General features: G+C 40.0%; 3 protein-coding genes across 9 annotated transcripts; 2 read left to right on the top strand and 1 right to left on the bottom strand.

The window, feature by feature from the left end:
* Positions 1-27307: 27307 nt before the first annotated feature.
* On the top strand, positions 27308-50568 carry LOC117399665 (polypeptide N-acetylgalactosaminyltransferase 15-like). 4 transcript variants are annotated; one of them, XR_004544130.3, is made up of 10 exons: positions 27308-28249; positions 30071-30237; positions 35455-35659; positions 43674-43841; positions 44192-44309; positions 45295-45489; positions 46533-46664; positions 47063-47133; positions 47812-47955; positions 49349-49486. XR_004544130.3 is itself a non-coding variant. In XM_033998982.3 (10 exons), exons 1-10 carry the CDS (start codon positions 27741-27743, stop codon positions 49493-49495), a joined length of 1887 nt encoding a protein of 628 aa, XP_033854873.1. In that variant the 5' UTR covers positions 27309-27740; the 3' UTR covers positions 49496-50568. The 4 variants fall into 4 exon arrangements, 2 of the variants coding, with proteins under 2 accessions (XP_033854873.1, XP_033854872.1); XR_004544129.3 differs by having other exon boundaries at positions 49346-49484; XM_033998982.3 differs by having other exon boundaries at positions 27309-28249; positions 47032-47133; positions 49349-50568.
* A 10234-nt stretch (positions 50569-60802) lies between these two features.
* Positions 60803-77965, top strand: oxnad1 (oxidoreductase NAD-binding domain containing 1). Of its 2 annotated transcripts, none has more exons than XM_033998808.3 (8): positions 60803-60952; positions 62540-62689; positions 63457-63520; positions 64376-64482; positions 69799-69940; positions 75302-75544; positions 76123-76231; positions 76979-77965. In XM_033998808.3, exons 2-8 carry the CDS (start codon positions 62571-62573, stop codon positions 77131-77133), a joined length of 939 nt encoding a protein of 312 aa, XP_033854699.3. In that variant the 5' UTR covers positions 60803-60952; positions 62540-62570; the 3' UTR covers positions 77134-77965. The 2 variants fall into 2 exon arrangements, with proteins under 2 accessions (XP_033854699.3, XP_033854698.3); XM_033998807.3 differs by having other exon boundaries at positions 63454-63520.
* Positions 77966-81164: 3199 nt separating this feature from the next.
* Positions 81165-142342, bottom strand: LOC117400522 (raftlin-like). 3 transcript variants are annotated; one of them, XM_059021587.1, is made up of 10 exons: positions 141754-142342; positions 138071-138226; positions 121928-122114; positions 101647-101755; positions 100283-100829; positions 96812-97015; positions 94895-95010; positions 86993-87096; positions 84913-84988; positions 81165-84357 (listed from the first exon to the last, which is right to left on the bottom strand). In XM_059021587.1, exons 2-10 carry the CDS (start codon positions 138213-138215, stop codon positions 83926-83928), a joined length of 1920 nt encoding a protein of 639 aa, XP_058877570.1. In that variant the 5' UTR covers positions 138216-138226; positions 141754-142342; the 3' UTR covers positions 81165-83925. The 3 variants fall into 3 exon arrangements, with proteins under 3 accessions (XP_058877570.1, XP_058877572.1, XP_058877571.1); XM_059021589.1 differs by having other exon boundaries at positions 121928-122111; XM_059021588.1 differs by having other exon boundaries at positions 138071-138223.
* Between the last annotated feature and the right edge of the window lie 1837 nt (positions 142343-144179).

Below are 144179 nucleotides of genomic sequence, written 5' to 3'. Positions count from 1 at the left end.
ATTCATAGTTATTACCATGGTACTACCTGGTTATGTATGGCTGATAATCTTAATGCAGCTGGTATTTGTACTGTATTTTAACAGTTCTACCTTCACAAATGTGATCTATGATAATGGTAAAAACTGTTAAAGAGAGAGGCAATAAATCACAAGTAATAATAAGTGACTTTTTTATTTCCCACAATAAATAAGTTGTTACTCCCATAATGGCTTTTTACAACTTTAATGATGTGTGTTTAAGGCATTGCATTTGGAAAAAGTTACGTCATTTTATTTGTAACCTGAGACTGAAACAACTCCAGACCTCAACAGCTAACTCAAATTAGATTAGATTCACATATGAGTAAACAAAACAAAAAACAAAAAAAAACACTTGATCAACAATTACATTCTAAATGATTACAATTCTTAGAATCAGTATCTGTATTTTTTACCCAATTTTTTTTTACTCCAAAGTTGCAATTAGGTTTCACAGTTTGGTAACATGAGTTTTACAAAGTATGTTTTTAGATTAACAATCTGTGATTAATTTATTTTTTTATACGTTGTTAAGATCATGTGTCTTCCATTAATTTTGTAAAGACATATGACCAACTTTAACACCAAATGTATTAAAAGGCATCAAATTTTAAATAATAATAGAAAATCCCTTTGACTAACCAGGGAAGCTCTAGAGGAAATATGTCATCTCATTCACTGACCAGTATCCCTGGAGCTTACTGGGAGGAGTTTCTGATCCTAGAGGTTTAAACTTATGCTCTTTCCAATTCATGTTTCCAGTTCTGACTCGTAAATTAAAGAGGTCTTTTCATAATAAGTTATCAGGATGAATGCATTCAACTTTTCATGGGGAGAGGAGCTGTGCTCAGTACAAACACTGCCATGCTACCAGCTCTTGTGTATGTCATTCCAGTGACTTGGATATCAACTCTGTCAGCTTAGCAACCTTTTTGCTTTTCATAATGCCTCCGTGGTGTGGTAGCGTCGTGATCTAGGCTGGACAGTGGCAGAAATAGCAAACCCAGGGGTGGAAGACTGCAATACGGTGCTTTTTTAAACAAACAAAAGATTTACACAAACAAACAAATCCAAAACACATAAAAACAGCACCCAAGCTATGGATATCTTGGTGCATACACAGGGAGCACAACTTCCCCCCCCAAACAAACAAACATTTCTTTGTCCTTTTTAAATTGTGTGGTGTCTCCTGGTGGACAATTGATTGATTGATCAGCCAACCAGGAACTGCCTGACAATCACCCCAGAAAGACACCACACCAAAGCAATTACCTTAATTGCCATGTGACTGTGCAAAGGGTGGCCATCTTGGCTCCAGGCTGTTCCCCTACTCTTGGGACAATATGGCTGCCAGCTACAGATACACATATTTCACTGTGCATGGCCTCTGTCCTGTCACAGCTTCCTTTTGAAAATGTGTGTTGTGAACAGGAACCATGTTCTATACTTTGCACAAGCCCATAGTTTTCTTTATAATACCTATACAATATGAATAAAACTGGATTGCATGACAATTGTTAACAAATTCAAATATATTTAGCTACACTTTGCTTTGTCCATAACATAAAGACAATTATTTAATTTCCAGACTTCCCCTCACAGCAATATGCTACTTTTCGACGGTCTTGAACAGACAGCGAGCATAGCATGAGTTCTGTATTTGTTGCCGACAGCCAAATGTTAAAATATTTAGAGTTACACACAGTACATATCTGCCCAGCATGTTTGCTGGGAGGCAGCTATTAAATATGTCAGTTTCCATTTGCTCTGACACTTTATAACAGTCTGTTGTGTGAGAATTCAACTCTTTCCAGTTTCCAAGGTAACCCAATGCTGTATTTATCATCCATTATGTGGACAACTCTCAAACTTAGATCATTATCCCAGTAGGCATCCTGTAGTTTCCATTTAGTTTGCCAAAATTGCAATGCCCAGTTGACTATATTTATATTTCATGAAATGTATTATATTTGGTGGTTCACTGTTATACACAAAGTTTTTTCACAAAAAAAAAATTCTGTTATAGTTATGGAAAAAATGTAAAAGGGTTGAGCATTGTAACAGACGGTTTAAGATCTTTTGTGCTGTTAAGCTCTGTTATGGTGAGTCTGTATGAAGTTTTAAAGGCAGTGCTATAAGCTACTAAGTTAGTAAGTGGATTTTATGTAAAGTTTACATTATACTTGCTTTTACATTTCAACAGTAATTGCATGTTCTGGTTGAGAGCTTAATAAATGGAGATTTACTCATCGTAAACAACCAAGCTTTATAGGATTCAAAGGAAGTGGCCAAGCTTGTCTGAAACAACAACTAGGAAACTTGGTGGCTAGGAATAATTCCAAGTTATGGTTATTGTAATTATATTGTTTCAACATATACTTGATCATGCATTATTTAAGAGAAGTGAATAGGGTGAAAGAGATACAAATGAGTACCACTTAACTAATTAGAGATAACATTTTATATTAAAATTACCAGTAATTTGATCAAGCAGTTTTTAATTTATTAACCTAACCCTAGCCTCACCAAAACCCAGTTAATTTAAAAAGTCATCTAATTAATTTAAAAAGTCACATCATTCATTTAAAAAGTCATAATTGGTAACAGAGAGTTGTAAACGTTTTTATTTAATAAAAAGACCTTCATCTTTTTGTGACTGATTTCCCTATCTTTGTTAACAGCAGATTTCACTGGATGCTTCAGTGGCATAGCTGTCCTGGAAATACATGTAGAGGGGAAAAGGCACTTTGTAGAATACAAAACGCAGCATAGATCTTTACTGTGTGTGTATTACAGCTGGGAGTTCTTGCTCCAAGAATAACAAGGATCTGGAGAGCATACATCCGTATGTTGTAGATCAAGGGTGAAGCTTGCATGGTAGCCAATGCTAGTAATTACAGTGAATATCTTCCAGATCCTTTTGTAATCACACAAGGCAGTGCACATAGAAAGGGGGGAATATTGTCTTTCTCTTTTGGTTTTGCAGAGCTGCATAATAGCTAATGATTGACTAAACAGTATTGGCATACATTTCACAGACCACAGACCTAGTGGTGTCCACTGCCAACCCAGCATGGTCTCATTTAACTCTATATAGATGCTTCATGATTTTTGTATGATCAAGTTGTAAACTTTAGTTACAACATTTACTAATCCTTTATAAATACAGTTCAGTCTTTGTTATTTGTTACAGCAATCTACAAACTACAAAAAGCATAACAAGCATAGAGCCCCTCTGGAGAGGGTGTATATAAAGTGTGTGGTTCAAATAGGACAGCTACATCATTTCATTCATGTTAGGGCTGACACGTACGCTTATTTTTGAAGTGCGCTGAGTATCTTTTATTTTTCAAGAAGGCTGGCCATCTCAGCGATGCAAATTTCAACATTCAATTCTGGTGCCAGAAGACAAGAATGTATTTTTATTTATTTTTGTATTCCTTAGCAACGATAGATAATGATAGTTTCTCATTGGGTTTGGACTACTCACATGATCCTCATACACAGCAGATAAGGTTTGTGTCGTGTGGGAAGTTGTGAGGGTGGGGGTGCTTGATTAGGGTGGGGTTTGATAATTCAGCACCAGTAGGCTCTCTGGTGCTAAACTTTCAAAACAGTTTAGCACCAATTTTCAAAAGGATTTGCACCCCTGCATCTAATAATCCTTAACTTTTTATGACCCTGTGTAATGTGATTCTGTGAGCATAGACGCTTACATTTTTTAAGTTACACTTGTTTAATTTCTACTGTAGCACCACTGTCAGTTTATATACCAATAATTCTTGTACACAAAGGGTCCTGGAAATAAATAGTATTGTGTAAGTCATGCAGAGTGTAAACTGGTTTGGTGGCATGTGGCTTTTTTTGATAAATCCCCTTGGCAATTGTGCATTCTATGATGGAGTTTCCACACCAATTAATTAAAATCTTTTTTTTTTTTTTTACAGAAAACTCACAAAAACAGCAATGGCTTTATTCTCACATACAGTATGAAGTGGAAAGAATGCCATTTTGTTGTTCCTTGTGTTATTACTATTAAGTGTTCATAAAAGTAATATCACAAGGAATGACAGAAAGCACAAACATAATAAAATACAGTTTTTTTTTCTTTTTTCCAGATGGCCATAATGATCCTTCAGGGAATATTTGTCTTTCTTTTTTCCAACTCCAGTAAAATAATGAATAACGTTATACCAGTAAATGTTGCTGTTATTCACATTTAAATAAAGCACACCATAATAATTCAACTACAACTTGCACATTTTTGTATTTGGAATTTGCCCTTTAGATAATGTGTGTGTAATAAGCATATAATGAATAAAAGAAAGTCTTAGATCTTCTGCTACTTGGAATATGCTAATGTGTTACTTGGTTTCAAAAGCTGCAAATGATACACATACACATGTATGTATTATTTATGTGGTAAATTATGGTAGCATGTCAAGTAGCAGTAAGGTGCACCTGCTTAACAAATTCCATGTATTCCTTTTTTTCCCTTGTGCGGCGGTTGCATTGCGCCTGATTTCCTCTGCAGCAGAGAGCAGAACGTCCTGCTCCACTACACCGATTGCTGCTGTGTGTGCTGTCACACATGTAAACCTCAATGCATTTGTGTGGCAAAGTGGTTAATAGTATGCAGGTGCAGGTGATCAAAAAACAGACAGACAATTGTAATCCAGGTGCAAAGGTTTGTTTTATTTGTTTTTGTCCAGTGCCTGATGGCGAAACAAACAGTAAATAATAATGCTGGTAAGTAATACAGCGGTGGGTATTACTTACGTTTATGATCCCCAAGCTGGTCCCGAAATAATAGTCCTGTTATTATATCCCCACATTAAACACAAAACACATACACAAGTCTGGTTAGTGCGTGAATTAGTGATTGTGGTACAGGTACAATTTATAGTGATACGAGTGCAGTGCTGTTCCGGGTTTGTGCTGGCCTCTGGCGACAGCTCTGGAACATGTTACCTGTCTAATGAATACAAACAAACAAATAGACAGAACAAAACAAACACAAACATTAATCACAACAATACAGCTCCTTCCAGGTCACTTATTAATAACCAAAACGAAGGAACAGATAACATTGCTTCGACCCCTATTTATACCGTCACTCATGACCCCTTGGTAAACGATTGCAGCTGCTTTTTATGATCTGCAGTTGCCACATCATTCCCCCTCCGGGTCAATGAGTTAGTGTACCGAAGCTCCGTCTCTGTTCTATGTGACCGACTTCCTTTAACCCTCGGAACGAAGTGTCAGGCCAAGTAGTCCAGAGTACTCTGTTCCTGTTACTTAGCGCCCTCACAGGTCGGGAGGGAGATTTACCACCAAGAATCATTGTCTTTCTGTCACAATTTGCAATCACAGACACTCATATTTGATTATATGTATTTTAGTAGAAAACTGTTAAAACATACAGTACTTATTTAGACTGACATGTTTAATGCTGATACATTAATTAAAATAACTTATTAGGTTTAATATCTACAACAAATAGTTTTCTTTTACAAACTGATGAATTATTATTATTGTCATTCTCCTAGGTGGCAGCATTTGAATACTTTTATGAAGGTAAAAGTGGTGGTAGTGGCAGTGGTGGTAGTGACAGCTCTTCTCCCCCTGGTGGCGGAGGCGGGAGCAGCAGGTTGTCTCCCCCTGACGACGAAGGTGTAGTCCCTCTATCACTGGGGACTGGTGTGGCTCTCCCTCAGCCGCTGGGGACTGGTGCGGCTCTCTTTAGGGCTCTGGGGACTGTGGCGGCTCTCCTTCGGTTGCTGGGGAACGGTGCAGCTCTCCTCTGGGCCCTGGCGTGGACGTGCCTACTCCCTGTGGAGGTAGGAGCAGCTCTTCTCCCTTTGGCGGTGGAGGTGGGAGCAACGAGTAGTCTCATCCATGGCTTTGGATGCAGCGGCAATACTGACCTCAGTGCGGGGCACACCGGCCGCTGTTCCTCCTCCCCCTCCTCCTGGGGGGGCAGTTGACTCCCCGCAGGCAGGACACCAACTCCAGACCTTGAGAAGGCGAAGGTGGGTGTCCCAATTACCCGTCGGCAGTGGTTCATCCTCCATTCCTAGGAGGGGGCAGGTCGGAAATTGCTCACACTCCCCACAGGTAGGGCACCAACTCGAGACCTTGAGAAGGCAGAGGTAGGCTTCCCAGCGACTCTCCTGCTGGCTAGGTGGCAGGGGTGCAGGGTATTCTGGCCATATCAATGGTGGCAGCGGAAACAGCAGGACGCATTTTCTTTTTGGCGCTGGACGCTTGGGCTCGCCCCTTCTGGGCATTGGACGCTCAGGCTTGCCCCTTCTGGGCACTGGATGCTGGGCGCTCGGGCTCCCCCCTTTTGGGCGCTGGACACAGTGGGACTTCGGGCTCTTCTCCCTCCTTGTCTGTGTCCGAGTCGACCTCCGGGCAGCTTTCCTCCTCATGCCCATAGCGACAGCAGTAGGCGCACCACTCCTCATCCTCCCACTCCGCAGTGGTGTATTCCCCTTGTACCAACCAAATGAGATCCCACGGCCGGGTCCGAGGGTTCACCTCCCAGCTTCCCCCGTCCCTCTTTTGGGAGGTGCCTGAAGAGGCGCATGGATGGGGCAGCGCATGGTGGTGTGCCCGGGTTTGTTACAGGTGAGCACGAAAACCATGCTTCCTCCTTCAGGCTTTGGGACTGGCTGTTCCTCTGCTTTCTTCTTTGGCTCCTTCTCCCTATTTTCGCCATTCTTCCTCCTAAAAACACACACGCAAAAAGGTTTTTTTTTTTTGTTTTTTTTTAAAAATCACCCGCAGTACTGTTCCTGGCCTGGGGAAGCGCTGTTTCCCACTTTCTGACACCACATGTGACCTGGATGGCTTAAGGGTGATGTCAGACCAGGAAATGAATGGACTGTACGTTTAAATAATAATACGACAAATACAAAATAACACAAAACATAAAGTATGCAGAGGGGTGGGGAGTACCCCGTCACATCTCTCAACACTTCTTGTATGATTATACAGTATATATCACACATGAGTAAGGCCCTGTGAAAATCCTAGACATTTTCTTTAAAATTCACGGCATGTCACAGGTTAAATATCGTATTTCGCGGAATGTGCATGGAACTATTTTATAAATTATGTGTACAATTATTATTTTTTTAAACATCAAATATAGAAATAAATGCACTGACATAATCAAAATCAACGTCAGAGTTATACAGCTTGTGAAACAGTGTTGTAATTAACAGCCTGTAGGTAAAAATATGCAAGGACAGTTTTCAGTTCATGCTCAGATGCATGCTCACCATTTAGGTCTTGCAAAACAAATACAATTTGTAACCCATACTGATCTTGTGCATCACTCGACTCGTCAGTGACCACTGACAAGCAACCAGACTGTTTTACCAATTTCATAATCTCCTGCTTGTGATACTCGGCAACTTTAGGTAAGGTGATCTGCTACAGACACATTTTTAGCCTTTTTAGAGACATCCATTTTCCTGTTCATAGTGTGTAGCATTTTAATTTCCCACCTAGATTGCATATAGTCACATGACATAATCACTGCACAGCACTAAACATGGTGAACAGTACAAGCAGGCACAGAGCAGAGCTGTACAGTTTAGTTAATGTGAGTTGTTTTTTTTTTGTATGAAATACAAATAATAATTATGAAATAATGTATTTTTATTTCTTAAAAATATTGTAAAAATCACCGTACTGGACTAATTTCATGATTTCCGCCCAGCCCGTGAAATCGCGATTTACACAGGGCCTTACTCATGAGGTCTGTAAAATCAAATAAGGGGGAGTGAGATCCCATTCAGTAAGACTCATTTGAATGATTCTTTCTTGTGTCAGGAGATGGTCAGGATAATGATTGTTAACAAAAATTCAAAATTCAAACACAAACTAGATGGTAACTTTACTAGTAAAGTTGTGGGGCTTGCTTTAGCTCTTTAAAAGTATTTCTGAGGTAGTGGAAGAAGTTTAAAACGTTTTACTTTTTAAAGCAAAGCAGTAACATACAGTCAAAGTTAAATTTAGTAAAATAATTGGTCTGATTACTTTGATAGACTACTATATCAACCTTATTACTTTGGACTGTGGGGCAGTTAGATCACACATTTCATCAGGCATGTACCGTTTGATTGGTAGAAGATATTTTTGAACTGATTCCAGATTTGAATAGCAGAGAGAAGAGGAAGATTTCATACACTCTTTTTGTCAAACTTGTTGGGAAAGTGGTCAAAGTAGCTGATTTGTGTCAAAAGTCACATTGTTTACTAATTGTCTCATGCTTAGAATGTGCTATAATTTGAAATTTCTCAAAGTTTTATGACAGTTAATTCAACAGTGGGAAGTAGCCTACTGAAAGAAGTTGGTGAGGTTACTAAAACAGCTGTACCTCTTGATTGGTAGACGCCATTCCTGTTTTGATTTCACATTTGAATAGCTGAGAAGTAGAGGAAGATTTAATTTACTCTAAGTATTTGTCTAACTTGTTGGGAAAGTGGTCAAAACGGTAGTTATTTCTAAAAGTTCACAGAAAACGTAGTTGGTGCGGTTACTAAAACAGGTGTACCTCTTGATTGGTAAAAGTTATTTCTGTTTTGATTTCATATTTGAATAGCAGAGAAGTAGAGGAAGATTCCATGTTCTCTAACTTTTTGCCTTACTTGTTGGGAAAGTGGTCAAAGTAGCTGATTTGTGTCAAAAGTTACATCGTTTACAGTAAATAGAATGTTGGAAGTCTGGGAGTTTTTAAACAATGGGGAGCTTTGTTGAAAAAAGTCCCATTAAAGTGAATGAAGATGGACTAAAAAAGGACAAAAAGCTTAATAGTCTAAAAAGTATAAAATATATCAAAGTTATATACAAGCACACTATTCCAGACCGGTCTACACGTTTTAAAGTTTGAACGGCATTTCTAGCTTAAACGGTGTAAGAGGAGTAGCGTGACAAAGAATAAGAAGAAGAAGAAGAAGAAGAAGAAGAAGAAGAAGAAGAAGTATGTTGAAGATTTAAAGTGGGGACTCTTGCTTCGCAAGCCCCACTAATAAGTATTTTTCAGCAGTCCTGTGCACTTTTATTTGTTTTATAGACAAAATAAATAAATAAATCAATAAATAAATAAATAAATAAAACAAACAATTCTTAATTCAAAACAAAAAGCTGTATCTTCAAATACCTTTCCTTCACACTTAAGAGAGCAGTTTGATTTTCCTTTTGGGACAGACATGTGTAGACTGCAGCAACAACTTTTTTTTTCTTTTAGTCCAGTTGAATAAAGCAGACCCAGGTATGACCACCCCACTCTTTCATACCTGTAGCAGGTCTAATGAGCCCCAGTTTGCAGGTACTGTCATTGAATAACTATTGCTGATTGACATCACACACGGCCTGGCACAGGCTCCATTCAAAACCATAACAAGCAGAAAGAAAATACAGCTTGCAATCAAACATACAGGGAAATATACATTGTACTGTACAATATTTACAGTGTCCGGTATATTTACTTACTGCAAAGCTGGAAGATGTGCGGGAAAACATCCACCCTGTCACGGTGTCAATATAAATTACAGAGTCGTAAGTTATCAAAACTGGTCTACTAGACTTCTTTCTTTATTGAGTTAGCAGTTAGAAAATGTGCACATTTTCCCCAAGGTTTCACAGCTTTCTCATTGGAAACAGATTATCTGGGAATATACCTAAATTGCATTAAAGGCTCCTTTTTTTCTCTCTGGAAATGTGTGTCTATATTGGCTCTGAATGTTTCCATGTCTGCTTCTTGAAGCCTGGTCTCTGATGAGCTGAACACAGCTTACTCCCATATTCCATACTGTTACACAAGACTAAGTAAACATTGTTTTATGTTACTATTACTCATATTCTACTGAGGCCAAATGAATGCCTTCATGTTTAATCCCATTTCGCTGTGATAATATCAATAATTTATAATTAATTTCATTAAAGCTTACCAGTCACTTGCCTTTGGTTCTACATCAAAAAAGAAATGAATGATTCCATGAATTATAAATTACTCTTCCATTAGGCCTTGAAGTTTTTGGGGTTTTATTTTTGATCGCATGACGTCCCTTTAAACTTATTTTGAGCTGATTCTGTTTCCTAATTAAACTCAGAAAAAGCTGTTAATTACAAAACAATGTCACTTGTTATTGCCTTCATATCTTGACTGAGCCTGATTCTGTTTCGCTTACTTTTTTTATTTCAAACAGATGTGACAAATTATGTTAATTGCTCATCGCTGATCCTGATTTCATTTCATCCTTGCAGTCGCCTAGTTTATCATTGTGCTTTTGTTATTTTCACTCATTTAACAGAGTTGTCCTGACAGATTTTCTTTTCAGCATAAAATACCCAGTACGGAGTGTACACTGATAGCAAGTCCATCATTTAAAATCTCTTTGATTTGTAGCAAAGAAAAAAATGATCTTAACCCCAGTCTTTAATCAGTTGTTTTCTCATTATTAGGATGCAGAGGCACCTTAACAACTACTAATTAACATTTAAAGAGAGAATAAAAACTGAAAAGTTCAAGCCCTAATTATATTTTTGATGGGCACGGATGGGCAGGATAGCATTATAACTTATTACACATATAAAAAAATATTGTTGAAAATACCTGTTTATAATGTCAACTGAGCACAAAAGCTGTCTATTTGTGACAGAAAATTAAGCACATTTTGATTTGCAGGGCTGGCATAAAGTTGCTGGGGGTACATCCACACATGCTGTGCGAACACCAGTATTAAAAAAAAAACTGGTAGACAGCAAATAGAGTGGTTTTATATTGTTCACTTTTTCAGTGTTTTTCAAACTAAGAATAGATTTCAAACTAAGAATTTCATTCTGTATTCCTCTAAAAAAAACTTGTCAGAATATTCAATGGACAAAAACTTGCAACGTTTCCTCTGTGTTTTTGACAACTAGAAAATCATGAATTGTTATGTTTTTGTTCTACTGTCCCTTTACATCTTCTTGGCTAATAGGAGCACAGCCAAGATCTGGCCAATGAGGATGATGGAATTCTTGAACCCAGTTCTAAATGAATCCAAACCCATCCTGGGAGCTGTGAGGGAAACCAGCACAGTCCACACTGTTGCTTTTGGCTTAGAAAGTAGAAAGATAAAACCCAAATTCGCCCAAAGGCCCCAGTTTTCATCTACTTCTTCACAGCCCTGATTTAAGATTTCAGAGCTTAAAACACAGCCTAGATTAAAGATTTCAGAGCTTGTGATGGTGGTCCACTATGAAAGGTGCTATATAAAATAAAGATTGATTGATTGATTGAAAACATATCGGGGAGGATAAAACAAACATACACTTGAGTGGCTGATTGGAAGTATTTTAAAATAAGCTCAAGATAACTTTTCATCTTGCTGGGTTACTCAGTCACAAGGTAAGAAGCCTTTTAGACTTAACATGGTTTTACTTTCTTTATTTTCAAGGATTTAAACTTTTGGGCATTCTGTTTTGCTCTGAAGTGTGCGAACATTGCATGTCATGAAAATAATGCCTCTGCCTAGCTTTAACCATTACAAATTGATACAATATATTGAAAGCAATGCCCACAATAGTATTTTCCATGAACGAGCCCTCAGTCTGTTAGATATTAATCTCCAGTTACCTTCTTTTCACTCTTCTTGGTGGTGTTCCTTGCAGGGGAAATACCTTAGATCTTACACACTGATAACTGCCATACCTATAATCATACACAGGTGGTTCACGTGACTGCAAGGGGATTCAATTATTCTGCAGGGACTCGTGAAAATAACTCTTCAAACTGCCATTTGCGCAGTAACACCTGTATATCAACTGTAACTTTTCGCTTTTTTCTCTCTTTAATTCCCTGTTGAAATAAAAATGTTCAATTTACAACCTTCTTTTCACTCTGCAGGCCTGCCATGCAGCTACCTTCAGAGCTACAGCATTGGAGGACCATGCAACTCTGGGCCACTTCCAAGCAGGCCTGCAGGCGCCTCCCCACCCCGGGCCATATGTGCGCTGCCCCCTGGAAACTCTCGTCCACGGCCGGCAGTGGAACAGCCTGGACCCGAACCGGTGATCTCCAGGCTATAGGGTGCATCCTGCACTCCACACAGAGTGCCTTTACTGGATGCGCCACTTGGGAGCCCCCAATTTACAACTCTCTTAATGAGTGATAAAACATTAAAAGTGGTTGGGAATCCTCTGTGAGAGATCGAGAATCACAGAGGTCGATGATGACACACAGGATTTATATATAAACAAAACAATTGTGTGACTATACCAGCAAAGGCAGAGCACGGGCAGACACGCAGCAAGTTTAACAATAAATACAAAAAATATAACTCAGTGGGTAAAAACAGAGCTAACAAAACAAAAGCTGGCAATAGCAGCATCCGCGCGCTGCTGCCAATGTAAGGGAGGTCCCGCTGCAGGAACCTTCCCTCTGACACACAAAATGAATCCCTGTTCTTGAAGGTTGTACTTACAACCGCGGTTCCACACACGGTTCACTCACCCTGGTTAAGACACACAGCCATGAGCCTTCAGCTGATCCATCTCAGGCTTGAAAAAGAACAAAGGATTGTGCTTTCCTGCTCCTTTTTAAAGCATGTAGCCATGGTTAATTGATAATCAATAAACCAGCCACATTCAACACACATTTATATTTTCAAATTAAACAAACTTTATATACAAAGCTAAAAAGAAACACAAATACAAAAATACACTATTTACATGTGCAGAGCCCTGCCACAACATGTAATCAATTTCTTTACCTCTTTATCAGTGTTTCTGTCTATGGTCACCATTTCTTTGTGCTGAATTTTTCTTTTTTTTTTTTTTACTTTACTAAAGGATATGCTGATTTTACAAATTACAAATGCAACATTATGTATTTAGAAAACTCTCTTATAAGTTCCTGTGCAGTACTGTAGTTTAGACTCCCTTCCATGACTGGGCCCAACTCCTTCACTTTCATACTCCCAGCCTCACTAGGTTTATGATATATATATATATAAATAATGAAAAAGCTAGAAATAACATCTCTTTGAAGTTTGCTTGGCAGATTTATATCATATAATCATTTATCCTAGTATTTTTAATATATGTAGGAGAATCGTAACAAACAATGTTTTGGCTGGTAGCCATATACATCTCTGAAAGAGCATACACATCAGTTACTCAACACGCAACACTTTTACCTTTGTCCACATATATCTTTACATTGTAATTCACTGGCAGTAAATGTATATTATAAACAAACAAACAAACAAACAAAAGAATGGATATCAGACTGGTACCCTGATGTTAGTATTGTTTTTAACCCAAAGGGGTTATGTTGAGACAATTATTGTACCTTGCGAAACATAAAGCATTTTCAGAGCCCTATGATTTTAAGTTGTTGTGTTATCACAAACACTACACAAATCTGCATGTGCTATGCCTGTGGTTTTATGTACAAGATGCAGTGTTGCTCAGTTTGTAGGGCTGAGAACTGGGAATGTAGTTCCATTTACTCAGTGTAAAAAGAGGACACACAACACTAGACACCAAATGGGGTACATCTCATAAGATACTTTGTGCAGAAAACAAGGATGCAATGGAATTGGAACTACTTCTAGAAAACAGAATAATGCATGTAATCCAACCATATGTGTAATCCTTCCAAACAAACAGATTTGAACTTTTTGTTTTATGAAGCTATGCCATCTTGTCAAGGACAGCATACTCTGACCTATACATTTATCTATTTAATTTGAACCACCTCCCTCCATTGAAGTACACATATTAGGTTAAGCATGTCCATATGCATGCATGCCAGCTGCAGAAGCGGCCAGGGTATGGCTGCCATGTATCTTGCTGAACAATAGTACCATCAATCATCTGTACCCTTATAATGTTCTTGGATAAGCATGTCCATCCACATAGCTAACCGCTTTGAACTAAGATAAGTCCTATAATGTTACAGCACTAATCTCAACAGACATTTAACATGTGTTCTGATCCGCCTTTATTAAAAGATATTTTGTTTAAAGAAATAATAATAAAAAAATACATTTGCCATGTCTATTATTTAAATAATTATTTGAATAGACAAGTACAGCTCTGGCCAAAAGTTTTGCATCCCCCTATAGGATTAACAAATTTTGCTTCATAAAGTCGAATGAAACCTGCTGAATAATATTACATTAACATATTGAATTATACACCGCTTTGTAAAAAGAGAAACAGTGAAATACCTAATCAAAATCATGTGTAAAAAACAAATCACCTTGTTGTACTGTAATACTGCCTGACCCACAACCTGTTTTGTTCAGTAAAGTGAGTGGTAATGTACCAGTACCGGTATGTCCTTTCAACCAGATACGCGTCTAAGGTTTTAATTTTGATCTATAGATTAATAGATAATGCAGGTTGTTGTTCACAGGAGTCATCGTTACCCTCAAGAGAATGATGCTGACAATGCTTCTGCTTCGGGTCTCCCTCATATTGAACCAGACATTGCTCTTATCAGGTACAGTAACACTGCTAAACGGTCTTCACAGGAACCTGGCAGGCCTATTGACGTCACTTCTGGAAGCCCACCCATTGTTCTCATAAGAAACAGACAGCTTCACTCATTCACACCAAGAATCCAAATACATGATGGGAGGAGAGAGAAGCTGCATTATTATCTCATGTAATGCTTCTAGACACATCTCCTTGTTTATTTGGAGCTTCTAGAATGTAAATACAGCCTATGAGATCAGTACAAAGCTGTTTTTCTCTGTACCAGAGTGAAAACCCTCCCTGTCCTGCTGCACAGTGTGATCAATGCATCACAGATGCTTTAAATGCCAGCATGAAGTCAAGTGTGAGAGTTTTACTGCTTGCACCTGCATGACATCACAATAAATTGAACTGGCATTTGGGTCAACTTGGTAACATAAAAATAAAACATGTTTTTGTACATCATGCACCCTGTTTACATTAGACTGTAGAAGTAATAATAGGAAAGAAGTACATTTTTATCTAAACTAAGCAATTTATAAAAGCAGATTTGCAAGCCAGTTCAATGCGCATTTGTGTCACCCCAAAACAGTCTGGCTAAAACTGTTGCACTAGTGTATGTTTTGACAGCTGATTCTTTCTAAGACGTTGCAAAGTAAACACTGAACTTGCTTCTTTAGCACATGGTGTGTCATTAAAACAAACAGCAACCTCAGCAACCTCAGAAACCCTGGTGCTGGCTGGTTTTGCTTCACTGAGGAGATTTGATCCTTGTTAGGGTCATTCAAAAATAATATTTGAAAATCTATTCTACTCAGCATGAATTCCAAAATATGAATGTCTGTTTGCAAACTTTAATTTATTTAATTTGCATTTCATTCATGACTGATCAATGAGGCGGTGCTGTGTTGTGGTGCTGCTAATGTTACCAAATCCAATCCAATCCACACACCTGCACTTTTCAGCAGATCACTCGACACAATAAGTCACTGTACTGTAGGTGTACAGTTTCTCTGAGATAACCCACATCTCAGCTAGTCGCATTGCTTATTTGTGTCGTATGGGGCAGTGAAGTGCCCCATACTATCCTTCTCCCTATAGTCTATTGTTACCTGCCAAGTTTCATTATTGTACAGTGCATACTTCTTTCCTTGGCATATCAATGAACTGGGCAAGCCAAGTGTCTATTGCATCTCACATAGCTGAGGATTGGCTGATGGAAAGCACTAGCAAAGTCTGTGCCAGGTTACAGTAGATGAAAACGAGGCATAAGAGGAAGGTACTGGTTGTGAATGTGGCCAATTTCATGCAAGATCACCTTAGACTTCATTTTACCAGGTACTCACTTTTAGCAAAAATGCACTGAATGCAGGCTAGCTGCCATGCAATTCTCTCATCCTTGAGCAACCTCTCCCAGACCCAATGGTTCATATTGTATCTGTGGAGTGAACCTTCTCCAACTCCAGTACATGTATTTCAAACTCCATTCCACATTCAGAATGTATATGCTTACCATGTGCACATCATTCTTCTCAAGTCTCTAACCAATCAAACTCTCAGCAGTCTCAGTCTAGATTTATTGGCCATAAAAGCAAATGCATTTCAAAGCTCTCACATTGATTTGTGTTTTATCAAAAAATCACTTTGTACTACTGTACTTATTTTGTGTTTGGTGCAATTAACTGTGTATTATTGTCGTCATAGAGGTAGCAAGCACGGTGTTTCACAGCTGTGACGTGACTGGAGCAGTTCAAGCACTGCGTTTCACGGCTGCGCTGTGACGTGACTGGAGCAGTTCAAGCACTGTGTTTCACCGCTGAGGTGTGACGTGACTGGAGCAGTTCAAGCACGGTGTTTCACAGCTGCTCTGTGACGTGACTGGAGCAGTTTGAGCACTGTGTTTCACCGCTGAGGTGTGACGTGACTGGAGCAGTTCAAGCACTGTGTTTCACGGCTGCGCTTTGACGTGACTGGAGCAGTTTAAGCACTGTGTTTCACAGCTGCACTGTAACGTAACTGGAGCAGTGCAAGCACTGTGTTTCACAGCTGCACTGTGACATGGCTAGAGCAGTTCTAAGGGTGCCTCAAAACATACAAACTCTAGACGAATACTTAAGGCAATAAAATAAACACTAATTTCACTTTTTGGATAGTATAAAAGTCCAGATAAACACAGATTTTTGCCATCTACAAAAAAACCTGAACATTTCTAAAAAGCTTATTATACAGTATTTATTTCCAAGAGTATATCACTGCAGAACGAAGGCTCCCACAACATCGCTCACACAGCGTAGCTCACACAGGGTAGCTCACACAGCGTAGCTCACACAGTGTAGCTTACACAGTGTAGCTCACATAGGGTAGCTCACACAGTGTAGCTCACACAGGGTAGATCACACAGCGTAGCTCACACAGGGTAGCTCACACAGGGAGCTCACACAGGGTAGCTCACACAGGGTAGCTCACACAGGGTAGCTTACACAGGGTAGCTCACACAGGGTAGATCACACAGCGTAGCTCCCACAGGGTAGCTCACACAGGGTAGCTCACACAGTGTAGCTCACACAGGGTAGCTCACACAGGGTAGCTCACACAGCGTAGCTCACACAGGGTAGCTCATATTTCAAAATGGTGTGTTCAACTTAAAAGTTTGATATGGACATTAGTGACAATTGTTGTTTTAAGTGCACTTTACTTTTTCATGTTATTATGAACTTCAGACATTTTACCTCTAATATGGACTGTCATGTTAACTGTGCTAAACAAGGTTTCTAGAACCAGCAATGCTTATTAGCACTGGCAAAGATACAGAGAAAAAGCTGCTTCCTGGTACCTAACCATCTCACAGCTCACATGTTGTTGTTCAAACTGTTGTTGTTCAAACTCTTTCCATTTTTTTTCCATTTGTGAAAACATGCTGAAAGCTGTGGGTTCCTGCCTCTGCGTGATAGTGCTGGTCACCATAGCAACCCGATAAGCCTTTCTGGGTAACTTGACACTAACGTTTCTCCTCAGGTTCCCTCAGCCAGTCCTCAGCAATTACAGGTGCAGACAGCCACCAACTTGTAATCAGCCTCTGCTGAATGCCATCATTAAAAGTTTTCCAGGAATGCTGTTTAAAAAATATTCTCTTTTATTCCCCTCTGAAATTTGTGTTTCCAACCCCTCAGGCTTCAACCTTAGAGGGGCCAAAAAATATGAAAAACTGCAAAGTGTAGTGTGACTGCTGCTTAAATATATGGTATAGTTTGTGTAAGTGTGTGGTACATCTGCAGTTTGCTTTGTTTCTCAATGACACTCTGCTTTCAGTTCTACTGGAATCCTGCACTGAATGTGAAACAAATTGGGTACATAATTAACCATATAGGTGCAAAAGTATATTTTTCCATTCCTTGATTGTATTATGTACTATACCTAGCTTACTAAACCAGACGAAGATGCTATACAGCATCCAGTGTTCCACCAGCACTGTTAGTTTCATTTGGATCCTTTTTTTTAAAATTGATTTTTTTAATTTAGTAGTCGCCAATTGTTTTTATCATTTTTTCTCCCAATTTGGAATAGCCAATTATTATTATTATTATTATTATTATTATTATTATTATTTTTTAGGCTCACCCCGCGCTGACTCCGTAGCGGCGAAGACATGGGAAAAACGAGGAAGGAGATGAGCAGTGGAGTTTTAGGTGAGCAGCGGAGTTTTAGATGAGCTGGAGTGGACGGATAGCAGAGGCAGGGAGGCCAGCCAGGAGGTTTGCAGTGGGACAGTACCAGAAGCGTGCCAAAGTATTATTATTATTATAATTATTATTTTGTTTATTTAGCAGACGCCTTTATCCAAGGCAACTTACAGAGACTAGGGTGTGTGAACTATGCATCAGCTTCAGAGTCACTTACAACTACGTCTCACCTGACAGACGGAGAACAAGGAGGTTAAGTGACTTGCTCAGGGTCACGCAATGAGTCAGTGGCTGAGGTTGGATTTGAACTGGGGACCTCCTGGTTACAAGCCCTTTTCTTTAACCACTGGACCACACAGCCTCCTATGCCTCCAGAGTAAAGATATGCTGAAAGTAGGAGAGGGAGGGGTTGAGGGTGTGTCACAAAGACGGCCGGAGTGGGTGGCGTCAGACCAGAAGCAGGAAATAAACAGACAGAGAGGTGTGGTTTGGTGAAGCTGAGCGAATGCTTTCGCTCAGCATTTAATAAACAGAAGAGAAAATAAAAAGGTTGTAAACATACAAAAACACAGGACACGGCACTTGCGGCCAAAATAAACAGGTAAACAAAAACGAACAGACACTTAACAAACGGTGCACGGAGACAAACAAACACGGTGAGTGAAAACACTTATTTACGTTCTTACTTTCTTTTACTATTTAGTTTCTCCTTCTCCACACTCGTTCTCCACTCACCGAACACCCAACCACGAGTGAAAGAAAATGTGTCTATATATATACTGTTGTGCTGGGATTCAATTACTAATTAATTATTCACTTGAATCCCAGCACGTGAATTAATTCTGTGCAACCCTGTGCTCACATATTACATTTAACCAGCACGTGAAGTGATTTGTGCCCTCCTGGTGCCTAAATACAAATCTACATTTTTTAAAATCACACGTGAAACACAGACCCGTTTATATCCCGTGTACCAATCTATACACCAACATTAACACACGCACGCAACATACAACACATAATATGCACACAGGGGCGGGGCACATTGCCACATATACCCCCCCCTGTGCAAAGCACACATGGCCTCAACGGCCACCTTCCCCCTTAAAAATCCAGCAGTCCAGAACAAAGTCTCGGGCTGGGAAGGGAGGCTTCAGTGGTCCAATGGCTGGCCATGCTGTCAGCACCCCTGCCGGTAGTGGCACGGCTGACAGCCTGCTAGTCCACGCTTGCAGCGAAATTGCTGCAGGGGATGCTGGTCTCCTGACCTCTCCCCCTTCCTTCGTAGCCGGTAGCTCCCCTTGGTGGGGCTCCGACCACAGTACTGCCGGCAGCGAAGAAGCTGCAGTGGGAGCAGGTCTCCGGACCTCCCCCACGATCTCCGGCAGCGAAACTGCTGCTGGGGTTGGTGGTCTCCAGACCTCCTCCCCCTTCTTCGTGGCCGACAGCTCCCCTTTCTGGGGCTCCGGCCACCGTACTCCCTGTGGTGGAGGTACGGGAAGCAGAGACAGCTCCTGCTGTTCTTCTTCTGGCAGTGGCAGAGGCAGCTCCTGCTCCTCTGCTCCTGGCGGTGGTGGTGGCGGAGGCAGAGGCAGCCCCTGCTCCTCTGCTCCTAGTGGAGGAAGCGGAGGGGGTGGCGGAGGCAGAGGCAGCTCCTGCTGCTCTGCTCCTTGCGGTGGTGGTGGCGGAGGCAGAGGCAGCTCCTGCTCCTCTGCTCCTGGCGGTGGTGGAGGCAGAGGCAGCTCCTGCTCCTCTGCTCCTAGTGGAGGAAGCGGTGGAGGTGGCGGAGGCAGAGGCAGCTCCTGCTGCTCTGCTCCTTGCGGTGGAGGCAGAGGCCATGGGGCTGATGCTGGCCACTTAGAGGGAGGCTGTGGCGGTGCTGGCTCCCTCTGCTGTGGCGGCTGGGCTGGTGTGCGCCGTGCTCCCTTCAGCAGCATAAATAGAGGCTGCTGGGGGACACCAGCATCCTGCCCTTCTCCCCCCCAGAAAAATTCATGGGGTTGAGCCTGTAACTCCTCCCCTTCTGGCTCTTGGGACGGCAGCGATGGCTCCTCCCCCTTTAGCTCTCGGGGTGGCAGCAGCAGGTGAACCAACAGGTATTCTCCCTCTGCTGGCAGCTTGGGTCCTAGGGCTGTGGAAGCCCCGACTTCCCTCTCTTCGGGCTGTGGACGCACGACTCCTCCCTTTTGGGCTGTGGACGCACCGACTCCTCCCTTTTGGGCTGTGGACGTTCGGGCTCCCCCCACTCAGGCGTAGGACGTTCGGGCTCCTCCCACTCAGGCGTAGGATGTTCGGGCTCCTCCCACTCAGGCGTAGGACGTTCGGGCTCCTCCCACTCAGGCGTAGGACGCTCGGGCTCCTCCCGCTTGGGCTGTGGACGCTCAGGCTCCTCCCGCTCGGGCTGTGGACGCTCAGGCTCCTCCTGCTCGGGCTGTGGACGCTCAGGCTCCTCCCGCTCGGGCTGTGGACGCTCAGGCTCCTCCCGCTTGGGCTGTGGAGGCAAAACCAGCAGGCATTCTTCCTCTGCTGGTGGAGACGGGGACAGCAGGCATTCTTCCTCTGCTGGTGGACCTGCTACCTGGGCTGCTGTAGTTATGACCGCCTCCAGGTAGCTGAGGACCAACTCCACACCTTCCTCCCAGGTGCTTACGGTCTGTTCCCTCTCGTAAGCCTCCCATCGTTCTCTGTCCATAAACCGCAGGAACCGGACGGCTACTGGTATAGACTGGGCCTCCAGCCCAGCATTCTCCAGGATCCAGTCCCGCACTTTGATGGCGTCTTCTGCCATTTTTTTTTTTTCCTCTTTTTTTTTTTTTTTAATCCAAAAATGCGGTTCCTGCTCTGGCCTGAGTCCTGGCGGCGCTGTAAATCCCACGCAGGACACCACGTGTCACAAAGACGGCCAGAGTGGGTGGCGTCAGACCAGAAGCAGGAAATAAACAGACAGAGAGGTGTGGTTTGGTGAAGCTGAGTGAATGCTTTCGCTCAGCATTTAATAAACAGAACAGAAAATAAAAAGGTTGTAAACATACAAAAACACAGGACACGGCACTTGCGGCCAAAATAAACAGGTAAACAAAAACGAACAGACACTTAACAAACGGTGCACGGAGACAAACAAACACGGTGAGTGAAAACACTTATTTACGTTCTTACTTTCTTTTACTATTTAGTTTCTCCTTCTCCACACTCGTTCTCCACTCACCGAACACCCAACCACGAGTGAAAGAAAATGTTTCTATATATATACTGTTGTGCTGGGATTCAATTACTAATTAATTATTCACTTGAATCCCAGCACGTGAATTAATTCTGTGCAACCCCGTGCTTACATATTACATTTAACCAGCACGTGAAGTGATTTGTGCCCTCCTCGTGCCTAAATACAAATCTACATTTTTTAAATCACACGTGAAACACAGACCCGTTTATATCCCGTGTACCAATCTATACACCAACATTAACACACGCACGCAACATACAACACATAATATGCACACAGGGGTGGGGCACATTGCCACAGGGTGACACCAAGGTTCTTGGTGGATGAGGAGGGAGAGAAGGTGGAGGATTCAAGAGGAATAGAGATAGGGAGATCATGGGTTAGGGAAGAAGGGGGGGAGAAAAGGAGGTCTGATTTGGAGTTGAGTTTGAGATGATGCAAGTTCATCCAGGAGGAGACGGCCAAGAGACAGGTAGAGTTACGTGAGGAGATGTCGGAGTCTGAGGGGGAAAGATCTTGGCATCATCAACGTAGAAATGAGACGAGAAGCCAAGGGAAGAGATGAGGGGACCCAGGGAGCGGGAAGGGGTCCCAGGACTGAGCCTTGGGGGACACGTGTCAAAACAGAGCAAGAGGCAGAAGCAATACAGCACTTACATATATTTATTAAACGATAAAATATTCATTAAAACATTCTGATGTTACTTAATACACATACTAATTTTCGAACAAAAATACACAGAGAGACAAACTCTAGGGCTATCATTTTCTTAAAGGAGGTGTCAGTTGCTCCTGATTTTCTAGCAGCTTCTGACTACCACTCTTTCTTCATTGGTCAGCACTAACAGAATTCTGGCACACACAGCTCAAACTCCCTTCAAAATCACAACATGAAGGGGAATGCGCAATCCAACGCAAATGTACAGTGAAACACTTTGCCCTTGAGTTTTTCTTGGGTTCTTCAAAACCGGGCATGGAATGTGCACAATTTAACACCAGAATACAGAAAGTAAGAAATGAGTCTGCTCTGTACACACTTAAATGTGTAGCATCTCTTTACTTTTGCTCTGTAGATGACAGCAGTTGCTCAGCTAGGTAAAACAGCAGACCAGTCAGTTAGAACTCACACATTGAAACCCATAAACTTGAAACCTTTCTGGATCTTAACTAAGCCGTGATTCTTCATTTCCTAATTTGTTTAAGTGGAATACCTCAGAGATGGTCACCTGCCAAACTCTTCTGAGCACATTCATTTGGAGCAGCTTTCAGCTAAGCCTCATATCGGTTTCCCATTACTGTGTTCAGCACCAAAAAATAAAGAAAAGCTTTACCATATTTCACTGGTCTAAACAAAAACAAATCTGGTTAAAACTGATAGTTCTTCAAAAGAAACATCAGAGAAATGTATTAAGAGGGACTTGACGCTCCCTTATGAGACTAGTACAGGGAGAAAGAATAAGGAAAAACACAAAAAACTGACACACACAAAAAGAAAAAAGATTGAACAGCTAGTTATCTTGGTTCAAGAACAAACTGTCCCACTTTGTTTAATCGGATGGGTAAACAGAAACAGTATATCAGTTGAATTGCTGGCCACAAGAAACCACTGGTACCTGAAGATTTGCAATCTAACTTTTATCATTTGCTGGTAAATGTGTTTGAGGAAATCTTGCCATTCATGTTTACAGTAACTGCAATGTAAGCTGCAGACATCCTCCAGTATAAAACAATGGGTAAATACATTCACTCTGGATTCAGTCAGTTTCTTTTTGCACAAAAAAATAGCTAGAATATGAATATTTGTATATGTAAAAATCAGATAAAGCTAACATAGCATTAACAGGTCACATCTGACCTATTTCTGATTCTGAATTTAGGAAATTAATAGATATTGTCTCACATCATCTTCTCAATAAGGAAGGATCCAGTGGAGATTAGCCTCATTAACTGTAAGAAAGTCCCCTTTAATAAAGTGAGTGCTGAGAAGCAGACAATGGACAAGAAGTACATGGAGAATAAAGGGCCTTCATGTCGTTTTTGAATGTTTTGTAGCCAAGAAAAAAAAAGTTTGCCAGGAAACAATTTAAACCACGGAAAGTCTGGTGTTGCTACAAAAAAAAAAAAAAAAAAAACAGTAAATCATAAGACATCTTTGCATTCCAGTTCATCAGTGGGCCGGCTTTGTTCTTGTGCACCTATAAAAGATAATCCTGTGTTTTCTGGCACTGGGTCCCTGAGAACAGAATGTTAGAATGTGTAGTGCCACCTTTGTTCTTAACCTTCTAAACCCATAAGGATGAAAATTGAACTAACTTGGAAAGGAAACATTCAGAAGTAACAAATTCATCTTTGAAAACTAAAATGCCGTTTGGAACTTCTTAAAACCTTTCTAGACAAAATGATGAACTGCAAATGAAGACTCTGGAAGGGCATACTTTACCAAGAGTGAAGTCCTTTCAGTTCCTTGGCTTATGGCTTGAGCCTAAATCTTACTTTCAACAAACATATTAGCAAATAATGTACGTATGAGACTGGGTTTGCAGTACAGAAATCATTATTTCTTTGGAGCACAAATTAATAACTCATTCAGCTAGTACTGCTGCTTATTATTGATTACAGAGGTGTTATTTACATGTCTCTAAATCACTGGAACACTGTGTTGAATAGACTTTGCAGGATTGCTTTGGGCTGTGCTGGTTTAACTCATGTATACTGAAATGGATTTGTTACCATTGCAGTTTAGAGGACTGTCACAAAGACGGCCAGAGTGGGTGGCGTCAGACCTGAAAGGAATTCAAACAGACAGACGGTGGTGATGATGAGCTGAGTGCAATGGCTGCACTCAGCGTTTATTAACAAATAAAAGGCACTATACGCCAAAATAAAGAGACAAACAAAAACGGACTATACAGTAAACAGACGGACAGACACACAAACAAACACGGTGAGTTTTAAATAAACAAGTATCGTGCTGGTAGGACCATATGGTAGTAATAGCAATTGCTATTTAAACTTTTATTTCTCCTTCTCTCTCACCCGTTCTCCACTCTCGAACACCCAACCCCGAGTGACAGAAACGTGCATCTATATATACTGTTGTGCTGGGATTCAATTACTAATTAATTACTCACTTGAATCCCAGCACGTGAATTCATTACGTGAAACCCCGTGTTCACATATTACATTTAACCAGCACGTGAAGTGATTTGTGCCCTCCTCGTGCCTAAATATAATTATACACTTTTTAAATACACGTGAAACACAGACCCGTTTATATCCCGTGTACCAATCTATACACCAACATTAACACACGCACGCAACATACAACACAGAACACACAAATGCACACAGGGGCGGGGCACTTTGCCACAAGGACATACTGCTTTATCAATGTAGACATGGTGAGAGTCCAAGATACTTACATGTTAGCAAGTGAAGGTAATGAGTGTTAAATTTTAAGGAAAACTGAATGTAAATGGAATATTCCTTTTATGAGAACACAGACAGGTCAGACTAATGTTCAGAACTCCTGAATTCTGGAATCAGCTTTGAAATGCAGCTTCACCGGGTCAATTCAAACATTTGATTCACAATTACTTTCTTGCTCAAAGTATATTCAATCACTGATTATTACAGGAAAATGTGTGTAAGAATCGATCATGTTAAATGTATATCTGTCTACTTTGTTTCCTCGGTCCCTCTTGTAAAACAAGCTGGCTGTGCCAACTTAATGAGGTTTTCCTGGTGCGTATGTGTATATTTTTTGATAAATAAATACAGTATATTCTGCCTGGATTGAAAGAGGTTGTGGCCTCAGTATTAAGCATTGAGTCCCTAATAAAGTACCTGCATTCAGTAATGAGGTCACTGTGTGTGCGTCTTCTCAATCAGTCACCAATTGATGCAGTGGAGTAAAATGCATGGAATACTGTTGCAGCTCTGACCTTAACTGCTGGGATAGCAATGTCAGTCACAAGATGGCTGATGGGTGAAAGGCTGTTCTTCTCACAGAAGCCAATATTCGAATGAGAAAACATTGCACCCAGTTTTTAATGACGTGCCAGTCTTGGCATAGCAAAAGTTAATTTAAAAACAATAAAGAACAAATGTCCCAGGCAGTCATTCTGCATTGGTAGCAAATGGATACTATTTGGGGTAGTACTGCACTTGAGAGTATGATTGGTCATGACTCCTACTTCGAAGCAGTTACAGAACTGAAAGCATCTGTGTGTGCAGGAATATCGCATGATGGAACACTTCACCTGTTGCTGTGGTAAAACCCATACACAGATCCTCATAAGCCTATAACTCTATTGTAAAAAAGATGTACTGTTAATTTAGGCAACATAGTAGAATTTGTGGATTTTTTTAATACATTTAGAATACCTATTTTACCCCAGCTTTCTGAAACCCACTTATCGATATCGAATAATAGTGACGCAAACAGCTTCTTTTCACATGCTGAAGCTAAGCAATGGATCGTATCAAGCTACTGAACCCTGGTGTGGCCAATTCTGGATATTCTCACTGGTCTGCCCTGGTGAGGCAAACTATCCCCAGACAATTTCCGATCCTAACACAAAGGAGCACAAATACCAACGTTGTGCTCTCTGTGGGCCCCCGCTATGATGATTAGCTGAAAACCCCTCAGCACTTTATAATAGCGATTTAAAAAGAAGGCGGCTGAAGAAGAGTAGGGGTTACCCCGAATCACAGTCGATATGCTACTAATTCAATGTCGGGATCATGACTGCTTGTATGGGTATGGTGAGAGTGGTGATTATAGACAATCTGGCCGCTGGTCCCGCCTGTTAAGGGTAGAAGAAGAAGACACCGCCCTCTGAGAGGAACTGATCTGGCGATGCCAGGGGTGGACCATGACGAGGCCACGTCCTTCCTCCCAACAAGGGGACTGCCTGCATTAAGGTGGATGTTGGGGAGATGGAGGGTAGGATTGCAGTTGGATTGTGACAGCAATGCCCAGGTGAGTTTAGCTGTGATTTCTATATCATACGAGGAAGTGATTTCATAATCCTAAATGGGAGAAGAATCATTCAATAATCCCTCAACCGAATTTCAGCCTAAGCTTCTAATATGTTGCAGCTGCAAAGAAGGAGTCGAAGGCAAAGGCTGTGTTTTCATCTAGAGTAAAGTGTCATTGGTCACCATGGGGACGGCAGTCCACGTTCCTGTGCACACATGCAGCAACACAATCTGCTGTCAGGGTCACAAAACAGAATCCACAAATCCTCTGACAGCAAAAAGGACATGAATTATATGATGAATTAAGACACTACATGTTTTTTATATACATATAAATATGCAGACATTTCAGATTTTTTTTTTTACATAATTTAATTCCCTGGAAAAAAAAAAAACTTAAAAAAAAAAAAAAAACTTTTCCCATGGTGTAGCCTTCAATTGATAAGCTGTTTAGGTGTGAGTACAAAAAAAAAAAAAAAAGAGGTTACCATAAACTAAACCAACAACATAAAGAATGGCATCTCCTAATAAATGCTTTGCAAAATGTCGCAATCTGCATATTAAGTTAGTTATTAATGGTGTATCATGTTAAGTTTGTTATTAATGGTGTATCATATTAAGTTATGGTGTATCATATTAAGTTATGGTGTATCATTTGAAGTTAGTTATTAATGGTGTAGCATTTTAAGTTAGTTATTAATGGCGTATCATATTAAGTTAGTTATTAATGGTTTGTCATTTTATGATTAATATCATGATAACGAGTGTTAGCTAAATTTCACCCATTGTTTTTGCAATCATTGTGTTATTACTGTAGATCCTAGGAATGTCTGCGGATGAAGGTTTAAATTGGCAAGCACTAGGACCATGAAGAAGACCCAAGGCTGTATATTTTGTCTGGCAAAGTACATACAGCCTGCCTGAGCTGAGAAAGCACTCAGAGAATGAGTTTACATCTGTTCATCAGATTAAATTTAAGTGTCAACACCGAACAGGATTAGCTGTATGTGATAGCATGCAAGAATATGTTTTATAATGTATTGACTTATTTTTTATTTGGAAAATGCACTAAGGGAAAATAAAAACAAATAGTTGTTAAATGATAAAACGAAATTATTAGCTACAAATTCAAGGCAAAATATATACAAATTGTATGTTCTGGATAAAATGAACTTACCTTTTACAGCGTGGTGACTTGTATTGCTCATAACTGCTAATTTTGGATGTTAAAATGCAGTACCTTATTATACCTTATTGCAAAATACATGCAACTAGGCTATTGAAGTAAAGCAGGACGACTCTAGCAATGGGCTGTTTAAAATGATCTCTATCTACCCTGCTGTCTTTACAATATGACATTTAGGAAAAGGTGTAGGTTTAAATTATGCAGGCTACCGTTTCTTTTTTTCTGGTTACTGTTAGGATTTTTTCTCATGATAGTGACACACCTGGACCCTCTTTTTGGGGAGTTTAAGGAACCAGCCGCTGCCTGGCATGAGCGCGTGGTGGGTCAGCCAGACTTCGAGGAAATTCTGGAGGCGCGAGACCAGCTTGAAATGGACGGACTCTCCCCTTTAAAGAAGTCTTTCAAAGAGGACCAGCTGATAATCGTCCCTTCGAAATTTAAAAGGAAAGCAAATGATGTTAAGAAGGGGAATTACAAATTTGTGAAACCTGGCAGTGGTAAGAAAGGTGAAAAGAGTACTGCTGTACTCGGCGACCTGGGAAAACCAGTTCATCTTAAACTGGACGGGTTTGAAAAGGATACAGAAGAGTCTGGACTGGCAAAGCACGGGTTTAATGAAGCTGTCAGTGAGCGAATCTCTCTGCATAGGAGGCTCCCAGAGGTACGCCATCCTTTGTAAGTAAATTATCAGCAATGGTATTTGTATAGACTGGTAGTAGAGAGCACTACTTTTTAAAATTTAATTTAAGAACACTTTGTTCAATAGCAATGGGGATTGAATCATTAGCAACAATTTGGCCATATATTAATTTATTTTTATTCTTCTTTTGCTGCTTTTGAAATTCCTGTTTGTTTAAGCAGCTGCGTCGCGTGTATTTGCAAAAACATGATACTTGATGACTCATGGCATTTCCACCCAGACACATTCGTGTGTGTACTATTTACACTATTTACTCTGTCAACATCAAAGTGTAAGGTTTTTATGATGCAGCTGCATGTATCCTTGGTTGCGCCTTTTGTTTTTAGATGAAAACAGTTGTAACATTTCCGTCTCGATTTTAAAATGTAGTCGTGTTGGATTTTGTTTTCAGTATTTCTAATATCGTAGTAGCCTACTATTGTATAATATGTAAAATTTCGGAGAACGGAATTACGTCCACGCAACAAACACAACGAAGTACACCATTTAGGAGACATACATGTAAATCTAAATATAGATAATGAATAGATAGTTTCATAGCATTTCTGTGTGATCCGTGTCACTGATATTAATGGACTCACAGAACACACACACACAGCATTTTTCATGAAAAGGTCAGCCATCTTCATCATATTCTTCCATACATTAGGCAGTCAATGAAACATTATGTATTTTTTTTAAAGAATCCTCTTTAGTTGTACAAAATATGAACTTTTGTTAGCAGTTCACTTTCATGAAGCACCCTCTGTAGGCAAGTTATAGAATCTGGAGTGAACTAAAATAATACCAGCATTACAGTATCCCAGCTGGAGGACAGGTTATTTATTATTATTATTATTTGTTTATTTAGCAGACGCCTTTATCCAAGGCGACTTACAGAGACTAGGGTGTGTGAACCATGCATCAACTGCATAGTCACTTACAATTACGTCTCACCCGAAAGACGGAGCACAAGGAGGTTAAGTGACTTACTCAGGGTCACATAATGAGTCAGTGGCTGAGGTGGGATTTGAACCGGGGACCTCCAGGTTACAAGCCCTTTTCTTTAACCACTGGACCACACAGCCTCCTCCACACAGCCTCCTCCACACAGCCTTCAATATGCAGTAACAGTTTACATTTAAACTGTTACTGCATATTGAAGTGCTGAGTCACATGCTGCAGACAGTATGGGTTATTATAGTAACAAAGAGCATGTTATGAGCAACTATATATGGCATAAATTAACCACAAAATTAAATGAAGGTATTTGAGCTAGTTGTAGTCTTTAAAACTCCCACTCAGGCATATACAGTATATATTTGTTATTATTATTTTATTGTATTTGTTTTATGTTTTGGTGAATTTAGTTCGCACAAAAGGTGGTGGACACTGGCACTGGCTACCTCACACAACTCAGAGACCACACCAAAACTCCTGATCAAAGTCCCCTTGCCACTGACTTCCGGACTCCACTGGACTAATGCCCACTGGTTGAGACATCCAAACCTAGCCTATGAGAAGTGGATCCCCCCCATATTAAATATTTTGGTTAATCACTTAATTGGCTGCCACTGGTTGGTTCAGCTTTGGAAAACTTAGTGTGGTAATTAGTTGTTACCATGAGAAAAAACTGTTTCTATACAAGCTACTGGGGTTGAGTGCAGTGGTAAACAAAAAAGACCATTCAGATTAATGCACTGCATTAGAATTCAGGTCAGGTGTTTCAAGAATCTCAACAATTGTTGTATTTTTGTAGTCGAAACTAACAAGCGTGAATGCAAATAGAGTTGTTTTGAATGCTCTTTTGTACACAGATGTCTGCATCAGCAGTACAACAGAAAGTTGCCCACTGCCAGTGTCATCATCTGCTTTCATAATGAGGCCTGGTCCACCCTCCTGAGAACCATACACAGTGTTCTGGACACAGCACCCAAAAATCTTCTGAAGGAAGTCATCCTTGTGGACGACCTCAGCCAACAAGGTAAACACCATTTAAAAACTGACGACATATTGCACTGGGTTCCATGTGTAGTTGAATATGGGAGAACTGTTTGAAAACTCTTTGAATGCAGTAGGTACTGTGGTGCTTGTTCCCTGCAGTGTAATGGGTTGACCACTAGATGTCACAAGGAAAATCCACAGCTGCTTTTCCTTAACGAATTAAGGATAATGGTCAATTGGTTAACTGTCTGCTTGTTAAAGTTAATGGCACCTCGATAAAAAGGGCTTAGCCGAGAGCTTTGTGATGGGGGTATAGAGGAATAAGGAAGCAAAAGAGAAAGAAAGAAAGAAAGAAAGAAAGAAAGAAAGAAAGCAAGAAAGCAAGCAAGCAAGCAAGCAAGCAAGCAAAATGTGAGTAAGAGATGTAGTGTTTGTTCCACACAAAGTATTGTTTACTTAGTGCTCCAACTGAGAGCTAGGTTTATTTTGTTTGTTTTATTAGCGGTTGTTTCCCCACCGCAGTGTGAGAAAAATAAAACCAACACCGGTTTTAATCTGTAAATCAAGACTCCAGCCTGATCATTTACACTGCCCTCGGCCACGTCACATTACAATTAGCAAAAGTGTGCCATCAGCAGTTTAAATACAGTATACAGATGTCAATGGTGCTCAATCATGGAGGACAATACATCAAAACAAATCCTCGTGTGTAAGCAACTTGTTATATGATCACGATTATATTTACTAAAGGCTGCAAAATCTTTTTACTAATCGTCTCGTGAGGGTGCCTAGTGTAACTGCCGTGCGGTGTTACGTGCTGTGGCTTTTGAATTAAAATGACATTACAGTACAGTATTTTACTGTCAGGACCACCACTGCATTTAAGCATCTGTGACTTGCTTTTTTTTCAGTTGCGATGCAAATCTCACAGTTTTTCACTAAGCGGAGCTGGAAAGCTCTGCAGTCCCCCCCTCCTTCTCCTCCTCACTTTGCTGCAGCGCACCGCAATCCCACTCCCTCTACATGCATATCACACAATAACACTGCTGTACTCCATATGTATTCAGTGAATGTGTATTCACTTTATTGAAACAAATTTTCACTAACAGAGAACACAAAAAACATACCTGCACAATGCAGTGATGCAGTCACGTTTGATTACAAACAATGCAGTGTTTCCACAATCCACACTGTGTATGTGCCTAATCATGCGAGATGTGATCAAATTCAAATTCAAAAACAGCTTTATTGGCTGTACACGTCATTGCACTAGATCAAGTACTATATTACATGCAGTCAGTTTGCCCCGAAATTATTCTTATAAGCAGATTGCTTGATTCTTACAAGCAGATTATTTTAGCATGGTTAGCATAGGAATGATTTGGTCCCAGTGGTTTTGATCACTATATGTGGTTGATTCTTATATCAGTGATTCTTATAAACAGAGTGCACTGTACTGTTTAATCACTTAAATGTTTATTTTTTTTGTTTTGTTAATGTATTTATGTTTTTATTTTTTGTCTGTACAGGGTTCCTATGAAGTCACGTGGACCCTTTACACGGCTCTCATTCCCAATTCACAGAATAGATTCACAGAATAAGATTTGCAATGTAGCTGGTGCTATTAGCCAACATTTTTAAGCATTCCACTGCTCGACAATATTCAGGTCAAGGTCTTTGGGCTAAAATGTAAGAGAAAAAAAGGATCTACACACCGAAGTAGATGAAGTGCAAGTTCACGAGGCTGAAGCCATAAATCAGTATAGAAAAAGAGAGAACCGCACACTCAATTGCACTCCGAAATATCTTTAATTCATAGAAACATGTCATCAATGTTTCAACACAGAAGGTGCCTTCGTCACTGTGCAAAATGCAAGTGTAGGATTACAGAGTTATATACAATTGCGGTTATAAAGAGCAGGTGAATACAATTACACATTAGTAAAGTACATTCATGTGCCAATTAATCAGCAGTTTGCTACAATGTCGCCAGAATATAATTCTACAACACTAGAACATCTACAAAAATTAAAGAAAATGATAAATGACAATCAATCAGAAAGGCTTGATAAAGTTTATAAGTACTGGATACAATATAACTCAGAGTAGAAAAGAGAAATAACAAGTTAATTAAAACATTGTATAATGAATACAGCAATGCACAAAAAGGACAATGTGAAACCACATAATCAGATATATTAATTCACATGTCTTAAGTTGACATAGATAATAACAAGGACTTAAGGTGGAATTCAACATTCATTCCATTAGGAACCATAGTTTTTAAATCAGAAATTCAAAAAAACATCTATTTGTAAAAGTAAAGTCTACTATCCCATAGTATTTTCACAAGTATACTGAAACGTGTCTTTAGTGAATGTTTTTTCGACACAGATTGACCAGAATTTAACATATCATGCAATGGTATTCGTTAACACCATTTAAGCAATACTCTCCTTCACCTTATTCCTTATTCAACTCCAGTACTTCAGCATCCCCTTATACACATACAACAATATACCAAAAGATATTCCTCATTCTTTAAATGACCGCAGACTTAAATACACGACCTCTGGTGAACTGTTGTGTCAACACTGACTTCTTTCTCAGTTGGTGTCCACTTTGTTGCAATTTATTTCCCTCTTTAAGTGACAACACTCTGCACATTGACATGAAAGAGATGAGTAAACAGGCTGGAGATGGATCTTCAAGGATTGCAGTTGTTAGCTGTTGTCAGTGTCAGTGTATGTATCTTCATGGATTGCAGTTGATAGCTCATGCTGCTGTTCTGGTGTCAGTGTATGGATCTTCATGGATTGCAGTTGTTAGCTCTTGCTGCTGTTCTGATGTCAGTGTATGTATCTTCATGGATTGCAGTTGATAGCTCATGCTGCTGTCCTGATGTCAGTGTATGGATCTTCATGGATTGCAGTTGATAGCTCGTGCTGCTGTCCTGATGTCAGTGTATGTATCTTCATGGATTGCAGTTGATAGCTCATGCTGCTGTTCTGGTGTCAGTGTATGGATCTTCATGGATTGCTGTTGATAGCTCGTGCTGCTGTCCTGATGTCAGTGTATGGATCTTCATGGATTGCAGTTGTTAGCTCTTGCTGCTGTCCTGATGTCAGTGTATGGATCTTCATGGATTGCAGTTGATAGCTCTTGCTTCTGTCCTGATGTCAGTGTATGGATCTTCATGGATTGCAGTTGATAGCTCGTGCTTCTGTCCTGATGTCAGTGTATGGATCTTCATGGATTGCAGTTGTTAGCTCATGCTTCTGTCCTGATGTCAGTGTATGGATCTTCATGGATTGCAGTTGATAGCTCTTGCTGCTGTCCTGATGTCAGTGTATGGATCTTCATGGATTGCAGTTGATAGCTCATGCTGCTGTTCTGGTGTCAGTGTATGGATCTTCATGGATTGCAGTTGTTAGCTCTTGCTGCTGTCCTGATGTCAGTGTATGGATCTTCATGGATTGCTGTTGATAGCTCATGCTGCTGTTCTGGTGTCAGTGTATGGATCTTCATGGATTGCAGTTGTTAGCTCTTGCTGCTGTCCTGATGTCAGTGTATGGATCTTCATGGATTGCAGTTGATAGCTCTTGCTTCTGTCCTGATGTCAGTGTATGGATCTTCATGGATTGCTGTTGATAGCTCATGCTTCTGTCCTGATGTCAGTGTATGGATCTTCATGGATGGCAGTTGTTAGCTCATGCTTCTGTCCTGATGTCAGTGTATGGATCTTCATGGATTGCAGTTGATAGCTCGTGCTTCTGTCCTGATGTCAGTGTATGGATCTTCATGGATTGCTGTTGATAGCTCGTGCTTCTGTCCTGATGTCAGTGTATGGATCTTCATGGATTGCTGTTGATAGCTCATGCTTCTGTCCTGATGTCAGTGTATGGATCTTCATGGATTGCAGTTGTTAGCTCTTGCTGCTGTTCTGGTGTCAGTGTATGGATCTTCATGGATTGCAGTTCATAGCTCATGCTGCTGTCCTGATGTCAGTGTATGGATCTTCATGGATTGCAGTTCATAGCTCATGCTGCTGTCCTGATGTCAGTGTATGGATCTTCATGGATTGCAGTTGATAGCTCGTGCTGCTGTCCTGATGTCAGTGTATGGATCTTCATGGATGGCAGTTGATAGCTCTTGCTTCTGTCCTGATGTCAGTGTATGGATCTTCATGGATTGCAGTTGATAGCTCTTGCTGCTGTCCTGATGTCAGTGTATGGATCTTCATGGATTGCAGTTGATAGCTCGTGCTGCTGTCCTGATGTCAGTGTATGGATCTTCATGGATTGCAGTTGATAGCTCTTGCTTCTGTCCTGATGTCAGTGTATGGATCTTCATGGATTGCAGTTGATAGCTCGTGCTGCTGTTCTGGTGTCAGTGTATGGATCTTCATGGATGGCAGTTGATAGCTCATGCTGCTGTTCCGGTGTCAGTGTATGGATCTTCATGGATTGCATTTGTTTGCTGTTTTGCTGTCCTGATGTCAGTGTATGGATCTTCATGGATTGCAGTTGTTAGCTCATGCTGCTGTTCTGGTGTCAGTGTATGGATCTTCATGGATTGCAGTTGTTAGCTCTTGCTGCTGTTCTGGTGTCAGTGTATGGATCTTCATGGATGGCAGTTGTTAGCTCATGCTTCTGTCCTGATGTCAGTGTATGGATCTTCATGGATTGCAGTTGTTAGCTCTTGCTGCTGTTCTGGTGTCAGTGTATGGATCTTCATGGATTGCAGTTGATAGCTCATGCTTCTGTCCTGATGTCAGTGTATGGATCTTCATGGATTGCAGTTGATAGCTCTTGCTTCTGTCCTGATGTCAGTGTATGGATCTTCATGGATTGCAGTTGATAGCTCGTGCTGCTGTCCTGATGTCAGTGTATGGATCTTCATGGATTGCTGTTGTTAGCTCGTGCTGCTGTCCTGATGTCAGTGTATGGATCTTCATGGATTGCAGTTGATAGCTCTTGCTGCTGTTCTGGTGTCAGTATGTATCTTCATGGATTGCTGTTGTTAGCTCATGCTGCTGTTCTGGTGTCAGTGTATGGATCTTCATGGATTGCAGTTGTTAGCTCTTGCTGCTGTTCTGGTGTCAGTGTATGGATCTTCATGGATTGCTGTTGTTAGCTCATGCTGCTGTTCTGGTGTCAGTGTATGGATCTTCATGGATTGCAGTTGTTAGCTCTTGCTGCTGTTCTGGTGTCAGTGTGATGTCTTACCCTCTCTCAATGATTCATCTTTCTTCCAGGACATCTGAAGACCGCTCTCAGTGAGTACATTTCCAGACTGGATGGTGTGAAATTGATCCGGAGCAATAAGCGCTTGGGGGTTATTGGTGGACGCTTGCTTGGAGCTGCACGAGCGTCTGGGGACGTGCTTGTCTTCATGGACTCGCACTGTGAGTGTCACAAGGGTTGGCTGGAGCCGCTGCTGGACAGAATTGCGGGGGACAGGTAAGAGTGAGCTGTTGAGCTTTTGTCCCACCTGTTTTCCAGCCTGTCATGCTTACAGGTTACTTGACAGCACCTTTAACAAAGACATGCAGTCCTAATCATATTGGTATCCAGAATGCTTTATTACCACACACACATGCTAGTAAGTGTATATGATTTAGTGTTTCTACTTAAAGGGAGCCTACTGAAGACCCAAAGAAATAACCTCCAAAATTGTACCTAGTATCTTGTTATCAGTGGTCCAACTTAATGGTGTTAAGTTTGTACCAAAACTGTATGCATAAAATAGTTTGTTAGAAAGCATAGACTAATATTCTCCAGGCACTTATAAAGCTGATTGTGGGAATATGGTTCAACCCAAGTACAAGGCTTACTGAAACACTACTGTGTGTTCAACATATCTACTCACACTTACTCAAATGTATCTTGGCTTACTCAAATTGTTTACCTTAATATCTCAGCTAGCCAGTCTTTCCTCTGGGATATTTGAAGTTTATGTTTCCTTTCCTTTTAGTCTCAGATTAGCTGTTAAGTTCCCACCGGTCTTGGTTGTTGCTTGTTGTTTTGTTTTGTTTTCTGCTTTTTACAAAATCGATTTTTAAATGAAAAAAATGAAATACTATTTTAAATTAAACAGTATTTTAATTAGATTATTGACAATTTACACATGGAAACACACTACTGTATGTGTATTTAGAAGTGATCAAACAGTTTACTATTGAATTTTAACAACACAAAACAGTTAAATTAGGGAAATTAGCCAAATCTATTATACATTTGGCAAATCAGAGGCTCCAGTGCCGCTTGTGAAGAGAGAGGGGCATTTAAATAGATTTTAGACATCATGTACAGTACAATATCCAAAACTTCTAACATTACACCTGGCACACACTAATCAGAGCAAATAAATATGGAGCAAATAAATACTTTTAAAACGGAGAATGCAGTACCTGTAGGTCTGATGCTTTTAAAACGGAGCATGCAGTACCTGTAGGTCTGATGCTTTTAAAACGGAGCATGCAGTACCTGTAGGTCTGATGCTTTTAAAACGGAGCATGCAGTACTTGTAGGTCTGATGCTTTTAAAACGGAGCATGCAGTACCTGTAGGTCTGATGCTTTTAAAACGGAGCATGCAGTACCTGTAGGTCATTGCAGAAAACTGCTTTGCTTTTAACAGCAGTTTTCTGCAAATATCTGCCAGTCTCTGATGGTATGTACATTAATGACCACCTTTAGATGTTTGAAGACAATGCAGACTCTTTATTTATGCATATTAAGCCTAAAAAAGGCTTGATATGTAGTAGGACTGTCCCTTGATTCCAGAGTGACTGTCACATGACCACGGCATACTGTTGATTATATGTTTATAGGCCAGTCTTCACCAGTTCCTTCTAGATGCACGTCCAGCAGATGCTTTATATACTAGATAAATTAGTCGAAAATTTGGCATTCACTTTGCTTTCAGGCAAGCAAGATTGATTGACTTATGTAGTATGCACCAAAAAATGGTTATGATGTAACTGGGAAATCACCACTAAAAAAGAAAGAAAGAAAGAAAGAAAGAAAGAACACAATCCCTTTCTCCCTCAGTTTTATGTTGTTCGACCCACTGCAGGTGCCTCGTTTTCAGGAGTGTAGTGTGGGTTAGACCACGTAGTCCCCTGGATGGCAACTTGGGTGGTCTTCCTGACTTTGGTTTTGATTTTTCAATGCTCTCTTCCTTGTATAGTTTTACTACCTAGTGCACAGTAGTTAATAGGAGGCCAGTTGTGCAAGAAACCTCTCTTAAGGATTTGCCTGCCAAGCAGAATCCTACTGTGGCCCCCAATATGATGCTAAAATGTAGACTACTTGTGTGGCCCCCAGGATGTTGCCTATATTTTATGCTGTAGCTTTGACCATCAGGAACCCAATGATCAGTTCATGGAGTGTATGAAAAACAATGCTGACAGAAAAAGCTTTACATTTAAGAGTTCCAAATACACCAATCTCACTGATTTCTTTTAAAAACCCAAACCCAACTATTTTGATGTTTCAACAGTAATGTTATTCACCCTTATTATGCCTTATATATATTTGTGTGTTATGGACTGTTGCCGAAATCGGGCAGTTGCCGTAATGACCGGGCAGTTAGCGAAGTGCCCAGCTGCAGCGGGCAGATGTCGAATTAGATTTGATGTTATTATTATTATTATTATTATTATTATTATTATTATTATTATTATTATTATTAATTGTTATGTTGTCATTTTTACTTATTCTTTTAGTTTTAACCGACATGTAAACCGCTTTGAGATACTGTGGTATGCAAGGCGCTATATAAATCAAATAAATCAATCAATCATTTCCCCTGGGGCACCCATTACCTTTACCCTACCACTGTAATGGAAGTGACATTCCAGTGTGGAATCTTTAATTGAGAGAGTGGCACTTGCTTTTGTTCTGTGTTTGCGCTTGGATTGCTTTTTTTGGCTGCATCCCTCTGGGTGAAATTAGCAACTCTTTGCCAGAATAAGTGTTTTATTTCTTCACATGTTAAATAACAAGCGCAATTACAAAGCATAAGTTCCAACTCAAAATTACCCTCTCTTGAGAATGACATTTGCACGTTGCGCCTCAAAAACATGCATTTTGTAGCTGTATATGTAGAAAACAGATGTTTTGAGCTGATGGGCTGGTCGCATTGATTTAGATCCAGGCCATCAAAACCTTTTATTGTACCTTAACAAAAGGAATATGACAGAACAGGTCATTTTCACAGGCAAGTTATATTAATTCTTCTTTGCATTTCATAGAGATTCATAAATAATTACCTATGATAAACCCCAAAAACTCACTTTTTTTCTGTACAGTATTGTGGCAAAGTGGTTAACAGTGTGCAGGTGCAGGAGTGCAGCAGTGATCAATAATCAGACAGTCAACGATAATCCAGGTGCAATGGTGTTTTATTCTTATAATCCAAAGTCTGATGACAAAAACAGTAAACAATAATAACAGGCAATACAGCATTGTGTATTCCTCCGTTTAATCCATGGGTTGGTCCGAAATAATAGTCCCGATATATAAACACCTACACGTAACACAAACACAATCACAAGTCCACAGTGAGTGCTATAGTGCTCGTGGTGCAAATACAGTTAATCATTAACAAAGGTACAGTGTTGTCCGGGTAAGTGCTGGCCTTTGGCGACAGCTCCGGATCGTGTTAGCCGTCTAATAACAACAAACAAGTAATTCTTTAGACATGACAAAACAAACAAAACACTCACGATAACAATACAGGTTTTCCTTCTGGTTCAGCATTAACCATACAAAGGAGCAGATCACTTCGCTACATCCCCTTTTGTACCGCCAATCATGACCCCTTGGTTAACGAGTGCAGCCGCTCCTCCAATCCGGTGCTGCCACATCATATCCCTTCCGCCTCAATGATTTAGTGTACCGTAGCCCCGCCCCCTTTCTAGATGTCTGACTTCTGCCTAACCCTGGGAATGAATTGTCTGGCCATCCAGTCCAGGGCACTCTGTTCCCTTTACACAATATAGATTATTAGGGGTTCAAAAAAAACCTCTCAATGTTTGTTTGAGTCCCAGGTTTAAAGGCTTCAAAATAGGTATTATTATTATTATTATTATTATTATTATTATTATTATTATTATTATTATTATTTATTTCTTAGCAGACGCCATATCCAGGGCGACTTACAATCGTAAGCAAATACATTTCAAGTATCACAGTACAAGTAATAATACAATTAAGAGCAAGATAAATACAATGACTTTGGTTCAAGCAAGTACAAGTGTGACAAAATACAATTCAATGATACAGCAGATAAGTGTCAGTGATAGTTACATCAGGATATGATTAAATACAAAATACTACAGATTAAACACTTGGCAGATTACAGTACTCTAACGTACAGGATTAAATGCAGTAAAATAGGGGGCAGATAAGAGCAAGTAAAGCGCATTTAAGGAAGGATGATAAGTGTCCCAGGCGAAGAACAGAGGAGTTCTACAGGTGCTTTCTGAAAAGGTGAGTCTTGAGGAGGCGCTGGAATGTGGTCAGGGACTGGGCAGTCCTGACATCTGTAGGAAGGTCATTCCACCACTGCGGAGCAAGGGTGGAAAAGGAGCGGGCTCTGGAGGCAGGGGAGCGTAGAGGTGGTAGAGCCAGTCTTCTAGTGCAGGCGGAGCGGAGAGGTCGAGTGGGAGTGTAGGGAGAGAAGGGTCTGGAGGTAGCTGGGTGCAGTCTGGTCAAGGCATCTGTAGGCTAGTACAAGAGTCTTGAACTGGATGCGAGCGGTGATCGGGAGCCAGTGGAGTGAGCGGAGCAGTGGAGTTGCGTGGGAGAAGCGAGGCAGAGAGAACACCAGGTGGGCAGCGGAGTTCTGGATGAGCTGGAGCGGACTGGTGGCGGACGCAGGGAGGCCAGCCAGGAGGGAGTTGCAGTAGTCTAGGCGGGAGAGTACCAAGGCCTGGACCAGGAGCTGGGTGGCGTAGTTGGTGAGGAAGGGTCGGATTCTTCAGATGTTGCTCAGGAAGAATCGGCAAGTGCGTGCCTGAGTAGAGATGTGCTGGGAATAAGAGAGGCAGGGGTCCAGGGTGACTCCGAGGTTCTTAATAATTTCTTTCTTAGCAGACGCCCTTATCCAGGGCGACTTACAAGATATCACATTATTTTTACATACAATTACCCATTTATACAGTTGGGTTTTTACTGGAGCAATCTAGGTAAAGTACCTTGCTCAAGGGTACAGCAGCAGTGTCCCCACCGGGGATTGAACCCATGACCCTCCGGTCAAGAGTCCAGAGCCCTGACCACTACTCCACACTGCTGCCCTGTCTTAGCGGAGGAAGAGGGAGAGAGTGTGGTAGATTCCAGAGGAACAGAGATAGAGAGATCAGAGGAGGGGGAGGAGGAGGAGGGAAAGAAAAGGAGGTCAGATTTAGAGAGGTTGAGTTTGAGATGATGCGAGTGCATCCAGGAGGAGATAGCAGACAGACAGGTAGAGATACGGGAGGGGATGGTGGAGTCAGAGGTGGGGAAGGATAGGAAAATCTGAGCATCATCAACATAGAAATGGTATGAGAAACCATAGGATGCAATGAGGGGGCCCAGTGAGCGTGTGTAGAGAGAGAACATGAGAGGACCCAAGACTGACCCTTGGGGGACTCCTGTTGAGAGAGGGCGAGGTGTGGAGGTTGCGCCACGCCAGGTTACCTGGTAAGTGCAGTTGGAGAGGAAGGAGGAGAACCAGGCCAGAGCAGTTCCAGAGATTCCCAGGTCAGCAAGAGGATAGTAGGATAGAGTGATCGACAGTGTCAAAGGCAGCAGAGAGGTCGAGGAGAATTAGGACAGAGGAGAGAGAGGCAGCTCGGGCAGACTTTAGTGAGTTGGTGACAGACAGGAGGGCGGTTTCAGTGGAGTGAGCAGAGCGGAAGCCAGATTGGAGAGGGTCGAGGTATAGGCAAATGTGGTCGAGGTATAGGCAAATGTGGTTCTGCTGATTAAACTGTGGCACATCTGCCCATACCCCCCCACCCCTCCCCCATCTTTGAAAACATTGCTGTTCAGTTTACTTTATAGGGTTTGCAGGTTTAACTGTGGCAGCCTTAATTCTTTATTCAGTCATAGGAGTTTTCAAATGATTTACATTCATATGCTTAACATACATTCATGTTTAGTTAATAATGCGTATTTAATTAACATGCTGCTTTGATTCTGTCAAAACAATAGAATTGTAGAAGAAAAATATCACATTTGTGTGCACGACACTGAGTACAGTAATTTGTATTTTGTCAAGCTTTTAAAGAACACCATGTGCTCAAAATCCTCTATAAACATCTCAAACTAATTTATCTAACAGGCATAGCTAAGAGGATTGGCAATGGAGAAAAACAAAGAACATATGTATATTTGCAAGAATATTTTGTTCCTTAGCTGGTGTCTTTAGTACCGGTTGTCATGGTAATAACAATAAATAGAAAATCCATTTGTGTATTTATTTATAACTTCCGTTGATATGAGCGGAGTTCCCCAAGGTTCCTAACATCTGTGCCACAGAGTTATGTAAAAAAAGTGGGGTAACTATGACAACTAATTTTGCTGCGAGGACCATGATTTTAAACAATCCAATGTTTATCTTCTGAAAGCATTCTCTTTCATCTGTCCCTCATTTGTGTGTTGTGGAACAAACTTGATAGCCCATAGTTTAATTTGATATCCTTGCTTATAATAATAATAATAATAATAATAATAATAATAATAATAATAATAATAATAATAATAATAGTAATTATTATTATTATTATTATTATTATTATTATTAGCAGACACCCTTATCCAGGGCGACTTACAGTTGTTACAAAATATCACAATACAAAGTATCACATTACAAAATATCACATTACAGAATATCACATTACAGATAAGAGCAGTTATAAAGTATAGTAAAATCAGTAGAAAATGAGATCAAATTCAAATAAGAGCAAAATAAAGAATACAGTAAATAATTACATTTAAGAGCGAATTCGACAAAGAGCAGTTAAACTTATTGTAAAGATATTTGCTTATAAGAGTAAATTCCATTAAGAGCACATAGTAAGTACGATAAATGGTTAAGAACGATTTCAAATAAGAGCAATTACAAAAAACGTGAATACGGATACCTTTAAGAGTAAAATCAAGTACTACCCAAACACAATATCTTTTGGGTTGAGTGATTCCAGAAATGTTTGTGAGTTATCAGGTTATTTTCCCAGAAAACAGTTCTTGATGGTAATATAAGCCAAAATTACGTTAATCTAAAAATGTCTTCTTGAGTGAGCTGGGCTTGTGGTTGAAAAAAGATGCTGAAGCTAACTTTCTTTGTAGATAGTACCGTGAACAGTCATTTTTTCCCAAACTTTGGACTATGAGTAGGTTATTTTATCTACTAAAACGGTGCTGTTTCCAACTCAGAAATCGTCTACTGAACAGTATAGTTTACAAAATATTAAACAAAAAAAGATGAATAAAGAAAGGTAGGTATCATATCTTATGAGCCAAGCACATTTGCACACAACCTGAAATATATATATATATATATATATATATATATATATATATATATATATATATATATATATATATATATATATATATATAGTGGCAAAACATTTGTTGGTGGTTGGCAGGGATAGGGTTAATTTTTGTCCCTGCCAGATAAATGTGGGTGTGGCTGTGTTTGCACAGCCACAGGTGTACTTGTTTAATTTAATTATATTTAATTGGTGGGCAGTCTGTGTGAAGGCAAGAGGCTGTCAGTTGGTGTAAGGGACTTTGTAAACCTTTGTGTGATAAGTGTTTTGTGACTGGTAAATGGCTTAGCTGTCCAGTGGAATAATTTAAGGAAAAACAAAGTTTAGTTTCGCACCTCATGTGAGAGTTAGGTTTTGTTTTGTTTATTTATTTTTGTTTTGTAGTAACATGCGGGTCAGCTACGTGATTTCACACTGCTTTTGAAGAAGCAGGGTCGACCTGGCTGACAGAAGCAAATACACAACGCGCGTATCAATGCCCCAGAAACAGCTTGTTATGGACGCTTCCATCCAAGCTTCTCTGCATTGAACAGTCGGCCCAAATGTTGATTAGAGCACATGTTTCTTCATCCCCGTTGCAATCTAGCTCATGGTGTGTCTCAGTGAACAAAAATATGAATTAACAGAAATGTTCCTTGCGGAAGTGAAATCTGCATGCAGGCGTGGCTGTTATTTTGTCGGCTTACGAACGGCTGTCGTGTATTGTCTCACTCGACCTGGGTCAAAACGTATTGATCCACATCCTGAGGTGGATTGCTGCGACCCGGGTCAACCCGGGTACGACCCAGGTACTACGCATGATTGTGGCCGGGGTAGCCAGAATCCGGGTCGGGACCCAGGTAGGAGTGCCAGTTTGAAAGGGGCTTTAGACTGAAATTTAACTCAGGACACCATAGCAAATGTTGTTTAATTCCCTCCTTTTCTCCAACAGAAGCCGGGTTGTGTCTCCAGTTTTAGATGTCATTGACTGGAAGACGTTTCAGTATTACCACTCGGTTGACCCACAGAGAGGAGTCTTTGACTGGAAGCTGGATTTCCACTGGGAGCCGGTCCCCAAGTATGAGAAGAAGCAGCACGGCTCCCTGGTCAGCCCAGTCAGGTAACTGGTTTTACCTTTTTTTCTGGTTTAGTTTGCATGTATTTTAGAAAAGTTAATAATGAGGAAGAGATGTGAAGAGAACTAAGCTTGTAATGTGTAGTTAAAACACACAGTACACAGACAGAACCCACGTCCCTCAAAAAACCAAGGGGGTTTGTATACAGTGTACACATTTTAAAAAGCAAATCTTAAAGAACTGCTTGGTACGGGTCTGCTGTTTTCTAGTCTAGAAGCACTGCACAGGTCTTTGTTTCTGTTTCAGTCAGCGGTCCAGATAACACAGCTGAATCTCAATCATAGTTTTATACTTATATTCTTTTCATGAGTTATTTCCCTACACTGTGATCCAGGAGCCCCGCTTTGCCAGGGGGAGTGCTGGCTGTGGAGAGACATTACTTCCAGAACATTGGTGCCTATGATCCTGGCATGTCTATATGGGGGGTGGAGAATATGGAGCTGTCAATCAGGGTAAATACTTTTTAAGATGTATTTATCTTTTACTTAATGATAAGGTTTGTGTCTGTCACATCACTGTATATCACTGTTCTTTCTGTCCACACAGAAGGATAATATCAAATATTCCCCACAAAGCTGTGTCAAAGTACCTCAGTCTTGACATGAATCACCACCTTTGCTTTAAAGCCCTTAGCAGTTCAGAATGGCAATTTCTATATTGTGACAAATTATGTGGGGATTTTGTAACACCAGACTAATTTACCTACTACTAATGTCTTAACAGTACCCACTGCACTCTGTTATAATATACTTCTTGATATAGTGACATCCAAAAAGAGCGGGTGCTTAACTTTCTCATTAACTTTGCCCATTATGTAACAAATGTTTTGAAAGGAAACATCTACCAGCATGTAAGTCTCTGTTGTTTTCTAACTTATAAACATCGAAAGACTAGAGTTATTTTTGTCTTAGCACTCTGTCTCCTCATTAATGGATACATCTTTCAAGGCCCACTGTGGAAGATTTCGACCACGAACAGTTCCTATTTCACACCAATATCTGTAAAACATATGTATACTGCTGTCAGAGACGGCTCTAAGTAAAATGTTTGTATCTTTCAGTGTAAATAACAATAACATGGCTCTGACATTATATACTGAAAACAAATGGTGGTAAATTCCATTGTGCAAACAAGCCACAGTTCTAGCCTCCATTTCAGGTGTGGTTGTGTGGCGGGTCCCTGATTTCAGGTGTGGTTGTGTGGCGGGTCCCTGATTTCAGGTGTGGTTGTGTGGCGGGTCCCTGATTTCAGGTGTGGTTGTGTGGCGGGTCCCTGATTTCAGGTGTGGTTGTGTGGCGGGTCCCTGATTTCAGGTGTGGTTGTGTGGCGGGTCCCTGATTTCAGATGTGGTTGTGTGGCGGGTCCCTGATTTCAGGTGTGGTTGTGTGGCGGGTCCCTGATTTCAGGTGTGGTTGTGTGGCGGGTCCCTGATTTCAGGTGTGGTTGTGTGGCGGGTCCCTGGAGATCCTGCCCTGTTCCCGGGTTGGGCACCTGTACCACCATCGTGTTCCGTACTCTCTACCCGATGAGGAGACTGTCGTGAAGAACAAGATCAGAGTGGCCGAGACTTGGCTTGACTCCTTTAAGAACATCTTCTACAAGCGGGACATGGCTGCATACCTAATAGGCAAGGTACACATTAAAAAAGTGCAGAATACACTTCAATCAATCAATCTTTATTTTATATAGTGCCTTTCATAGTGGACCACCATCACAAAGCGCTTTACAGTAAAAAAAAAAAAAAAGCATAATACATTAAATACAGTGGAAAGTGCATAATACATGAGATAGTAGCATAATACTCTTGCTCTTATTGTATTACTTGTATTGTAACACTTGAAATGTATTTGCTTACGATTGTAAGTCGCCCTGGATAAGGGCGTCTGCTAAGAAATAAATAATAATAAAAATAATAATAATACATGAAATAGTACACTAAATACAGTGGAAAGTGCATAATACATGATAGTAGCAGCAACACAGCAGCTAATCGCAGATATCAGGCTTAAAGAGCATGGAAAGCAAGAGAGAACAGGTGGGTCTTGAGGGTTGATTTAAATTAGGAGGGATTAGGAGGGATTGTATTGTAGTTGATATCTTATCCATGTTATAAAAAGCATAGTCTAATTATAATCCTGTGCAAGTTTACATAATTCACATCTAATTTTCAGACTGCCAATAAGTGTACAGAGATAGCATGTAGTGACTTGGGGTATACACACATGCTGTTGCTTATCTGGCTAATGTCGAGTACTAATTTGAATACTGGTACAGAACAAGCCATGGGGAACACAACAACTAAATAAAATGCCCATTGGGGTGCAGTGTTGAAGCCCATATGACATGGTTAATTGCTGAATAAATGACTTGGTGCTTCAAACACTGAGCATTATAGCTGCTCAGTTAATAAACCATGTGATATGCATATATGGGCGTCCTATGGGTAATTTATTATGCATCATTGTGTTCCCTATGTCTTGATCTGTGACATTAACTTAGTACCTACATCAGCTAGACAAGCCACGTCATGTGTGGATATACCCAAAGCCATGCAAGTACATAGACACCAATGAAATGCTCCAAAGTTGTGACTGTTAATGTGTGTTTTCATATCAGTGTTGGTAGGGATCTGTTCTAAATGCTTGTCATTGAAAATCTTACTGTTCCTTCAATAGGCTGAGGCACCCAACTGTACAGAAAGGGTACAACTGAGCAGAAGACTCGGGTGCAAAAACTTTCACTGGTTCCTGTCAAACATCCACCCAGAACTCTACATACCAGAGGACAGACGAGGATTCTCTGGGGAGGCAAGAAATATATATATATATATATATATATATATATATATATATATATATATATATATATATATATATATATATATATACACGTTGGATACATTAATGATGCTGTTATCTGAAAACATTTCCATTATTCAGTTTGGTTTTCAATGAATATACTGTAAGTGTTAACATGCAGATGTGTGTTTTTATGAAATGTTTTATGCACAAAACACTGCCTTAAAGGGATTAGGATTCCTCTTTTGCTTGATTTAGTTTAAAAAATAATGATCTGATCTAAATACGTTTTTGTTAGTTTATACAATATTAATAGTTAATACAACTTGTGCATTCAGTGCAATATTAATATATTTCTAAAAACCTGTATTTAAAGCTGTACAATGTTGGCACTGGCTATTGTGCAGATTACAAGACCAGGTGGGGTGCTGCTGGAGATCCTGTCCAGCTTTCTCCTTGCAGTGGTAACGGCAATCAGGTACAGTAGAGAATGCTCACTTAGACACATTCTCATCTTAACTATTAGTTCACTTCAATTTCCAGATATCTATACATGATCTTAGTCTTTTATTTTCTAAATCAGGGGATTTGGGTGTTTTTATGTTTTTCAGGACTGAAGCAACTGGAATTTTAAGATTGAGACATCATTTTAAAGAAAAAACGATATAAACATAATTTAGATCTTTTATTTAACATCATGTAATCAAAGAAACTACAAAATGATATTGCAAAAGTCTACCAGAAGCCGTAATAATTCACGTTAGCTTTCGAAATGTCACATTTTTAATTTTTGAGTTTGCCAGTTTTGTTAACGTAACATTATTCAGCAGGTCTAATTCGACTTTATGAAGCAAAATTAAATTCTATAGGGTGATGCAAAACCTTTGGCCATAGTTGTATAAACATCTTAATAATTTCTCAGCTTTCTAATGTTAAAAACTTATGTTGAAATAAACTGTTGTCTGGTAAACAATACACCTTTTACTTCCGCACTATTGTCTATATCAGTGATACAGACCATATGCTTTGAAACAGTAGGGCTACATTTTCAAAGCCCTGTATTAAAATTGGCAGAAATGCAGTTTTTTAGAATGGAAAAACAAACCGGATTACCAGAAATAAATCCTTTTTTTTATGTCACTCCGGTTTGGAACAGCACTCCGAATACAACAGTATGAAGGAAATCCGGTTTGGCTCCGGAGGGCAGTTCTGTTTTGATGTCAGACAGGAGCAGGTGATTGTGTCTGAATGCACCTTACAAGAACAACCCCACTTCAGACAGCAATGGGAAGTACGACAGGTACGTGTAAAAACAAAACAGAAAAAAAACAGATACATTGTTTAAATTGCATTCGGGCAACTAACCTTTATACAGAAAGGCAGTCTGTAAAATAACATGCTTTTAAAAGGTCAACCCTCAAAGAGATGCACCGTTTTGTATCATCTCTGTAAATTCCAGGACTGAAAGGCTATTTCGTACTGGCATTTAAAATCTGAAATGCACAAGATCCTCTCTTTTGGAATTATTTTTATCTGGGTGATTATACTGCCACCAACTGGTCATAAGCCTGTACTACATAGAACTAAATTATTCCTGGAACATATTTATCAGAAACCAATGAGAACCAGAGTTGCAGTATTTATTACTTAAACTTCTTAATTATTATTCAGAAACTGCATTAGCTTATTTTAAGGGAAGATGTACTGTATGTAATTACAATTCCCTTCGACTGTGTGTTAATCTGTAGTTTTGTACACGCTGTACTCTGCAAACGATGGGTCCACATTTGTTTTATTATTAACGCTGTAAAGATTTGAATGTTTAAATGGTAAAGAAAAAGAAAAATGGTATTTTACTAAATGTTTAATTGTTAAACATTTTATGAGAATCTTGTATTGATTTTTACAATTTTTCAGAAAGTTTATAATTTATCATTTATAATATAATAATTGATACATTGTAAACCACTGTAATTAAATAATATATGTGAAAATTGATGAAAAACTTTAAATGAATAGAAATTAATTGAAAAACGTTACTAGTACATGATAACACACGTCAAAGTCTATTTTTTTATTGAAAATGTAATAGTTTAAATTATACACAATGGGCCCTATTTAGCAATTATTTATTTATTTATTTATGTATTTATTTATTAGCAGACGCCCTTATCCAGGACGACTTACAATTGTTACAAAATCACAGTACAAAGTATCACATTATAAAAAATCACATTAATCCAGTGCGCACTCCATATTTCTTTTATTTTTATTTTTTTCTCTTTCCCTGGTAGATTCACTGGTATTTATAGTCAACCATGTCATTTGCACACAATTTAGACCTAGTTTTCATACGTCTAGTGAAACGCAAACACTAATTTGTATTTGTATTTAAATGAGGACACTCCCCAAGTTCAGCCCATGTCAAACGCTGACGCTAACTTCCCGAGTGGACACAAAAACACGTGCTGCTAAATCACATAGGTGAACAAAGTCTGCTTGCCCACACGTGAGCCTGATTCTGGTGCGCTAAGTGTCCGCAAAAGTGTTTTGCGATTGGCTTGGGGGTTTGCGAACATTACTAAATAGGGTCCAAAGGGTTTAAATATTTAAAATATATTACACATAAACTTTTCAACCTTATAATTAACATTAAATTCCTTACATGTATGTTTTTGTTTGTTTTAAAGCAGAGTGGTGGAATTGCCCATATCCTAACTGCAAAATGCATAGAAGCTGTGAAAAGTGGAGCAAGTTTGGGCCTGTTTCTGCGACCATGCAGTCCAGTTGCAAGGCAACAGTGGCATTTTGAGCAGCTGATAGTCATGAACGAGGGGTGATACTCTGCCCTACTAGCAGTGTGATGCATGAAGCGTTTTGAGCTGTGGAGTGGGATATGCAGACAAACGTTGCAGAAAGGATGATTAACTGTGGGTAAAATGCAATCCTACTCAAAAGCGAAACCAATGATTTATGCATGTCCAAGATGCCTTAGCCTACATTTTGTATTAAAATGCTGGTTATTGAATATTTATGTAAAAAAAAAAAAAAAGTAATGCGTTACAGTTTTACATTTCTTTCTGTAATGGTTCTGATTTAGAGGTTTTATCCTCTACTGTAGTCATTAAACAATAAGCACTTGTAACAGGAGGTTCTGTAGGTTTCTGGAGGGAATTACTTATTGGTGGCACCCTTTATGTGATAGAAACTGTGGTTGCAAGTGTCTTGGCTTCCTGACCCTGAATTAGCTGCAGTAGTAATCTAGCAGTTCTGGGAGTTTAGAGTATGTTGGAATACAACTTGCTTACCAGAAGGACATACATGGCAACAGTGTGACCTACAAACAGGAAAGAGACGTAGAAAAAGTCTGTCCAAAAATAAAGGCTTCTGTGTGAATGAGATCACAGGCACGCCAAGTGCATTGAAAGATAGGGATTATGATCTTGAAAAGATGCCCTTTTTCTGGGAACTTTTTGAAGTTGTAATATTAGTCGTTGTATTGCTTTACTTGGGCAAGACCAAAGAGGATAGAGACAGTAAAATAAAAAATATATAAAAAGATACACTGCTGAGTCTGAAGCATCAGTAAAGACTTTAGAGTCTAACTATTAATGACAAAAAAAACATGTTTAGTGGTTTATAGAGACACGCTATTAAAAATAAGGGATATTTAGGGATTGTGACATCGATTGTATTTAAATGATTCTATTCTATCATTCTGACTTTGACAGTCCTAACTGTCAATGCAAAAGATTTTGTCAGGTGATTGTAACCACTATGTTTTTTGTTTTAAGGCATGCATAGTAATCTAGTGCCAGTATACACTGTGTTATGTACAGTAGATGTACAGTATTTAATTCAATTGATTGTTTTTATTTTTAATCAAATAATAAAACAAATTATGAAATGTTAAGTTTGGCATTGGCTGATATATGATAAACTATTTGTTGTCTGTTGGCAATGTATACCACTTTCATCTCCAATTTGTGAATATGACTGGCATATTTAAAAAACAAGTATCTAATAATGTAACATACAATGATGGCCAATGAAACATGCATATTGCAGCTTCATTTAAAATGCTATCCTGTGTAAGGTCATCTTGCTTTATTTAGTTCAAGTTGAAAAAAAAATACACATAATTAAATAAGCAATTCAGAAGGTGAAGTTGTACATAAACATAGTTTTTATTAGTGGCAGCTGGTCATTAAGGGCTGAAAGGGCTAAGCCCCTCCAGGGACATATTACTCCAACGCGTTAACCTACAGCACTAATATTCATGGTTAGTTTCTCTTATCATCAATTCATTTAATGCAGTCCCTTGTTTACATTTACAGCTAAGGTGTGCCCTCTTGTGTCAGGACGTTGTTGACATTCCTTGTCTTCCATTGTTATCAGTCCGGAGAGGGCTAGTAACCTAGTCAATTAACACAAAATAGGTCATTTTGCCGCATTGACACTATGATACTTACAGAGGACAGTCAATTCTCGGTAATACGAATTTCAAGGGACCAGTAACAAATTTTGCATTATACTACTAATTCGTATTATCATGAGTAGCCTGTAAGCCAAATGTATACTGTCTGTTTCTGTTTAAGTTAGTCAGTGGTGCAGTGCTAAATTGTGCACAATTATAAACCACCTGCACATTAATAGGTGTGTTTCCTATTCCTATACAGATGTTCAGCTGGAGTGGTTAGCGGCACATGTGTGCAGTCTACTGCTCCCAACACTTTGGGGAAACCAGAAATAGAAATATGTTTTCAAGCCTTGTAAGTACACCCTGCTTTTAGGGAAAAATAGGTATTTGGATGTTCGCCTCAAAAATGCATTGAGCACTGCACATGCATGCACTGACAACGCATGAGAAAAAGCGGACTGGGAAATGCCAGCAACAATTGCGACTGTTTAAAACATGCTCTTAAAAAATTGATGCAATTGTAAGTGTTGCAAGATACTGAAATTGAAGAAGGAATCTATGAAAAAGACCTAGGAGTTTATGTTGACTCAGAAATGTCTTCATCTAGACAATGTGGGGAAGCTATAAAAAAAGGTAAACAAGATGCTCGGATATATAAGTGTTGAATTTAAATCAAGGGAAGTAATGTTAAAACTTTACAATGCATTAGTAAGACTTCATCTAGAATATTGTGTTCAGTTCTGGTCACCTCGTTACAAAAAGGATATTGCTGCTGTAGAAAGAGTGCAAAGAAGAGCGACCAGAATTATCCAGGGTTTAAAAGGCATGTCGTATGCAGACAGGGTAAAAGAATTGAATCTATTCAGTCTTGAACAAAGAAGACTACGCTGTGATCTGATTCAAGCATTCAAAATTCTAAAAGGTATTGACAATGTCGACCAAGGGGACTTTTTCGATCTGAAAAAAGAAACAAGGACCAGGGGTCACAAATGGAGATTAGATAAAGGGGCATTCAGAACAGAAAATAGGAGGCACTTTTTTACACAGAGAATTGTGAGGGTCTGGAACCAACTCCCCAGTAATGTTGTTGAAGCTGACACCCTGGGATCCTTCAAGAAGCTGCTTGAAGAAGTTTCTGGGATCAATAAGCTACTAACAACCAAACGAGCAAGATGGGCCGAATGGCCTCCTCCTCGTTTGTAAACTTTCTTATGTTCTTAACATTAACAAAACATAAACAACCAATCACAAAGCACACACAAACACACACACACACACACACACACACACACACACAAACACAAACAGAGCAGGCAGTCCAGTGGCCACGCCCCCCTGTTCAAGCCACAGTTCTGACTGAGAGCTCTCAGCTTTCAATTTCGCACACAGCAACACGACACAGACCCTCACCATTAAAATAGCTTGTCTTTAACCCAGGATTTGCATATCACAGGAGAGTAGAAGTGAGTAAACTGTGTATCATTTATATGAGGTGGGTAAACAATATAGTGCCCAAATTAAAAGTGGGTAAACGCCATTTACCTGTGTATATACCCTCGACTAAACCACTGCCAGCAGCTTTAGTACATCTCATTATAATATTTAAGAACCCTTATTTGCACTATCCCCACCCCTTTTTGCGAATTTATGCAGGAATGCCCATAATTACATATTCATCTAAGATTGAGCCACAAAGAAAAACTTCCGCAAAGCATTCCCTAAAAAATGTCGCTAACAGTATTGCACGTGTTTTGTACATTTCACCCTAGACTTCCTACTTGTTTCCTTAATAGACAACTGTGTCGTCAAATATGTGAGAAATATGACGTTTTTCCTAGCAGTTTCTTTAGCTCAAAGCTCTTTTGTGTTGGTTAAAAAAAAAAAAAAAAAAAAAAAAAAAACAGTCCATCCTGAACAGAGCTTTTCCATTTGTTTTTCTAGCTGACAGACAACACAACCTATTCATACCTGCTAAAACGAGGGTTGGTCTTTGCCATAAAATACTATAGAATGGTCAGTTGTCCTCAGTGAACTAGTATATACAAATGGAAAATAAAGGTTGAAAACACACAGGTCATATGTACATTACACCCAGCCCAAACGATGACTTGGAAGAGTTCTCAAATACCCAATTACAGTAAGTACAGCTGCCATAGATAATTAAAAATAATGCAGACAGATATGTTCTTAAGACTTCTAAACAACAAATAAAGATAACACACAGACAAACCGTAGCTTTGTTTTTCTTTATTTCTCTATTATAAATTCAACAACAAACTAGAATATTGAAAAGTTAGTTACTGCAACAATGACAGCAGAAATTACTAAGTTTCTGGGAAACATCCCAATCTGTAAGCAGTTATTTCAAACAGAAGAAACTCCTCCTCATCAAGCTTACAAAGATCAGATCACATTTGAACAGATTTATTAGCAGCAGAGTTGTATCATCCAAGCCTACTTGGTAGGGCTCCTCCTGCTTGGTTTTGATACCACAGATCCCGCCTTGTTTGCATTCATCTCTCCAGTTCCTGTATTCACCCCAAGTTTCACTAAGCCCTTCTAAGACAGGTGAGATGCTGCAGCGGAATTTGATGATGTTGGCTGATGTGTCGTCCCCAAAAAACCCTCCGTGTGGCTCTACTCTCAGCTGGAATGACTTCAGTGCTCCACAGGGGCACCAGAGTGTCATCACCTCCTATTTGAGGCTCTTCCACCCAAGAGAAAAACAAAAGAATAACATACTGTATACTGTCAGCATGCATAGATCTATAATGTCTACAGTGATTAAACAGAACGTAGAAGTTACCCTTAGACTGCGTAGAAGCATAGAAGCCTTCAGGACACATTTCAGACCAGGTCCAGTCTCCAAACTGCCCCCAATTGGTGACTTCAAATGTGGAATAGACGGCTCTCTCTGCAAACTCAGTGCCAGCTCTTTGCACTGTACTATTCACATTTTGTTCACAAGATACTGTGGAGAGTAATAGGACAGAAAGAGATGCAAACGTGTACATATTCCATCGTTGCTAGGCTAGTACCACAAAACAAACCGAGTCTGATATATATATATATATACATATATATATATATATATATATATATATATATATATATATATATATATATATATACTTCTACCAGTGCACCCCTTTCCGCTAGACTGAATACAATTAATAAATATGCTGAATAAACACGCATAGGTGTTTTGAATGTACTTTTTATAGCATTAGCATGGTAAAATAGACAGTTCCAAAGAAGCTTAATCTGTACAGAAATCATTAAGACATTCAATAAAGTCACTTTCAAAGGTCAAACAAAGTTCAAGGTCAACAGAAATCAGTAACGGGTATGTCCACCATTGGCATCGATGACAGCCTGACTTCTCCTGCCTATGGATTGAATCAGAGCCTGGATAACATGCCGGGGAATGGCAACCCACTCTTGCTCAAGTGCCTGGAAAAGTCCTTGTTACATCTGTGGCTCGGGGTGACGTTGTTGCACACGTTGATCAAGCTCGTCCCACAAATGTTCAATGGGGTTCAGATCTGGTGATCGAGACGGCCAGGGAAGCACTTGAACATTGTTCTGAGTGAGGAAAGCTGTGGTGGCCCGGGCTGTGTGCGGTGGTGCATTGTCATGCTGGAAAATTACATTACGATGGTTCATGAATGGGATCACATGAGGCCGTATGAACTCATGACAATAGCGCTGAGCTGTCAGGTTGCCTTGAACATGAACAAGGTTGGTTTTGCCACTGTCTGAGATTGCCGCCCACACCATGACACTCCCACGACCAAATCCGTCAACCTGTTTGCAACGCAAAACGTTCATGTCGCCTGTATACCAAGGCTCTTCCATCTGCACGTCGAAGCAGAAATCTGGATTCATCACTGAACACCACGTTTCTCCATCTTTGTATGGACCATACTCTGTGATTATGACACCACTGAAGTCGTAGTCGACGATGTTACAGCGTAAGAATCACTCCTCTAACTGGCCTTCTTGCTCAGATACCTGCCTCCCGTAGGCGGTTTCTGACAGTCTGGTCGGAAATTCTACGCATCTCTGGTACTGCAGATGTTGTAGAGGTTGCAGTGCTGAGCCATGTAAATGACATAGGCATATAAATCTGTCCTGGGCTGCCGTTGTCTACCGGATCTTGGGCAGTCAAGTGTTGTTCCCCGTTGCCGGTATCAGTGCCAAAGTCGTCCTATAGTGCTCTGGGAAACATCCATCGTGCCCCCGCAGACTGAGATTAGCCGGCTTCCAAATGTCCAATAGCATTATTCCGTTGAGCATCGGTAAGTCTAGGCATAACTTCAAATGTGCCTACATCAAATAAGACATGCAAGCTGAGAACCGTCCACTTTCACAGCCACATCTCGGCATGTTGCACGTGCAGTGAATGCATGTGAATATTGTATGTCTGAAGCAAATGGTGTTCATTTGGGGAATATTCACGTGTTTTGGCATACGTCATGTGTTTTCGATCCTGACAAAGTGACACAAAACGTGTTTAAATAAAATACAATTCTTTTCATCAAGTTTTTTTGAAGGGTATATGTTGTCATTATTAACCCTATAATCCCCAGGCAGAAAATATTTTGCCAAAATGCTTTATTTTGAACCTCATTAGCAAAACAAAACTTTTGATTCCCAATTTTTTTTTACAAATTGTATCATATATGATACATTGGGAAAAAATTGTAATAGTTGTTTTTAGGAAAACGCAGAACATTTGCCTTTCAACCAGGTCCAATTCTGACCTTGAAATTGAGTAGATGTACATCCACTACATTTACTTTCCACAAAAAAAACTTAGAAAAAGGTCACAGTGGTAACAGCAGGAATAATAATAACACTGGGCTATTATGCACTGTATGTTATGCGTATGATTCTTATATAAAATCAAGGTCCATTGAGGAGCAAATCAGGGTCTTACTTTCCATGGTACTGTATTTATCTTGCTCTTAATTGTATTATTACTTGTACTGTGATACTTGAAATGTATTTGCTTTCGATTGTAAGTCGCCCTGGATAAGGGCGTCTGCTAAGAAATAAATAATAATAATAATAATACTGAAAGTATTTTTATTGAGGCAAAGATGGACTTTGCATGAGAGAATCCCTCTGGGCAAAGCTTACAACACTGTTGAACTCCTTGCCATGTTGGGAAGTGGTTAAACTCATCCTTGCGCTGTTTCTTCCTTTTTGGAGGTGGACCTGGAGAATGAGATTGACGTCCCTTTTTTGGCTTTCCTTGTCCAGCACTTGTCAGACTTGCATCTGCTTGTGCTTGGAAGCGTTTGAGGAGCATACCTTTCCCATGGCCCAGCTGCTGCATATGCCTCTGATACAGAAGCCAAGCGTTAACCACTGCCATGGTAGAGCATATCCAGCAGGTCAATACCTCCCACTAATCTGTTGTATTCACCCACTAGTGCTGGCCTTAAAACATCAACATAGGTCTTCTTCTTTTGGTCCCAGCATCGAATTTTGCTTTGGGGCTCAACACCAACAAATGAGGATACAAGATTAACTGGTTTGTTGTCGTACTATCTAACAGCAATTATGTCTATCTAACAGCAATTATGCTTTGTTTCAATCTTGTAGTCACATGAGCCTCATCCCAGTTGTTGGAGTTCCTTTTCAGATTTCAAGTCACAGTTCTTCAACCTATTCGTGCGAACAGTACCAACATAATATAAGCTACTCTCCTTCAGCGTCTGAATCAAAGGTATTGATGTGAAGTAGTTGTCAGCAAATACCTTGTGTTTTTTTCCTGATGTCAAAGTAGATGTTAGCTGCAACACAACATCATCAAATGCACCAACCTTAGACTTGCCTTTTTTGCTGCAGAACTTTCAATGGCACCATGATTTCATCCACTGAATTACATTCTTCAGGTGTAACATGTAGAAAATTGTGTCTAAAGCCCCTTTCACACTGGCACCTTTACCCGGGTCTGGACCCGGGTTCTGGCTGCCTGGGTCATACCTGGGTTAACCAGGGTCCCAGCGACCCACCTCAGGATGTGGGTTGACACGCTTTGATCCGGGTTGAGCGAGACAAAATGCATGACTGCCGACAAAATAACAAACAGCCATGTCTGCGTGAAGGATTCACTTCCGCAAGGAACATTTTTGTTTATTCTGTTTAGCCATATTTTTGTTGCTTGTGACACACCATGAGCCAGATTGCAGCAGGGATGAAGAAACATTTGCTCTCAAGCTATGCCACTGCCGACCATGGACGGGAGTTCCCAGGTGGCGGCGCACAATTGGCCAAGCGCTGCCTGGGCAGGGTAGGTGGTTGGTCGGTTGGGGAGTCCTTGGCTCACCGCACACCAGCGACCCCTGTGGCTGGCCACACACCTGCAAGCCGGCCTGTACGCAATTGAGAACTGCATGGTCCTCCGACATGTTAATTTCTGATATACTCTGCACGGCAGGCTTGCAGAGTGTAAAAAAGCGGACGGCTGACGGCACTCATTTCGAAGGACGCAAATGCTCGTACTCGTCTCTCCCGAGTTAGTTCAGGGGTTGCAATGGTGAGCCAGGTTGAATAATAATTGGACATTCCAAAATTGGGAGAAAATTGGAAAAATGAATAAAAAAGAATTGTTAAAAAAAAAGAAACATTTGCTCTAATCAACATTTGGGCCGATGGTTCAATCTAGAGAAGCTTGGTTGAAAGCATCAGTAACAAGCTGCTTTCGGGGCAAATACTTCATTGTTAGCAGTGAAGTGTAACATGGTCACCATTTTCTCAAAATGATTCTTGGACATTGCATCAGCTACAGGGCTATAGCGTGTTTCATTCTCCCAGTAGGCCCTCACATTTGACATTTGCACAATCCCCATGTAGAGGTATAGCAATCAATGGATCTGGTCTGAACACTATAAAGATGAGTTTGATTAATTTCAGAAAGCATGTCATCAATGACAAATTACTTAAAGTAGGGATATGGTGTGAAGGTATCAGCATCTTCTGGTGGTGCATCAAATGAACCAGAAAATAGTGTTTCTGGTGGACCACATTTTTTCCTTCTCTAACAATACTCAGTTCCCTGGGGTGTTAGACCTGTCTGGACCTCATCATCACTCGGGTCTTCAGCAGTTCAAGACCTGTCTGGACATCATCATCACTCGGGTCTTCAGCAATTCAAGACCTGTCTGGACCTCATCATCACTCGGGTCTTCAGCAGTTCAAGACCTGTCTGGACCTCATCATCACTCTGGTCTTCAGCAGTTCAAGACCTGTCTGGACCTCATCATCACTCGGGTCTTCAGCAGTTCAAGACCTGTCTGGACCTCATCATCACTCTGGTCTTCAGCAGTTCAAGACCTGTCTGGACCTCATCATCACTCGGGTCTTCAGCAGTTCAAGACCTGTCTGGACCTCATCATCACTCTGGTCTTCAGCAGTTCAAGACCTGTCTGGACCTCATCATCACTCGGGTCTTCAGCAGTTCAAGACCTGTCTGGACCTTATCATCACTCGGGTCTTCAGCAGTTCAAGACCTGTCTGGACCTCAAGAAAACTCGGGTCTTCAGCAGTTCAAGACCTGTCTGGACCTCATCATCACTCTGGTCTTCAGCAGTTCAAGACCTGTCTGGACCTCATCATCACTCGGGTCTTCAGCAGTTCAAGACCTGTCTGGACCTCATCATCACTCGGGTCTTCAGCAGTTCAAGACCTGTCTGGACCTCATCATAACTCGGGTCTTCAGCAGTTCAAGACCTGTCTGGACCTCATTATCACTCGGGTCTTCAGCAGTTCAAGACCTGTCTGGACCTCATCATCACTCGGGTCTTCAGCAGTTCAAGACCTGTCTGGACCTCATTATCACTCGGGTCTTCAGCAGTTCAAGACCTGTCTGGACCTCATCATCACTCGGGTCTTCAGCAGTTCAAGACCTGTCTGGACCTCATCATCATCAGTTTCAGAGGGTGGATCATCATGATCAATGTCTTGATCTTGAAGTAACTATTTCATCCACATCATCATCTGAAGAGTCTTCAAAGACACTTGTTACCATCTGCTATTTGGTTCAAAACATCTTCAACTGTGATTTTTTTTTTTTTTTCATCTGAAATAAATACACATCACAAACAATGGACAACTAGCCCAAACCATTGCATTTGCTAATTACATATGCACATGTATAATAACGACTTAATTCTCACTGTATCATATTTGCTACACGTATATAAAGGTAACAGTAATTTTCAAAAAAATACTTTCTAATTTATTTATGTCAAATACATTCTTTAACTCTTCAGTTAAATAATTCAGTTTTAAAAATGCATCTGTACTCACCACAATTTTGTACAAAGATGATTTTGAATGAGGTTTTTTTTTTTTTTTTTTTTTTTTTTTTTTTTTTTTTTTTTTTCTCAACGTGGAAACTTCCTTTGCACTTCCTTACCATTCTGACGATTGCATACGCACACATTCACATTCCTTCTGAGAAGGGTTGCCAGATTTCTGACAGAAAAAAAGCGACCTCATTCTTTAAGCTGAAACCCTAGCCACGGCCCATTTATGGTCACACATGACAATCTTTCAGTGGTGGTGTGACTTCTTTCCGTTTTTGAGCGTGCAGAAGAAACAAGATTGTAGTCTTGTGCTGCGCACTGAGACCGGGAACCTACAGTTTTATGCATGTATTGACCACAATCATTTGTTATGTTGTTTTTTACTTTTGACATAAGCTACCATGAACAAGAAAAACCTAAAATACATGTCAACCCCTAAGTGTTCACATCAGTGAGACCCCTGCTGAAAAACCTTGGGATTGCTAAAAAACCATAGACCACTAGACCACTAGATTTTCTTTTGGGGGGGGGGGGTGGGGGTGTTGCTGGTGACAGATCAACACCGGGAGCAACGCAAACGATACTAATACAGCACGAGTACATTTAAAAATAAAAAAAATCAAGAAAAAACTGTCGCTAGTCATGAAAAGAAAATACTGTCTGCTTTTTCTCCTTTTGTGGAGACGAAATAAAATTAATAAAACAAAGAAATAGTCTGGGTACGCCACACTAAAAAATGACATTTAACAGTGAATGTTTATATTTGATCTGGTTTACCATACATTAAAAAAGAATCCAGCTACACATATTGCTTTGTAAATACTGAGAAAATTAGTTTAATGTACTTTTTTTTAATTGAATTTCAGTTTTAATAAAATCTTCAGTTAGTGTGTGAATGTGATTATTGTTATTATTGGTCAACATTATTAAAACAAAGAAGCATAATTTTACAGAAACCCGTCACTTTGACCAAAATTAAGGTGAAATAAAGAGATCGACATACTATCAATTTCCAATTGTTCTGCTATTTCATACATATGGCGTCTTTCTTTGTATTGTCTTTATAACCACTGACACTGGTATCACAAAGAACATTATATATTTTTGAATTTAATAATTACATTCCCATTGATGTCCATTTCTCTTTTATTTCTGTGGTAATTTCTGCGTGAACGAAAAAAAATAAGCCTCGCAAATTGTCAAAAAACCGTGAGTTTCACGGGTATACCTTGAGACTTGACAAACATGAAAATATGTGCTGTAAGCGACGAAGGAAAATTGTAAGCGACTGCCTGCACAGGCAAGCCCAATTCCGCTTGTTTTAAGCGTAACTGTCAACCCTGCTTCTGAGCGGGAGTCGTCGCTTAACACGTGACAAGGGCGCTATCAGTTTTAGCTTCAAGGAAACCTCAGAAGCCGGTAACTATTTCCGGTGTCAGTGGAGTTTGACAGGGTCACGCGTAAAGAAGGTTAATTCTGTACCTAGCCACAAATATATACAAAATCTATGAAGATTTAAATATAATCATTTGAAGTTACGAGATCTGTAGAAGCAGGTACGTCACACTTCCTTTCTATGGTTAAATGGTATATTTGTGCTGGTCATAAAACACGTTTTAGTTGGAATTACGGTATGCTACAGCAGTAAACTGCTTGCCTGTTTGGTGGCTTGCTTGTCTCTCTGAAATCTAAATGAAGTAGGTACATACTGGTGTCATTTACATCATTTAAATAATACACCGACACACACGAACTGTTAGATACTTTTTTTATTAACCTTGCTAAACAAAAGCCTTACGTGAATCCAGTACAGTGTCCATATTTACAGTGTTTAAATCCGTTGAAATGACCATTTGTCTTCAGAGCACCTTGGTTCAAAATCAGATTGTTACATCCAGACACCGAAGGTAAATAAATAAATAAATAAATAAATAATAATTAGCACCTGGCCCTTGGGTTTTACAACTAGTCTTAGGACATGTGTACACGTTTTAAATGATTCCCTCTACAACCACTAGGGGAGTCATTACTGCGTTGTTACATTGGGAGAGGGCGCTGTTCTAAAGTAAATGCAGGTGATTTTGTTGAGAGGAATGTGAACTGATTGTAACAGTAAAAAAATAGCAAGTATCTACTTAGTTCTTGTTAGTGAGTGCATTTTAATTATTAGAAGTGGCATGTTTTATTACCTTGTGCTTTTCTCTTTATATTATATGTGCTCTTGCTTCACAAACTCAGTAAAAGAGGTATGCTATACAGTAGTCTTTTGTGTCTTGTATATGACATTTTATTTTTATGGGCATTTTTCATTGAATTTATATTTTTCCTTTCTGAGTGAGTAAAATGTCCAGAGAAGCAGACAAACTCTCTTATGACACACATACAGTGCACTCCAGATGACACTGTCTAAAGAGTGACATTATTTAATGTTGTACTATCATGTGAACAGGCCTCTTAATTGCTTTGTTTCAGCCATTCAAAAAAACAAAACATTAAACTATAAAACTGTTTGTGTATCCGTGCTTGTGTTACACAGTCATAGCAGGGATAAACAATTGAATAAATTGGATTACTTGTGAATAACTTGTTTAGACAGGAGCATCCAGTAGGTTTGGAGAATGAAGGGATCTGGGTAACACTTTAGTTAGGTATCCATTAACAATCTATAACCGTGTTATTAATTATGATGTTAACAATTACAGAATATGATTAGAAATAATAAGACTTGTACACTTTTGCCACAGTTTTTTTTTTAATCAACATACATGTTACCAGGAGTGTAGTGCTGCGGGTCGTCACCAAACCCTCACTTCCTGGACAGGGAGATCACTGCTTCCATACTTCACGTGTAGAATATTGAACTGTTCTGCTCCTATTTAATATATTGAGATAGATATACATGTGTATATAACCCATACAAATAAGCAAAGAATACAATAACTGTAAGAAACCCTTGAGAGAGATATAATGTTCCGAACCTTCGAAGGTCAAAATGTACCCTTCGTTCCAGCCCTATATTTGGTCAGAAGATTGTATTCAGTAGCTAGCCCAGGACTGGTAGTTATTTTTTGTAAATTGACAAATACTGTCTTCTGTTAGGTCATTTTGTTCTTTCCCTTTTTTCTTTACTAATTCACTTGCAGGCAGTGATTGTAACCAATTAACCTGCTCACCATGGCCAGTGCTGCAGCAGCGGTTAACCATTTATTGAGCAGGACTGCTGGAACCTTCCCTGGGCAGCGTGCGTCAGTGCTGTTGATGACCAGGGCTTTGTGTGGCTGCACACTCAATAGGTGAGTGCACAATCTGGAAAAGGGTGCCCATTGTTGGAGTCATACTTATTGTTTAACAAAATGTCCTGATTGGTGGCTTGTAAGCACAATACATGTATCACCTGATCTGAATTTGTGTTGCAATGCCTAAGTCTTTGCAGCTGCTTTCCTGGTCTAGGTGACAACAAGGTAATGGATAACATGGGAAAAAACAGACAAGTTAGAAATGTGCTTTTGGTAGAGTGTGTTTTGAACAGTTCTGTTTTGTAATTTAAATCAGCTGTAAATAATACTACTGTGCAGAACAAGACCAAACGCCTGGTACTCCATTTTATTATATATATTTTTTTTTGTTAAAGGATTTTGCTACACCAATGCTAGGGACTTGAATGAAAAGTACATTTTGATTTGTCATATGCTTGTATATAATACAGGATAGGATTAAGCAGTGGTAAATATATATATTGTAGCGTGCACGGGGGAAGGCAGCAGCAGGGCTGATAGGTGACGTAATAGGTGCAAAGGAGCCAGCTCTTTTGTACAGCGGTATCGGCGCTATGCTTCAGTGCGAGAGGTCCCGGGTTTGCGCCCGCCCTCTGCCTGTGTGTGGATTTCCTCGCACTGTGTGATGCGCCTGCCTGCGGGGACCACAATTCGCTACAATATATATATATATATATATATATATATATATTAGTTCACAATTTAGTTCAACTGCTTCTTAATGATAGTTTATGCTAATTGATTTAGTAGGTAGCCTTTAATGTTTTATATTATCCTTTTAGCAGAAAAATGACATCACACAGAAAAACAGACCACTTGGAGAGAACTGCTAATAACTTCAGACAGGAGGTCAGTGTCATTTAAATGCTAAAAACAAGATGTGGCAATATGGTGTGTTCTGCATTGCTGTCAAAAGGACTTGGCCAATTGTGTAACAATGCAAGTGCTCTATCATTCCTAGGGTGAACTTTGCACCAGAGAGTGAAAGGCATGTGTCTGTCGCATGATTTTCAGCCGGCCAGAGTCTCTGTAAATTCTTCATCTAAAATGAGCCAATGGTAACATAGTTTAGCATTTTTAATATGTTTTGTTTTTTTAGTTTCTCACTGTTATGATCTTGACCTGGAATGTGATGCCAGATTCAATAGCTCATACTGCCTGGAGTCCTTCCTTTAAACCTCAAAAAATGACAAAGGGTACAAGGGTTTTAGTCAGGAAAGCTTATGCTGTAGTTTCTGCCTTGAAGTAAAACTTCACATAGTTTTAACAGTTTTAAAATTGGACGTTCTGTCTAGTATTGGTTGAAAAACAGGATAATGATCATCTATACAGCGCTTGTTTCAGAAATCACAGTACAATATTAGTCAGGAATTTGTAGTTAATCTGTTATTTTTGGAGCTAAATTCGAAAAACAATGTAAGATTTTTCTTTATTGGTCTTTAAAACTGATGAATAATAATAATGGCTGTCAAAAACATTTAAGTCAGCAGTACTAAAAAGGAAACTGGTTATAATTAGACAAATGTTTCAAATGCTAGCATGCAAGTGAAAGGTCACTTATGAAAGGTTTGTCTGATTTGTAATACCAAGTATCTTTTTTGCAGTAGTGTGCATTTTATGAAAGGCGAACAGTGCCTCAAACCTGAATTGGTATAGGGCATTTTAACAAGACCAATGATCTAAAGCTTGTTTTACACATTCCAGGTTCTCTCTCAGGCAACAGTATGTGGGATTGTAGTCGAGTCTGATACAGTCAAAAGACTTCGGCTGGCAGTAAGAAACAAAGACTTCAATTTCAAAGCCGGACAATGGTGAGTTCTCTGTTTAGAATACAGACATTAAAAGAATAGAAAAGGTCATTTCAGACAAAACTTGTGCTAAATGGTGATTTGGAGTAATAGGCTTTAAGAATTTAGCGCTTGGAATTGTATCTAGTGCTTCTAGAACAGGACTTCCCAAACTTTTGCTGCGGCCCCCTTCAGAGATTTTTTTTTTTTGCTGCCCCCCCCCCTTCTAGTAAACCAGTACAATATTTACAAAAATATGATTTTGCTAAAATAACATTGTGGAAGGGTGGTGGGTAATTCACTGACACAGGACACAGAGAGATGAGTCTGAAAACACCGCACAGGTGTCCAGTTTTATTAGAAGCTGATTCTGGGTTCAGCCCGCAGAGGGCGCTGTTGTCTGTGGCTTGCCGTACCAGCTATGGTAGCGACAGAGCCACAACTATACCAGAGCGGTACAGGGTACAGAGGTTAAAACAAAACAAAACACTAATCAAAAGGCGAAAGGAACAGGGAAAACAAAACACAGTAAACAAAACTACAAAATAAAGAGTGCTGCGCTCGGCAGCTTCACCCCGACCGTCGCTACCCGCACGGTCCGGGTCTCCGTCCTACTCTAGCAGCTCCCTCAGCCTGCTATACACTTTATCGGGGTCTGCCCAAGAGTTCTCCCCGCTACCGCTAGTTCTTTGGTTTCTGTCTTTTAGTATTTCTTTATCTTGCTGGGATTTTTCCTCCCGGCTAATTGTCCTCCAGCGCTTCCGCACGCCGGTTACATCTCCGTGGGCAGACCTGAGGGAACAGCAGAATAAAACTTATAGGGTCAGCAATTCTCCCAAGACCCGCCTCCCAGCCACTCGGAGAGAAGGAAAGTTCGCACACCCACTCTCCCCCCTCTCCGTGTCACCGCCATGCCTGACAGGCGGATATTGACGAGCTGCTGCCCTCTCCCTGCAGCACTATGAACACGCCAGACGAGTCAGCACAGATCTCCCCTGTTACAAACATATTGTAACGTCGCGTGTAAAATGAAAGCAGGCTTCAGGTTTGGTGAACCCGGACAGACTGGCAACCAACGATCATTGAAATTTAAATTTGTTTATGTTTGTGAAATAAATTTAATTTACTGTGTTTTGCTGTGAAACAACTAAATGGGCTTTTAAATCCCCCAAGTCCTTACTTTCGCATTTAAAAGCAGAGTAAAGGCCGTGAAAATGAGGGTGCAACATTTTAATAAGTGACTCGTCTTTATTAATGTTAATGCAATTACGAATAGTAATTGTAAGATTTATTTACTAAAATGTTGCACCCGTAAATTAAACTAAAAGCTAAGACAGCCCCCATCCCGTATAAACTGCAGGTCTACGAAATAGTTTTTTTTAATTTCATTTTATTTATGAACAAAATTTATCTGATATTAAAACCTGCCGCTGCTGCACTTTCAAATGAAGGCAGGCTGGGCAATATAGTCCTTGAGCTGCGATAGGTCTGAAACAACACAAGCTCTGTGGACGGGGGTTGGTCAGATTAAACGTGATCCTTGCCTGGGTAGTTGATTGAGTCACTGGAGGCCCTCGAGTCTGCTATTTACCGTAGAGCTTTTACAATCGCCAGGAAGTCTGAAAAAATTATTTTCCAGTCAGGTATTGGCGCCCCCTAATAACCTCTTTGTGCCCCCCCCCCCCAGGAAGATGCGCCCCAAGTTTAAAAAAACGATGTGCTTTAGAGCCTTGCAATAAGACTATAAGTGTCAGGTTCAGGTTGGGTCAGTGTAGTTTTAATACAATCAGGTTTGGGTCGGTTATGTAGTGTTATATTAAAGATTGCAAATAAGCTTTTATTTTAGATTTTTTTTTTTTTTTTTTTTTAATCATACGCATGTGACTGTGAACCCACTTCAGACTTCCCGTTTGCGAGTTTGTGTCATACAAGCATTCCACGAGGTGGCAAGTCATTAGCTAAATCAGTAGGCCCTATTGTACATTTTTTGGTGGATTATTATATAGAAATCGACTTACAAGGATTTTGAAAGATTTTCTACGTAGCCTATTCAAGTATGGATGCAGAGACTATTAAAAAAATAAACATTGACAGGAGAATGTGCAGCCGTAGAAAGCTCCGTGACAGAAACTCTAAATCTAATGTAAGAATTTCAACATTGCTGTATTCAGTGCTAACAAAAATCTGAGTGGCTATGTACAATGTAAGTCTTGCAAATTGTTGTTTAAATACGACAGCAAAAAAAAAACCCAGGGAATTCATCTCTGCAGCGGCACACTGACTGGAGCTAGTCACTCGTACATCGCATCATTTGTACAGTCTGAAAAAGCTGTGCCAGTACATAAAAAAATTAGAAACTACAGAGAAATGCGTCAGTTTTTGTTGCAAGGATATTCGTCCTTTCGAAGCTGTGTCTGGAAAGGGGTTCATCGATCGAGCACAAGAACTGATTCATGTTGGCGCTACTTATGGCCCAGTATCCTCAAGTAATGTGTTAGCGCATCAGAGTCCAGCCTTAAGGAGATGCCTTGATGTAGCTGAACAGAAAAGAAAAGAACGAATTCCTCAGATTAATGCGATACTGAAAGAGTCGAGTGTCGGAATGACAGCCGACATGTGGACATGTGACTACCATAAAACACACTATATAGCAGTGACTTGCCATTACGTCACACCAGGCTTCAAGCTCAAAGCCAGAGTATTAACTACCGCTATGTTTCCTTTGGAAGAAGCAATAACCGGTGAAAACATTAGACGCCAAATTTTAAGGCACATGTGAACAGACTCGGTTTTGACCCGCCTGCTTTGAATAAAGTAGTGTGGGTGACAGATCAGGGCACTAACATAGTGTTTGCTCCAAGACCATACCGACGCCTAAATTGTCAAGACCATGTGTACAACTCTGTTCTTCAACATGCTCTTGATTCATGAGTTAGCTTCAGAAGCTCCAGAAAACAATCAATAATGCCAAATTCCTTCAGATACTCTCCAATGCAAACAGTTGTCAGGCAACGACACAGTGAATGGCTTCTAATGCTGCCTAGCCATGAATGTAAAGAAGTTTACACTGAAGTACGCAGACTATTCAAAAACTTCAACGGAAATCAAAGCCAAGTGGATGAGGATGAACCAGCTGCCAAAAAAACACTGACTGAGTTTGATGAATGGGAGAATATACACGCAGAGCCTAGCCCCTCCGATGATGAAGTACAGCACTATACAATACAACGCAGAAGCTGGTGATGGAAAATGAACGTGATTTGCTTAACTACTGGAAGGAACACAACATCGTGTACCCTGTATTGGCAATGTTGGCGAGATGTGTGCTGTGTATTCCCACAAGCAGCAGCAGCAGCAAGCGGAACTTCAGTGTTGCTGGAAGGACCACAGATCAACAGACGACAGCCTTCAAGCCATCTGCTGGTGCGCTATCCTTTTCTTAAATGACACTTTCTTAATGTTTTTTTTTAATTTAATTTAATTTATTTATTTTTTAATTGGCAGCCTTTCTAGCCTGGAAAAGAAACAGGCATCTTTGTCAAATGATTACTTTTTAAAGACTTAAACACTCCATGCCAAAAGTTTAAATTTTGCTTATGAATACTTATTGGATGACAAAGGTGGATCACAGTGCATAATTCCCACAACCAGTTTATGTTCTTTTTAAAAAAAAAAAAATATTACTATTTTTAACACTGTAAAGCTGTAGTGCAGTGATTTTATGTTTGTTGGAAATTAACTTTGCCTGGGGCTGTAAATGCAAGATAATCCTTTTTTGAATGAATGTTTAGCCTATTTCATTGTAGTCCATAATGGTAAGAGGTTTGGCTGTACAGTACATATATTGTTTGCAGATGGACTTCCACAACATGTTTGTTTCTTTTCAACGGAAAATTTAGAGCTTGTGATCATAACAGCAAATTAAAAAAAAAAAAAAAAAAAAAAAAAACAACTTTCCATTTTGTGAATAGGCCGTAATGTTCATCTGTAGTTTTCAAACCTTGTTTTCTTTATCTGGACAGCGGGTAAATTATGAAGTAAATTAGATATGATTCATTATTATTACTATGAATTAATTTACCAGTATGTTTACATTGCAAATTGTCATCAGATTTTACACAAGAGCGTGCGCTTAATTGTGTTGGGTCGGGTCGGGTCCAAAAAAGATGTGCTTGCACAGGCTCGGTCGGTTTCGGATTGAGTGTAATCGGGTCGGGCTTAAAATTCAGGCCCGAGCAGACCTCTGTGTGCTAGAACCTGGCATTTTAGGGCAGTGTGGAGTAGTGGTTAGGGCTCTGGACTCTTGAGCGGAGGGTCGTGGGTTCAATCCCAGGTGGGGGACACTGCTGCTGTACCCTTGAGCAAGGTATTTTACTGAGATTGCTCCAGTAAAAAAACAACTGTGTAAATGGGTAATTTTATGTAAAAATAATGTGATATATTGTAACAATTGTAAGTCGCCCTGGATAAGGGCGTCTGCTAAGAAATAAATAATAATAATAATTTTAGCCTTATTTTCTTAGCATGTATTACCTTAAATACCCACAAGAAGGTGCTGCAGATAATGTTAAAGTTGACAACCTTGTGTTGTAGAAAATCCTGCAACACTGGGGCATGTCTATTCTCTACAAATGATCAAATATTTGTAACTGCCATCGAACTGCACAGAGATTCCATAGACAATATATGATAGATTTAAACTGTTTTCACTTGTTATATTTGAGTTACATTACATGTTTTTTACATTTATTTATTTATTTATTTATTTATTTATTTATTTTTTTTATTCAGGAATTTGTAGACAATTATTTTGTGCTACAATAAGGAAAATAAGGCTTAATTGAAACTGAAATGTAACTGTCTTCCTTCTGCCAACAATAAAATCTAAAAAGAAAGCAACAGGAAAGCAAGTTCCATGGGAAAGGTGTTAGTATATTAATTGAATACATATCTGATTTTAATTTGGAAAGCCACATATGTAAGAGACACACAGCAATACAATTGTTCTTTGATGGAAACTGAAGTTCATTGTTCTTCATTAGGTAATCACTTTTGTCCAGTCAGATTTAATCCAGAGCTGAAGTGGTTTCCAGCCACTGAAACATTCAGCTCAAATGTAGTGTGGAGACAGTATTATATTTTCTGCAAGCTGCCACATCTTGTCAAGTCCTTAATGCTAAACAGATTTTAATTTTGCAAGGTCATAAACTGAATGTCTTGATGATTTTTCATTGCATTACCAGAAAAATATACATTATGCATTACACAAGAAAACTGAACGCACATGTAAACCACGCTTATTATTTTCCCTGATACAATAATATTGTTTCATGTTTTTAGGGTGGATTTCTTTGTCCCTGGAGTTCCAAAGGTTGGTGGTTTTTCAATCTGCTCAACCCCTGGGTTGTTGAAAAGAGAGGGAGTCTTGGAGCTAGCTGTCAAGTACAGCAAACATCCCCCTGCCCACTGGGTGCATACTGAGGTAACCATCTAGCTGAGAAAGAAGGCCATACGTCCTGCTTATTTCATCTTTAAACATTGTCCCCTGAGACTGAGGTCTTGAACTAGGGTTCAGGGCCAAGAGGAAGCAGGAGCCAGGCAACCCTAAATGTAAGAACTACACAATATACAAACTGTATACTACTGTACTGTAACTGGGATTTGAAACACAGCAATCATGGAAACATGAAAGCAATTCCCATTGGAAAACTTTGGAAGAAGTTCTCTAATCACAGCTGGCATTTAGTTCTGGCATTAAATTGAACAAAAATATGAAGAAAGAAAAATCTGTTTATTTTCTTAATTAGAATTGCTCATTGTTGTGGGTGTGCTTTGGTAAAACTACACAGGGGTAGGTTATATTATTGCTGACCAGTGGCTCAACCAGGATTGTTCCTGGGGGGGGAGGGGGGAGAGTAGCAGAGGTCCAGAAAATGTACAAAATCAAGACATCGTCAAGAATGTCAGTCACATTCACACAGAAATGCACCCACTGCAATGCACTCCCATAGTTGGGCATGTATAGCTCTTTATTCACCAGAGAGTGCTGAGGGATCTCTCTGATGTAGCAGTTGATACGCAGCGTAGCCATAATTCTCAGTAGCAGGGAGATACTCGGATAGATATTGGTGTTGCACTGCACCAATGTTTCAATTGCATTTCTTCTGCTGGAACATTTGCCCATTTGAAGCGCCATCTGTCTACTTCAGCAGCAACCACAGTGGGCTGTGCAACACCTGACTGATACACCTACAATGAAATAAAATGATTGTCTCAGGAGAAATGCAAAAAATACTGCGCCTTGTTTAACAAATGTGTAGTACAGGAATGCAAGTCACAATTTGAGGTGGACTCATTCAAAAGCCAAAGATACAAAAATATATATTTTTAATCAACAAATGTTCAGGTTTTAGAGCAAGTGCAGATACACAAAGAATGCAAGCTCAACAAATTCCACTGTTACAAAGAGCAGTTACCCTGGACTTCTTCATCACTGAAGTAAAATTAGGTATAACGCTCATGGCGCTGGCTCCATCATAGCCTTGTCCACTGAGCAATTCCAAATTGAGGCCAAGTTTTGCAGCTCCTGAAGAATTACAAAAGATAAGCTGGAGCCGGTTGTACCCTCCACGTCGATGTATGTTAAAAAATCCTCTATGGTATCCTTGTGAACATAGCGTACAGAGATACTTAGCTGCTCCTTTTGGGATATGTGCAACGCAAAGAACTCGGCTCTCAAAACATCGGCAACAATTTGTTGTTGATTTTGATGGCAATTAACAGCTACTATTTTGTTTTTTTTGTTACTATTTTGTTCGGCTGTTCCACTTGAAATTATCTGTAATCACGATGCCCTCTGAGAGGCAGCTCTTCTCGTCCGCAAAACTCAACCAACTGCCTCTGCCTCCCGCCGAGTGTACCCCAAGTTGTGCATCTCTTTTCCTGCGCCCGGGGGGAAGGTCACTGCAGGTGCAAGTGGGCAGCAGTCCTGGAGTTGTACGCTCAGCTTAGCTGCAAACAGGGTCTCGCATACAAACAGTCCCAGGGGAAACAAGCACAGGTCCTGGCGTCCCGCACAGTTCTGAAGCGGTCAGAGCTACAGTATGCAAATATTCCTTCCAGAAACGACACGTGTAGCCATAGGCAAGCAGGCAAGCACCTTTCCGCATTTTGTAAGCTGCGTACATTCATGTTTTTCATTCTTTGTTGGAAGCAATGGTTGCCACACTGCTTCCATAGAATATGTTTGCGTAAATGCGACTGTACAATCATGAATTTGTAGTAGCGTCTATGGCCAAGGGAGGGGGCTCCAGTCTTCTGAGCCCCCCCCCCCTCTCCGTTGTGCCACTGTTGCTGACCTTTTCTATAGTTTATTACATTATCTATGCTCTGTCCAAATCACGCAAGAAAATTAGTATTATCCAGCTGTGCATTCTGGCACAGTGTTACCTTTGTACCCCAAACAAATTAATTCTGATTTCTAAATATGCCTTTTAAAAAAAATCATTTCACCCATGCCACATTTTACAGTAGGTCTCAGAGCTTCAATAATAAAGATGAGGGTTCTGGACCAACAAACCACTTCATTCCTTTCAAGTGCATTATACAAAATAAAACATTTGGGCTATTTCATTATTTCTGTAGGATAATACAGATACCCCAGTCCTATTACAAAGGGGGCAGTAAGGTACAGTGGAACAATTCTCTGAAAATGACCAGACGCTTGATTCTGTTGGACGGAGTAGATTGGGTTTTTAGATGCAGTCTAAAATGTATAAGGACTTTTAGATACCCCGTGCAAAAGCTAGTGTTTTCTTTTAGTAATATTCCATTATAAAAGGTGAATCATTAAATATGACAAATTAAGCTGTATCTCAACATACATTTTAGCATTCAGAAAGTACCCCAAAGTACAAGTTTGCCCAACCAAGTGAAAAAGGCTCATCTAAATCTCCTATAAGTAGCCCTGATGAAATAGTGCAATCAATATTTCATTAGATGCATTTCCTGGTAGCTTGCTTTTAACCAACATGACAGTTATTTTTTACGAAAGAGCTAGCAGTACGTTTGGAAAACATCAGCAATAACTGCATATGCAGTGTTTCTTTGAACAGGCACCTCTATTCTTTAATAGACTGTCTGTATGTGACATCAAATTTCATTTTATACAAGGCTATGGCAAGTGTCTTGAACATTACACACAAGGGCTGCAGTCCAGCAGGACTTCAGCTGAACTGTAAAACAGCAAACAAATACGAATTTGGTTAAATAAAATAATCATTTTAAAATAATCTACCTCTGCAGAACAAAAGCCAACAATTAATCTTTTTCTGAGAACGCAGAATGAAGAATTGTGTTATGAATAATTAAAATGTTCATTACTTGTCATGGCACACAAGACTTTTGGGGGTTTTGTTTTCACATTTTGAATGTCTTCTGGCAAAACAATGGAAGTCATGATGGATTGTATCTGTGGCACATGATTTTTTTTCCTTCAAATAAAGCAAATGAAACCAGGATGCCACAAAACGCTGTATCGTGTGTTTTATTTTTTCCTCAATCAAAATAAAAATAAACAAAACAAAAACCTAACCCGTTCTCGGGCCCTAACTAAACAGTTGTTGTTACTACCTAAATACGAGGCAGACTCCCTCATCAGCAAAACCAAATCAAAATCCAGAATCGTAATCCAAGTTCCTGTTCCAGTGTGTTCATTTACGAGCAATTCAAGAACAAATCATTTTCTCTGCTTGCTCTCCGACTCGCCAACCAAACTCCTTATGTTCCCCTCGTCCAAACACTCACAAACGCAGAGCTTTTAAATGATAATCAATTACATCGTTAAACAATTGACAAAGCATTAAAGTGAACAATTAATTCAAACTGGAGCAAAGCCTGACTCCAGTAGCTTCCACATGGTCTTAGTGCCTTCGTGTATCATCTTCACATAAATACATTTATTATTTGTAGTACTTTTAGACCAAATGTATTTGTTTTCAAGCTTCATTCATTAACACAAGTTTATCATTTACATGTTAATACCCTTAACTCCCGTTAGTTTTAATCCCAAACACTACGTTATTTAACACTTTGTTTACCAGCCAGTTTGTTTTCATTGTCTTTCCCACATTTTTTTTCCCCTTACACAGTATATTACAAAAGGCACAGTCTAAGTACTGAAAGTAAGATTGAAATCACCTGTATATCAAATTGATGAAAAGTAATTGGTTGCGTGAGCAGATGTCTTGTTTTAGATGTTTAGTGTTTTGTTTTAGATATGTTATTGTAACTTGTGTTTACAACGATAATGGTCTTATAGCGCAATTTGTAACGTAGCAAAGCAGAGAGAGACGCTTCTACTTACTGTGGAATTGCATAGCTTGAGTTAAGGCCAGAATTAATAAATAATAGGTTTGAGGTAAAGTGCACAGTCGGTTTATCCTATCACTGTTTCACACATGTACTGTAAACTCCAGACATTTAGTATGTTAAGATAGCTTCACACTGAAGTTGTATTCTAAGCAGCAGTCACTGGATTTAAAACCCATTCAAATGAATTTGGAACACAATACATCATTCATGCATCCTCAGAACACCATATGTATTCAAAGGGAAAACCCTGCAGCTATTGGGAATAATTGTCAATCTCCTTTGGAAACTCTCAAGCCAACTGTTCCCCTCAGTTTCAGCAAAAAATGGATTATTGTGTACTGCAGACTGTCATACAGCAAAACCAAAAAAGCAAATAAACTACAAATGAAAAAAAAAAAAAAAAAGATGCGTGACATTTGAAGGATTTACCTTTTTTATACTCCTAATTTATTCTTATTTATTTATTTATTTATTTATTTCAATTTCATTATTTTGTGAAGAAAGTTGGCAGGAGGCCAAATTAGTTTGGTCCACCCCCCCCCCCCCCCCCCAGTGTTAAGATGCAACACTTAAGTAGTCTGATAATTTCAATTTTGCACTGGAAAGGACTTTTTTTTTCTGCTTGGGTCCTTGGCTTTACCTGGAAGAAGGAACTTCCATCCTTTAATGTGTGAAATTAAATGTTTAATTTTTTTGTTAATAAGATGTGGGCTTGATTTTTATATTGACATTGCTGAGCATGTCGGGCAAGCCCAGGAATTTGAAAAGGCATATTCCTCTTCAGTAGATGAAGGAGAGGACGCAAGAAAGAGAGTCAATGACAGCAAGATCTGGACTGTACGTGTTAACGTTTACAGATCTCTCACTGTTTCCTGCAAAAACTAGAACATGCTTCATCATAATACAAATTCAAAAATATAAAACAAAATGCTGGAATAAAAATAGACTTTTAATCATTTTAGGAAAAACTTTTAGTTATTCATATTGCTTGAGGATACCTGTATAGGCAAAATATTTTCAGGTTACCTATTTAAGAGCCATCGTATATCATAGAAGACCATTTCATATTTGATCCTTATAATTAAGCATTGACACCCGCATTAACTTCTAAAGACCTGCCAAAAAACTGATTTGTAGATGTGAGAATCCATCAGCCTGTTTTTGACTAAGAGTGTAGATATTAGACAAACGCCCTGCATCATTTCACCAGTTTGTTTTTTTTAAATATACTTTCAAATGGCATAATTTGTTTCCAACATCTAATCTATTTCCCATTGTATCGGCACAAGATGCCTGCCAACTGTGGTTTTACTCAGCATACAGTATACAGTGCACGCTGATGAAAATAAAGGTGGTTTGGGACCTTTCAAATTCCACATTGAGCTGCTAGTTACTGTTCCTCCTTTTAGAGGCCTGCATTAAATGGTTTCCTTCTGCTCTTTGTTTCTAATAATATCCTGTGTTTTCCCAGTGCACCCTGGACGCTGAAGTAGCTTTGCGCGTGGGAGGGGATTTCTATTTTGACCCTGTACCTTCTGAGCCGGAGGTGGAGCTGCTGCTGGTGGCTGGTGGAGTCGGGATTAACCCCTTGTACGCCATTCTGCTGCATGTGGCTGACCTCCACCGGCTGAGGGCCAGCCAGGGCTGGGGGTATAAGCCAGGAGCAGTGCAGCTATGCTACTGTGCAAAAAATACACAGGAACTGCTTTTTAAGGTTCGTAATGGAAGGATTTTTTATTTGTATCGTATGTCTCCAGGGTAGTTATGCTAACCTTCCTGTGGTACCTCTTGCATAACATAGCCAATTTTGATATTGGTGATGTTATGTGGAGACTAAAGGTAAATCATAGAACCTAGAATTGCACCTATTCAGAAACACAACTCTGTGCCAGGAGTCACAGGACACTTGCAGTGCAGCATCAAAGCACGCTTTTGGAACTGTCCTGTGTGCTCAACCCATTGTAAACTTTGCACACTCTTCTCATTCTGCAAGTGGTCACACAGTTGCTGTAGTGTTTAGATTGTTTTGAAGAGCACATGTGATGAACTGGCAAAGCAAAATGTGCACCATGCTGTTCTGCACCACGTTTCAGTTAAATTAATACATTTACAGATTCCTCCTACTCTGGAAATTGCTAGAAAGCTTCTGGATACATATTTTAGATGGAATATAAATAAAGTGCATGCATTTTTAAAGTGTAATTACTGTTACTTTTGGTTGAAAGTACTAATCCTTGCATCATGTGGCTGTCATATAAAAAGCTGCTAACGCTGCTGTTGCTCACTTTTCAGAATACCATAATCAGGGTTGCGCAAGAGTTTCCAGGCAAGATTGCATGTGACTTGTATGTTACACAGCAGGACACAGAAATTGGGGAAGAACTTGGACCATACATAACGGGTAAGTTATACTGAAGATACAGATAGGAATCTGGATAAGTACCAGGCTACTAGCTCTAAAACCATGCTGAGTAAAGCCATAGTCTGCCAGATTAATAATAATAACGCCTGCCCCTCTTGGTTAGAGTATGTCGCTGCATTGTTTAAAAATAAATTAGTTGGTGTTAACCAGGCAAGCAAGAAAATCAATTTGTCTTTGTTATTACAGAAAGGAGTGCCAGGGCTTTAAAATCCCAAACTCACCACTTAGTCGCTTTAATAACACTGTTACAAGTTTCCTTTTTAATGTACTGAGAATCCGCCTTTTTTTTTTTTTCTTAACTTGTTTTTTCTATGTTAATTGGATATGCAAATATTTCAAATATAATGCTGTAGTGTAGATTGCAGGATACTGGTATCGTTGCTGTAGGCCACTCAACATGTTTTCACTTATAAAGAAATTGGATATAAATGTATATCAGCCTTTTAGAATATTACTGCTGAATGGTAACTTGCTTCAAAAAGCATGCATGCCTCTGTGTACATTCAAATGACAGGCCCTGAATCTGGGGGGGCAATATGTATTATATTTCTAGGAAGACATTCCAAGCTCCTTTGTGATTTTGTTTCACAACCAAACCCTTTCCTGGAACACATTTTAAACTACCTTTTTAAATACAAAAACAAGAACATCAACATATTGTGTAGATGTTTCTGCTGTTGAACGTACTTCATTTACAGATTTTTTATTTATTTATTTTTTTTGCAGAGGGAAGAATTTCTGAAGAGGTCTTGGAGAAACACATATCACGTAACAGCCTGTGTTACATCTGCGGCCCTCCTCCTATGATAGAGTCAATCTCTGGCCAGTTAGAACACTTGGGGGTTTCGAAAGAGAGAATTCTCTTTGAGAAGTGGTGGTAGTCAACAGCAGACTTTGTGAGGACAATGCATTGAGGCAACAATGGGAATGTTCACAACCAGTAGTCCCGCAGTACAAGCTATGCCAGATTAGCATCCATTCATTTTATTAACAGAGTGGAATAGCCCGAGTGAAAGCACTGTCAGCAGCCCTGGCTACTTTGTGACCGTGAGGCATGAAGGTTGTTACTTTTTAGTGTTCATTATATTTGTGGGCTAAAAAAAAAAAAAAAAAAAAAAAAAGAAATATACCTCTTGGAAATAATATTTTGGAAATGCAGAAATTCTTGTTTTAGCAAAAATATTATTTGTATAACTTTTTTTATTATTTTAACTGTTTTATTGATTTTCTATTAATATTATTGTTGTTTTTTTTATTTATTTTGAAATTAGTGACATGTATTCTAAAATATGTATTCTATTCTTTCTGTTAATATAAAGACTTTTTAGCCTTACTTGTAATTCCTTATTGAAAGTACAGTGCCATTATGGGTAAAGTAGTTTCATTTGAGGTTTTGAACTATTTAAAGTTTGCATTGGAGAAAAAGCTGAGTAAGCCTGCCCCCGTTGTCTTAAAATGTGAGGTAAAGCCGAGTTTTGTAGGATTGCTTTTAAGTTTTGTTCAGTTTTTATCTGCTGGTGACTGTGTACATTCTTCTTCCCCTCAAAAGTTTCCCTTACTTTTCTAACAAGCGTTCTCGTTAACAGCCCTTCAAACAAAACAGATTTATTAAAAAGGTATTGCAGTTTTAAGGAAGTATGGCTTACCACTTAGTAACAACTTGTGTTAGTTTGGTATTTGTAATTACAGAAAATAAAAACATTGAAAACATGAGGCCAGTTTTTAAACTTTCTGGTGGGAGGGGGTATTTTCCGAAGTTGCTGAAGTACATCATACGAGTGCCGTTATGTTATGTGATTGTGTAAATGATTACTTTCCACATCAGTCTCAGTTGCTTGTACGTAGCATACATTTACGCTCATGTACCTTACGTTAACAATGCATGCTTCAGTATAAATATTCCTTTTGTGTGGGGAAGAGTCAAAATGGAATCTACTAACAAAATGTACATACATTTACAATGTCTGATACATCTATTTATTTTTTTATTCATTCATTCATTCATTCTGCTTTCTTTGGATATTTTACTACTTAATTGCTATATTTATAAAAGTCTAAAATGAGCTTGTCCATATAATTAAGTGTTTGGTTCTTACATATTTACTGAAATCCATCTCAGTATTTCTGACTGAATGATAATTTGTGCTTTTCTAAAGGTGTTTGTAGTTGTAAAAGTTTTATGTACAAATTAGGAAACATAAAAACCCTAAACTTAATAAAGGGCTGGTCAAAATGTGTTTCTTTTGGTTACATTTGGAAATGATCACATCACATTGAAACCAATCCTCATAAAATGTCAGTAATTTGAGTTGTCTTGGAAATAGAAGCACCTGCCAACCAAACACCTATTCAGCCAGTCAGATCTGCTGAAACGTTATTGCAACACATAACATAATGCATAGTTAGAATGTAAATCTGTGTAACAAATGCAATATATATATATATATATATATATATATATATATATAGATATATATATAGATATATATATATATAGATATATTAGATGGGCTTCAGTGAGTTACAGGGAAATAATATCATCTCGGGTTTCTGTGACATGATAAATTACGAGACTGAAGGTCTCGAGTCATTTATAAATTGTCACAGAAATCCGAGATGGAATTGTTTTCCTGTAACTCACTGAAGAGGCCCATCTATTGTTTTTTATAATACATGGATACCCTTGTGATGCTAATATTAAAGAAGACGAGGTTCAGCAGTACAGTTTGGTTTTTTTAAACGTAGTGTTTCAGTGCTGTACAGACATTCTATGTCGTTATCCGTTTCTCCATTTTCTCTGAGATACAAATGTACCAGCTTTACATCTTTTTTTAAGGCATTCTCAGACTTGAAGATTGCAGTCCATCAACGATCCCCAACAAACTTATCAGAACTGGAGCAATTTTCCCGTGAATAATGGGCAAAAATGTCACCATCCTACTGTGCAAAGCTAGTAGAGACCTATCCAAAAAGACTCATAGCAGTAATTGCTGCAAAAGGTGCGTCTACCAAGTACTGATTTAAGGGGCTGAATACTTATGCAACCAGTACATTTCATTTTGTACATTTTTTTTGCAAGTTTTGCTGACATTCAACCTCCTCTACATATAACAGTGTTCAGTTTAACCACTACAGCTTTGAATAAAAAAGTTTGTTTGAGAAACTGTGCATAAATTATTTGTAATTCAACAAAATGTGACATTATTGGTAGGGGGTGAATACTTCTGCAAACCACTGTGTGTGTGTGTGTGAGGCAGCTCACAGCGAGACCAGCAGGGGGTGCTCTTGGCAGGCTAGGATATAGCCTGCAGTGACCCTGAAAGTCCAATGATGTGGAGCCAGCTTGCCATGACCTCACGGAACTAGGGGGTGGAAGGCCTGTGGGGTGGATAGTAAAGGGTTAAGCTTGAGATCAATTAGACCAGTTGATGCCTAATTAGGCCTGCATCTGTAGCTCATTCCCAACCACTTAGTCCACCACAGCTGTCCTATATAAGGGCAGCAGCTGTTTGTTTTCAGGTGTTTTTGTTTCTTTTGACCTGAAGAGCACTCTGGAACCGTCTTGACCTTTGCTGCTGCCGTCACTGACCAGGGCTATGGAGGGTCGTCTTTACTGTTTGCCCACTGATTTAGATTTGGTAGTTGGCCTCTGACCTTTGGCTAAACAACTTGGAACCTGAATGCCAACGAGCTTCCCTGGCCCTGTTGAACTGTCTGTATGGAGCTTTGTTTGTTTGTATCCTGCCTTGTTTATCCCTTACCAATGTTGGACTATCTATTATATCTAGTTTCTTTTTACCTTAACAAATGCATTCCTAAATGATAACCATATTGAAATTTTTACCTGTTTGGTGGCATTGTTTGCTTTTTTTAAACATTTCTTCTGATGCTAACGGATTGTTTATGTGAACATGGTTCCTATCAATAAATAAGTGCTGTAAATCAGTAACAATCAATATTTCACTTCACTTTGACAGCAATAGAGCTCCAATATAGCATATACATTGTCTTCAGTGAAATGAAAACCATATGGTGGGTATCTGAGGAGAAGCTCTATCAGTTAAAGAGGGCGATTATATCTCTGTGGGAGAGGTATTGTTTGAAGCTCAGCTCTTTTTGCATTTTGATTCTTATGTTAAATAATTAAAAATGTAATGCTTTGAGGAATTTGAGTTTTCTGAAGACATGAAAGCTACAATATTTCTTCCAGACAGTCCATATGGAAACATCCAACTCTGTGTGAGTGAAAGCCTTTACTGTAGGCTAAGCTTTTGAAAGCAGCTTTATACCCTGAACCTATTAGACATTCTCAAGTGATAATACCAGCATGAGCAAGGGAACCAGGGAGAAGGAAACAGTATAAATAGGCTGATTTTATCTGAAGATCTTTCTATGCTTTGTCATTAAATATACTTATCATGTACATATAATTTCACTCAGAGATCCCAGAATGAACAAATGTGTTATTAATATAAATACCCCACCTCTGCAGTGAATACCACTACAAATGAAGTCACCATGGCGATGCATCCTAGCATGGAACAATAACCCACACTTCTCCAGTTCCTGGTACCTAAACATAATAATCTGAGGAGAAATCTTGCAGGTCTCAAGTGCTCATAACACTGCATTGCCTGTATTTGTTGTTAATGCAAATGCTGTTTTCTTTCATTTCCTGATCAGAACTATGCAATTATATTTGCTCCACATCCAAAGATTGCAAATTGAGGAAACTGTATTTGTTGCAGGTTTTAGGAAAACGTCTTTTTTTGGTAACAGTGAAGGAATCTGTCAACATCTTTTTTTTTTTCTGCCTAATACGATACAGTATATGTGAAATATATTTGTAATACTATCCTAATAAGCTGTATAATGTAAGCAACTGTATTTAAAAAAAAACAGGATACAAACATGAATTTTCATACACATTTTACACAATGGATTGTAAATGTGTGTTATGTTTAAATGTACCAGAACAAAACATGGCAATGTCTTAAAAACATCAGTATACAGTGTAGTCCCACACGCAGTAATGAAACATCTTGTAACACGTATTATATAGTGTACATCCGGTATAACTGACCACTGCTTGTATGACTGTAGAACAATATACAATAGTACTTGATTCAAATACCCTTTACTTGACATTAAATGTTTGTTTTGATTTTTTTCAAAGCCAAGGAAAAAGCACATATAAAAACAAATATCAAGCATTCGGACAAACCTGGAAAAAACAAAAATGCTATAAAAGCCTGTTTCAAATAAATGTGTATAAGAGGAAATGTCTTTGAAGGCTACAAAGCAGTTTCTCAGTAAAGAATTTCTAAAAAAAGGACAACAGTTTAAAATTAGAACTACCTGAATATGAGTAGTGATGATATTAAACTGTCTGTAACTGTTAACATGAGATTCTAGAATTCGATTCTGCTTTAATTGTGGTCTCCACATCAGTTAATGATGCTTTGGGTGTAGGCAGATCACGTGCAGGTGCGGTTATTTCTTCTTGGTAAGTTGATATCTTGTACAGCCTGTATTAAAAATATTCATGATTTCTCAATTGAAACCTGTCCAGTCAGGTCTCCTAACATAATGCCTGCCATCAATGTCATTATATACATACAAGGTACAGTGATGTAATCAAAGGGTAATATAGACTGCTTGAAATGCAAGCAGCATATTTAAAGTATGTGTTTAAACTATATATATATGGTTTGCTAGTATCATAGTCATCGTCCCCAAGTATCCAGGACTAGATTGTGAAGCATAAATAAACCGTGTACTGTTCCACTAAACCTATAAGATCACCCAACCAATAAGAATCCAGGGAACATCAGTCCGAAAACGTGGCAGTTTAGATAGGTTGGTATCTTAGCGACAGGTCACTCAAATCGTGACAAAAAGATAATCTTCATCCCCATTCTCACATAATTGTTCTCTAATTATGTTGTAGTATTTGCCGAGCTGTTCCTTATCAAATGCTGGACCCCTCTAGGTCAAGTAGGTCAACAGAGACTTTATTTAAAATCAAGAGAATGGAAAGACAGCACGCTGTTCTTATCCACAGTAATATTGTTTCTACTGTTTCTCACCAATTTTAAACAGACTTCTTTAGTTTGCATTTAGGATCCCATACTAGATTAGTTAGATTTTTCTTTTTCTTTTTTAATGTACATTACTGATAATTTATGATAAATTTAATTTATGCAGATTATACATTCTCTTTCGTAGCTTCAATTAACTTGTTTTTCAAAAATGGTGTATTTCTCACTTAAAAAGGAAATGTGCCTAGTGACAATACATCCCGACAGGCTAATTAAAATATTTAAATATGGCATAGAGTACTGCTCGCATAAAATAATTTCCATCTGTTTATATAAATTAAACATGATCATTCACACACTGCGTTAGTAGTGTAGAAATAATCATAACACGTGGGGTTCCAAACATGTTAAATAAAATGCTTTTTACAAGCAGATAAACTCATTATTTTGTATTACAGCTGTAAGTTTACCATAGTAAAAGCATAGCAAAGTGTAATTGGAAACCATTGGTAAGCATGGTAAAGAATATTTTAAAATACGGAAAACCCTGGTAAACTATGGGAAAATTGCAAAATTACCACGGTAAACCTTTATAAGGGCGTTTCAACAACAAGAATCTAAGGGTCCAATTTACTTTTCCAATGTTCGTTTACATTATTTTCTGCTTTTTTTTCTTATTAAATGAGTTTAATTAGAAAGTGTTTAAGGTATGTGCTTATTGACGCTTAAGATGAGAAAATGTTCTCACTGTAGAGTGTTTGAATTCTGTATTATCCAGAACCTTATGTACTGTTGTGTATTGCTGTACCTATTGCATACAGTGTTAAAACATTTCAGCACAATACAAAACAACACTGCTTACCATTAAGACACATACCTAACATTAAGAGGCCAAAAACATTCCAATCTTCACAAATGTTTAATTAACTGAAAGTACTACAGTTCAGCTAGACTGTAGAAACTGCAGTGGCAGTGTGCTTGCATTTGCAAACAGTAGTTTATGCCCTGATGCACATCATAGGAAACAACCACAACATTATACGATTACCTTAGACTTTGAAAATAAGCTATATTTTAAAGAAAGCAAACTTACTGTGCAACTTACGGTTGCTTGTGTTTAATTAAGGGTATGACTGAACAATTTTTGTCGTACTGGTATACTAAAAGTCATTTGGTTCCCCTTCCATATTAGAAAGAGTTTACTGATCTCGGTTTAAATGGTTTAAATAAAGCCTGAATATTGTGTATGTATTGTAGGTTATTGGTGAAATGTACAGTTTGCAATAGAGCATGTTCCCCTTTAACAACCATCTTTGGTTTCGTATCCTTTGTGCTTCATTTCATTAACTGCTCTAGGCTGCTTGAGTTAAAAAAAGCAACCAAAAGTATCTGTGCCAAGGCTTCGATAATGTCTCATTGTTTCTGGCTGAACATTTCTAATATCCTCAAAAGGTCTGCAGTTCACAACAAGACCGTCCTGCTGAGTGTGTTTATCTGGAGAGTCAAGAGAACGGGTTCCTGTGAGCGCTGATTGAACCCTTCCCCCTTACAGGTGATTACTGGTTGTCATTTTCTCTGTTTTCTAAGGGTGGGGGGCTGCAGTTCTGGTATTGCTTTCGTTGCTAATCACAATCACATCTGAGGGTCACAGCTGGTCTCGTGTGAAATGTCAGTTCCACATGTCTCCTGGACAGCTTCTTCAGAGGCATCACAGCCGTCACTGCTGCCCCCCTCATTTCCACCGCTGGACTCAGTGTATTGCGATTCTGTGTTCTGTTCCAGTGCAGTTGTCTCATTGTCTCTCTCTTTCTCTGTTGCGCTCTCCTTGTCTTTTTCATTTCCTGTAGCTTGTGTCTCCGTTTCATTTGGACTGGTTTTCTCCACGCTGTTTTTTCTGTCTTCCTGTTCTGGCTCTTTCTCATTCTCTTTCTGCATATCTTCTAGAATGTTCTGGTCCTCCTGCTCTTTCTCTTTCAGGTTTGATGTGTTTGTTTTTTGGTTCCGGTTTGTTACATCTTTGATTGCGTTTTTATTTAGCTTGCTTCGTGTCTTGAAGCTTAATTTCTGAAAAAACAAAAAGAAAAGAAATGAGGAAATAAATATCTGAGGTTGAGCACCTGGGAAGGCAAGCTATTTTTGATTACAGACAAATGTGCTCAATTTATATCTGCTTTGTAACAATGTGAAAAGAAACTTCTCCTTTGCAGGGTTAAAACAATGGCTTTATTCAGAACTGACTAATGTTTACCCTAAAATGATGTGGTTTAGGTGCAAGCTGTTAGAATATAGAGAGTAGTTTCAACACAGCCAGCCTACACTCAGTGAAGTTTTATCAACAGCCCTCTCATACGTTATGAGAATATTTTCTGGATTTCAATTTAAAGTGCCAGTAGGGAGCTCTTTGTGGGTGAAATGTTCATGTGTCTCTGAGTGGTGAGTGCACCAGTATTACGGAACATGTATTAACAGCAATTTAAATGTTTACGCTTCTGCAAACAAAACATGTCCATTTGGGCCGTATCAAATTAGACACACTGCATCACATGTTTCTGTGGAAAACCTATTATAATATCACATTACTGCCAAGAGAAACAAGCTGAGGAATGCAAGGTCAGTTACCTTCAATTCCTTTTTCTTTCGGGGTAGGAAAGGTCTCTGGAGAAATACAATCTGCTTTGTCGCCAAATTCCCTTCACTGGAAAAATAGAACATTCATTAAATCCATTGAAAGAAACGTCTGAAGAACTGGGAAACTATATTATACCAGTTTATTATACCAGATTCTGACGCGTCAACGCCCCAGTTTGAACGATCGCCCGCCCTCTCCCAAATTTTAGCTGAAAGTAAAATGTTATACCGTTGTTTTCCATTTTTTAATAACCATGCGCAAATAATGCTGATGGGAAATATCGCAGCTCACATGAATAGAAAAAACTTCCTAGAAGTAGTTGCTCTGTGCATTAATGATTGTAATGATTGAGAAAATTGCTTGCATCATCAATGATGATGGCTCAGATGACGATGACGTGGAGTTTGGTGGTTTCGGATCAGATGATACAGACTCTGCAGTCTGATTGATTAGCGTTCCAGTTGTTACTCCACAATCCATATTTTGGGACGGCAAGAGCTTCTAACTCAGGCGTTTTTTGGTATTGAACATTTTAACCCTATAGTGCTATATTACTCTATTATTTTGTATTGTGTTTTCACATTGGACACTCCATTTAAGCAATTTATTTTAGTAGACAAAAAATGTCATGTGTTTATATATTTTCAAATGTAGCAACTTTTATTCTAGCATTTTTCACACTGTGCTTTTGCATGATAAAACAGTGGACATACTGCAGCAACTTTGAATTGTATTTCATCAGTAAATAAAGTGATCTGCTCTCCTCCAGGTCTCAGAGTGAGTCAGTAAGCCAGGGGTTAAATCTCCTGCCTATTCTGCTCGGGTCTTTTGACATCCACAATAACCCTCTCATGGACTCACAGTCACTATTTGGAGGCTCTGTCTGTATTATATTTCGCGTCCATTTCCACTTAGCTGTAAAGGAAAATGAATCTTCCACAGCACAGGAGAATGTCTGCAGCTCTTCTTTAACGTGCCTGGTGCATGGCTTCACTTACTGTAGAGCACGCACATACCACACATTTATCCTTCTTATTACACCCTATTGTATGCCAATCCCAAACCGGAGCAATCAGTTTTCACTTAAACCAGCTAAAAATAAATAAGACTGCACTCTTCTTCAATCATTTAGTACTGGTTCCTATAAACAGCATTTTGTAGTTTTGTGCCTCAAATGTCAGTTAGGAAAGAAGGCACTTTTGTAACGAAGCAAGTATTTCCTGGCAGAATTTCAATTAAATCAGTCACATGTATGTTTCTATGTTTTAAACAGCCTATAGAAAATAAACATTGAGAGTTATAACTGGGACAGTATCTTTGATTAATTAGATGAATTCCCAAAACAGACATAACCTATTTTTATAGTGGTAAATTCAGTTCAGTCATGCAATTAATCACTGCTGTCCTGTACTGCCTATGAACATTTTATTAGACATTGCTCCGTGAAGAGAAGGTCGATCATTTCCAGAACAGCATGGCAAATCCCACCTGAAGCTGCATTCCTAAGCTATAATTTCTTAAGCAAACCTGGATGTACCTGTCTAAGTTAAACCTGCTGAATAATGTTACATTAACATATTGAATTACATATGGCTTTGTAGTTTTCCATATACTTAACGAAAAACTGACAAAAAATGTAAAATGTGACATTTCAAAATCTAACATGAAATACTGTACTACTATGAAGTCTTCTGGTATATCACTTAATAGTTTATTTGATTACATGATGTTAAATAAAATACCTAAATTATAATTTGCGTTAATATTGTTTTTATGTATTCGTTTTTTTTTTAAATTATGTCTCAATCCTACAATTCTAGGTGATGCAAAATGTTTGGCCATAGCCAAACAAGCTTCAAGCAGCTGAGATTGGTTCAGGTGCTTCATTATGAGCTGTCTGCAGTAGCATGTGTGCTTGTGTGAAACGTTCACACAGAGAGGTATCAGCCTTAACTTGTCTGGACCTTGTAGTTCATTTGATAAAGGGAACCGCTCACAATGCGTTTGTCGCTTTTGTCTGCTTTGCTATTAGTAACACAAACTAGTTTGTAGATTCCTTTATTTGAATACCTGTTTGTCTTCACAATTGGAGTAGGAAGCACACAGGTCAGCCTCCACCCAAAGACAGCCAGAGATTTCAACAGGGGTATATAATCTGTCTTAACCTCAGCACCCTGGAAAAGAGATAATTTATAACATAAATGCAGCATTGTTGTAAGTTCTGTAAATTACACACTTGCTATTTCAACATGTCCACAACAAAGCCGCATTATACATTTTACAATCTTGCTTGCTGAGAGACCATGCTAACATGCTGTTCTTCAGTGAAACATTGCAGTGCTCTGTGGTTCCGTGCGAGTGAAGGTTGAACATGTGCAGACAGCATGGCTCACCACAGCTCAAAACAGGAACTTGTGTTTTGCACAGCTGCCACATTAACACATCATACCATCACCACACTGAAAGACAGATTGGGCCAGCACCATTGCAACTGTTTACATTGAGGCTACAAAGTGTTAATAATTACAGTATTACCAGTGTGGCCATTGTGTCTGTTTAACCATAACATCCACTACCACCTACAAAATGAGAGAAGATCAGTCCTTTTAAAATCATTATTAATATTTCTGTATAATTAACTAAAACAATCAAACAAACATATACAAGATATTATGAAATAGACGTTAACACACGAGTCACAGGCGCAATGCAATAACAAATAAAAGCTAGATCAGAATGGCGCTGGATCGGAAACACCAGCTCGCTGTTATTATTAATTATCGTTATCCATGATTAACAGCATTGTATTTGCTGGATAATGATTGCCGTATTAGTTAACACAGCAGTTTGTTATTAAATATACATATCCATATCTTTCTTTTTTTGCTTGAGCTGTATGTGCAGTATTCGAAATGTGGTTTTGCTTTACACTCAAAGTATTTTGACTATGGAATCCATAGTGAGACAGGAGGGAGACTCCTCAAGAGCAGAAGTGTTTGGGTGTAGTAGGGAAGCGAAGCAAGAGCTTTGACGGGTTCTCCTGCCCATAGACTCAACTTCCAAAGAAGTCCTGTCAAGGTCCAAAAAACTGAGTGTTTCATTTCAAATTGTTTACTGCTTTTCTCAGCTCACATGCAATTCAAATTAGCCTTGTGCTTGTTGCAGAAACTATACGTCAACACGCTGAAATGTATTAAGCATAACTTTTAAAACTGGAAAATGTGGAAACTGTTACTTTTAGTTGATTGCTAAATCTGGGGAGTTTGGCACATATACATATTTGTAATTTAAAATATCTAAGGCTAGAAACATTTAAAAAGTATGTCTATGACACTCTAGCCTCAACATCACCATGGATGGATGCAGAAACTCTCCCTGCAAGCCAAGCCCACCACAAATCTTTATACTGTGCATTGAGTCAACTTGGCAGACCTATACACCCTGACTGTGCTTTCTTGGTGTAATCAGAGTTTAAGGGTAAACAAAGCCCAGTCTCTTAACTGCAGTAAGTCTCTTCAAAACCGTTTCACTATATAATATTTATTACATTTTTTACTATATATGTTCTGTTGAATTGGTCTCCTGGTGTTTTCTTATGTGTTTGCCTTCCGGTGACTTGTTTATTACTGTTTTTTATTTAGATCCTTCCTCCACCTTGGCCTGCTCTTTAATTTCGAGTACCTGGCCTGCAGCTCAGATGAATTTCTCTCAGTATTATTTTGTTTTCCTTATTTACTTTTCACATTTATCCTCTCGCTCTGCCCATGTATATATATTGGTGTTTGGTGGTGGTTGGCAGGGATGGGGTTAATTCCTCCCTACCAAAAACACGTGAGAATGTGGCTGGAGCCTTGATTAGATAAATCGCTAATTATTGATTAATTAGGCTCCAGCCACATCCCATAAAAGCCCAGGGCTCCATTTGGAGAGAAGAGTTTGGTGAGTGAACCTGTGTTGTTGTATCTCTGTATTGTCTTTAAAAGTTCAGTGAAGGCTCTGCCCAGCCTGAACAGTATGTATTTGTTTTTAAACCTTTATTTTGCCCTTCTGGCTTTTTGTTTGTATTCTTGTGTTGGTTTTTTTTGGTTTATTAAAGTGCGCTTTAGCGTTTGTACTACAGTTTCCTGGCTTCTGAGTCTCTGTCTCGCCACTACCCTGTCACATGCGGTGTCAAATTTGCCTCGCGGAGGAGTGGTGCCCCGGCTGTGGCAATATTGGGCACACAGTGGCCATCTGCCCCTCCCAATACCAGGAGGAGAGGTGGTCTGATGTGCCTGAAGAGAGGGAGGAAGAGCCCCGTTGGAGGTGCTTGGCCAGTGGGGAGGGTGAACACCCAAAGCCTCGCTGCTCGGGCCAAGCCTGGAGGGAACAGTCTGCCCAAAAGAGGGTGAAAGGGAGGAGCGGCTGTGTCCGGAGAAGGCCCAGAAGGAGGGAGCCAGAGCGTCCAGCACCCAGAAGGAAGGAGCCTGAGCATCCACAGCCCAAGAGGGGTAAGCAAGCGTCTCCAGAGCCGCACCAGTCTCCAGTGACAAAGGGAGAGCAGCACCAGTCTCCAGTGGCCGAGGGAGAGCCGCACCAGTCTCCAGAGATAGAGGGAGACTACCTGCCGCTACGGCCTCCACCACCAGAGGGAGACTGCCTGCCGCTCCCGCTGTCTCCACCGCCAGAGGGAGACTGCCTGCCGCTCCCGCTGTCTCCACCACCAGAGGGAGACTGCCTGCCGCTCCCGCTGTCTCCACCACCAGAGGGAGACTGCCTGCCGCTCCCGCTGTCTCCACCGTCAGAGGGAGACTGCCTGCCGCTCCCGCTGTCTCCACCACCAGAGGGAGACTGCCTGCCGCTCCCGCTGTCTCCACCGCCAGAGGGAGACTGCCTGCCGCTCCCGCTGTCTCCACCATCAGAGGGAGACTGCCTGCCGCTCCCGCTGTCTCCACCACCAGAGGGAGACTGCCTGCCGCTCCCGCTGTCTCCACCACCAGAGGGAGACTGCCTGCCGCTCCCGCTGTCTCCACCGCCAGAGGGAGACTGCCTGCCGCTCCCGCTGTCTCCACCGCCAGAGGGAGACTGCCTGCCGCTCCCGCTGTCTCCACCGCCAGAGGGAGACTGCCTGCCGCTCCCGCTGTCTCCACCGCCAGAGGGAGACTGCCTGCCGCTCCCGCTGTCTCCACCGCCAGAGGGAGACTGCCTGCCGCTCCCGCTGTCTCCACCACCAGAGGGAGACTGCCTGCCGCTCCCGCTGTCTCCACCGCCAGAGGGAGACTGCCTGCCGCTCGCGCCTCCAGTGCCAGAGGGAAAAGCGCCGCCGTCTTCTGCACTACATTTGTTATTGAGGGGAGCATAGCGAAGGCCAGGAGAACGTCCACATCAGGAGTGCTAGGCCTAGCCGTCGCCTCCCGAGGGTCCCCTGCTGCCATCTCCTCCCGAGGGCCCGCACCTTCCCTGTTCTGCACCGCCTGGGGCTGCTGAGCCTGCACCGCCTGGGGCTGCTGAGCCTGCACCGTCTGGGGTTGCTGCCCGCCCTGCGCCGCCTGGGGTTGCTGCCCGCCCTGCGCCGCCTGGGGTTGCTGCCCGCCCTGCTTTGGCTGGGGTTGCTGCCCGCCCTGCTTTGGCTGGGGTTGCTGCCCGCCCTGCTTTGGCTGGGGTTGCTGCCTGTTGCTGCCATCTGGGGCTCCTTTGCGGCTGGGCCCCGGGGAGTTGTTGCGGCTGCCTGTAGCCCCATGGTTGCTTCTGTTCCGGTGGCAGGACTCTATCCGGGACTTTTGGGCCCTTTAAGGGGGGAGGTGGCCGTGGAATGGCCTTGTGGGCATTGCACAAGGGGAGGGATATGTGGTGTTTAGTGGTGGTTGGCAGGGATGGGGTTAATTCCTCCCTGCCAAAAACATGCAAGTGTGGCTGGAGCCTTAATTAGATAATTGCCAATTATTTATTAATTAGGCTCCAGCAACATCCCATAAAAGGAGAGCCCAGGGCTCCATTTGGAGAGAGGACTTTGGTGAGTGAAGCTGTGTTGTTTTTGTGGCTCTGTATTGTCTTTAAAAGTTCAGTGAAAGCAGTGCCCAGCCTGAACAGTTTTTGTATTTTTGTTTAAACCTTTTGCCCTTGTGCCTTTTTGTTTATACTCTTGTGTTATTGTTTTGTTTATTAAAGTGCTCTTTAGCGCTTGTACTGCAGTTTCCTGGCCTCAGAGTCTGTGTCTCGCCGCTACCCTGCCACAATCCTGTAGTAAAAGCATAAAACTTGATGTTCCCATAAGGGAAAAATGCTCTGCTGGAAAGGCTCAATATGTTATCTGCAAACATAATAGCGGTGCCGAAAACAAACCATTTCTGGACACTGACAGGATGTGTTCATTCCATCAGGGCTCTGGCAGGAAAGAAGTACAATAAATAATGTGCAGATACAAGCTTTCAAAACAAACAGGCGCCTACAATGGGTAAAGTGGATTTTATTTTATTTATATATATATATACACACACACACACACACACACACATAGCGCTCCCTCGCTATAAGGCTCTCAGTTATAACGTGCCTCAAATATAATGCTCCTACAGCATGTCCCCCAATTCCCTGTACTAGTGATTCATGCAATATTTCTACAGTAAATACAGTACCAGTGTTCAAACTGTCTGCCTTTGACACTGTTGATCACTCTATTCTACTATCATCTCTCGCTGACCTGGGGATCTCTGGCACTGCTCTGGCCTGGTTCTCCTCCTACCTCTCCAACCGCACTTACCAGGTAACCTGGCGTGGAGCAACCTCCACACCTCACCCTCTCTTGACTGGAGTCCCCCAAGGGTCAGTCTTGGGTCCTCTCCTGTTCTCTCTCTACACCCGCTCCCTGGGCCCCCTCATCGCATCCTATGGTTTCTCATACCATTTCTATGCTGATGATGCTCAGATTTTCCTCTCCTTCCCCACCTCTGACTCCACCATCTCCTCCCGTATCTCTACCTGTCTGTCTGCTATTTCCTCCTGGATGCACTCGCATCACCTCAAACTCAACCTCTCTAAATCTGACCTCCTTTTCTTTCCCTCCTCCTCCCCCTCCTCTGATCTCTCTATCTCTGTTCCTCTGGAATCTACCACACTCTCTCCCTCTTCCTCAGCTAAAAACCTTGGAGTCACCCTGGACCCCTGCCTCTCTTATTCCCAGCACATCTCCACTCTGGCACGCACTTGCAGATTCTTCCTGAGCAACATCCGAAGAATCCGACCCTTCCTCACCAACTATGCTACCCAGCTCCTGGTCCAGGCCCTGGTACTCTCCCGCCTAGACTACTGCAACTCCCTCCTGGCTGGCCTCCCTGCGTCCGCCACCCGTCCGCTCCAGCTCATCCAGAACTCTGCTGCTCGCCTGGTGTTCTCTCTACCTCGCTTCGCCCACGCTACTCCACTACTCCGCTCGCTCCACTGGCTCCCGATCACCGCTCGCATCCAGTTCAAGACTCTTGTACTAGCCTACAGATGCCTTGATCAGACTGCACCCAGCTACCTCCAGACCCTCATCTCTCCCTACACCCCCACTCGACCTCTCCGCTCCGCCTGCACTAGAAGACTGGCTCTACCTCCGCTACGCTCCCCTGCCTCCCGAGCCCGCTCCTTCTCCACCCTTGCTCCGCAGTGGTGGAACGACCTTCCTACAGATGTCAGGACTGCCCAGTCCCTGACCACATTCCGGCGCCTCCTTAAGACTCACCTCTTCAAACAGCACCTGTAGAACTCCTCTGTTGTATCCTGGGACACTATCACCCTTCATTTAAATATGCTTTATTTTGCTCTTATCTGCCCCCTATTTTACTGCATTTAATCCTGTACCTCAGAATATTGTAATCTCCCAAGTGTTTAATCTGTAGTATTTTGTACTTAATCATATCCTGATGTAACTATCACTACTTAATCATATCCTGATGTAACTTTCACTATTATCTGCTGTATTATTGAATTGTGGTTTGTCACACTTGAGAATTATTGTATTTCTTGTTCTTATTGTATGACTTATATTGTAACACTTGAATGTATTTGTATTTGCTTGCGATTGTAAGTCGCCCTGGATAAGGGCGTCTGCTAAGAAATAAATAATAATAATAATAATAATAATAATAATAATAAACAACTTCTCAGTCTAACTTCCGTTTCTGTCTCTCCCTTTTGATACAGTATTGAACTGAAGAAAAGCTGCGCTGGCACTTTATAACACAGACATCTTATTCAGCATTTGTTTTCTAACTAAATAAATATTAGGCCTATTATGTGATTATCTTTCCTAATGTATTTACTTTTTTGCTGCGAGAGGAGCTGCGGCTTTCTCCGGGAGATGAGACACTTCAGCTTCACTTCAGCCCCGCTCCGGCAGACGAACCTGGGGTGAGCCCATTCCCTCTTCACCTCTCCCGACCCGCTCTCCTTCTCGCACTTGGTTTGCTTGGCTGTCGCTTTGAACTGAACTCATGACCGGTGTTTAGCCAGGCTATTTATAGTTTAAAAACTGCTAATTAAAGTGATCCATGAGTAGGAATGTTACCTTTTTTTTTTTTTTTTGGTAAAAAATATAGCATTGATTACATGGTGCTTTATGCATGGTTAATTTATGGAAAGTTACATTTTTGCTTCACTATATGTGTGTTATACAGAGGTAGTTATTTTATTTTGTATTTCAGTCAGGTGTGTGTTGTTATGTGTAACGCGGTGCCTCCCACTCCCTGCCCCGTTTATAACACTCTTCATTTATAAAGCTCATATTGTGTGTCCCCCGAGACCCACGTTATAGCGAGGGAGCACTATATATATATATATATATATATATATATATATATAAAATCCAGGGCTCATAATGGAACGTGAAGCAAGCAATGTGATTGGTCGAGCAAGGTTCCAGGTGTCCGTATATTAGATGGATACGGACAGTTGGAGCCTTGTCACATATGTTAAGTCACTGAGTTGAGAATTTAAACTAAGTATCGGTAGCCATCTTGCTTACACTCACAGATGTACAGCTGTAACAATGAAACTGAGTGACCAATTACCTGCGGAAAATCCCAAAGCAGTAAGTAGATACCAAAAATAAATAAATCAATAAAATAAATCGCTGTCTTTATGCTCACTCACCTGACTTTGTCACTTCAAATAATGTATTTTTAGCGTTTTGTAAACGCTAAAGAAAAAAACAAAAAGTCACTTGTGCACATTATCCACCCCTCTCTGACACAGATCTTGAACAAATTACTGAAATCCGAGACGTCGTTGAATTTATTTTTATTACTCACGTCTGTCACGTCTTGCTCAGTGCGTCTGCACTGACTGGAAGAAAAAAAAGAACCCTGTCTCAACTCAGCCCCCTGGTGTATTTTCAATGGCAATGTGCACACTAGCAAAAAAATGGTTTACTTTCTTTTACATGTTTGAATTAAATTAATTTACTCATCTTAACTTAGTGTGTAGTTCAAAGTTATACATGGGACTACTTTATTTAGCATAAGGATATTTAATTAAAAACACTACATTTTTGCCTTACACATGATTTATGCTTTTTTTTTTCTTCAAATCCACTGTTTTACCTGGATTATAAATGCAATAAGGCCCTTAGGGCGTCTGTATACACTTAATATATGGACTTCTCGGGGGTTGAAGACATATACGGACGCCCAGCTGGGCCTTATTGCATACATATATATTCCCATTAATTTGAACAGAGGGGGCAGTGGTGACTGAGGACAATATTGGTACAACTCCATCGCTATTCCTATTGCTATTGAGCAATGCCTTTCAATCCCACAGCATTTACTTCACTGTATGTTAACGAGGATAAAAAAAACATAATAAGACACGGAACAGATCCTGCTTCCAATTGTGTGAACTGTACAAGACTGTTTCCCTTAATATTCTGTAAAAACACATACAGTACAGTACAAAGTGTCGTATTACCAGTCATTTCTGGTAATGACTAAAATAAATAAAAACCCAGCTTACTTGGAAAGTTGTCCATTGTTCCACGACAATGGCATCGTAGGCCTGTGCAGCTGTCGAGTCCATCTCAGAAGCCTCCTCAAAGATGAACGTGCCTTCCACTGACCGGGGTGTCAACTCTGCACAGCACAGAAACAGAAACCATGTACTTTACTGGTAAAATGTCATAATGGGTGGCTGGCTGTTGTCCATGTTGAAACCACGTAGAGTAAGAGGCTAACTTTACATAACTTTCGCTTCAGCAACAGGTAGTTTGTAAATAACCTAATTTTCCTAGTTCAGTTCCTCAGATCAACATGCTGTATATAGATAATAAGTTCATGTAGTGCAGAATTATTCATAGACTATCAGAATTCCTGGAAGCTATATCCCTGAAAACTATTTCTGGAATCGTTGCGTGAATCCGCCAAATCCCTGAAATGAGGTTTGATCTGCAATGTAATGCTGGCCTTGTCTTCCACTTCAGACATCAGTCTCTCTCACTGAGCCTGTGAATTGCAGTCCAGACAGCTCATTTAGAGATCTCAAATACTAATGAAAGGATCTTCAATAGCAGGCTTTTTATATGCGTTTCCACTCAAGCAGCAAAACGCTGATCTATTAGGCAGCAGCATCTCAGCAGGTATAAGATGAGATAAACTACTGCTGACTGTAAGAGTGATGAATAAATGGAATATGAATCAACATTCACTGCATACTAAAAGAAAGCATTTCCATCTGCATGTTTGTTTTTGAGAAAATCTGAGACCAGTGCTGAACTCTTCTTCTGAGTAGTATCGTAGCACGTCAACAGTGTTAGTCGTGTACAAAACTCAACTTGCCACAAATTACAGTGAAAGTGCAGGATAGCACAAAACGAGCAGAGCTCAGATATGCTGCCCTGTAACTGCTGTGAAAATACGATTTTGCTGTGTGAAATGTTCTTGCAGTGAACTCAATGTTATTATTATCACAAGGCTAAACTGTACTTTGCGTCCGGGCAGTTGGATCGCGCATGCCTCATTAATTCAATTCACTACCGTTTATTAGCTTCAGAATGATTTGTACTGCTTCTTTTACAGTAAATATGCCAGAGAACTGAAAAATGCCACCTGCCCTTACTTAGTATAATAGTAGTGTTTGTAAAATAGGAGTACAGTATGTGCTACCCTCACTTGTGTCTAACAAAGACTGGGTGAGATCAAATCTGTTGTCCCCATCCTCCCTTTTATAGAACTACACAGTCAATACCCTCAGTCTCACTTCTCCAATACACATTCTATTACTGAGTCACACCACATGTACAACGGAAAGATCCCTGCTGGGTAATGCTCTCAGTCCCACTGTGTATACATCTTTAACACATCTTTCTTAGACTCAGGAATGCTTTAACAGCATTGTTATATGCATGAGGGTATCACAAGGATTAAAAGCTAAAAATGGTAAACCAGCGGCCCGCCCCTACCCTTGTTTTCATTTCAAAACAAACGGATACACTTCACAGGTGTTTGGTGGAGCCAGCAAAACCATTTGTTTTCAAACACAAGTCTCACGCAGAGCCTTGTAGGGATGTAAAACTGAGAAGTACCCACTGAACTCTTGTTACATTCCTCCTCATTCCCTCCACCTCTCTTTCAGGGGTCACTGGGTCCTGTTGCCTGGCCTTTTTTAACTGCTGCCAGCTGACTACATTTTCTTGTTGTTGTTTTAAATGAACAGAAATTTGACTAAAATTAAATGTTTCTGTATACCATCTTTCATTTGACTATATATATATATATATATATATATATATATATATATATATATATATATATATATATATACACATACATATATATATATATATATATATATACACACACACACACACACACACACACACATATATATATATATATATATATATATATATATATATATAATTTACAGATACTGTACCATTTTCTGCTTCAAGGTGGAAGTACCCGTCAACCAGTAGCGCCCCATTGGTGAAGTGCTGGGTCATGTGATCCAGCCAGTCTGCTTCCACACTGCTGACCCCCTGGCCTTTCCTGTGGACTTTCAGAGGAACCTTCACTGTGTAATACCTGCACGAGCTCTGCTGGCTGCTGGGGGTGTTGAACAGTGCAAATGTCTGGACTTCTGTTGTTAGAAATGGGAACAACCAACAAAATTGTTTTATACAATTTACAACACTGTGAAAAAGACTTCTAAATCTGGACCTCAATTCAGGAATTTAATTTAAGCTGTGAGAATGCCTCTTGGGGCAGTATTTCATACCCCTTCTTAATTACACAGAAGATGAATGGCATGCAGTGAAAACTAAAGGGTAAACACTAGGGTAGGCAGTAATATGTAGAGTAGAACTGTAACAATTGATTGTGCATCACTGAATTGTGATATTTCCTTTATTATTTATTTCTTAGCAGACGCCCTTATCCAGGGCGACTTACATTTGTTACAAGATCACATTATTTTTACATGCAATTACCCATTTATACAGTTGAGTTTTGACTGGAGCAATCTAGGTAAAGTACCTTGCTCAAGGGTACAGCAGCAGTGTCCCCCCACCTGGGATTGAACCCACGACCCTCCGGTCAACAGTCCAGAACCCTAACCACTACTCCACCCTGCTGCCCTTTACATGATACATTGTATTGTCATGTGTATTGAGTGTACTGTGATATGATTAAATAGTCAATGCTACATTGTATTGTGTGTACTGTGATATAATCAATGAGAACAATAGCATCTGATGCTGATAAATATTGTATTGCGACCTGCATATCAGGATAGGGTACACATCCAATTGTGTTCACTGTCTATCGTTCCACCCCTAGCCTAGTAAAATGTGGACATTCAGCTTCTACGCTTCACCCAAAAGTGTTCTACAATTTCACACTTTCATGTTAGACAGCCATAAAAAATTGCTAGCCACAGCATACAATGTAATGGAACCATCTGTCTGGGTGAGTTAGCGAATTCGAAATTGCTAGCATATGGTTCTCTCAGTTATTTGGGGAAAGTAAAACAAACCAATGCAGTTGTTTATTCCTAATTCAGCTAGAAACACTTCTTAATATCCTGGAGATGCAAACAAAGTAAAAGGTTTAGCATGTGTGTGAGGTCTGCAGCATATATCAATATCAATTGCAATGAATAAATGACAGGCCTCTGCTATTGCTTGGCTCACATTGTGTTCTTTTTAATGTAACAAAATATCACATCTGGGTTGTGTAGATATTGGATGGTCCATACAATAGATCTAAAAAGCAGCAAATTAAAATACCTTTGTGTATGTTATAGACATTGGTAACATGAATCGATATTTATTTGGATCCACTTTATTTGGAACTTATTTTACTAATCAATTCTACAATCTAATAGCTTGTTCCGAACCAAGCAAACTAACTTGAAATAACCAAATGTCAGTCTAAACTAACCCTTCGGCTATTGAACAGTGTATCTTAAATAATATTGAACATCAAATAAAATCCATTCCAATATTGCAACGCCTAAATAAAACCCCTCAAGATTCTTTGTTTTTTCATTATTATTATTATTATTTGTTTATTTAGCAGACGCCTTTATCCAAGGCGACTTACAGAGACTAGGGTGTGTGAACTATGCATCAGCTGCAGAGTCACTTACAACTACGTCTCACCCGAAAGACGGAGCACAAGGAGGTTAAGTGACTTGCTCAGGGTCACACAATGAGGCAGTGGCTGAGGTGGGATTTGAACCGGGGACCTTCTGGTTACAAGCCCTTTTCTTTAACCACTGGACCACACAGCCTCCTCCTTTTCATCTACAGGAGGGACTGGTTTTCATTTTTCCAAACAATATATGACGGTGATCTGTTTTTCTGTATTAACTCCTGCTTCACCAATTCTTTCCAGTCTATTCGCCAGTTCAAAAATAGTTATCTATTGATGCATTTATAACAATGATCTGGTATCTTGTGCCCTTGAGCCTTCATGTTGCATTGGAAAACAGGATAACTGCATAGAAAAGCCAGCACAGAGATTTCCTATGGTTCATAAAACCTGTGTGTGTGTGTGTGTGTGTGTGTGTGTGTGTGGATGCTTTAACTATGAAGAAGCAACTTGTTTTTATCTAATTTATTTCCCTTCTCATGAATTCAGTTGGTGCAAAACCCTCATTAAAATGTTTGCTGCGACTATGTGGAGATCCTATGCTTGACATTACACATGTGGGGCAAGCTGCTATCTTCACATCTCAAAGCTGCCAGGGTGCTGAAACGGAATTCAAACCAACACTTATTAGTTATAAGTTGATTTACATGAGAAACAAAACAGTAGCAACCAGTTGCCAGTGTGCGTTTCGGTGCTAGTTGTGGTGTATTTCAAAGAATATTTCTGTTATAGGATAATGTCTGAGTGAAGAGTGAGCTTCCTCATTTAATAAACCAGCTAGCTAAAAGTTTATCATTCATTCATCACGTGAAAGAAATAAGGTCTGCAAAAAAGCAAAAGCCTTCACTTTTGACCTTTTCTTGCACAATGAAGTATTTGTATTAGCAGCACTCGAGTAAGTTAGCACATGTACACAATTAAAGCATCCTTATCTCATAATCTGAAACACTGTACAAACATCAACATACAGCACACTGTCCATCAGGACTCCTAGATCCACACTGCAGTGTTGGCAACATGCAAAGAATATTTTTTAACATGCAACATGCATAAATCATTTTTGTTAGACCTTTTGAATACTGCTTTCAGCAATCATTGTGGCTAGGGCAGTGCATGGGACTTATACACAAAGGAAAACTAACAATGCATTGAGCCACATAAAGGCACGAAGGCCTGTAATGGTCCCAATCTAGAAATTAATCAAAAAGGAAGAAAAATGAGCCAATGATGCCACAATGCCACGGGTGCTAGATGAAGACTTTAAAATTGTTTTTGTCGACACACGCTATGTAACCATCTCAATTATCTGAAATATCTTTGTAGGCTAACATTTGTTAAAAAGCCAGCCAGGTTAATAATGTAGATCAAAGTTTGGTACAAGTAGGCACAATATATTTCTTAGCAGACACCCTTATCCAGGGCGACTTACAATTGTTACAAGATATCACATTATTTTACACGTAATTACCCATTTATACAGTTGGGTTTTGACTGGAGCAATCTAGGTAAAGTACCTTGCTCAAGGGTACAGCAGCAGTGTCCCCCACCTGAGATTGAAGCCACGACCCTCCGGTCAAGAGTCCAGAGCCCTAACCACTACTCCACACTGCTGCCATTATTACATCACCATTACTTATTCCTAATTTATAGGTAAGCACAAATGCAGGTCTTTTTTATGCATTTCCTTCCCTTTTTTAAAATAAAACTTTCTTACTGTATTACTTTTGAATCAACCTACACTTGAATCACGTACCCTTTTTCGATCCTTTGTGCTCTGTGTGTTCAGTGTTTCCAGGTGTCCCGTTGTCCCTGCTGTTTTCAGAGTGCTGGTCCACCCCAATGTGCTCACTGGAATCCTCTGCTGAATGTTCTGCTGGCCCATTTGTTGTGGGTGCCAGCGAGTCGGTCTCAGAAGCCTTATCCTCCACCTTGCTGACTTCTGCCAATTCAGCAGAGTTCATTGTTTTAATCTGTCCTTCATTTTCCTTTGACAAAGTCTGAGATAATTTCTCGGTGACCTGCTGCGCCACATTTACTTCCACGTCACCCGAGCGACTCTCCACCTGCTCACAATTGGTTTCAGTTCCTGCCACCTGATTTGATTCGCAGACGCTCGCTTCCACTGAACCTGGTCTGCTCTCAGGGCTGACATTTTGTGAACTTTCCTCCTTCTCTGTACTCAGGCTGCAATGCAATGATGAGGATTCAGCCTCAGAGGAGTGTGCATTCGAGTTCACTGGAAAACCGTACTGTTGAATGAACCCCACAAACTTCACTCCCTGTTCTCCAGCAGCCTGCACCTATGGATTCAAAAGATAACAAAAGAGTCTGTATTTAACATGTGGCATACATAAGAACTAAAACAAGGTCTTAATAAAAAAATTAAAAAAACAATTTACTAACAATGATAAGGAATGGACACGTTTTTGTATTGCTGATGCACTGTTTTTCTGTTTACTGTTTTTCACTGCGCCCCTGGTTTAAAAATTCCTTACTTTTTACGAAGAAGGACAAGATGGTTGAGAAAGAGAGGACCTGCATTAGAGGCTCATATGACAGGTTCCTCTGAGCCATGAATAATCTCAGCTGCACTGCACCCAATGAATAAATTGCATGCCAGCTCATTTATTTCTAGATTAAAAATGGATTCCTATATATGCATATAAGATTTGAATTAAAAACAAATAATAATTTAGTGCAGGGATTTGCAATTGAAAGCATTAACATTCAAAACAGGAGCTTGCATATATAAAGCAACATAGCTTTCTGTGTATGATTAATGACATCCTACTCCTGCTCGTTTGCAATAAACTGTGATGTGACATTTTGAAATCTGTATAAGAATTATAAATCTAATAATATTTAAATTTTAGCAATGTCTGGATGTTAATGTTGTCATTATTTTTTTCATTATCTCTTTTAATATGATACTGCCAAAGGCTAAAATTCCCCCTCTCTCCTTTGAGAAGCCCCCTCCCATGTGAACTTGTGTTCATTAGAAAAGTGTTCTAAGATTGTGAGTTATAGCCTGTACAAACACATTTGAAACCAAACTGATCAAATACCCATTCCCATGAATCTAACACTACATAACTACAGCTGCTTTCCGGTACTCACTCTCTTAACAAAGCCCTGAATGAGTTCTGCACCAGGAAGCTGGTCGGAAGACAGGCACATGTTCATTTCCAGGCTTTGGGGCTCACCGTTCTGGTTGTTCTTTTCAGAGCTGTATGGAAAAGAGGGCAACACTTTTAACAGAACATACATTAAGAACAAAACATACCGAAGAACCGTGGTCTGTTTGGATTAAATCGTGCATTCCACTGAATTGTACGTTCACTATGCTGCAGTCTGAATGCTTTCCAAACACCATGGTACTGCATATTAGTCATGCATCCTATTAATGATATATAATAAATAAAGTATTACACACACACAAGTTCGGCCACTTCCTATTATGAGGAGTTGTTTCCCGTTTACCAGCATGCTACATCTCTGCTGCCGGTTTTCTTGTTTATTTTTTATTTTTTATTTTTTTACTGCCAACGTGAGTCAATGAGTCCTGTTGGTTTTAAATAATAATCTGCTGGTTAAGGGCAGCATACTTCTTTTCCATTCTATGACCCAAAAACAGCTAATTTATGGTAGCCCTGCAGCCATTTTCTTCTTGTGTTCAACCTTAAAAACTCCACCTGTAAATTCACACATCTAGAACAAAACAACAAAGTAATACAATTCTGTTCTGAAGAGTAAGTTGGTAGGTGTAGTTTGTACACTTTCATCTTTTAGACATTTTATCAAATGCCTTTTGAACATGCCTGTGTTGTCCTTTCTTATTGTACGATCTTTCAATAACTCCAATGGACACAACGTTCGGCTAATGCATTGCTACAAAATGCTTTTATCCATTTTCCAAATTAAATTATCCTGGGGGAACTAACATTTGCAACTGTCACTTCAATAGTGTCACTTGGAAAAATGTATGCATTTCTGATTGATGCATTTCAAGCACCACTGCCTAGAACTTGCAGTTGATTCACTTGCTTTTCTGTTGCTCTGAAAAAAGAGAATCAGCTGCTATTTATCCTTGCAACTTAAGAATAAAGGGGCATCTGGCATTGAAGTTTTATTAGATCCACAGAACACTTTGCAGTATATAAAGCTCAAGCAACTAGAAAAAATATATACGTTTTCATTTAAGTCCAAAACTTTCAATTCCTAAATACTATGATAGCAGAGAGAGGCATGTTCAGAAGACCCTTATGAACACTTTTGATAAATAACTCCTTAAAAGGGAAATTATAATAAAGTATAATGATTAAACAGTTTGGAGTGGCTACAATAACCACATCATTTTAGAACCAATATCTTTATTTTTATTTTTATAAACCTCTGGTTAACAAGAAAGGTCCCAGTATCAACTCCAGGCACAAGCAGAGTTTCACTGCAGGTCCAGTAAATCATTGATAGGTTAACACTGGAGGAGGCAGTGTTTGGATCAGGAAGCAGTTTCACTACAGGCAGCGCTCCAGGTTTTGTGTCTGGGAGTAACTTACCCTCTAATTTTAACACAGAGTAAAATGTATTTTCAGGGGGTAAAATGCAACATTACCTTGAAGTCATGAGCAATCTCGATAAATACTGTACAATCTTTAATGGCAATGGGTTATGCATTAAAAAAGAGCCTTCGAGGGCTCCCGAGTGGCGCATCTGGTAAAGGCACTCCAAGTGGAGTGCAGGATGCACCCTATAGCCTGGAGGTCGCCGGTTCGAGTCCAGGATAATCTATTGCTGACTGTAGACGGGAGCTCCCAGGGGGCGGCGCACAATTGGCCTTAGGTCGGCCAGGGTGTCCTCGGCTCACCGTGCATCAGTGACCCCTGTCGTCTGACCGGGTGCCTGTGGGCTTGCCTGTAAGCTGCCAAGAGCTGCGTTGTCCTCTGACGCTGTAGCTCAGAGGTAGCTGCACGGTGATTCTGCAGTGTGAAAAAAAAGCGGTCGGTTGACGGCACACACTTCAGAGGTCAGCATGTGTTCGTCTTCACTGCTCCGGAGTCAGCGCGGGGGTGGTAGTGGTGAGCTGAGCCGAAAAATAATTGGATATGCCAAACTGGGAGAAAATAATAAAATAATTGGTGATTATTCAATTTAAAAAAAAAAGCCTTCCATTTTAACTGCAATGTTACTTTGAACTACTGTACAACCACGCATGTGTTCTACAAGGTTCTTTATCGGCTCAGCGCCTTTTTTTCGTGGTGTCACACTGACTCTGCAAACAGTAGCGGCGTTTGTCCCGTGTTGTCCCCATGCAAAGCTCAATTCCAGGGCCCTTGTATCTATTACCAGTACTACGGTACACCATGACTTTCAAACGGGGCAACAATGACTATTTGCATTGCATTTTACTACGGCAATCACAAAAACAAACAGAAAAACCACTCACAAAGACAGTTAGAAATGAACCTTTCGTGGTTTCACAGCAGCAATTATAGCCGAATAATCCAGTTTTCAGCAAACCTGGTGCACATTGTTCTCTGACATTGTAGAAAGTAAATAGTTTTTGATTAATTTCATGGTCAGGTCTGAAAAGCTTCTCTCCCCTCACATGACAGGTAGTCAAAACAGATGCATGGCAATACTGAGGTTAGGATACAGGTCCAACTAAAATAGGGAAATACATTAATAAGATATAATATTATATATAATTTTTTATATATTTTTAGCGGTTGTCTCTGACGATGGTTCCAGTTTTGTAGCTGGACTTGGGTGTTTACGCTTCAAACTGTGTAGCGTCAAATTTTTCTTATTCTTACTGTGATTGGCTGCAAAGACAACAAGGCTAGCCAGAGATTGGATGATGTTTGCTGGGTTGTGTTTTCTTGTGTACAGTTTCCTAGCAACTGAAGACATTGTATTGTGGGAGATGTAGTTGTTAGTGGACATTTTCGGGGAGGCAGGAGGGGAGGCAGACAAGCTGTGCAGCAAAATTGCTATGCGTATTTTTACGCATTACATTTTAATTTAGTGCGTATTGTGGATTTTTTAATCTGTAAAAAACGGCAGGTACGCAGCTTATCTGGACCGCTGACTACAGGTCCAGTAAATCATTGCGTGGTTAACAGTGGAGGAGGCAGTGTTTGGATCAGGAGGCAGTTTCACTACAGGTCCAGTAAATCATTGCGTGGTTAACAGTGGAGGAGGCAGCGTTTGGGTCAGGAGCCAAACCACTGGCTAGCTCTCCGTTAAAAGTTGTGCCGCTGGATCCCCCTGTAATAGATGTGTTTAAAGACTGCTGTCATTTCCTGCTCAGCTGGTTCAAGTTAAGGCTGACAGTTGACAGGAGACAAACCATCCACAGCTGGGCCTGATCTCTAACATGCGTACTGGGGTCGCTGCGCTCAGTGCCTTCAAAGTGCTAGCGGCACTCAGGAATTTTAATTTTCTGTAAAAACCACAGGATGGAACTTTGATTTTAATTTTACAGAAATCTTGTTATTTCCTATCTGCCCGGTCATTAATTGCTTGAGGCTGCACGATAAGGGTGCCAGTTACCAGACATTGTGCTTAAATTACATTTTTACAGCAATAATCTGTGCACACTTTATTATTCAAGTTTTGTTATACCATATTTGTTTCCAACATAGCTTATATCTAGCTTGTGTTTGCTTTTTTAAATGATGATTTTTCAGTTCTGTTCAGGACTGCCAACGGGAATGGGGCACTTGTTTTGCAAAGAGCACTATCATAGCAACAGATGTACATGTGAATTATAACAAAGACTTACTGCTGACCAGGGCTACACCCACTGACAACCACTGCTACGACAGTACAGAACAGCTAGTATGCATTTACAGTTTGACAGACCCCACCCCAAAAAACCCAAATAGAATGCTCTGTGTTTGAAAGAAAAGTGCAGGGCCGTCATTTGATTACTTTCACCAAATAAAGACATAATACCTTCTTATCCCCGGCTGGTGATGAAATATAGTAGAGGTGGTTGTACACACGTATGTCACACACAAATTTTTTTGTTTTTAGTCTGACAAAGTTAGCAAATGTTTGCACTCTTGCCCTAGGTCTGCGGCAGCTGCGATTTAAAAACTCCTTCCAAACCAGCACGCTCTGAGCTGACTTCACTGGGCTGTCTGCATGCCTAGTAGGCCACAACTTTCCATTTGGATTCCATCAACTGGCTACTTTTAATCACTGTTAAGAATGTGGCCTGCTTTAATCCCTTACCACAAGGGGAGTCTGTCTGTTTCCACACAGCAATTCTAGAAAGTGTGTTGAGCGATAAATAAGACACGTGCAGTTAGGACTAACCCTGCATCACCAGGGCCCCAGCCTTGTATGCTCTGACTCTTAACAGCTGCTGATCAGTGGGCCGGATCTACCACGGGTTTTATTGATTAACCACACTTGCAACAATTCATCTTAATAAAAGCACAACTAGGGTTTAGTATTACACACTCCTTACACTCAATCTGGGGCTTGGTTTGGAAATTAGAAAGGGACATTAGCAGCTCCTGACCTGTAAAACAGAGCTAGAAAAGATAAATGGTCTAGGCAGCTCCCCATGGAGTAAAGTCATCCCCATCTAATCACCCACCACTGTCATAACGTGCAGTGACACCTACTTGAGGAGAAATGTGAATCGGAAAATGTAACCATGTGTGTGTGAAATTGTTCTTTGGTTGGCACAGCTTGCAAACTACTACTACTAGTACTACTGAGTTAACACATCAATACTGAAATAATCTGAAGGCATTGGTTTTGACTGTCTTTTACATTTGTCTATATATTTTAAAGTCAAACTATTTCTTAGTGCAGGGATTCCCAAACGTTTTTTTACCTGAGGCCCACCTGTGCAGCTACATTAGGCACTGTGGCCTACTATTAACACTTCTTGAAGAAAATGCACTGAAAACATTGTACTGTATATGTTTACACCTGTAACACTGTTAATACATATTTACATTCTTTTTTCATTTGAACATTAATATTTGTAATGATAGACGATTTATTTTTCCACAATTCCTTCATTTGGTCTGGCATGGTTTCAAGCAAGTAAATGCATTTCACTAGTGTCACAAGCTACGACTGTAACGTTTTGTTTAATTGATGTTAGTACTGTTAATATTACATTACTGTTCAAGTTGTTTATGTATACCGATGTTTACTAGTTTATATTGAGGAACATGGGTAGGAGAGTTTCATGGTCTTGATTTTTTTTTTTTTTTTTAATGCCGAAAACCTGGAAGCCCTAAATACAATGTTAAAAAAAAAAAAAGGTTATATCTGTTTGCTTGAAAGACAAAAAAATATATATATATCTATTTCTCGGTTCTTGTGCATTATATTTTGCTATTAAACTCTTTCATGGATTGACGTTGTTCTGTGAAAATGTGTTACATTAACTAAAATAAGAATTAGATTCTACTGATTTGTGTATGTGTTACTATGCAGGACAGCCATTGTAAGATTGTGCAGGGACGAATCTACTGATTAATCAACTAATGCCCATAAATTAACTGATCAAATTCTAATCACATGAATAATACATGGATGAAGGCTATATTTGCACCCTGAGCCATTCGTAAAAAAAGGCATAATACCACAGTAGTGACGTCAAAAAGTGATAATTCCTCTAGAGGAAAATATACTTGAACTTTGACCCATTCGACTCCTCGGGGCCATCCCTTTCATTTCAAACACAAAATGTCTTGTTTTCAATCACTCGACAACACCCACAGAAATGTTCACTAATCAACAAAATGAGAAATTTAAAAAAAAAAAAAAAATGTATAGCTCAGAGAAACTGGAGAGGAACAGGAAATTAAAACAAGGTAAAGACAATCATCCAAATAAAGCTGAAGCACTAACAGATAACGACATAGAACGTCTGTACAGCACTGAAACACTATGTTTAAAACAACAACAACAACAACAACAGCAACAACAACACTGTACTGGTGAACCTCATCTTCTTTAATATTAGCATCACAAGGGTATCCATGTATTATAAAAAACAATAGATGGGCCTCTTCAGTGAGTTACAGGAACACAATTCCATCTCAGGTCTCTGTGACAGTTTATAAATTACTCGACCTTCGGTCTCGTAATTTATGACGTCGCAGAAACCCTAGATGGAATTATTTTCCTGTAACTCACTGAAGCCCATCAATCATATATATATACAGTGCCTTGAAAAAGTATTCAGCCCCCAACACTTTTTCCACATTTTGTTGTCTCAGATTCAGAATTTGAAATAGATTAAATTAGGATTTTTTCCCACTGATCTAAAAAGCCTTGAGCACCATGTCAAATCAAAAGAAAAATTCCAAAAGCTTTCAGCAGTTTACTAAAATGAAAAACAGAAATTATCAGATTAAAAAAGTATTCATACCCTTTGTAATTGCAAGCCTACATTTGCTCAGGTGCAATATATTACCTCAACAAGTCACACAATTTATTGATGGACTCCACCTGTGTCAGAAATTAGTGGATCACCTGCTTTAAATGAATCTGTGAGGATAAATACCACTCTCTCTGTATGGTCCCACAGTATGGTAGAGACTTTCAAAAGAAAGAATCAAAATGAAGATGAAAGAGCATTCTAAGCAAGTCAGGGATGTGATTATAGAGAAGCACAAATCTGGGGAAGGGTACAAAACCATTTCAAAGGCATTGAGCATCCCTCGGAGCTCAGTGCAGACCATCGTACAGAAGTGGAAAAAATACGAAACTACCACCACACTGCCTAGATCAGGCCGCCCCTCTAAAATTAGTTGCCGGACAAGAAGGGCACTTCTTAGGGAAGCTACTGTGAGGCCAACTGTGACTCTGAATGAGTTACAGAAGTCAGTGGCTGCAATGGACGATGATGTTCATGTATCAACAATCTCCAAGGCATTCCACAAAAAAGGCCTTTATGGGAGAGTGGCAAGGAAGAAGCCCTGGCTGAAAAAAAACCCATATCCTTGCCCGCAAAGAGTTTGCAAAACGTCACCTAGAAGATACAGCAATTATATGGCAGAACGTCTTGTGGTCTGATGAGACTAAAGTGGAACTTTTTGGCCTGAACGCTAAGCGGTATGTGTGATGCAAATCAAACACTGCACACCAGCCAGGTAACACCATCCCCACCGTAAGGTATGGTGGTAGTAGCATCATGTTATGGGGATGCTTTTCAGCAGCAGGGACTGGTAATATTGTCAGGATTGATGGGAGGATGAATGGCGCACAATACAGAGAAATCCTGGATAAAAACCTGCGCCCCTCTGCCAAAAAATTCAAACTGCGGAAGAAGTTTGTCTTTCAACAGGACAATGATCCAAAGCACATTGCCAGAGCAACACTGGAGTGGCTTAAAATGAAGAAAATAGATGTCCTTGAGTGGCCCAGTCAGAGTCCTGACCTTAATCCCATCGAAAATCTGTGGCAAGACCTCAAAATTGCTGTCCATCACCGTTCCCCAACTAACTTGACACAGCTTGAGCAATTTTGCACGGAGGAATGGGCAATTATTGCTCCAACTATAACAAGTTAATACTTATTACTTGAGACTTATCCGAAAAGACTACTGGCTGTAATAGCTGCCAGAGGTGGTTCAACCAAGTATTGACCCAGGGGGATGAATACTTAAAAAATGATGACATTTCCGTTTTTTAATTTTTATTATTTTATTGTTTACTATTTTCTTTCTTTTTGGGGGAGGAAGAATGTGCGACTCACAAATAAAAATTCCCAATCTAATGCATCAAAATCCTCTTAATTGTGAAAAAAGGGATGGGGGCCGAATATATATATATATATATATATATATACACACACACACACACACACACACACACAGGTAGTGGACAAAAAAATGGAAACACCTGGGTAAATGAGGGACACCAAGTATATTGAAAGCAAAGGCTTCCACACAGGTGTGGCTCATGCGTTAATTAAGCAAATAACATCCCAGCATGCTTAGGGTCATGTATAAAAATGCTGGACAGGCCTGGTTGCCTATAATTATGGCTAGCATGGCTGCAAGAGGAGACCTCAGTGACTCCTGTTATATATTCACAGGATTTAGATCTAATCAAGACCTGAGCAGCCGAGTTCTGGACATACTGTAGCTACTGAGAGCATTTCTTGAGATGCCAAGCAAAGCATTGCAATAATGGAGACGAGATGAGACAAGAGCATGCACTTGCATCTCCACATCAGTTAGAGAGAGAATAGGTATATCCATGAACAAAACAAAAGACCCAGGGACACTGGCAATTATTTCTCCACAACATTTAAGGTACAGTTTGTACAAAACTCCACTAGCATCCTTAAGATACTCCTAATTTAGACAACAACCACACGTCTTGACAATTCCTGGGCAAAGTTACAACGTTTCCCATCTATGCCATATGACAGCTACAAAAATAAACACTAAATAGCGGATTCTCATTAGTAACTCTTATTTCAAACAAGAAAAAAGAGAAAGCATTTTTAATAAAAAAAAAAAAAACTACAGTCACCTCTCAGACAAAAATGAAATGATTAATTAAAAAGGGATTTTTTCCCTTAATAACATCTGTCAAATTTCCAACAGGAAAGAGAAGGGAGTGAGGAAACAGTTCAGTATTCCTATCCCTACTCCCCTTTTTAAAGAAGTATTCTCAAAAATAAATACCACGCCATTAAATATTGTTAATATCTCAATTTTATCAGGTATTATTCTTAACTCTTTCAAGACTGCAATAGTAAAACCACTGCTCAAGAAACCTACCTTAGATCACAATGTTCTTAATATCTACAGGCTTATTTCAAATCTTCAATTTCTGTCAAGTTTTAGAAAGAGTAGTTGCCGAGCAACTTAACATATATGAGAAATCTCAGTATGGGTTTCAGCCTTATCATAGCACCGAGACAGCACTTAATAAGTGACTTATTAGTAGGGGTCTACCTAAATCGCGATTTCGTGGAAATCGGGAAATTGAGGGGTCACCACGAAATTCACCTCTTTTAGGGGCCAATGCATACCGGACAAGTACGGAGAGAAAAAAAAACAAACCTTGTGTGACCGGGTCTTACGTCACGTGCGTGGATAGCTGCTGTTTAAGCAACACAGAGAGACAACTGGGGGTGGAGTTGAAACGCCGGCATAGGCGCGCAGGATTTATTAATAGAAACAGAAATGAAAGTAAAGGTGGTCATGACACATACACAGAGGACACATACAGCAAGCTGTACAAAAGGCAAAATAAAACACAGTACGAAAACTATAAATAAAAGGTGCCCCAGAGGGCGAGCGCTAGCTGTAAAATGAGGCATCCCGCTCCAGGAACCGGCTACACTACGTAACCCTCGCTATACATCACATGGGATCACAGTCCCCTAACTAACCTACTCATGAGCCGGTATTCATACAACGACTCGTGCTGCTTCACACGGCCTTGGCTGGGCATTGCCTTCACAAGCACCGCTTGCAGTCTCAGGGTTGCGTAGCTGTCGTTCCTGCAGAACGGACCCTTTCCTCCTGAGTATACGCCGCTCCCCTCTGGCATGGCGTTACAGTCGCCCCGAACCATCTCCCGCGGATGCTTTTGAACTGACGGACACTCGGTCAAGACCCGCCCACCTGCTGATTGAGGTCCAGCACAGCCAATCACTTGCTGCCCTTCCCCTCAACCAAGCCTAGCAGGCAGCAAGTCTCAATCGAGCGCCCGTCTGTAAACAATAATGTAATTAAACAAATCAACTCCAAAACGACATACAATAAACCCATTTCCCCATACAAATTATACCAACACTAAATACACAATACAAAAAATTAATAAATGAAAATACGTCTTTAGACAAATAATACTGTACAGTAGGGGGTGGGACAAAGGCAGTGCTGTATTGCTTTTAGCTAAAATCTAGTTTTCAGCATACAATCGATCGCTATTTAGCTTCAGAATCACACATTAAACGAAAGGCTACTACAGAGGCTGCTGAACAGAACGTAAAATAAACAGCTTTCAGAAAACAAACTGGAAAGTCAGCGCGGACAAAAACTATTCCTGTCGGTTGTAGCCAAGTTAAATCAGTACTACAGGTACAATCTAGCACAGCTACCTCGCTTCAAACAACCTGCTGCTTTCTTATTAAAACGCAGTTAGAATTTTAGACCAGTATAGGCACTTTTTCTTTGTTTTGACTCGGTACTAATAAAATAAATGATTGGATGGGACAAATAATATGACAACGAACATGCTGCATATATTGCCTTTATTAAAGTATGCCAGATGCCTTTGGGTAACAGAGTTTTGGGACTGTTTCTAATCGATTTCCACATCTGTATAACTTGGCAAAGTTTTGTCTTACACTTCCAACCAATTCAGTGGATGCAGACGTGCAGTCTCAATGTATGGCCAAACATACAGACAGAGAATGTTGGCAGCAACTGCTGGGGGATGTTGCATGCTTGCGTTTAACAAATGACAGCACTCTGTTTTAGTAAGGAAGCAAATACCACTATTTTAAGCTTTTATAGTGCTCTGAAATATTGTCTACTTAAGTTTATTTAATGTTTAAACAGGTCAGCAAAATGTCAGCAAAATCCTAATTTTATTCCATAAATTTACCGCGATTTAAGTAGACCCCTATTTCAGAGTGGTTAATGATGTGTTGTTCTCCTCTGACACGGGCACACCTTCGGTTCTTATTAGAGTGGTTAATGATGTGTTGTTCTCCTCTGACACGGGCACACCTTCGGTTCTTATTAGAGTGGTTAATGATGTGTTGTTCTCCTCTGACACGGGCACACCTTCGGTTCTTATTAGAGTGGTTAATGATGTGATGTCATCCTCTGACACGGGAACACCTTCGGTTCTTATTAGAGTGGTTAATGATGTGATGTCATCCTCTGACACGGGCACACCTTCAGTTCTTATTAGTGGTTAATGATGTGTTGTTCTCCTCTGACACGGGCACACCTTCGGTTCTTATTAGAGTGGTTAATGATGTGTTGTTCTCCTCTGACACGGGCACACCTTCGGTTCTTATTAGAGTGGTTAATGATGTGTTGTTCTCCTCTGACACGGGCACACCTTCGGTTCTTATTAGAGTGGTTAATGATGTGTTGTTCTCCTCTGACACAGGCACACCTTCGGTTCTTATTAGAGTGGTTAATGATGTGTTGTTCTCCTCTGACACGGGCACACCTTCGGTTCTTATTAGAGTGGTTAATGATGTGTTGTTATCCTCTGACACGGGCACACCTTCGGTTCTTATTAGAGTGGTTAATGATGTGTTGTTATCCTCTGACACGGGCACACCTTCGGTTCTTATTAGAGTGGTTAATGATGTGTTGTTCTCCTCTGACACGGGCACACCTTCGGTTCTTATTAGAGTGGTTAATGATGTGTTGTTCTCCTCTGACACGGGCACACCTTCGGTTCATATTAGAGTGGTTAATGATGTGATGTCATCCTCTGACACGGGCACACCTTCGGTTCATATTAGAGTGGTTAATGATGTGTTGTTATCCTCTGACACGGGCACACCTTCGGTTCTTATTAGAGTGGTTAATGATGTGTTGTTCTGACACGGGCACACCTTCGGTTCTTATTAGAGTGGTTAATGATGTGTTGTTATCCTCTGACACGGGCACACCTTCGGTTCTTATTAGAGTGGTTAATGATGTGTTGTTCTCCTCTGACACGGGCACACCTTCGGTTCATATTAGAGTGGTTAATGATGTGATGTCATCCTCTGACACGGGCACACCTTCGGTTCTTATTAGAGTGGTTAATGATGTGTTGTTCTGACACGGGCACACCTTCGGTTCTTATTAGAGTGGTTAATGATGTGTTGTTATCCTCTGACACGGGCACACCTTCGGTTCTTATTAGAGTGGTTAATGATGTGCTGTTCTCCTCTGACACGGGCACACCTTCGGTTCTTATTAGAGTGGTTAATGATGTGCTGTTATCCTCTGACACGGGCACACCTTCGGTTCTTATTAGAGTGGTTAATGATGTGTTGTTATCCTCTGACACGGGCACACCTTCGCTTCTTATTAGAGTGGTTAATGATGTGCTGTTCTCCTCTGACACGGGCACACCTTCGGTTCATATTAGAGTGGTTAATGATGTGATGTCATCCTCTGACACGGGCACACCTTCGGTTCTTATTAGAGTGGTTAATGATGTGTTTTGTATCCTCTGACACGGGCACACCTTCGGTTCATATTAGAGTGGTTAATGATGTGTTGTTATCCTCTGACACGGGCACACCTTCGGTTCATATTAGAGTGGTTAATGATGTGTTGTTATCCTCTGACACGGGCACACCTTCGGTTCTTATTAGAGTGGTTAATGATGTGCTGTTCTGACACAGGCACACCTTCGGTTCTTATTAGAGTGGTTAATGATGTGTTGTTCTCTTCTGACACGGGCACACCTTCGGTTCATATTAGAGTGGTTAATGATGTGTTTTGTATCCTCTGACACGGGCACACCTTCGGTTCTTATTAGAGTGGTTAATGATGCGTTGTTATCCTCTGACACGGGCACACCTTCGGTTCTTATTAGAGTGGTTAATGATGTGTTGTTATCCTCTGACACGGGCACACCTTCGGTTCTTATTAGAGTGGTTAATGATGTGCTGTTCTGACACGGGCACACCTTCGGTTCTTATTAGAGTGGTTAATGATGTGTTGTTCTCCTCTGACACGGGCACACCTTCGGTTCTTATTAGAGTGGATAATGATGTGCTGTTATCCTCTGACACGGGCACACCTTCGGTTCTTATTAGAGTGGTTAATGATGTGTTGTTCTCCTCTGACACGGGCACACCTTCGGTTCTTATTAGAGTGGTTAATGATGTGTTGTTATCCTCTGACACGGGCACACCTTCGGTTCTTATTAGAGTGGTTAATGATGTGTTGTTATCCTCTGACACGGGCACACCTTCGGTTCTTATTAGAGTGGTTAATGATGTGCTGTTCTGACACAGGCACACCTTCGGTTCTTATTAGAGTGGTTAATGATGTGTTGTTATCCTCTGACACGGGCACACCTTCGCTTCTTATTAGAGTGGTTAATGATGTGCTGTTCTGACACAGGCACACCTTCGGTTCTTATTAGAGTGGTTAATGATGTGTTGTTATCCTCTGACACGGGCACACCTTCGGTTCTTATTAGAGTGGTTAATGATGTGTTGTTCTCTGACACGGGCACACCTTCGGTTCTTATTAGAGTGGTTAATGATGTGTTGTTATCCTCTGACACGGGCACACCTTCGCTTCTTATTAGAGTGGTTAATGATGCGTTGTTATCCTCTGACACGGGCACACCTTCGGTTCTTATTAGAGTGGTTAATGATGTGTTGTTATCCTCTGACACGGGCACACCTTCGGTTCTTATTAGAGTGGTTAATGATGCGTTGTTATCCTCTGACACGGGCACACCTTCGGTTCTTATTAGAGTGGTTAATGATGCGTTGTTATCCTCTGACACGGGCACACCTTCGGTTCTTATTAGAGTGGTTAATGATGTGTTGTTATCCTCTGACACGGGCACACCTTCGCTTCTTATTAGAGTGGTTAATGATGTGTTGTCATCCTCTGACACGGGCACACCTTCGGTTCTTATTAGAGTGGTTAATGATGCGTTGTTATCCTCTGACACGGGCACACCTTCGGTTCTTATTAGAGTGGTTAATGATGCGTTGTTATCCTCTGACACGGGCACACCTTCGGTTCTTATTAGAGTGGTTAATGATGTGTTGTTATCCTCTGACACGGGCACACCTTCGCTTCTTATTAGAGTGGTTAATGATGCGTTGTTATCCTCTGACACGGGCACACCTTCGGTTCTTATTAGAGTGGTTAATGATGTGCTGTTCTGACACAGGCACACCTTCGGTTCTTATTAGAGTGGTTAATGATGTGTTGTTATCCTCTGACACGGGCACACCTTCGCTTCTTATTAGAGTGGTTAATGATGTGCTGTTCTGACACAGGCACACCTTCGGTTCTTATTAGAGTGGTTAATGATGTGTTGTTATCCTCTGACACGGGCACACCTTCGGTTCTTATTAGAGTGGTTAATGATGTGTTGTTCTCTGACACGGGCACACCTTCGGTTCTTATTAGAGTGGTTAATGATGTGTTGTTATCCTCTGACACGGGCACACCTTCGGTTCTTATTAGAGTGGTTAATGATGTGTTGTTATCCTCTGACACGGGCACACCTTCGGTTCTTATTAGAGTGGTTAATGATGTGTTGTTCTCCTCTGACACGGGCACACCTTCGGTTCTTATTAGAGTGGTTAATGATGCGTTGTTATCCTCTGACACGGGCACACCTTCGGTTCTTATTAGAGTGGTTAATGATGTGTTGTTATCCTCTGACACGGGCACACCTTCGCTTCTTATTAGAGTGGTTAATGATGCGTTGTTATCCTCTGACACGGGCACACCTTCGGTTCTTATTAGAGTGGTTAATGATGTGCTGTTCTGACACAGGCACACCTTCGGTTCTTATTAGAGTGGTTAATGATGTGTTGTTATCCTCTGACACGGGCACACCTTCGCTTCTTATTAGAGTGGTTAATGATGTGCTGTTCTGACACAGGCACACCTTCGGTTCTTATTAGAGTGGTTAATGATGTGTTGTTATCCTCTGACACGGGCACACCTTCGGTTCTTATTAGAGTGGTTAATGATGTGTTGTTATCCTCTGACACGGGCACACCTTCGGTTCTTATTAGAGTGGTTAATGATGCGTTGTTATCCTCTGACACGGGCACACCTTCGGTTCTTATTAGAGTGGTTAATGATGTGTTGTTATCCTCTGACACGGGCACACCTTCGGTTCTTATTAGAGTGGTTAATGATGTGTTGTTATCCTCTGACACGGGCACACCTTCGGTTCTTATTAGAGTGGTTAATGATGCGTTGTTATCCTCTGACACGGGCACACCTTCGGTTCTTATTAGAGTGGATAATGATGTGCTGTTATCCTCTGACACGGGCACACCTTCGGTTCTTATTAGAGTGGTTAATGATGTGTTGTTATCCTCTGACACGGGCACACCTTCGGTTCTTATTAGAGTGGTTAATGATGTGTTGTTCTCCTCTGACACGGGCACACCTTCGGTTCTTATTAGAGTGGTTAATGATGCGTTGTTATCCTCTGACACGGGCACACCTTCGGTTCTTATTAGAGTGGATAATGATGTGCTGTTATCCTCTGACACGGGCACACCTTCGGTTCTTATTAGAGTGGTTAATGATGTGTTGTTCTCTTCTGACACGGGCACACCTTCGGTTCTTATTAGAGTGGTTAATGATGCGTTGTTATCCTCTGACACGGGCACACCTTCGGTTCTTATTAGAGTGGTTAATGATGTGTTGTTCTCTTCTGACACGGGCACACCTTCGGTTCTTATTAGAGTGGTTAATGATGCGTTGTTATCCTCTGACACGGGCACACCTTCGGTTCTTATTAGAGTGGTTAATGATGTGTTGTTCTCTTCTGACACGGGCACACCTTCGCTTCTTATTAGAGTGGTTAATGATGTGATGTCATCCTCTGACACGGGCACACCTTCGGTTCTTATTAGAGTGGTTAATGATGTGTTGTTCTCCTCTGACACGGGCACACCTTCGGTTCTTATTAGAGTGGTTAATGATGTGTTGTTCTCCTCTGACACGGGCACACCTTCGGTTCTTATTAGAGTGGTTAATGATGCGTTGTTATCCTCTGACACGGGCACACCTTCGGTTCTTATTAGAGTGATTAATGATGTGTTGTTATCCTCTGATACGGGCACACCTTCGGTTCTTATTAGAGTGGTTAATGATGTGCTGTTCTGACACGGGCACACCTTCGGTTCTTATTAGAGTGGTTAATGATGTGCTGTTCTCCTCTGACACAGGCACACCTTCGGTTCTTATTAGAGTGGTTAATGATGTGCTGTTCTCCTCTGACACGGGCACACCTTCGGTTCTTATTAGAGTGGTTAATGATGTGTTGTTCTCTTCTGACACGGGCACACCTTCGGTTCTTATTAGAGTGGATAATGATGTGCTGTTATCCTCTGACACGGGCACACCTTCGGTTCTTATTAGAGTGGTTAATGATGTGTTGTTATCCTCTGACACGGGCACACCTTCGGTTCTTATTAGAGTGGTTAATGATGTGTTGTTATCCTCTGACACGGGCACACCTTCGGTTCTTATTAGAGTGGTTAATGATGCGTTGTTATCCTCTGACACGGGCACACCTTCGGTTCTTATTAGAGTGGTTAATGATGTGCTGTTCTGACACAGGCACACCTTCGGTTCTTATTAGAGTGGTTAATGATGTGTTGTTATCCTCTGACACGGGCACACCTTCGGTTCTTATTAGAGTGGTTAATGATGTGTTGTTCTCCTCTGACACGGGCACACCTTCGGTTCTTATTAGAGTGGTTAATGATGTGTTGTTATCCTCTGACACGGGCACACCTTCGGTTCTTATTAGAGTGGTTAATGATGTGATGTCATCCTCTGACACGGGCACACCTTCGCTTCTTATTAGAGTGGTTAATGATTCGTTGTTATCCTCTGACACGGGCACACCTTCGGTTCTTATTAGAGTGGTTAATGATGTGTTGTTCTCTGACACGGGCACACCTTCGGTTCTTATTAGAGTGGTTAATGATGTGTTGTTCTCTGACACGGGCACACCTTCGGTTCTTATTAGAGTGGTTAATGATGTGTTTTGTATCCTCTGACACGGGCACACCTTCGGTTCTTATTAGAGTGGTTAATGATGTGTTGTTATCCTCTGACACGGGCACACCTTCGGTTCTTATTAGAGTGGTTAATGATGTGTTGTTCTCCTCTGACACGGGCACACCTTCGCTTCTTATTAGAGTGGTTAATGATGTGATGTCATCCTCTGACACGGGCACACCTTCGGTTCTTATTAGAGTGGTTAATGATGTGTTGTTATCCTCTGACACGGGCACACCTTCGGTTCTTATTAGAGTGGTTAATGATGTGCTGTTCTCCTCTGACACGGGCACACCTTCGCTTCTTATTAGAGTGGTTAATGATGCGTTGTTCTCCTCTGACACGGGCACACCTTCGGTTCTTATTAGAGTGGTTACTGATGTGTTGTTATCCTCTGACACGGGCACACCTTCGGTTCTTATTAGAGTGGTTAATGATGTGTTGTTCTCTTCTGACACGGGCACACCTTCGGTTCTTATTAGAGTGGTTAATGATGCGTTGTTATCCTCTGACACGGGCACACCTTCGGTTCTTATTAGAGTGGTTAATGATGTGTTGTTCTCTTCTGACACGGGCACACCTTCGGTTCTTATTAGAGTGGTTAATGATGCGTTGTTATCCTCTGACACGGGCACACCTTCGGTTCTTATTAGAGTGGTTAATGATGTGTTGTTCTCTTCTGACACGGGCACACCTTCGCTTCTTATTAGAGTGGTTAATGATGTGATGTCATCCTCTGACACGGGCACACCTTCGGTTCTTATTAGAGTGGTTAATGATGTGTTGTTCTCCTCTGACACGGGCACACCTTCGGTTCTTATTAGAGTGGTTAATGATGTGTTGTTATCCTCTGACACGGGCACACCTTCGGTTCTTATTAGAGTGGTTAATGATGCGTTGTTATCCTCTGACACGGGCACACCTTCGGTTCTTATTAGAGTGATTAATGATGTGTTGTTATCCTCTGATACGGGCACACCTTCGGTTCTTATTAGAGTGGTTAATGATGTGCTGTTCTGACACGGGCACACCTTCGGTTCTTATTAGAGTGGTTAATGATGTGCTGTTCTCCTCTGACACAGGCACACCTTCGGTTCTTATTAGAGTGGTTAATGATGTGCTGTTCTCCTCTGACACGGGCACACCTTCGCTTCTTATTAGAGTGGTTAATGATGTGTTGTTCTCTTCTGACACGGGCACACCTTCGCTTCTTATTAGAGTGGTTAATGATGTGCTGTTCTCCTCTGACACGGGCACACCTTCGGTTCTTATTAGAGTGGTTAATGATGTGCTGTTCTCCTCTGACACGGGCACACCTTCGGTTCTTATTAGAGTGGTTAATGATGTGCTGTTCTCCTCTGACACGGGCACACCTTCGCTTCTTATTAGAGTGGTTAATGATGCGTTGTTATCCTCTGACACGGGCACACCTTCGGTTCTTATTAGAGTGGTTAATGATGTGTTGTTCTGACACGGGCACACCTTCGGTTCTTATTAGAGTGGTTAATGATGTGCTGTTATCCTCTGACACGGGCACACCTTCGGTTCTTATTAGAGTGGTTAATGATGTGTTGTTCTCCTCTGACACAGGCACACCTTCGGTTCTTATTAGAGTGGTTAATGATGTGTCATCCTCTGACACGGGCACACCTTCGGTTCTTATTAGAGTGGTTAATGATGTGCTGTTCTCCTCTGACACGGGCACACCTTCGCTTCTTATTAGAGTGGTTAATGATGCGTTGTTCTCCTCTGACACGGGCACACCTTCGGTTCTTATTAGAGTGGTTACTGATGTGTTGTTATCCTCTCACACGGGCACACCTTCGGTTCTTATTAGAGTGGTTAATGATGTGTTGTTCTCTTCTGACACGGGCACACCTTCAGTTCTTATTAGAGTGGTTAATGATGTGTTGTTCTCCTCTGACACGGGCACACCTTCGCTTCTTATTAGAGTGGTTAATGATGTGATGTCATCCTCTGACACAGGCACATCTCTGGTTCTTATACTATTAGATTTAAGTGCTGCATTTGACACTATTGATCATTCTGTTTTTATTGATTGCCTTGAATATCTGGTAGGATTGTCAGGTTGTGTTCTGTCTTGGTTTCGATCTCTCAAGCAGGTCGCAATTAGTTAAAATAGAGGAGACCTCTTTTTTTGTCAAAGGTTACATGTGGGGCCCCACAGGGCTCAATTCTTGGCCCAATTGTTTTTATTCGTAGCTATGGGGTTAATTTTCATTGTTACGCTGGTGATACACAGCTATATTCATCCCTGAAACAGGGTGACACCTCGGCTGTAAATATTTTGAGTACCTGTCTTGCTGACATTATAAAATGGATGCTTGAAAACTTTTAATGCTAAACTCAGATAAAACAGAAGTGATCATTCTGGGATCCAGAAGCTATAGTAATATGCCTGATTTACTCCTTGGTGGCTTCTCTTATGAACTTGCAGACGAAATGAGAAATGTGGGTGTGACCTTTGACCCAAATCTTTCTTTTGAGACATACACAGGAATATTACTAAAATGTATTTTTATCATCTAAGAAATATTGGCAAATTGAGAAGTATTCTTCCTCTCTCAGATAGAGAGATTCATGCATGATTTTGTATCTTCTAGAATTGATTATTGCAATTCCCAATTCTGTGGTATTCATATCCATGTTATATCTAGACTGCAATGTATATAAAATGCTGCAGCTAGAATTTTAACCGGGACACATTACTTCTGTGCTAGCATCTCTGCACTGGCTAACGGTCTGATTCAGGATAGATTTTAAGGTGTTGCTTTCAACTTATAAGGCATTAAATGGCATTGCACCATCATATTTAAAATGATCTTTTAATACCATATATTTCTCAGATCACAGAATGCCAGGTTGCTTACTGTCCCATAAAAAACACAGGTGGTAGAGCATTCAGTTAGGGCCCCAAAACTCTCTCATTAATGTTTGTTAATGTTTTTATTCACGTGAAGTGCTTTGCGGCAATTTTCATAGTGAAAGGCGCTATATTAAAAATAAAGATTATTACTGTTAAATCTTAAGACCATTCTTAACCAAATCACAAGTGTATCCTTAATCTAAACAGCTCTCTTATTATTAGATGGAGATTTGTCTATGTGTGTGCATTGCATGCACCTGTGACACCTTGCTATTCTGGACTTCATACATTTAATGAATAATTTTTTATTTTATTTATTTATTTCTTAGCAGACACCCTTATCCATACAATTGTTACACGATATCACATTATTTTTACATACAATTACCCATTTATACAGTTGGGTTTTTACTGGAGCAATCTAGGTAAAGTACCTTGCTCAAGGATACAGCAGCAGTGTCCCCTACCTGGGATTGAACCCACGACCCTCCGGTCAAGAGTCCAGAGCCCTAACCACTACTCCACTCTGCTGCCCTGTACCAACCTAGATTTGAACTTCGACCCTATCCAACTGTGCTTCAAATCAAAAAAACTTTTTTTTTTATGAAAACTGAATAGAAGTACAAGCTAGCATATTATCTAAGTTTTCCTTTCAGATATATTGGGCATCTGTGCTAGCTATTATTATACTATGGCATGCAGTAAACATTTTGAAATGCGGGGCAGCTGGTTTCTCTTTCGAGGGAGGAAGCGGTTACCTGTCTGCCTGCTTGATGAGTACGGCTCTGAAGAGGCCCTCCTGTGGAGTCTGGTCCTTCCTGCCGGCCGGGTGCACAAAGGGATGGACCGCAGCGAGGACGAAGCCCTGCTGGTACAACTCCTGCAGCTGGACGGGGAGCTCATAGAGAGACGAGAGCTTCACTGCCGAGGACCCGCTAATCTCTGCTGGAGACACCAAGAACAAAAACAAAAAAGAAACACTTTTTAAAAACACAGGTAGTAGTGTGTGATCTCCCATGCTCAAATGAATAATGGGAGCCTAATTCATTACCAGCTTACCAGAAGTTTGTTAAATGTATGGCTGATACAGGAAATAAAGAATGGGCTTGTTAGAAATACGGTTATTGTTTCATGACATATTTCCAACCAACCCCCTGCATATTCAGCAATGGATCATTTTCATTCGTGGGTAGCCAAGATTATTTCTTACTTTTATTTTTAAGAAAAGACAAGTGTTGAGTACTGTTGTATGAAAACATTCTGTATGATGTTGTATCAAAGCTGAAAACCTTACCACTAGTGATTAAATCTGAGGCAGGTCTTTCTGCTAATTAGTAACCTACAATAGCCCGTAGCAAAATCAGCCACTCGAGAAAACAGTCTGACCTGCCTATATAAGTAATGTGTGTGGGGGAATGTAAGGTTGGCAGGGATGGGGTTAAAGCTATCCCTACCAGCAATCACAGGTGTGGCCATTCCCCAGTTAGGTAATTGGTGATAATTGGGGAGTGGCCACATATATAAAAGCAGGGAGAAATCCTTTGATGGGGTTGGTGTTTCAGAGGAGAGAGATTGAACCTGTGTTTATGTTTTAGAGAGGAAGGCCCAGGCCAAGCCTACAGGCACTGACTGTATTGTTCTGTTTATTTTGGCCCTTGTGCCTTTCTTTGTTTTGTGTTTAATAAATGTGTGCTTTACATTGAAGCTTCTGTCTCTGAGTCTCTAATTCCTGCCGGTAACAGCTTGGGCCGTGAAGCTATCCTGTTGTGGAGCTTAACTACAGGGCTTGAGGCATTTATTAAATAGCGAACTTGGGTATAGCTGGACCCTAAGGTCTTGCCCTGCTTTTTCAAATCGAGCAACATTTTCAGTATGTAAATGGCATGATTAACTATGAACACATAGTTTAAAAGAAAAACCTTAAACAATCTGGACAGGCACAGGAATGACTTTAAACCTTAGAAAGTAGCTCAACTCTGAAACACATCCGCAGCAGAAACGTTGATGAATCAGGTCACTGACCGACTACTGCAAGCTGCAACTCACATAGCCCTCTGATTACTTGAACACTAACTTAACTTTATAGGACTCATTTTCATGTTTGCCAGCAATTTACAAAACAGGATTGGCTAATCACTGCGATTTACTTCTTTGTTATTTGCCCTCTCTGGCGTTTTACATAAAGTCTCACCAAAAAGAGATATTACCTATGGGGTTTTGTTTAGGGGGCACTGTGAGGTCTTATGACAGATGCAACCACACCCAGCTGATTCTCGTCGGTCAATATCATGTTGAACACAGGCACGAGGGATTACAAACTTTTAAATCAAACTTTATAATAACCCTGTACATAAATACATACTGTAAATACATTTGATACACTGCTGTGTCAAATTAATAGACCATGTAATGGTAGGGTCTTCATTGAAATTGTGCACAGTTAACTGTGGAATTATCATATCCATGCTTTGGGCCATGAATTGGACTTGGTTCAGAATTTAGTGGAGGCTATGGCAAGCTGATGTTGTGGGTATTTTAATGCATTTCAATGGACTAGATCAGCTATATAAAAAGCATGGTCAGCATCAATCTGGATCACGCTTTGCGACGGACGGTATATTTAAGGCTTTCGCATTTAAGTCATAGCTGTGCAACACTAATTGACTAATTCCTTCTGAAGAGTGCAGCAGAAACACTGCTATGCCAATTGCAAGCTTACGCTGTGCTGCATGTTTGGCCCATTGTGTGTGAATTGATTCTCAGATGTATGTCTCCAATCTTTTTCTAGCCACCCTTAGTGAGCAGCTGTGTCATTTTGAAGCCAAAATGTATAAAAGGGGGAAATGCTGGTGAGCTCAGTTCACTATAATTTATCAGAGCAAAAAACAAGATGTCATGCTGGCATTGCTTATTGCTAAAACAACATTTAAAGGAATAAGAACCCTGTGGAAGGGTGGGGGAAATCACTGACACCGGAGACAGAAAGCTGGGTTTCTAAACACCCCTTGGGTGCACTATTTATTTCTCGCCACAAGGTGACACTGAGACACCGTTGCTACCAACGATGGTAAAGGTGTCTCAGTGCTCACCTATAGCGCACACGCCATTGCAATAAATCAAAAAGAAATCAAAAACAAATACAAAAACTCTACAAAATAAAGGTACTGCACTCAGCAGCCAAAACCAACCGTCGCTAGCCGCACGGCCCGGGACTCCGTCCTACACTCACCCTGTTCCCTCACTACCCTATACAATTCTGGGGTCTGCCCATTTATTTTCCCCGCTACACTTATTCTTTCTTTTGGCATTGTCTTTTCTTTTTTCAAGTCGCGCGCGACTCTCTTCCAGCCCCGCTCTGTCCGTCTGTAGGGTCTCTGCTGGCCCATTCACTAAAATCTGGCAGACCTGAGGAAACAGTAGAGCATTATCTTATAGGGCCAACAATCACCCCAAGACCCGCCTCCCAGCTATTCAGAGAGAGGGAAAGTCCACACACACCCTCTCCCACCTCCCCGTGTCACGGCCATGACTGACAGGCGGTTGTTGGACGACTGCTGCCCTTTTCCTGCAGCACTGTGAACACGCCAGCAGAGTCAGCACAGATCTCAGCCCTGCTACAAACCCAATCAACATTATCAATTCAGGGAAACCATTCAGTGACAACCAGTGTTGAGACCCAAATAAATCATTGCATGTTAACAGTGTATACCAGTTTAATCAGAACCATCTGAAAGTTGTCATCTCAGCAGATGAGAAATGCAGACGTGGTCTCACTGAGTCAAGTGTGCCCATCTTATTCAGATGAGCTTTTTCCCCTCAGTGAGAAATGGCACATTCATCGTTAGACAAAATAAGGAAAACCTGCAATATGTATCATAAACATCATAAAAAAGACCAACAAGATGCTCGGATATATTGTGAGAAGTGTTGAATTTAAATCAAGGGAAGTAATGTTAAAACTCTACAATTCATTAGTAAGACTTCACCTAGAATATTGTGTTCAGTTCTGGTCACCTCGTTACAAAAAGGATATTGCTGCTCTAGAAAGAGTGCAAAGAAGAGAAACCAGAATTATCCCTGGTTCAAAAGGCATGTCGTATGCAGACAGGCTAAAATAATTGAATCTATTCAGTCTTGAACAAAGAAGACTACGCGGCGATCTGATTCAAACATTCAAAATCCTAAAAGGTATAGACAATGTCAACCCAGGGGACTACTTTGACCTGAAAAAAGAAACAAGGACCAGGGGTCACAAATGGAGATTAGATAAATGGGCATTCAGAACAGAAAATAGGAGGCATTTTTTTACACAGAGAATTGTGAGGGTCTGGAACCAACTCCCCAGTAATGTTGTTGAAGCTGACACCCTGGGATCCTTCAAGAAGCTGCTTGATGAGATTCTGGGATCAATAAGCTACTAACAACCAAACGAGCAAGATGGGCTGAATGGCCTCCTCTCGTTTGTAAACTTTCTTATGTTCTTATGTTCTTATCTCATTTCCATTTAAGTGCCATTTCAAATCATTTAATTATTTTTAAATGCATGTATTGATTTATTTCTTCACAATTTCACCACTGCTTTTCTACCCAGTTTGAAATGTCCAACATGTGTCCAGCCCCTTACCGTTCAGTACTGAAGATTAGCAGGATCTCCATTTCTACTCTCAAGCCTCTTTTCACCCACAAAACCTAAGCAACGGATGTTATTAAGCAAGAACCCTAGAGTGAAGGGCCAAGCCTGGTAAAAACAGGACTGAAAAGGACCCTCTGAACCAACTGATATAACTGGGTTGTGATGGCTGACCCCTTAAGATGAAGTTCAGTCTAAATGTAGCACCCTCCTGAGCTTGGATTCGCAGTGCCTCAGGGAGCCACTGTACAGCTAAAAGTGCATCACCCTATAGAATGAACTAATGTTGCTTCATAAAGATGAATGAAACCTGCTGAATAATGTCAAGTTCACAGATTGAACTGCATACTGCTTTGCAGTTTTCCATTTATTTAACAAAAAAACTGACAAATTGAAAAATGTGACATTTCGAAATCTAACATGATATACTGTACTATTATGGCTTTCAGTAGACTTTTGCGATATCGTTTTGTAGTTACATGTTAAATAAATAAAATATCTATATATATATATATATATATATATATATATATATATATATATATATATATATATATATATAGTACATATTTTAAATTATGTCCTAATTCTAAAATTCTAGGTGATGTAAAACCTTTGGCTGTAGCTGTACATTGTCCCAAACCAAACACTGTATGCTACTGTTGCTACAGAAGCAGCACATCCATATTCAAAACCTGTGTAAGCCAAACACATTTTTTTGTTTTTGGCATCACATTATTTATAAAATAAAAAAATAAAAAAACAGTCTTTTATTTGTTTTGGCAACAGCAGGTATTTCATTACTGTTCCACTGTGTAAGGAGTTTTGCAACTCCAATGTCTGTAATTCCCCTAATTCTGAGCCAGAGAATATTACCGGCATTCCCCTGCATGCCTCATGTCTACACACATTATAAAGAACAATGGTGGATATATCACAAGCACACACCCTTACAGTACAGAACACTGTATACAGAGGCCATGGCTTGGGTCTGTTTCCAGCAGGCTTCCATTCCTAGCAGGCAAGGAGTCAAGTGCTAGAAGCACCCTGATGCTATTAGGCCCTGTTCTCAAAGTTGGGGGATCCAGTACAGTTCAGCATCTCATTTTAACCCATTGACTGCCATTGTCCTCAATCTACAGTAATTACTTTTTGAAGAACTTTTAACAGGTATCTATCTGCCTGTTATTTAATTTTTTTCTTTAACTGTATTGTTATGATAACTTACTCTAATTTTGTTAAATGCAAAAGTGAAGTCGAAATGTAATGTATCAATTGACAGAAAGACAGCTTGTGTTCATTTGGTACTTAACGGGTTAAGACGTTTTCAGAGGTAGAGGCCTTATAAAATATTTCTGGGTGGTAAGAAACGTATGGGGGGGGGGGGGGGGGGGGAAGAGTAGTCCTTCTATCCCTAGGGGCAGAAGATCCATGGAAACCGGGTGTTACATCTCAATGAAGTCACCCTGTGTGAATACAGTATTAATCCTGTGCAAATATGTCAGCATATGTAACAGTGTGGACAGGGTTGTCAACCGGCTCCACTTTAAGTCAGGTTCATTAATTTGATTTAACATGTAAAGGTGAGTGTAAATTGCGTGAGCTATCGCTTAAGGAATGGAATTGTTTTGCTAACTATTACTAAAAGCACACACCTGTCAATGAAGGCGGTTACGCACAGCGGCAGATGGACGCGGCACTGCAGAGCGGCGCGCAAGAGATAAAATACTTTCAACTTTTGCCGCGCCGCGTCGTGACGTAAAATACCAACAGCCAATCAGGGAAAAGTAGGAGGTTCCTTTCCCGAGGAAGAAATAAAAAAATAAAATGGAGGAAAAGCTGCTCGCTTTAATTTCAGATTGCCTGGCGTTGTATAATACAACAATTAATAGTTACCGAGATATTAATAAAAAAAGATGTAGAATGGTGGTCTGTGGGTGTACAAATGGGATTACCGAGTGAATATTAATGAGGTATTTTGTGCTAAACTCCACATTGAAAATAATTATGCATCTGCTACTATAACGTAAGCAAAGATAAAGCAAAATGTTTTATCCAAATCTGAGACCTATGGGTGACAATGATGTATTGACACGGAATGACCCATAAGTAAAAATGTAAAAGATGGGATAGTAAACTTAAAAAGACCCGCTGTATTTATTTATTTATTTAAACAATGCTGTGCTGCCATGCCACTTCACTGGCGCAGCCGATGGTATTCGCCATACTGTTTTCTTTTCTTCAGGATGTCATGTACCCACGACGATCTTACATAGTTTTTTTCTTTCTCCGGTAGAGCAGAGCGATCGTATTTTTTTTTTTTTTTTTTGCTGTGCATTCTTCGAAGTATTGTGTGATTGTAATATATATATATATATATATTAAAAGCAACTTGGGGGGGGGGGTCGTTCGGGATGGTTGTGGTGCTACATAACGTAAGCATTTTTTTTTTGGGATAAATTAACTGCAGACCAGACTTTTAAAAGATAAAGCAAAACGTTTTATTTGGTGTACATATATTATATTGTAACGACCCTGGCGATGGCAGCATCCTGGACATTGTGTTTGTCTTGTTTGTTACGTCCTGTTTAAGGTTCCATGTATTGTGAGGGTACGGGGCACGCCGTTGGTGTGTGTCTGCGTGAGTGCATGCGTGTGTGTGCAGTGGGCGGTTCCCCCGGAGGCTATAAGTAGGAGGGGGGGAGCCGCGAGCGGGAGAACGCGTGTGAATGTCTTACTGGAGAGCGACTGCGAGAGACAGAGTACCGGCCGAGAGAGTGCTTGTCGGTGAAGCAGTGTGTGAACCCCGAGTGAGTCTGCGGTGTAAAAAAAGAGACAGACAGATATTTGTTATTTTGGCGTGAACCCCGGCCCAAACAGGGTTTCGTTGTGTTATTAAAGAAATTAAAAAAATAAAAGTACGTGGAACCTCAACTGGTCTCCCCCGAGTCTGTCTCATCCCCATTGCACAGAACGCTACAATATTTTAACAGTTTTTAACAAAACTAATACAAAAGGAGGGGGGTGATTGTGGTGGTGTGGGGGTTACAATTAGGTTTTATAAAAAATATATTTCTAATGTTTCACTCCTCAGTTTTGTCTTTTGTCAGTGTCTTCAATTCTGTCAAAAGAGTTTTATTTTCCCGCTGGCATTTACTGTTTGTTGCTCGGTAACCAAAAGCCACTGTACCTGCAGCCGTGACGTAAAGTCGGACCGCCCACTGACTTTACCCTGCCGCGTTTGGTGTGAACGTCCCTTAAGTATTACATTAATTAACTTAACCCCAAGGTTAAACGAGAAAGTGCAGATGAGTGCATAATTCTCTACAACGATGGATTGCACTATTTTGATACATACTGTTTACCATATAGCATTTCAAGCAATATGATTTTAATACATGCTCTCCGGATAGAATTGCCACCGCAATTAAACAATTCAACACATTTATTGAAGCTGCTCGTGCAATTCACACCCACTTCACTTGTTGATTTAACATCAATTCATTTGTGGTTTAGGGGTGAGGTAAAAAACCTGACCTGGCTTAAAGTGTCCGTAAATTCTGGAGCCAGTTGGCAACCCTGACTGTGAAGTATTTATTGTTGACATAACTAAACAGACAGCCCTGCAGTGAGCAGAGTAGACATACGGAAAACCTGCAGCAGTGGTTTCCAACTGTAAACTGAACACCTGCATCCACTCCAAATTAAGTGTCTATGTCCATGCAGAGGAAGGGATCCAATCAGATATCTGTGTGAATATAGCCCAGAGAAAACAAGCGTTGTGCAGTCTGTGATATAGTTTCTATCCCTTCTAAGCCAATAAAGATGTATCAGATTTTTCACAGTATGTTTCAAATATAGTTACAGTGGAGGTACCGCATACACTTTCTATATGGGAACTCTTATTTTGCACTGCACTTAAGTGGCCCTGGGGTCTATTGATCTGAATGGTGGTGGACATAAACAACTCTGGTTGTGTAAATAATTAAAATAAACCAACATACCACTGATGTCTTGGCTTATGTTATAGTATTTACTGGCCTATGAGAACATCCTTTGTTTTATTGCAGTCTCTTACACTAGCAAGTTTAGCATTCTTACATTGTCATCAAAACATTCACTCCTCTGTAGTCACTGCAGCTTTTAAAATCTTACATCTCAGGCTTTACCAAGGATCTAAATGTTAACATTTTTGAGTGGCATGAAATTAGTAATACTGGGACCCCTTTTAAAAAATAAAAATATTAAATCAACTCTTCGTCTGTGTGAATTGCGCCGCAAGCATTTACCGGTGTTATCAGAAAGGGCGTTATGAGAAACAATTTGCACAACAGATAGAACAGAATTAGACTTGTATTAATTACAATTCTCACATTGGGGGGGGGTGTTAAGCAATCTTCACTACATCTGCTGTTGCAAATTGATTTGTTCTAGGGGTGAGTGAATAGTTATTCCTCTCCACACTTGGCATCTGATGAGAGGGTGTCAGAAAACATGCCATGAGCAAAGCAGAACTGGAATGAGAGCTCCAGAACTGTATAATATTTCATACAATTACTAATGTGTGTACAAGCACAGGACACACTTACATCTAAAAGTGTGTTTAACCATACATAATTTCATACTGATGCAAGATATTTATTATGCATCTATGCATAAGCCCCTTTCACACTGTCATGCTGTGACAGGATGAATGATGTGGTGGACCCGGTGCCATGCGGGTCGGCTACGCAATTTCACACTGCTTTTGATAAAGCAGGGTTGACCTGGGTGACAGACGCAAGTATACAATGCGCGTATCAATGCCCCTGAAGCAGCTTGTTAGAACGTTTACATCCAAGCTTCTCTGGATTGAAACATCTGCCCAAATGTTGATTAGAGCAAATGTTTCTTCATCCTTGCTGCAATCTGGCTCACTGTGTGTCTCAAGCAACAAAAATATGGCTAAAAAGAATAAACAGAAACATTCCTTGTGGAAGTGGAACCTTCACGCAGGCGTGGCTGTCTGTTATTGCATTTTTTGTGCAGGATGTGGGCCGTCTTGCTCGACCCGGGTCGAAGCGTGTCGACCCACATCCTGAGGTGAGTCGCTGGGACCCGGGTACGTGGTTTCACGCTACGCAGGATTGTGACCCGGGTAGGAGTGCCAGTGTGAAAGGGGCTCTAGAGTGGTTGGAGAATGTATTCCAATTAATAGTTAGATATAAACATTCTGCTTTTATGCTGTAGCATGAAGGCATGCTTTAAACATGGTCAGAAAAAAAACAGCACGGTTGCATTTATATTTGTAATCCATGTCCTCTTAGTTGAAATTTCATGGGTCTATTGTAGGTTAAATACACTTCTGCTGTTTTCTTGGAAGTAATGGTGCAATGGTGTTGGGTAATACTAGATCACGTGAGTGTGCATCACTTAACAGTTATCATAAAGAATGAAACAAATATGTTTGGGTCATGTTAGACTATTACAATTTCTACAAATAGTCAACAACCATTTAATGCAAATATGACAGAAGAAATGTATTATGAAAAGTAAGATATTAACATAAATTAATTACAGATATCAGAGAACAGAATACAGAAAAGGCTTATACTAGTGAACAGAACCTAGGAACATATACTGTACAATAAAATTATTGCATGTCTTTTTCATTATGATAAGTGATTGATCACGCTGTACACTGCTCGATCAGTAACCATAACATTCTGTATTCCTTCGAATTTAAGACTCAATTTTTGAACCATTTTTTGCTTCTCAAATATAGCCTGCATCTTAAATTCAAGTACAGTACAGTGATGCGTGTATTAAAAATCGCCAACAGACGTGACTACCCGAGTACAAACAGCAACGCGATTGACTGCTGAGAAAAGACGAACAAAGACGTTACTGCCCGATCTCAAATCATCCTTGACATACAGGCAGCCATTTTCAAAGAAGTGTCATTAGCTTCCTGAGGAATTCAAATAGAAGCTTTTACAATTTTGGCGTTTCTAACAAACAGTACCAACTTGGACAGATCGGAAATGCTGATCAGACCCCCGTATTTTTCGACATGCCAAGCAATACCACAGTTCACAAAGTGGGAGAAAAACAGGTCTGAGTAATCAGGACTCGAAATGAGAAGCAGCACGTAACTGTAATGCTCTGTGTGATAGCAGACGGCCACAAACTGCCTCCATATGCGTAACTGAGGTTGTGTATTTGTAAATGCATATTTATTTGAGGTTTTATTTTTTCCTCAAATTGAGGGTGGGAAATTTAGGCTGTATCTTAAATTCGAAGTAATACAGTATTTGATGAATTTTCTGTTTCAACTTGCGTCTAAATAGCAGAACCTTCCATACTGTTTTTTTCTCACATTCAAATATAAAGAAAGAACCATCACAGCTTGTTTTTTTTTATTTTATTAGATTTATTTTATACATGCATACAAAACATACACACATTCTCAGTGTCATTGTGAAAAGATCAACCATGCTTTTAGTCATGTTTTTAAAAATAATAATTCAGACCCCTTGGGTTAGAACGCATTTAAAGTAATTTGACAATATAAAGGGTAAAGTGGATTCATGTCATAGCAATCCAAAAAGGTCATATTTAATTATTCCTGAATATGAATTATAGAGTAAGTAGCAGCAGGGTTCCAGAACATGTTTCTTTTCATTGTTAACATCTTGTTACACTTATAACTTTAAAGTCTGTTTCAAAGCTCTTTTCAAAATGTCCGCTCTAGTGCACTGGGGTTTGAGATGTGTCCTCACTGCAGCGATTAAAAAAAAAAAAAGTAAAAGAAAAAACATAACAAGTGCTCTGGCTTTTCTGTTACCTGTTTGACAATGTGGGCAATAATCCTTACACTATCAGTGCACTAGAGTGGCCATTTTGAAAAGTGCTGAAACAGACTTTAAAGTTATGTGTAAAAAGTTGTCAGGATGTTAACAATGAAAAGAAAAAATTACAGGTATGTTATTTAAACAGTTGTAGCAACACGTGGGGACGTGTAACACTATATTTATCGGAACGCCGCTACTTACTCCAAGTCTATGGGAAAAAAAAGAGTAATTCAATTAGGAAACTAATAACTCATTGTGAGAAATTCCTTCAGGAGCCAAATGCCTTAACTCCTTGAAGCCTGAGTCTTCTCTGACAGCGAATGTTTTGTATAAAACGTGTTCACTCTGTATGCAACACGCTAAGCCCAAATGCAATTATCTTTCCGTGCAGTCAGCAGAGCACTCACACTCCTCATGGGAATGCAGTGAGTCTTCAGTTCTTGTCATGCCGCTTGGGGTCCTAGTCCTCAGTGCTAAGGAGGAGCACACCCTATTTATTCTACCTTTAAGAGGGGAAGTATTTACTGTTTACCCAGCTTGCTGAAAAGTAAGCCCAACCAGCTCTGGCTGGCTTTAAACCAAGTGCTGATCATAGATAGAATTTCTACAGTACTACAGTAGTCCTGAATCAAGATTAGGGACTGATAGACCTATTGTGGGACTCCAGTCTCACCTCACCTCTTATATTAGTCATTGTTGCTAGGCAGCTATGACTGAGTGAAAATGTAGGCCATTATTAATGAGTTGCGATAGTATGACGGCTATCTTCAATGTTGACAAAAAAGTCTAGAAATAGGAGTTGGTTGTTAAGATGGTACAGCCTGCTACAGTCATTCTGATGCACTTTTTACCAACACAATCTAAGCAGTTCCTCAATCTATTTTCTATCTAGTTTGAATTAATCCCATCTTGGAAAGGAACTGTGCTGAAGTTCACAAATGTTGAGTCAGGTTATTTTCGATTTTCAACTCACTGACTTAAGACCTTTTGCTACTTTTTCATTTAAAATGGGTGTGTAAGCATGCATTCTGGAACTGGATAGGACCAATAAAAACAAATAAAAATTCACGTTATACAGTTCCTGATCATGCTATGGTATCTCAGGGTATTTTAGCAAGCTTTCCAGGTGGAATTATTTCAAAGCTTATTTTGTTGGTGGATCTAGAACCAAAACCATTTATTTCTGTTTCTCCCTAGGCCACTATGGTAACCAGCTACAGGGGAATTCCAGCTAAGGAAATCATATCTGTGCAATTCAAGCTGAATTTTCAATAAGTACAGAGGCATCGGAAACCATATTTCAACAGAAACACACACAAACTGAAATAACTAAACCGAGTCTATCTGAGTCAGAACTGGACAAGCAGCAAGATGTAATCGACAATTTAAGCTGTTAAAATGAGCACACAGGAAAAGATGACTTCATTTCATACAGTCACTGCATTTCTGCAGCCACAGAAAACGGTTTTACTCATTTTCCATCCTGCTGCATTAGCTGTGTGCTGCTTAAGGAAAAGGGGGACTCACGAGTCTCCGCTGTTTACTGATTAAGCACAGATCTATTCAGATCTTCGGGCCACAGAATGACAGACAAGTCAATCAAAGTAAAGTAGCATCAAAATAAGCAGACAGCTTGGAAACAACATAACCGAGAGGAAATGAACCTCTCAAACAGGAAGTTGTGGATGCGTGTTTGACCCTACAAGGTACACTTATTATAATGGCAATTCTATGTACTAGACTTTTAAATATGAATTCCTTGCGGACAGCTGTTAAAACATTTAAAGCAACAATTAAAGTAATAAACTGTAAGCCTGAAAGAAACCAAAACCAACCCGGGAGCGAAAAATAAACAAATAAATAAATAAAAATACCTTTCGCTTAATACATCTTTATTAACTTTATTTATTTTTCTGCAATAAGGCACCAAATTAAACAAAATCAATAAAGCTAGATCTAATCAAGACAGTGCGGCAATAGCCAATATTGAAATTCTAGTACGTGAACCCTATCTATATATCACTCTTGGGGGTGGGCTGGAGGTGGGAGGAGATTTCGAAAATATATTACTTCTGAGTCTCTGGTTTGAAGCAGCCCTTGGCTTTTATTACCATCAGTAAAGTAATCTGGCACACAATTTAATGACAGATATTTTATTTCAAACATTTAATCTTTAAAATAAATGTTCATTATTTCTTTTTTGAATTATCACCACAAACCATTTGGATAATGGTATGTCAGCTGTCTGATAAATAAGCAAATCAGTGCTGAGCCAGACTATGAATTTTATATCAGCTAGAACAAATTTAATTTGAAAGGATGATATCTGCAATATATTCATTACTGTTTAAAAAAAAAAAAAAAACTTCCTTCAAACATACTGCTTTCAGACAAATGTAGAAATTAGCTGAAGTAACCAGACTGAAGTGTCAGACATCAGCTAGGGACATGCGATTTGCTCTCTTTGCCCTTGGACTTCAAGCTTTCGTCGAAAAGCTATTGTTACTTTGACAAGAACAAATAAAACAGAGCAGCAGGCATACAATGAAAAGAGAAGGAAACATCTTAAAGGGTTTTGGTTTTCCTGTTGTTCAAACTCTATCACAATAGAGTGCATTTGAGCCACTCCTTGTGATGTGTAGTCATAACTAGAGGATGAGTTACTGTTTATTTCAGGGAACCTATAGGAAATAGACAATGTCTCAATTATATACATACACATATACTCTCTCTCTCTCTCTCTCTCTCTCTCATAGATGAAGGCTATAGTTGCATCCTGAGCCATTAGAATAAAAAGGCATAATACCACAGTAGTGACGTCAAAAAGTGATAATTCCTCTAGAGGAAAATATACTTGAACTTTGACCCATTCGACTCCTCGAGACCATCACTTTCAATTCAAACACAAAATGTCTCGTTTTCAATCACTCAACAACACAAATGTTAATTAATGATCAACAAAATGTCCTTTCTTCCAGGACAACCTTGTACTTGGCTTGATTCATGCGTCCTTCACAAAGACAAATCTGCCCGATTCCAGCCTTGCTGAAGCACCCCCAGATGAGTCCAATTTTCAGCTTTGCCCAACACCTGGTCGTCTAATGGTTAGACGGAGACCTGGAGAGGCCTACAAGCCACAGTGTCTCGCACCCACTGTGAAATGTGGTGGAGGATCGGTGATGATCTGGGGGTGCTTCAGCAAGGCTGGAATCGGGCAGCTTTGGCATGAATCAAGCCAGGTACAAGGTTGTCCTGGAAGAAAACTTGCTTCCTTCTGCTCTGAAAATGTTCCCCAACTCTGAGGATTGGTTTTTCCAGCAGGACAATGCTCCATGCCACACAGCCAGGTCAATCAAGGTGTGGATGGAGGACCACCAGTTCAAGACCCTGTCATGGCCAGCCCAATCTCCAGACCTGAACCCCATTGAAAACCTCTGGAATGTGATCAAGAGGAAGATGGATGGTCACAAGCCATCAAACAAAGCCGAGCTGCTTGAATTTTTGCGCCAGGAGTGGGATAAAGTCACCCAACATCAATGTGAAAGACTGGTGGAGAGCATGCCAAGAGGCATGGAAGCTGTGCTTGAAAATCAGGGTTATTCCACCAAATATTGATTTCTGAACTCTTCCTAAGTTAAAACATTAGTATTGTGTTGTTTAAAAATGAATATGGACTTATTTTCTTTGCATTATTCGAGGTCTGACAACACTGCATCTTTTTTGTTATTTTGACCAGTTGTCATTTTCTGCAAATAAATGCTCTAAATGACAATATTTTTATTTGGAATTTGGGAGAAATGTTGTCAGTAGTTTATAGAATAAAACAAAAATGTTCATTTTACCCAAACACATACCTATAAATAGTAAAACCAGAGAAACTGATAATTTTGCAGTGGTCTCTTAATTTTTTCCAGAGCTGTATATATATATATATATATATATATATATATATATATATATATATATATATATATATGAAATGGCACAGTATTTTAAGAATATACACTGCTGTCCATAAAAACAACAAAACTGCACATATTTTCAGTATTTCTGGTAGACAATGGCAAAATTCTGAGCTTTTGAACAATTCTGATTTCATTTGATCAATTTCCAAAAAGCTTGGCTTGTAATCTATTGATAGTATAATGTTCTATTAGCGGGCTTTCACTGGTACATTGCTTTATAAACAGATGGAAATCATTAAGGAAAGTTTCAAATGCATCATTACTCTTCCAGTGCAGAGTATTCCATCCTAATTTAGTCTTATAGATTGTACACAACTTCTCCAAGCCAATTAAAAAGCCTGAAGAGAATAATGAAAACAAGTAATGAAAATGTCATTCAGACATGCAGACACAAAATTCTAACCACCCACAAAGTCAATTAACCAAATGTCACTGTTATTTGCAGATGGTCAATTACACATGCCATTGTGCATACAGTGCTATATATATATATATATATATATATATATATATATATATATATATATATATATATATATATATATATTATAGTTTAACTCCAATCTTTTCCTTAGTCTGCTGTACGTTGCAGAAAGTATTGACTAAAAAAAGCTAAAAAAAAAAAAAAAGACCTAACAGACATTCCCCTGAATTTCACGCCTCATTTATTTCAAAATTGATGCAATGTCAGTCTACGGTCAGTTCTTTCTGAGGCGCTTATACAGGGAATAATATCAGTGTTACCTGGGCCAAGGATTTCAAGGCTCACAGAGAGTTACTGTACATCGTACAGGCAGCTTGCATCACAAGCCTCTATATTTAGATTTGATAAGCAAGATGCTATCAAAATATCTCACGTGAAAAAAAATGAAAATAGTACAGTATTACCAACGCACAAGCTAAATCTAATTAGTAATATATCCCAGTAAAGAAGTTTATAATATTTCTTTTTGCATTTCATTGAATTGCAAATACATAAATTGCATAGAGGTTTGTCAGATTTATTTCTTAGGTTCTTCAGATTTTCGTATCACTTATAATGTCCTCTAAAACGATCCCAATCTGCATATCAAGCTAAAAGGATTTTAATAGCTCTCCAAAGCAGCCTGGCATGGTGGTTCCTAATATAAAAGTATCTTTGTAAAACTGGCAACCCCTGTACTTCAAGCAGCTGGCAAAGGTTTAAGGGGTAGGTGATAAGAAATTAGGAGCCGACTGGTAATAAAGTAAAACCTGGACAGAGTTTAATACAGAAACCATTTTCTGAAGAGTAAGGTTACCAAATGTGAATAAGACTGACCTAATTTTCTTTTCGTCGAACTCAAACTCACATGCAACGTACTGCATATAATGTACCAGTTATATAATTGAGACAACACTGTATACTGTATTACACCTTTCACATCTCCAGAAAAAAAAGTAAATATAAAACGTTACAAAAGCCATAAAATGAAGTAAGAGTTTACAACTTACCATCCTTCCCAAGTGTGAAGTCTAGAAAGCAGTAGGAGTAGGCAGTCCCGACTTTGGTTTCTACCTGTGGCCTCTTCAGGGTGGAGTAGATTTTGCCAGGGCCGTTCTCGTCTGGCTTCTCCAGTTTCGGCAGTCCGCAGCCCATCTCAGCAGCTTCTGTCCCCAAGGAAATGAAAAAGGGAGTAAAACACAACAATTAGTTCTCCTCTGCTCCACACAACAGGGAAGAAATAAACCGTTGCATTTGCAGCACCTTGTACTGTACGTGATGAAGAAACACAGACACAGACAAAGAGCCACCTCCTTCAGGGTGTTTCCTGAAACACAATAAAGAAAAGATAAATGGCTTGTCAAACTAAATGAGGAATTTAGGAAACCGTGGAATTGCTGACACCTAAGCTGCAAGACTATTTTTAGTCTGGAATAAGAAAATCCTTCCTGACAGCACCAAAACCAAGGATACGTTCAGGCCATAATAGGTAACGCCTGCTGGTGACGGTTATTTTCTGCATTATGAAAATTAGACTGCAAAGGATGCCAGGATTAACAAAAAAAGGAAAAAATCAGTGTTGCCAATGAGAATATACTTAGGTATGCTATGTCTTAAGGGCTTCTTAATTATTTATCATGGTAAAGTAGAATTAGGGTGTCCAGATCTGTGTCTAACTAGAAAGAATCACAATGTGGGAACAATATAGGTAGCATGCAGAGTCTCAGGGAGAGAAATAAAGGTAAGGAAAATGTGTAGTAAGATTTTATAAAATACTGTACATGAATAAAAGGTAAACACCTACACACACACACACAGCAGCTGGGCTGTAAATGCTAACTTTTTAAAGATGAATACAGTTTGTGTGTGTTGTTTGTGTCGTTTCATTTAATAGAACAATAAGGACATGAACAATGGATATCTGCTAACAGGCTTGCAGCTCCAACAAAATGTCCAGGGCAGGAAACCAGGTCTCTCAAAACTCCTGGGAGGGCGACAACAAAGTGCAAAATGACACTTGATAGGAACTTTAAAGTACAATAATCACTACATCCCACTGTGTACCAAAAGTGTTTACTGATTGGGAGCTAAAAAACAGATTGTGCATGCAGGGATTCAGCGGACGGTCTTGCAACCCAACTGGTTTCCAGTAGTTTTGTTTGATTACGTTAAGGAACCACACTCAAGCAAAAGGTTCAACTTGCATTTCTGTCTCTTATAAAAACAAAAAATATCCCACATACCCCCCTTGAACATTGCTGATGTGGGCTACTTTCCAGTTGATTGCTACAGAAATGTCTGGGAAGTAAGGGATGAAGAGGGCAAGGGTTCTGTCTAATGCAACGCAAGGTTTATTTTTTAACAGCTCAATCAAGTATTTAGATGGTAATTACTTAGAAAGATTGGCCAGATTTAAACTTTGATTGGCCAGATTTAAACTTTGATTAGCCAGATGAAAACTTTGATTGGCCAGATGAAAACTTTTGGTTTTCCTGAAGTGATAAGCAATGTTGCCAGTTAAGCACCCTTTCATGGCAAAAAGATACAGATAAAAACTTAGAGAACAGGCTGGGCCAAACACTTCTACCAGACTTGTGCTCCAATTTTAATTACTATAGGTAATGGTGACCCTTACACCCACTCTACGCGGACACAATGCTATTCTAACTGTTTGTTGACACACAGAGTAATAGACAGCACTGTACCAAAACACACATTTTCAACATTATTGTTGAACTATTAGAATGAACAAAAAAAGGGAGTTGAAATATTTTCATGTGGGTCTTTTAAATTCACACATTTGGTACCAATACCTGATTATTTTTACATATGCATAGTTAAAAGCACATGATGCAGCTTCTAAGCAGGTTATAATTATACCTGAGTTTAAACGGATGATTTGTACAAAAGACGCTCAGCAACATCCCTAGACAGTATACAAAGGAATCTGAATCACTTTATCTGACTTGGGGGAAACATGGCTATGTGCCTATATGACTGATTGTGTACATCATACCGATTTGGATTTTGTGATAGATTTGTTGTCGCTGGTTCATGGCTGCTTAAGCCAGCTCAATAAATGAGGTCTTATCTTTTGAGACTGCAGTTCAAATGTAAAGAGAATCCTTGGGCCACTGATGGGACCTCCTGGGACCTAACGATTCCCCATTTACTTTCATATGGAAGTACTTGGGCAGATGAGTGTGTTGGGATATTAACTGTGCTTCTGACTTGAATCAAGTGCATTTAATTGTCATGCTGGAAGCCTGTATAGGAGAGAGCAGTCACACTTAAAAGATCAGAGGCAACAAAGTGTAAACTTGGATACCAGAGTATTTCCATCCCACTTTAAAGACGCTGTGAAAGATGTCACAATTTGATCAGTTCTCAGAGCACGAACATCACTGTATTCAACTGCTAATTCAGTAAAGAATACATGAAATGTGCTACATCCAAAAGAAACAAATATGTCTGATCCTAACATACGGTACACAGAAACAAATCAATCTACTTGCAGTGAGACTAGATTTTCAAACATGTCATTACATATGTGTAAATTAAGCAGTTGCAAACGAAAGCTTAAACTTTAAACATAAAAAGGAATGCTCTAGTGATTTGTCCCAGTTCTTTCTGGTTTCATTCCATAACAGTTAACTTCATAATATTAGTATATTGCCCTGAAGGAACCACAGCAGAACTCAATTTGCAGACCACCGCACTACCAGGAACACACAGTGGGGGTACCATGGACATGCAATGGGTTAAGAGTGGGTATCGGTTCATTCAAGTATTGTGACACCACCAAGCAGAATCGTGTACTTTGGGAACAGCCGTTGCTTCTATTCTCCAGATAAAAACAAAATGTTTAACCAAAAAGCTTATATGGAGACCAAGATTAACATGCATACAATATACTCAATGTAAAAAGCCTGGCTAAACACCAAATAAGGTGTTAGCAAACTCAAATAAATTAGCGTGTGTGCTTATTAAATGACCATACAAGCAGAGCTCTGTCCTGTGCTTCCTGCAGTTTTGTAATTAAAAGTGGTAAATTAACACCCTGTTTTAGAGACTAAGGAGACATGCATTGAAATGGTTAAAGACTGCCTTCTGGAACTCATTAGCTGCACTTTCATAAAGCATTTCCAGCAAGTCTCACTGGAAGCCCTGCTTACGATTTAAGATGTCTTGCATATCTTGTTTGAAACGCTGTAAAGAGTTCATTGTATTTCTTTATACAATAATATTTTAGTTTTACTTACTAGGGGTATAGATAATAACTAAACAACAAAAAACAGCTGAAACAGAAAAACATTTAAAATGTTACACACTGTAGTATGTACCCATTTTGTTACTACTACCAACATTTACTGCTACATCAGATTACCTACAATCAATTATACAATCTTTTCTAATACAAAAATGATACTGTCTGTGTTATATGCCCTCACTATTTGTTTTTTTTAATGTATTTTCTTATGGTGGTGTTCTGAAGTTATATATATATATATATATATATATATATATATATATATATAAACAAATATCAGCAGTTACAAGAATGTAATTCTTCTGGTATACCTTGCATGGAAGATTACATAAAAAAAACACCCTTATTGGTGCTGCTTTTCAACAATTCCTTCTGCAGACACTTTCACCAGCACTTAAATCAAGAAGATGACCACACCCTTACCTAGTAAGATGATGCTGTTGTCCTGGCTCTGAACACTCAAGGCTCACAAATCTCAATCAGCAAGCTGCCAGCAAAGGGCACATTCATCTCTAAGGGAAGTGGAGCTTGAAGTTCTGAAGAAATCTCACTTCTGAATCACCGAAGCAGCAGAAAAGTGACGGAAGACAGTTCTCTGTAGTTTTTACCAAGCTAAAAAAAAAACCAAAAAACACCAGCTACAGAGCTTCTGACGTATATTGAAAATTACAGATATCTCTTTTCATTTTCATGACATCAGCACCTCAATCTGTTGAGTGCGTGTAGCAAACGTTGCTATTAAGTCACGCTCAAAGTATGTTCAGTGCAGTTCTGCAAACTCAGGAAAACCACATCCTCCGATTGCATGGTTCTTCTCCTGCCATGCAACCTAGTTTCAAAACTGTCTGCAAAATGAAAAGATTAGGCTCAAGTAGACAGTGAACTTCCAAACACTAGTCTGTTGCTCCAGCCAAGTGATAAAGTCCAGCAGAGAGAGGAGTCTGAAACATTAAGTGTGCTTACAGGAGAGAGAGCACCAGCTCAACAGCTAGGAGAGACCGACTAGCCTGCTCACTTCACTCCTCAATGAAATCTATATCATCTTATAAACCCCCAGACGAGGCCCCCTGTAGCTTAAATCCATTATTTAGGAGACTTGCAAAAGGGAAGCCTGCTTCTGGGACACTCATCTGACACCAAGTGAAGCTGTTGTTTAAATGGCTAAAATTATTATAAATAACATTTTTAAAAAAAATAGTCAAATTGACTGGAGGGCCCCAATAACATTCTCGTTTATCTGCCAATTAATTTCCTTTTATTAAAACAGTATTTCAAATGTTCCAGATGGGAAGTGGACACTGTATAACATTGCTGAAAAAATCTAAAACAAATAAAACGTTACGAATGACTTCTTTCATTATTAAACACAATCATCAATATATTATGTTTTAATTATGTACCGGTATGCAAGATCCAGTAAGTACAGTACACCCAGCATGTTTAAAATAAGGGAGTTTCATCCATAACCATACAACACTGAATAGTGCTAAACTTAGAAGAAAAAAAAAGAAACCTAATAAATCCAATGCCAAACGTTTCGACAGTCTTTTTCCACGTGTCTAAAATTTGTCATTAAGTTTTTAGAATACAACAGACCAAACAAGCTAAACCGAATCACTTTGGACCCCCTTTATATATCATATATATATATATATATGAATATATATACACACTTTTCTTTTTTAATAGTATGCTGCCCCACAGTGGCCTGCAGGAGAACATAGGACGAGACTAGTGAACCAAATACAGTGCAGTGCTAGAATTGGTTTTAATCGTGATGATGTTTCTACATCTTGCTTCCTTTATGGGAGATGATATATATTAATATTATCATCTTTATTTTTATATAGCACCTTTCATAGTGGACCACCATCACAAAGCGCTTTAGAGGTTGGCTGTGAACTGTGCATTCTATGCAGTCACTTACAATCGGACATAGATTTAACATCTAATCTGCAGGATGGAGCACAAGGTTAAGTGACATGCTCAGGGTCACACAGTAAGTCAGTCAGTTGCAGAGGTAGGATTTGAACCGGTGACCTTCTGGTTATAAGCCCTGGGCTTTAACCACTGGACCACACTTCCACCTAATGGGGGATTCTCCATATGACCTTCACCTATTTCTTGTGAGTAAGCAGAAAAGTAAGTGTTGCAATATCGATTACAAAGTACAGTACTTGCTGATTGTGATGATACATTTATGCCTTGCTATAGTACTGGAATCCTCATGATAGACAGGCACACAGAATAACATAAAACACAATTCAAAAGTAGCATACATTTCTTTTTACTGCTTCATTGTGGGCAGCAGTGTGGAGTAGTGGTTAGGGCTCTGGACTCTTGACCGGTGGGTTGTGGGTTCAATCCCCAGTGGGGGACACTGCTGTTGTACCCTTGAGCAAGGTACTTTACTTAGATTGCTCCAATAAAGACCCAACTGTAGAAATGGGTAATTGTATGTAAAATAATATGATATCTGTATAATGTGATATGTTGTAACAATTGTAAGTCGCCCTGGATAAGGGCGTCTGCTAAAAAATAAATAATAATAATAATTGCTTTATGACAAATTTAAGAAAAATGGCACTTTGGTTCTGCGATCAGCTTTAGAACAGCAGGTGTGATAGACGTGACGGCAATACGTAGGCAGTCCTCCAAAGATTCTTGTGTCAGCCTGTGTCGTGCATCTGTTTTTAATATTGAATTAATTGTGGAATAAGCCGCTTCATATGTGTAAGTAGATCCAAACATGGAGAGCACAGACAGAGCCAGCGGTAGCTGTCTGGACATACATAGGCGGACCAGAATGATTCCAGATTTGCTTTGTTAATTATTTCAGTTTTCAGCAA

This window comes from Acipenser ruthenus, chromosome 4 (genome assembly GCF_902713425.1).
Source record: "Acipenser ruthenus chromosome 4, fAciRut3.2 maternal haplotype, whole genome shotgun sequence".
NCBI classification, from domain to species: domain Eukaryota; kingdom Metazoa; phylum Chordata; class Actinopteri; order Acipenseriformes; family Acipenseridae; genus Acipenser; species Acipenser ruthenus.
This window is presented reverse-complemented; position numbering and strand designations above follow the sequence as displayed.

Coding starts and splice junctions, on each gene's coding strand:
- LOC117399665 (XM_033998981.3), top strand. CDS start 27,741: ATGACATTTAGGAAAAGGTGTAGGTTTAAATTATGCAGGCTACCGTTT. Junction 28,250..30,070: donor CCAGAGGTACGCCATCCTTT/GTAAGTAAATTA, acceptor TTTTGTACACAG/ATGTCTGCATCAGCAGTACA. Junction 46,665..47,031: donor GACGAGGATTCTCTGGGGAG/GCAAGAAATATA, acceptor CTGTATTTAAAG/CTGTACAATGTTGGCACTGG.
- oxnad1 (XM_033998807.3), top strand. CDS start 62,571: ATGGCCAGTGCTGCAGCAGCGGTTAACCATTTATTGAGCAGGACTGCT. Junction 62,690..63,453: donor TGTGGCTGCACACTCAATAG/GTGAGTGCACAA, acceptor TTATCCTTTTAG/CAGAAAAATGACATCACACA. Junction 64,483..69,798: donor AATTTCAAAGCCGGACAATG/GTGAGTTCTCTG, acceptor TCATGTTTTTAG/GGTGGATTTCTTTGTCCCTG.
- LOC117400522 (XM_059021587.1), bottom strand. CDS start 138,215: ATGGGCTGCGGACTGCCGAAACTGGAGAAGCCAGACGAGAACGGCCCT. Junction 95,011..96,811: donor CCACCTTGAAGCAGAAAATG/GTACAGTATCTG, acceptor TGTGCTGTGCAG/AGTTGACACCCCGGTCAGTG. Junction 84,989..86,992: donor CCAATTGTGAAGACAAACAG/GTATTCAAATAA, acceptor CTATTTTTCCAG/TGAAGGGAATTTGGCGACAA.